The sequence below is a fragment of the Gracilinanus agilis genome, chromosome 5, assembly GCF_016433145.1.
Source record: "Gracilinanus agilis isolate LMUSP501 chromosome 5, AgileGrace, whole genome shotgun sequence".
Lineage (NCBI taxonomy): Eukaryota > Metazoa > Chordata > Mammalia > Didelphimorphia > Didelphidae > Gracilinanus > Gracilinanus agilis.
The window spans coordinates 208,567,481-208,711,659 of record NC_058134.1 but is presented as its reverse complement, the minus strand read 5'-3'; the positions used below and the strand labels follow the sequence as shown (position 1 = coordinate 208,711,659).

The window sequence follows — 144,179 nt, the reverse complement described above, 5'->3', positions numbered from 1 at the left end:
GGAAGTGTCGGAGGCCGGATTTGAACCTAGGACCTCCCGTCTCTAGGCCTGGCTCTCAATCCACTGAGCCACCCAGCTGCCCTGTATATTATCTTTTGTACCAGAATCAATACAAAGTATTAGTTCCAAGGCAGAGGAGCAGTAAGGGATAGGCAATTGGGGTTATGTGACTTGCCCAGGGTCTGGATCACATAGCTAGTAAGGGTCTGAGGTCAAATTTGAACCCAGGACCTCATCTCCAGGCCCGGCATTCTTTCTACTGAGCCACCTAGCTACTACCTCTAAAAATATATTAATGTGCCTATTTTATTTCAGCCCTTCCAAGAGCTGTTATTTTCCACTTTTTTCTTTGTCATTTTTGCCAATTTGATGGGTGCAAGAAGTAACTTCAGGGTTGCTTTAATTCATATATCTCTAATTTTTATTGATTTGGGCATTTTAAAAATGTGATGGTTGTTAATAGATTGAATTTTTCCTTTGAAAATTACCTATTCATATATTTTGGCCACTTATCTATTATCTTTTCCACAGCTATGGAAGAAGTTTCATAACTTGTCCTAACATTGATCTGAACACTGAAAACTAGGTATTGGGCATTTCAAATGGGAGAACTGAGACCTTCTTTGGAAAGGGAGATGGGTTCATAACAGGCATAAGGAGCCACAGAGAAAGAATTTGCTCCATTCTGCTCCTGTTCCTTTCCCAGAAGGTTTGGTTGGGATAATCTTTTGTTGCAACCAAGGTTATTTCCTTCGCTGAGATCCATTTGGGATCATGCTTTCCTCTTTTCTCCGTACTACTCTGAGGTCTATGAACTGAATGGGCAAACACATGACAAAGAGTGGTCATTGAAGACTTATCAAGAAGTAGCCCAGAAGTTTGCCAAAGACCATCCTGACTTCGCTGGAGCCAGAATCATTTATAGCTATCACAGGTAAGGGAAGATTGGTTTCTGGGCTTCGATGTGGGTGGGGAGTCAAGTAAGAAAGAAGAATAAGGTCAGAAAATGAATGGGCACAAGATAGTAATGTGGTTTGTAAAGGTGACTATGTGTGCAAGAATGTGTGGATAAGTGACTTCTGGCTGAACATTTTGTTCCAGGTTTTATCATCAAAGTGAAATTAATTGAGGCATTTTCCTGGATAATTTTGGGCACAATTCTACTTCTGCTTGCATAACTCAGATCACAAGAAAGCTGTTTTTAACCTTATCTGGAAAATCTGCTTCATTTTTCATATTGTATTATTATATTGTAATATTGTAAATATATTACTGACACTTTGTATGTGTGACTATGGAATTGAGTCCTGAACAAAGCTCTTAACGCCATGTGTGTGGTAGGGATGGTGTGCCCCATGGGCATAATTTTTTGCGAAGAAGACAGACTTTGTCTATACCTCCTTCAAGAAAACATAGAAAGCGTGTTTTCTTTTTTCCATCCTATCTTCTCCAATTGTTGGTTTCTCTCTTTTGTGTGACCCCAAGATACTCCTTTCCTGCCCTCCACCCCTAGCCATAATAGAGAGGAACCTATATATCAATGAAAATCAAGTTATTGTTATTTATTGTTGTTGCTAGCAATGGTGGTGGTGTTACTAAAGTAATAATATCACCATTTAATTGGGCTTTTAGGAATAACTGGTATTCTCTGTAGCCCTCTTAATCTCTCATCTTGTCACAAACGTACTGATACCTGGAAAGCCAGCCTGTGAATGAGCCCAGAATGGTGATTTTCTGGTGGAACTTTTCTGACTTTTTTACCAGATGGATGCTTCCTCTCAGAAGTCCAGTCTCAGCAACATCTGGAGATTGTGCTAGGCAACATTCACAGACAATCCTTTAGGGTTCTGGCAGGCAAGATTAAGGGTAGGAGACAGGTAGAAAGAGGAGACTTAATCTGGTAAACTGTGAAAGAAGGTGCTTCTTGGGGAGCCAGTAGTCTGAACTAAGACCCACACACCCACCAGAAAGACCTGTTCTCATCTTGGTGCCTTAAGTATGTCCTACTGACCATAGTTTGGGCTGCCTATCCCGTTTTTTTTTTTCTGGTGAGCACAGCATGGAATAGAACTTTTAGAATTTTCTACCTTGTACATAGTAGCTACTTTCTGAATGACTGAGTCAGAGCTTTAGACTCTTAGTTGATTGTAAGTATAGTCTGAGTGTTTTGTGGAATTCTCCTTTTGCCCTGTGAATAGTTAGCTGCCCTTGGAGACTTGGAACCCCTACCCCTGGGAGCCAGAATCTACAAGCTGTCCACAAATAGTCTCTTTCATATCCTGGTTCTCTTCCCATGATTTCTGCCCTCCTGCCATTTTGTAGAATTGGAAAAGTGTTGGAAGAGGACAATCCATTCCATCCAAACAATTGGATGGAACTGTTGTCTGAACAAATTTGAATGTGGTCAGTTCAAATTCAATGCCTTCTCTAGACAATGTACTCTCCTGGATACTAGGGCTACAGAACACATTAACAAAGGAAAATCAGAGTCTCTACCCTCAAGGAACTTACAGTCAAATAGGGCAATGCCATGTACAAAAATAAGTATGGTACAGGTAAGCAAAGGAGAGATTCAGACAAAAATTCAGGAAAATGTGAGAATACTTTCAGCTGGAAATATCAGAGAAGACTTTGTGAGAATACTTTCAGCTGGGAATATCAGAGAAGACTTCCTGGAGGAGATAGCATCTGAACTGAGCATTTAAGGAAGACAATTTCAACCAGTAGAGGTGAGAAAGGAAAAAAATTCAGGTGTGGGAAATAGTCTGAGTGAATCAAAGATATAAGAGAGATCAAGACAAGATTAGAGAACAGCTAATAGTCCGTTTGATTGGAACAGAATGTGTATGAATGAGAATATTGTGAAATAAGGTTGAAATCATATCTCAGTTGTTTCAGTCCCATCTGACTCTTCATGACTCCATTAGGGGGACTTTAAATGCCAAAGTCTGTAAGAAATTTCCCACAGATACAGAGCCTAAAGACATGTGAAGGAAGTTTCCCTCACCGTAGTTCCAAAGATGGTGGATCTCTTTGGAACCAATTGGTGATGAATTTTGAAGAAACCATTCTGTTACTTATGGATTGGAAAAATAGTAGAGCTTCTGGGCATGGGAGACAGGGAGTGATAGGAATATGTTGGAAGTAGGAGGCCAGCTCCAGAAACAAGAGGTAATCACTTAGAGAAATACTCAACCCATTAACCCAATAACTAGTGTTTTTCCCTTTTTTTCCTAAGGAAGAAAAATGTGACTCACATTGCTGAATCAGTACAGGCTGCTATGAAGCTCAAAATCAAGTTCCCAGAGACCATGGCAGGATTTGATCTGGTAGCCTTTGTCCTTTTACTACCTACAACATATGGGGTGGCAATCTGGGGGCTGGAGCAGGTGCTAACATAGGAATAAAATGTAGACTGAGTAATCTAATGAAGGGAATATCTTGGAGATGGTGAAAAATCATTTGAGAAAATAGGATAGAAAGGGGCTGGAGGGGCACAGAGGAAGCTTAAAAAGAAAGTTCCCAGAATAGGGAGGAATAGGATGGTTTGGCCATATCTTCCTTTATTTCTCTTTTCCCTTCACCTTCCCCCTGGAAAGGGTCTTCATGTTCTCTGACACCTAAGATAATCATTAACCCTATAGAGAAAGAGAACAGGAATTATTCTAAAAAAATTGTGAAATGGATGAATTTTTTCCTTCAGTGCCTAGTTTCCACTCCTAACTCCCATTCTCTAGGAGTTTGCCTCATCCAACTTATTATTCTCTTCTTCCTATGCCCTCCCCCACCATCTTTCTGAGATCTCAGTGCCAGAATTTCAGTGTAAAAGCTAGGCAATCTGACAAAAGATTCTAAGCTGCAAATCTGCCGAAGAGAGATGTGATTTCCTCCTTGATAAGAAATACATTTTAGCTGTAAGATGACTGGGAAGTCAGAAAGATCTAGTTTCACATCTCATCTCTGACAAATATTCCGTGAGACCCTGGGCAATTGAATATTCTAGGCAACTTTCTAAGATTATAAATTACAGAGAAAGAAGGTGCCAAGTGGCATTGGTAAAAAGGTGTTCCCTAGGAAATAAGTATTTCCTTACGCTAGTGAAATCACCAGTACAGTCTTTAGCCCTCTGTTTTCTGGTAATAAGGCTCCATTCAGCCTTTGTCACCTAGACTAGGTAGAATGGGAGTACAGGGGAACTATTTTTATTCTGGTTTTGGTCCAGACCTTTAGGATTTCACTCAAATCACATCTCTCAGCCCTTTATCCATTGAACTAGCCCTGGGGAGAGGAATGGATAGAAAAGAATAAGCCTTGAATATTTTTTGGGGGGGGATTGTTAAAAAGTTTTGGGATGGCATTGGGATGGTATCTTAGCATGGCATAAAGAGTGTTAGAAGTCACAAGACTTGAGTTCAAGTCCCAGTTTTGACATTTACTAGTTGTGTTACCAAAGGCCTCAAAACAATTGTTTCTTCTATAAAAAAGGAATAATGATACTTATAAACATTTTGCTTCTGTATGCATTTGAGCTGCTATTATTTTCCTCTTCACACCTCATACCCTGGATGAGTCATATAGATCCATCCAATGTCAGAAATGGAAAAGACTTGGTTTATCTAGTTTAATTCCTTCATTTTGTCACTGAGGGATATGAATCCCAGGGAGATGATGTTGCCCTCATACCCAAGATTTACACAGCTGGTAACTGGCAGAGCTGAGATTAGAATTAGGTCTCCTGACTCACAGCCTAGTGCTCTCTTCCTAGGCCTAGGGTCACTCTCTCCAGGTCCTAACAGCAGTGGTGGCTGAATATATGGAAGAGTGGTAATGAAAAGGCGTAGGACTCCTCAGCGAAATTAAGATGTATGGGAGGCAAATGCCTTAGTGTCGCTTCTTTTCTCTGCCATAGGTGGGTCAAGAGGACAAGGGGTATTCTCTGTGGGAGCTGAAGGAGGCCTTGATCCTCCCGACCACTCAAGGTTTTGACTTGCCTTACTTCTTCCATGCTGGGGAGACAGGTGAGCTGCAGTATCCTTGGGAGCCATATGACACATGACTCAGTGTCAACTTTATGGAATATAAGGGAATGTGAATTAATTCACTTCATCATCACTATCCCAAAACACTGTTTTTGGGAGGCAATCCCATGAGTATATTAAGCCAGTGATGAAGACAATAGCTTCTTACCACAAGATGCCCCCTTCTCTCTCTCTCTCTCTCTCTCTCTCTCTCTCTCTCTCTCTCTCTCTCTCTCTCTCATTCCCACCTCTCTCCTCTCACCTTTCCTTTCCCTTCCTTTCCCTTCCTTTCCCTTCCCCTACCTTCATCTTAGAATCAATATTGTATATTGGTTCCAAGGCATTGGTTCTGAAGAGCAGTAAGGGCTAGGTAATGGGGGTTAAGTGACTTGCCCAGGGTCACACAGCTAGTGACTAAGGCCAGATTTGAACCCTAGACCTTCCTATCTCCAGGCCTCATTCTCAATCCACTGAGTTACTTAACTGCCTCTCTTGAGATGCTGATAATCCACTTTTTTCCTCTGCTTCTACATGACCATTCCATGAGCTCCGTTAATCTTTATTATATTTCCTACTAGCCTCAGTTCATGAAACATAGCCATTTGCCTGGGCTATTTGAGTCTAGGGAAAGATGACCAGATGGAAGTCCAATACAATGGACAGGCAATTTGCTCTGTCTTTAGATGGTATATCAGCCATAGGACCTTCAGAAGGTCTCCTTAGGATGAGCACAACAATAGGCTGTAGTGCTGGTACTATATAATCTGGTTTGAATTTGTGTTTACTGTTACTATCCTGGAATCATAGACTTAGAGTGAAAAGGGATCATGAAGGTTATTGAGTCACAAATCAGGAAACTGAGGCCCAGAGGCATAAAGTGATTTGCCTAAAGTCAGTAATAGTCACATTTGGGCAGTAAATGACAGAGTTGGAAGTCAAATTCAGTTTCTCTTACCTCAAATCAAATATTCTTTTTTTAAAAAATCCTTACCTTTTGTTTTAGAATCAATAAGGCAGAAGAGTGGTAAGGGCTAGGCAATGATGGCTAATGACACACACAGCTAAGAAATGTCTGAGGCCAGATTTGAACCCAATTCCTCCTGACTCCTAGCTTTCTACCTACTGAGCCACTTAGTTGCCTCTGAATTTAATGCTTTTTTTTCAACAAGCCATACATTTCCTAAGCTTTATTGTATATTCACTGAAATTACCTCCACCTCTACTGTCACATGGCTTTCAACAGCCTCCATGTAGTCAGTCTGATTAGATTCAATTGAATTCAGTTCACATGCATTGAGCTCTTCTTTTTAGGGAGATTCAGAACAAATTGATCATAGTCTTTTTGTTCTCCAGGAACTTACAGTATAGCTAGGTAAAGATGATTTAAATATATGAAACAAAGAATAATGCAAAATGTTACTAAATAAGTAATCAAATTCTGTAGTGGCAGAGTGATATAGAATGTGTGGGAGGATATTCCTGAGTATGTTACCCTTCTGGGTATGATGCTTTTTTTTTTTTAATACTAATAATAACAAAAGACCATGTGGTGTGGTGGACAGAGGATTAGTTTTGCAGTCAGAAAGATCTGGGTTCAGATCTTGAAATCAACCCATATTATGTAAGCATGTGCAGTTCATTAAGCTCTCAGAGCCCCCAAATAATTCTGTAAGACTGTACATTATAGATTAAGTTGCTGATCTAGACTGGTTCCCACTCACAGAATTCCCTAGAGCAAGGAAAGCATAGGTCCAGAGCAATAATAATAATATCACCATCTTATATTTACATAACACTATCGTGCTTTCTTCATCACAACCTGTTGAGTAAGTTGTGTTCCATGAAATTGATCCCATCTACTTGTTAAAATCTTTATTCTTAATTTCCAGATTGGCAGGGCACTTCCATAGATGAAAACGTTTTGGATGCTCTAATACTGAATACCACCAGGATTGGCCATGGATTTGCTCTGGGCAGACACCCGATGGCCAGAAATATCTCTTTGAATAGGGACATCCCTATAGAAGTGTGTCCCATCTCTAACCAGGTATGATTCCCAGGGTCTGTATATGGGTTTAACCTTAGGCTAGATTTCATTAGGAAATTCATGTAAGGTTCCTTCTAGTCTTGTATGAGTGAGAGCTCTATTTATTACCAGGACCCCTGTTTCTGCTCTGACTTACTTATAATGCCCATTTCTACCTATCCTGTCTTGTCAGCAGAGATGTGTAGGAATTATCTGGGCTTATACCATGAAGCATGGTGACTCTGGTGGTGAAGACTGACCTCTGAACCATCATCAGCAACTGTGAGGCTGAATAAAAGGACAGAGGTGTTAGGGCTCAAACAGTGGGAGACCCAGAATTAAGAAAGTCAGCTGGAAAAACTAAAACATAATAATATAATCAAATGTTGGATAGACTCAAAAGGGATTCATCTATCATCTTTCCATTTTACATGGGAGGACATGGAAATCTAGAAAGATTAAACTCATGGTGAAATAGCTAGTAAGTTAGTTAGAGAGCCAGGTCTCAAATTCAGGACTCTTGTCCAGTGCTCTTTTTACTATGTAACATTCAATTTATTAAAGAAATTTTAAAATTCAGAACCTAACAAGCAGCAAATAAAGGGAGTATTTCCATATACTATAGAACAGAAGGGGATTATAAATGTAGCAAGGAACTTCTGGACAAGATGGAGAACAGCTTGAGTGACAGGATTGTTGGTTACAGAATTTGGAATTCACCCAGGGTGGCATGAGCCAAGGGCAAAAGACAGTTGGACCACCTCTATAAAAGCTCATGGACTGAGCAACCCAGGACCTCTGTTTTGAGGAAGGGGACCTTGGGAGAGGGTGGCAGAAGGGTGGGTAGACCATTAGACCTGCTAATCCAGCATCCATATCTCAATATCACAAGAAGCTTCATTCACCTTGCTGAGAGATAAGAACTGCACAGTTGCTAAGAAGAACATCACTATTCCTCCCTTTCTTTGGTTCAGGCCATGGCTGGGCCGGACCAGGGACAGTGAGAGGGGAAGAGTCTCCAGCCAGTATCAACCTGCTGCTCTTAGATACAAACTACCTTAGTTCATAGACTTAGTATAGCATTTCCCAACACCTCTTTCCTTGTCTGGTTTTACCCTTTTGAGTTAAGCAATAAACCCCGTTACATCTTAATCCAAGTGAAGATTGGCATTCCTTCCCAGGCTAGTAAACATCCACAGCTTTAGGGAAAGGGATTTATCAAATCACAGCCAGAAAATTAGAGTTATTCATTTAGCACAACAATAACCAACCCATAACCAACCTTATCATCAAATCCAACCCCAAGCCATGGAGCTAGAGGAGCTGTGGAACATACATTCAGCCCCTCACCGTCTACTTGGCTTGGGCACTGTTAAGAGACAAGGGCTTGACTAAGCTGAATACCCATAAGACCTGGTGGTTACCGGCACATCTTGGTGATCACTCAGGCAATCCTATCCATCACTCAGCCTTAGATTCTCCTACTACCTGAGGATCTAGGGGCCAGTTAGTCAGGCCCAGCTCACTGAGCTAGTAGGCCCAGCATAGTGCCTTTAACATAAATTAAATTGTGAATCTCTAATATGTAAAGCTCATTTTTCTCTTAAAGCATATAATAAATTCATAATCTAACTTTAAAAGTTGCCTTGCTTATCTGAGATTCTTTCTGTCCTTCCATTCTCTTCTAAAATTTCCATTTATTTATTTAGACTCTTTTTTCTCCCCACCTTTCTGTAACCTCATTATCTCTTGTGGGTTTAATTACCATCTCATGCAGATTATTTCTCTGCATGTGTTTATACATATGCATACACACATCCATACTTATGTACAAGCATACATGTATATGTACAGTTGTATGTACTATGTAGGTATATACACTGAACAGAATATCCAATATAGGTGTGTATATATCTATATCTAGGCTTAGTCTCTCCCAAGTGTCTATCCTGCATCACCAACTGCCTATTAGACATTTCCAAATGGAAATCCCAGTGATATCTAAATCTGAAACCTTTCCCTCTATAAAATTGGAATTTGGGAGATGCCATTTAAAAGTATATATATATTTTCTATGGACACGTGGGAACTATCAAACTACATTTCCCGTGGTCCAACGGGTTTCCGGTTCTGGTTCTTTGGGGGTGGGGATGCCTGCGTTACCATACATAGGACAGTTTAAATGGGAGGAGAATCTGAAAGGAAGCTCTCTCTTAGCTAGTGCAATACGAAAGGTAAAGATGGCTGAGGCGGCAGTTTGAATACTTACAGGCGCGGTCTTATATATATTTTACCAGCATGGCCATGGCTTTAATTAAAATACTAATTTATATTATTATATCAGTCTTTATCATTTTTAATCATAATACCTCCAAGTGTTCCCAGATTTGCATCTTTAGCTTCTCATACTCCCACACCCCACATATCCAATCAGTTTTCAAATCTCGCCATTTTGACCTCCACTACATTTCTTGAATGGGACATCTTCAACTGTCATTGCCGCAGTGTTAGCCCAGAGTGATAGCCCTCATGCCCTCTCACTGTAAAAGGCAATTCTTGGTTCTCTTTGAGTTCATGTTTTTGAAAAGGGAATCTTTTGTTCTCTTTGCTTAGTTAACACTTTGGTTGGCAGTCTTGAACTAGGTGGAGGAGCTCACAAACCACTTAGTGAGTTCACACCTTACTTGATGCTAGGTGAGAACAAGCCAGAAACTTAAGAGTTCACACACTCAGAAAGGTGTGGTTCCAAAGGTGAGAACTCAGACAATTTGGAAACTGTGATTGGCCATCATAAAAAGGGTCAGGGACAGAAAACCACCATAAAAGCCATGAAAATCCCTGAGCAGAGTAGTCATCTGGTGGAGGGGTCTGGTGAAGGAGGCTAGTAGAGTGAACTCCAAGAAGAAGAGAGTGAACTCCAAGAAGAGAGTCACTCCAAGGAGAGAGTGAACTCCAAGAAGAGAGTCACTCTAAGAAGGAAGTGGCTTCAAGAAGAAGGTCAGCTCAAAGAGTAAAGTTGGCCTAAGGAGTCACCTTTAGCTCCAGTCATTGTCTTGGCTGAGTGGATAGCTGGTTTTCCCTTCCTGTCTTCTGGAGATAGTATAATTCTGACTGAAGGTTAACAAGTCCTGGCTAAGCCAAGCATTGGAACAATATTTAGTTAAATAGGTTAATGTCTTTTTCTTTTCTTTTCTTTTTAGAAAAATTTTCCATGGTTACATGATTCATGTTTTAATTTTCCCCTTCACCCTCTCAAACTTCCCCCCACCATAGCCAATGCGCATTTCCACTGGTTTTAACATAAATAAATAGTAGTTCATATTTTATTCAAATGATACTAGGAAGTCATTGGAGGTGACTTATTTACAATTTATTGTAAATAATTACAAATAATTAATAATTAAATTAAAATCAAGACTTATTTACATATTATTGATAGTTGCATTGGTGTGGTCCTTTCAGGCCTACATCCCCAATCATGTCTGCATCAACGCAAGTGTTCAAGCAGTTGTTTTTCTTCTGTGTTTCCTCTCCTGTAGTTCTTCCTCTGAATGTGGGTAGCATTCTTTCCCTTAAATCCCTCAGAATTGGTCTTTTTCTATCCTTTTGTATTTCTCTACTTTCACCTCTTTTATAAATAAAAGATTTATAATTTTCATATATGTAGCCAAAAAATTTTAACACTTACATCACCTAGGTTATTACAGCAGCCTCAAGTTTGATCTCTCTGCCTTTTTTCTCATTATTTTAGCCCATCCTCTTCACTGATCCCAAAATAATTTTCCTTAGACTTAGATTTGACTGTTTGACTCAGTCACCTCCAATGGCTTCCTAGTATCATTAGAATAAAATATCAACTACTATGTTTAGCTATTAAAGCTGTTCCCATTCTGTCTCCAACTCATTTTTATAGCCTCATTGGACATTATTCCTCCTCCCATGCTCCATGATTTAGCTAAACTGGCCTTTCCCTGCTCCTTACACATGCCAACTGTGTCTACCATTTCTTTGCCTTTGTGACTCCATTGGCTTCCTATTACTTCCAGGAGTAAATATAAAATTATTTGTTTGAAATTTAAAGCCTTTCTTTCAAGTTGGACTTTTCTAGTCTTAGTCTCTTTTCCAATATCCTGTGATCTAGTGACACTGACTATGTATTCTTCAGACAATACAGTCCATCCTTCATCTCCCCATGCCTTTAAAAATTTTTTATTTGTTTGCTACATTGAAATACACAGTTAACTTTCTTCTTTCTCTTCTCCTCCACTAGAAAAGGCGTCATTTGACAAAAAGATCTATGTATATATTATACATATTTAAAACTATGTCTTACTTATTTCAGTTTATCAGATCTTTCTCTGGAGGTGGTCATACACAAATCATTCTTCAAACAGTATTTCTGTTGTGATATATAATGTTCTTTTGGTTCTGCTCATTTTGCTCTTCATAATTTCATGGAGGGCTTTCCATATTTTTCCAAAATTAACTTGCTTGTCATTTCTTATGGCATAGTAGTATTCCATCCTAAATCATATGCCATAACTTGTTTAGCCATTTCCTCAGTTTCTGGTTCTTTGCCACCACAAAGAGAGTTGCTGTAAATATTTTAGAACATATAGGTTCTTTTTCTTTTTCCCTGATCACCTTAAGAAATAAGTCTAATAGTAGTATTGTTGGGTCAAAAGGCATATACAGACTTTTCATGGACTACCTTCTGGACTTGGGATTCCTTCTCTCTTAACCTCTACTGCCTGGCTTTGGTTGCTTCTTTTAAGACTTAATTTAAATCCCACCTTCCACAGAAAGTCTTTCTTCCTTTCCTTTCCACTGCTAGTGCCTTCCCTCTGAGATTACCTTCCACTTGCACTCTTGTATTACCGATATTTGCATGTTATTTTCTATATTAAAAGGTGCTATCCCTGAAACAGGGGTAGTGTTTTTTACTATTCCCATGGCTTAGCACAATTCTGGTACACAGTAAACAATTAATGCTTGTTGGATGACTGGCTTGACGAGCCTTTAATGAACTAGTGCCTTACATCTTGCCTTGTAGAGTACCTTTCTTTTTTTAAGATGCAATTTAAGTACCATTTTCCCCATTACTCTTTCTTGTTTCCTTCAATGGTTAGTGTTTTCCCTCCCAAACCACCTTTTATTTAACTTCTTTCTATTTGTTTATATTACACACACACACACACACACACATACACACACACACACACACACACGTGTTGTTTCCTCTATTAGAATGAAAGCTCTTATGAAAATTGTTTACCTCTTTGTACTTAGATCTCTAGGGCCTAGTACAGTTATTGTTTATAAATACTTATTGGTTTTCTTATTCCTCAGTCAAATCTGTCCTTAAATACTAGCCTGGCATCCAGAATAATGATAGAAGTTGGAAAGGAATTGTGTATGATATCCAGGGTCTTATCTCCCTTATACTTCTTTTTTTGTGGATTGTAGTATACTTTTTTTGCCTTCCTCTTTTTACCTGGCAGGTCCTGCAGTTGGTGTCTGACCTAAGGAACCACCCGGCAGCTTCTCTAATGTCCAGTGGGCACCCCATGGTGGTTAGTTCTGATGACCCATCCATCTTTGGAGCCAAGGGCTTATCTTATGATTTTTATGAAGTTTTCATGGGCATAGGAGGGATGAAGGCTGACCTGAGGACCCTCAAACAGCTGACATTGAATTCAATCAAGTGAGTGATCCTGGCTCACATGCTTTCTCTTCCTCTCTGAAAAGTTCCATTTAGCACAGTCCTGGGACTTAATCTAAGAACATTCTTTCTTCTTTTCCCTCTTTTGAACTGAACACAGCCCACCTCCAGCTTTCATCGCTACAGCACAGTAGAGCCCCTTCTCAAGGCTAATACAGTCTCTATTCCTGCAGGTACAGCTCTCTGTCAGAGGACAAGAAGGAAACCATTAAGGAAGTCTGGCAGAAGAAATGGGATAAGTTTGTGCATGATCTGGCCGAGGGGAAGAGGCTATGAAGTCATTTATATCTATCGAAAATTTTCCTGAGGCCAAAGCTGCTGGAACTGAGCCTTCTTGGACAAATACCTCACATAGCTATATCCTGCCTCATGTCCTGATCTTTGGGAGAGAAAAGCAATAAGCTGGCTCTGGTACCTCTCTGCAAATCAATAAATCTGTGCAATTCTTCAGAGCCATGGGACATATGGCTCATCTAGTCAAATAGTGACAAATTCCTTAGAACTCCCAGGCAAACTTTTGTTCTCCTGTCTGCCCATTATCTTGAATCCTGGCTGGCAGTCAGCCTTTTCTCCTTTCATTAATGCCCATTTGGTGGGTTTTGCCAGATTATCATCCAAACTACTAGAAGCAACAGATAGTGTAGTAAAACTGGCATTGGACTGGAAGGTAGGAAACTTGCATTTGAATCTTGCTCCTGACAGTTGGTTGGGCAGCCATGAAAAATTCACTTAACCTTGCTTAATGCTTTTTTTTTTTCAGATATAAGATAGAATTTAAACTACCTACCTCACAGGGCTATGTAAATGGGAGCTATTATTATACTTAGTAGAAGTGTTCAAGCAGAGCCTGGGCATCATCAGGTATCAGGGAAGTTATTCCTGCTCTGAGTGGAAGGTTTGATTAGATGATGTAGCTTCAGTTCAGGGAGCTGATCACTCTTTGATTGATAACCCCCACCAATGTCAAAGACAGTATCTTTTGTCCCAAATTAATTAATAATAATTCTAGGGGCAGCTAGATGGCTCAGTGGATTGACAGCCAGGCCTACAGACAAGAAGTCCTGGGCTCAAATCTGGACTAGCTGTGTGACCTTGGGCAAGCCGCTTAACCCCCAGTGCCTTGCTCTTACCACTTTTCTGCCTTGAAACTAAAACATAGTGTATTGATTCTAAGACAGAAGGCAAGGGTTTTGAAAAATGGTGAAAAATGGTGAAAAGTGGGATTTTAGTGGGACATGGAGTATTGTCAATAGCAGGTTGCCATGGCAGTAAATGGGGACCAGCAGTATAGCCTGGACCTAAGTAGGGTTGCTAATCTGGTAAAATGAGATACCCGATGTTGGTGGAGTTGTAAACTAGGCCAACAATTCTGGGAAATGATTTGGAACTATGCCCAAAAGTCTTACATAAATGCCAAGTATACTCTTTTTTTTTTTTAAATTTTTTTAAACCCTTAACTTCTGTGTATTGACTTATAGGTGGAAGAGTGGTAAGGGTAGGCAATGGGGGTCAAGTGACTTGCCCAGGGCCACACAGCTGGGAAGTGTCTGAGGCCGGATTTGAACCTAGGACCTCCCGTCTCTAGGCCTGGCTCTCAATCCACTGAGCTACCCAGCTGCCCCCCAAGTATACTCTTTAACTTGGCAATACTACTAGATTTATACCCTGAAGAGGTCAAAGAAAAAGGACCTATATATATATATAAATATTGCAGCTCTTTCTGTGGTGGCACTGAATAGGAAATTGAGGGACTACTCATCAATTAGAGAATGGCTAAACAAGTTGTGCCATATGATTGTGATGGACTACTATTTTGATGAAGAGGGTAGTTTCAGAAAAAAACCATGGCAAGACCTATACTAATTGATGCAAAGTGAAGTGAGAGGAATGGGGAGATCACTGCATTCAGTAACAACATTGTAATGATGATCAACTATGAAAGCACTTGGCTACTTTGATCAATGATGATGGCAATTCCAAACATCATCAATACTCTGATCCAAGACAATTCCAAAGGACTCATGATGAAAAAATGCCATCTACTACCACAAAGAGAGAACTTGGAGTGCAGATTGAAGTATAATTTTCTTGCTTTCTTTATTATTTCTATTTCTTGTGATATGGCTAATATGGAAATATATTTTGCATGAAAAAAAAAGAAGACAGTTTCCTTGACTCACAGGCTACTACTGCCTGGTTCTCAGCCACATAATTGGTTTAAGTAGCAAAATTCTAGGCATAAAGGTGGAAACAGTCAGTGCCATAAAAGGAAACCTTCTGAGGTTTCCTTCATGTGGTAATGAGCCAGAGAGGAACAAAAAGAGCACTATTCATAGCCATTTGTTCTTTCACCTCTGACTAATAATTTTTGCTAGCGTTACAGTAGATAATACTAATTTCATTTGTTTTACTCATAGTCAATAAAATATTTATCAAGTGCCTTCTATGTGCTAGGCACTGTGCTAAGTTCTAGGAAGATAACGAAAGGCAAGAGACAGATCTCCAGGAGCTTTTAAATGGAGGAATGGTGGTTCTGTCATTTCAGTCATGTCTGACTCTTTGTAACCCCGTCAGGAGTTTTCTTGGTAGAGATCCTGGAGTGGTTTGTCATTTCCTTCTCCAGCTCATTTTACAGAAGAGGAAACTGAAGCAAACAGGGTTAAGTGACTTGCCCAGGGTCATGTAGCTAGTAAGTGTTCGAGTCCAGATCTGAACTCAGGAAGATGAGTCTTTCTGACTCCAGGTCTGGTACTCTATCCAGTCATTGCTGATGACAGAATAGAATGGATGGAGGAAAGTTGAAAAGAGAGGAAAGGCCATAGGGATGGGGAAGGTATGATGAAGTTCAGATGAGGGCAACCAAGGAGGAAATGATGAGATGGCTGCCCTGGGTACCTTCTCTAAATAAAGGCTTTTCTCCAAGGGCACAGGAGTCTCCAGGAAGCACTCCCTCTATACCTTCTGGGAAGCAGGTTAACAGATGTATTAATTAAAAAAAGTATTTTAATCCAATCTATAAAGAAATACTTTATTATGGGAATAAGGTGAATATTTTCTAAATATTTTCTTGAATTGACATTCACTCATATTTACCTAGTCAGAGGGTGGGAGACAATTGGAATCCATTGTAATGAACCTATGACACAGTTCTTGGCATATAGTAAGTGCTTGATAATTTTTTTCGTATTCACATTATCTTCATATTGCACATATATATGTAGGCTGGCACCACCTCTTTCTAAGAGTGAGTCCCTGAAGACAATTACCCAAATTCAAGACACTATCTGGGTCAGCATGGATTCAAATCCATAGCATATGAATTTCTACTGAGTTTTTATTGGACTAAATCAGATTACATATTAACATGTTAAATGCAAAAGACAATAATTAAAGCAGACTAGAAATACTCAAATCGATCTATGATCTCATCAACTTGACAGTTCCTTCCAGAGTCAGAATTAAAAATCCAGACCCATGTGTAATATTATAGTGAAACAGGCTTATCTGTAGGAATTCCTAATTTACAGACCTTTGGCTTCCAGACCCCCCCCCTCCTTATCTAAAGGGACCACCTACCTCCCAGACCTCTCCCCTGATGGACTGCCTACCTTGGAGACATCCCCCTGTCCCTCCCCCTGCTGCCTACCACTCTATAAATACCCAGCTCAGGCACACCTCGAGGTCACACATCAGACTTACAATGTCAGACCCTTGGTTTAAACTAAGACAATAAAGTCCCTTTGCATCTTGCAATGGTGGTTCAGACTCAATTACTGGGATAATTCTCCAGGTACTTCACAGTGAAATCCATCCATGCCAGCCCATCCTATACATCTCTCACACATATCATCCTGTAAGTTCATCATATGGCTCCACCTAATCCTTGATTTCTCCTGACATCTGGAGGGTACTAGTGGCAAACTCTGGACCATCCACCTGTCATTTTCCTTCTCATCACACACAACCAATCCATCATCACTCAATGTTGTACAATTTTGATGACATCCTTTAATAATAATAATTGCTACTACCACACCAATGCAACTAACAACAATTTGGAAATAGACCCTGAACAAGGACACAAGTTACAACCAGTGGAAATGTGCATTGGCCATGGGTGGGGGAGAGGGGGGGGGTGAAGGAGAAAGTAGGGGCATAAAGTATGTAAACAGGTTAAAATGAATATTAATAAATGTTTAATAATTTGAAAAAATAATAATTGCTAGCACTTGTATACAGAGCTTTAATGTTTATAAAGAAGTTTACAAATATTATTTCAGTTTATTCTCATGACAACCCTGGGAGGTAGGTGCTATTATCATCCCCTTTTTACAGAGGAGGAAACTGAGGCAGGAAAAAGTCAAGTGACTTGTCCAGGGGCACACAGCTAGTAAGTGTCTGAGATGGGATTTGAACCCACCCAGCATCCTGTCTACTAGACCACTTTTACACCTGCTCTTCAGAGTACACTTATTTAGTTGTATGCTTGGTTAGACGTTGCAACCTGCTCACACCTGCCAGGCACCTTTCCAGTGGCCATCAAGACATTCATCTTGTTATCCAAAATGCAGTGGTGTTCCAAATCTTGATGCCATTTAGCAACCTCAACAAAATATTTGCATTGAAAAGATGGGCTTTCGCTGCTTTGCTTGAGGCATTAGAAGCGCTCGGTAATTTCCCCAAAGCCATCTAGCCCACTTTTGTCCTCCTTTTCACTTCCTTTGTCCATCTATATCATCTGTCCCAGATCCACAAACTGTTGGCCAAGCTCTCAACCGGCTCTATTCAGATGCAGGTTGAAATCTGGGCAATCGAAATGGTAAATGAGGAGGCAGATCCTCTGGGCATCCATCACAGAGAATGCCCCAGGACATACATCACAATTGGGGAGGGAACACCGAGTTGGGACCTCTCCCACTCTCCATGAAATACTTCTCTGTCTCTAAAAGCAGCTGCTCCACTGCCTCCTCCGACAGGGCTGAAGTGATCTGCCGGGCTTCTCCCTCCGCTACACTGCCACCTGCCGTTACACTGGTGAACTGCTGCTCCCATCAGTCCTTCAATTCTTCCCGATTTCTCTTCCCCAGTTGGGCAAAAGTCCCAACTTGTCTGTGAGATCATCCACAGCCCCACGGATACCTCGGCTGTTTGCTGAGCCTGACCACAACCAGCAAAGCCAGACTGGCTAGATCTGTGGTTCTGCCGTGTTTGCTTTGACCTCACTCGCTATATATTGGTTGAGTAGGTTGAGAATGGGGAAACAAAGACAGTTGATTGGGGTAAATAAATATTTTCTGACTTCCACGTCTAACTCAGCCTTCTATCTACACAGCAAGGATATCTTGGTATCAGACCCACCCGGATAGAGTGAAATGAGAAGAACTAGGGGAACAATTCATGCAATAAGAACATTATAATCTTATGTGGAAAAACAAAGGAGTTAACTTAAATATTACATGTGAGTTCAGAAGGGTGAGTAGGAGACAGGAATGAACAATAAAGAATAATTTTGGAGGTAACAAGGTGGATTGAGAGCCAGGTTTAGAGATTGGGAGGTCATGAGTTCAAATCTGGCTTCAAACACTTTCTACCTGTATGACCCTGGGCAAGTCACTTAACCTCCATTGCCTAGCCCTTACCACTCTTCTGCCTTGGAATCAATCCACAGCATTTATTCTAAAACAGAAGGAAAGGGTTTTTCTTTTTTAAATTACTTTGAAAGATTTTAAGGACCCTGATCAATGCAATATTATGATAAACCACCAGTCCAAAGAATTGATGATGAAACATGTTGTCTGCTTCCTGATATTGAGGAAATACCCTAAAAATGCAAAATGAAATCTAAGTTTTTGGTATATATCTCCTTAAAAGACTTTATTTTTTTTATTCCTCGAGGTAGGCCATTCTTTCTGAATAAGTTTTCTTTTCCTTCCTTTCATATGATTGCCTAGGTCAGTGATGGGCAACCTTTTGAGCTTGGTGTGTCAAAATTTGCCAAAAAACTGAGCATGCCTTGGGTGGTGTGTCTCTTCAAGAAAAAACACACCATAATTTCATGATATTTATAGTTTAAATAACAAAAATGTATAACTGTAATATATAAATGTATTTAATAAACTAAAATAGGTAAATTAATACAGGTAGAATTGTCATCTATAGTGCACAGAGTGTCTACACTACAGCAAATGTTTCATCCTTGGCATGTGGCCGCATATCATCGAAAATGGCTATGTGTGTCAGTGCTGACACACATGTCATAGGTTTGCCATTACCAGCCTAGGTCAAAGCTTCTTTTCTTGGCTGCTTCTACATAGTAGGTGTTAAATCTCCCAAGTACACTGGAAACTCCTTAAGGACAGGGACTGACTTGGTTAGCATATACCAGGCAGAAATTAGGTATTTACTAAAAGTAGATTGACTAGAGATGTGCAGATTATCTTGGAACTTCACTTAATAAAATAGGAGGGGACAGGGTGAGGCTATGGCCTTTGCCTTGTATTCATTCCTACCATTATTCCCAAATAATCATTATTTCTACATATATTTATTTTAATGATGGGTATCTCCATAATAACATACCTCTCCCATGTGTCCTCTTCTCACAGGTAGCAAGTATTAGAAGCAGGACTAGAATCTAGCTGTTCCTTATTTTGAGTCTAATACCCTTAGAGAAATGCTTGATGGATGGGGATAAACAGGTGAAAAATGATGTGAGCAGATTATTCTAGTAACAGTAGAATGGAAATCTGCCAGACAAGTAGGTGGTCAGTACGGATTCTTGGAGTTTGAATTCTACCAATTAAAAGACCAACAAAATTTGCAAGATGCTAAGTAAAAACATCTTTCTGGCATGGTGGTAAGGATATCATAGTTTGGCCATCATAGATAAATATTTTTAGATTTAAAAGTTCCTTTAGATTATTAACTTTTAGATGAAAACTTTTAGATCAAAAGGTTCCTCTGAGGTCTTCTAATCCAATTTCTCCATTTTACAAATGAAGAAACTGAGCAATAGAGTGATTTAAGAGTTTTGGCCACATTCACATAGGTAGGAAGAAGCACAGCTATCATGAACATTTCCACCTTGAAAACAAGACAAGGAGAAATATCAGTGACTATCATTACTCTCCCTTTGGAAAAGTATAGACAATCTGGACAATATCCACTTCTACTACCACCATATAGATGGTCTTAGGATGGGATACAGCCCCCTAGAGGACCTTTGCAGAACAAATCTCTAAAGATCAGTCTAGACCAGACTCTGACTCACTTCAGACCTGCCCCCCAAAGACTTCTCTCATTCTGAATATCAGGAGACTGGATCCAAGAGAGGTTGCAACTTGCCCAACACAGTGGCAGAGAGAGTCAAGATAGTACCTTTTGGTTTAGTGAACTCTACATTACAGATGTGTGTGTGTGTGTGTGTTCCTATGTATCTAAAGCAAAATTTGTAGGTGGCTGCATAGCAGGGTCGTGTGGGCAGGGTTATTCCATTTCTTGGCTATAGAATTCAGCTCAGGACACCCAGAAGGTGTCTCTCAGAGGGCTCTCTTGCACATCCTTGACTGGAAACCCCTGATTCTTCTGGGAACAACAGTTTTCCTCCAGTTCCAGTATTTCTGGCTCAGGCTGATCCTTGGGCTTTCTTTCATGACCCATATTTATTTAAAATTGACCTCATCCTTGGAAACAGCATCAACTTTCCACCTTCATCAAAGTTAGATTGATCAGTAGGACTCGAACACAGAACTCCTGCTGAACTTCGAGTGGTTATGGGTATGCCCACAGATTTTACTATGGCCAGGCAAAGCCATTCAGATAGACAGACCTCTTCCTTCTCTCTTACCTTCCTCCCCTCTATACCCTTAATTCTAGCCTTCAGAATTTTGCTAGAGGGCTTAAGAATCTTGTTCTAATGGAGACCCGCTCCTGCTCTTCTCTCCCTCCTCATTCGCCATGCTCTCCGGTTAGAATAAAAGAAAGAAAAGAAGAATATGGAAAGGAAATGGTGATTAGTGAGACAGAGGGGGACAGTGGATAAAGCCATAAGCCTGAGCTTGTCCCTAATGTACTGGTAGGTGGTTGTATGGGATGTGCTGCTGCCACCTGGTGCTACAAAGGGGATGCAAACCTTCGGGTCCCACAAGGTAAAAGAAAGTTGACTTTTTAGTCAATTCCTTGATCCTAAGGCTTGTAGAAGCTGAGGCTTCTCTCTCATGTTCAGGGATGTGAAGAAATATGGGGAATGGAAAGAATGATTTAAACTATATCACAGGGAAAAAATAAAACCTTGCTAGTTGATAAGAGAAGGTCTATGAAAGTCTTGTCTTCCCCTCAGGTTCAGAGGAGGCCTGGACAATGAGACACTGATAGCATGAAACCATGGAAAGGGACTGAGAGGGAGTCAGAAAACCTTGGCTCTTAAGCTCTTAAAGTCTCTTTGGCTTGGATGTGGAATGAGACCCAACAGGTACAGTGATTTCAAAGATCAACATAAGGAATAAAAGTTCTAACTATTATAGTTGTCTAAAAATGGTCTGGCTACTTTGAGAGCTGATAATCAACTTATTTGTACATGGTGCTTTGTAGTTTATGAGATGTTTTCCTCACAGTACTATGGGACAGGTAATGCAGGTATTACTTCCTCATTTTGCAGACAAGGAAACTGAGGTCTAGAAAACTAAACAAGGTCATATGTTTAGTAATTTGTAGAACAAAGACTAAAACCTTAGTCTTCTAACTCAGTCTATTACATTTTTCACCAGGTAATCATTGCAGGTCTTTGATTAAAGGTTTGGTAATCAATCAATCAACCCAAAAGAAAAGCTTTTTTTTTAAATTAAAAATTTTTAAATTAAATTTCTATCCTTCCCAGAGCATTTCTTGAGCACTTAACTACATACCAAGCATTGTGCTAAGTATTAAACATACCAAGACAAAAATGCATTAGTCTCTGCCCTTGAGAACCTTCTCGTCTAATGGAGGAGGTGGTATGTATATACAGAACATATATAACATGAAGACAAAATAGTTTTGGAAAAGGAGATACTGGCGCCTAATAGAGGGAATCAGAAAAAGTATAATCACCTCCCATGGATTTATAAGAGAGAATTCCTACTTTGGTGGGAGCTAGACTAAGTAACCTTTGACTCCTTTCCAATTTGTATGGTAGAAAAAATAACAGAGAGAAGTATTTGGAAGACCTGGCTCTGCTATTTGCTCTCTGCATGACATGGGATAAGTCATTTGGCTACTCTGGACCCTAGCTCCTCATGTATTAAAAAAAAAGGGGGGGGGGTTGGCCAAATTATCTTCTGAGATCTATTCTATCTCTAAATCTATGATTCTGTGAACTCTAAAATTCTACTTCTATACAACAAAGGAGATGGTTGTCTATCTCATTCATTAAGAGCTTCAAGAATAGATCTGTTTCTGATAGGCTATTCTGGTGTTTTCTCGTCCTGTGCACACTTACCCAAAAGACAATTTTCCTGAGAACTTGCATGAGATCAGTATTTACATGGAGGTCAGAAGAAGCCATAGAAGGACACTTTCAAGGTATGTCTGAAGAATTTTAGTATTGATTGTGAGCCATGGGAAATGCTTGCCCAGGACTGCCCAGCATGGCATGCCTGAATCAAAGAAGGTGGTGTACTCCATGAGGAAAACAGAATTGTAGAAGCACAGAGGAAGTTGCCCAAGTCCAGAACCACATCTGCTCTAAATATTCTAACAGACCATTTTGTCCAACCTCTGTAGTGCTTCCAAACTTGGATTGGACTGATCACTGTACTCTGACCTCGACATTGTGATGTCACAGGTCTTCTTTGACAATGAAGGATGAACAACAATCCATTCTGTTGACAGAATAGTCCTTCCTTAAGATTAACTTCAGTTTCTCTTGCTGCAACTTAATATTACTTTATCTAGTTCTATAATCTGTATAGGGAGTTACTTTGTGTCTTTTTTGTACTTAAAACTATCACCTTGTCAGAAAAAAAAACCAAATGATTTATCACTTATATATATAGGTATATAACTTGGGGTTTAGGTTTTAAAAGATTACTCTTTGCAAAAATGAATAACGTGTGAAGGAAATTTACCCTCCCTCCTTTCTGGGGTCACGCAGGTGACGCCATCTCCTGTTGACTACCTGTATACCTGGCGTCTACCTGTATATCTGGTGTCTACCTGCATACCTGTCAACTACCTGCATACCTGGCATCTACCTGCATACCTGTTGACTACCTTGACCAGAAGGTGAGGATTGTGTGAAGGAAATCATTGAGTGGATTGGGTCACAAGGATAGAAGGAAGCCAAAAAAAGGCAGCAATAGAGTCAAGAGATCACGAGATCCGGGAAGGGCGGATGTTCCCTGAACTGCCCCCTGGACTGCCCTCCTGGGCGACCCAGGCAAAATAGAAAGCCGCAGTTGGCTCCTGAGACATGATATGTGAGAGTTAGTGGGTGGAGAAAAAGTTTGATAAACTGAGGCAAGAGCAGGCTCTCTTCTCTTTCATGTTTGTGGTTGGCTGGACTTCCTTGTGAGTGTGGCTAGGGGACCCTAATGGTGGCCACACAATAGCAAGCTAAATGGAGCAGCAAGGAAAGTAGCCAATATATCTCTCACCTATTTTTCCATCTTTTCCCCTATTGCTTTTGATTTAATAAAATGATTAATTTATAGCCAGTTTCATAATTTTCCCTCTTACAATAATATGGAAATAGGTTGTGAGTGATAATACATGTATAACCCAGTGGAATTGCTTGTCCACTCCAGGAGGGGGAAGAAGGGAGGGAGAGAACACGAATCATGGAACCTTGGAAAAATATTTTTAAAATAAAGAAAGAAAAAATATCACCTTGTAACACTGAGGCCATTACAGTAGCCTTAGAGAAGCATAGGATTCTAGAGCTGGCAGGAGGCTCAGAAATCATCTAATCCAACCTGTTAATTTTATAAATGAGAAACCTGAAACACAGAGACATGAAATGCACTGGGTCCTACTGATAGCAATATCAAAACTGATCTGAGACCCATGTCTCTTGATTCCTAGTCCAGGGCTCTTTTCATGATACCAAATCAATTCTTAACTAATCATTCTGCCTCCAGTTTCTCCTCTTTCCCAACATCTTGTGCTTATCATCAGATTAAAACAATTCCACTAAAGTCTGTCCCTTCTTCTAAAGAGTCAGTAAGAGAGGCGATATTGTATAATGGCTAGCATAACACCCAGACCCAGGAAAAGCTAGGTTCAAATTCTGCCTCTGATACTTTCTAGTTGTGTCACTCAGTTATTTAATTTCTCTGAGACTTTTTTCTCATATGGACAATGAGGACAATAACACCTATAAATAGATTCCCCCATGCTATTGTTGGGAGGTTCAAATGGAATAATGTACATAAAGTGCTTTGTGATCTTTAACGTGCTATAATAATGTCAATGATGATTATTTTAGCATTCTTCTATGACATTATAACCATAGATTTGTAGGTCTAGAATTGGGAGAGACTTTAGTGGGGTCACATCTAATCCCTTCATTTTATACATGAGGAAAATGAAGCTTGGAGAAATTAAATAATTTGCCCACAATTCTAAAGATGGTGGCTTTATTTAGCCAAGGTGGCTGAAAAGAGGAAGCTTTATAGCCATGTTCTCCCCAAACTCCCCTCCAAATAACTTTAAAATAAGGCCTGAGGGGCAGCTGGGTAGCTCAGTGGATTGAGAGTCAGGCCTAGAGACGGGAGGTCCTAGGTTCAAATCTGGCCTCAGACACTTCCCAGCTGTGTGACCCTGGGCAAGTCACTTGACCCCCATTGCCTACCCTTACCACTCTTCTGCCTTGGAGCCAATACACAGTATTGACTCCAAGACGGAAGGTAAGGGTTTAAAAAAAAAAAAAAAAAAAAAAAAAAAATAAGGCCTGAATTCTAGAGCTGCCTGGCCAAAAAAAAGTTGAGGCACGACATTTTTACTGCCTCAGACAATTTTTTCTTTAAACCCTTACCTTCCGTCTTGGAGTCATACTGTGTCTTGGTTCTAAGGCAGAAGAGTGATAAGGGCTAGGCAATGAGGGTTAAGTGATTTGCCCAGAGTCACACAGCTAGAAAGTAACTGAGGCCAGATTTAAACCTAGGACCTCCCATCTCTAAGCCTGGCTCTCCATCCACTGAGCTACCCAGCTGTCCTGCCTCAGACAATTTAAGAGGTTGGAAGGTAAGGTCTATGAGAATGGGATGGGGGCTGGCCTAGAGCACATATTGCCCAACACTAGCTTTGGGCCTTGAAAGTAGCTATGACAGCACCTGCAGCTTCAGAAACTCTGTACAGAGACTGTAAGGGAATTGGACAACTGGTCAGAGAGAGTTAGAGGGGGTCACGTATTAGCCCTGTGCTAGCAACATTCTGGGCATTGTTTGGTGGCTCCATTGCCCATTATCTAGTTTCAGGCATATTTGGGGCAGAGAGCAGTGTTAGTTTTTGTAGCTATAAGGGAGCAGGAGCCCTTCTTCGGCAAGGACCAAAGCTCACACTAGGAGAGCAGTGTAGAAAATTAATATTAATCCTTACCCCTTTTTGGCACCTCAGAACAACCTTTTTGATGTTAAAGGATAAGAACAAGTTTGATTTTAAGACCAAAGCTACAAACTTGCTTCTTCCTCCTTTTCTGAAGGAGGGTATAGATAAGTTCTTTATTTATAAATTATTATTGTATACAGATAATATATTAATATATTATCAATATACAATAATTAATATAATAAAATAATTAACATAACATCATCATGTAAATACTTATACACAGTATTGATATTTATAAATTAATATTTATAAATTTGGGGGGGGCAGTGAAGCAACTAAATAAGATAAACAGAATGAGGGAGAGAGAATTGGACAGCCACTACTGGCATCCAGAAGACTCACTTCTTGCTGGACTGAGGTTGGAGTACTCCAAACAAAGAGGTTTGGGAAAGGAATGTTGAAAAGAAGCTAACTTGGAGTAGGGGAAGGAAGTGGATCTTGTTATATTTAAAAATAATAAAGGCTGGTATTCAGAGGAAAAGTAATATTTTAATTAAGGCCATGTTAGTAGAATAAAATCGACTACGTGCCTGGCTAAGATCCATTCAAACTGCCCACCAATCTGTACCTTCTCCCATCTTTACTATGTAGCCAAAGAGAGAGTCTTCTTAAGCCCAGCCTCCGAATTTAAGCTGTGCTTTATGTTGGAGACATCACCACATCCCAAACTGGAAACCCGTTGACTCATGGAAAATGTAGTTTCAAAGTCCTCCCAAAATGTCCACAGGAAGTTTGTCATTTAAAAGCTCAAATGAACCCCAAATACCTCTAAATGGAACCCCCAAATTCCAAATAACACAATCTCTTTCCTTGGAATCTCAGACTGAGGTGGTAGGTGGGCTGGTTCATGATGGGGAAGCAACTAAGAGAAAGGCCAGCCAATATTTTTTTCTCTGGCCAACTTTTTAATTATTTAATAAATATAAATTAAGGTATGTTCTCCAGAGAATTTTCATCCTAACACCAGTGACTGCACCTTTCCCATTACCTTGGAAGCACCAAAGACTTACTAACTCCTAGAACTAGCTGTGAAAATAGCAGTGCAAAAAGCCTGGAACTTAGAACAGTATGCCAACCTCTAACCTCCAGGTAAAATCTGGAAAAATGAGTCAACAACAAAAACATCAAAATGAAAATAGCTATAAGGAAAGTCTCAAAGAAAAGTGTAGATTGGATATAAGCCTGAAAAGAAGTCCTAGAAAAGCCAAAGAAAGAATCCCCAAATATTTTAAAACTCAAATAAGAGTGGTAGAAGAAAAACCGGAGAAAGAAATGAGAGTAATATAAGAAATTTATGAAATCATAAAAATTATGAATTAACATCTTAATAAAAAATGCAAAATATCACTTCAATTTCATTGATAGCATTGGTTGAGATGACTTCTAATTTTTTTTTCTTCATCTCCAGATCTGTGATCTTATGTACTGCACATCAGTGAAAGTTAGGTGATCATTTGTCAAGGCATTGTTGGGTTTTCAAAGTCACTTTAAATGTAGAGATTCTGAGAGGAGACTATTAGATAAAAGGCACAGTGGATAGACTGCTAGGCTGAGTAAGAAGACCTGAGCTCAAATTCAGCCTCAGAGAAATTACTATGTGACCATGGGTAAGTCACTTTAACTTATGTCTGCATCAGTTTCCTCCTCTGTAAAATGGATCAAGTAAGGCAATATTTTCAAAGCACTTAACACAGCATCTGGCATATAGTATATGCTTAATAAATGCTTATTCCCTTCCATCTCTCCTACAAAAAAAAGAAACTTTAAGCTTCACGTACTCATTCTCTCTTTAACTAGGGTTAGTTCTAGTAGGGAGAGAGCCTGATATAGGAGATAGAGGACCCAACTAGTTGAATCACTTGATGGATTTACTTAACTTCTCAGTACCCTCAGGTCACACTGAAGGTCTAGAAGTTATAAATGAGTTGCAATCTATATTTATCAATTTACTAAAGGGCTTATTAATAAAGGTATTTTCCCCTTTACCAAATAGCCAAACTAATTTGGTATTAATTTACCAAAAGGTTTAATAAAGATGTACTAGGGTAGCTACTATGTAGTTTTAAGAAAAGTTCTCCATAATGATGAAATCACTGGACTCGATAAAATAAACCTCCATAGGATTCCCCTCCCTACTCCTCACAAACGATGTGATCTGTGACATTAAGGCATTTTCATTGGTTCTCTTCCAAGCCTGGAATGTTCTTTCTCCTCATTTTATCCTCTACATTAAGTCTTTCTCTATTTCCCCTTACTTTGACTGTCTTCCAGTTTGTTGATTATTTCCAATTTTTCTTGTATACATAGCTTGTCCATACAAACTGTTTGTATGTTGTCTCCCCATTAGGATGAGAACCTCAAGAGAACAGAAACTCTTGACTTTGTCTTTGCACAAAGCTTGGCACATAGTAGACACTTAATAATTAAGTTTATGTTTTCATTGTATATTTTTCAACAGAGAGGACAAAACTTTGAAAAGATTAACAAGTAGTAGCGAGGAGACAGGGAAAGAACTCTTTATTGGGGGGGGGGGACCAAAACAAGAAAAACCTGGGTTCAAATCCCATCATTGCCATTTACTAGGTATGTGATTTTTTGGGGGGGCAAGACAGCTAAGTGGAACTGGATTTGGAGTTAGGAAGGCTTGAGAAATTTATTGTTGGTGTGACCTAACCTGACATATATCCTAGAATAGCAATGATAAACGTGTATTGATAGGACAATAGTATTTAGCTTCCAGAGTCGTTATGTGAATCAAATAAAATAGCTTACAGAAAGCATTGTGCAAACCATAAGCTGCTCTATAAATACTACTAGCTATTTATTGCCCCTTTGAACTCGTTTTCTCGTCACCAAAATTAGGGGATTAGGAGGTGTACTTGACTCCTAAAATCTCTTCCAGCTTTAAGGGGAATGCAGTCCTGCAAGCCGGGTCATTGAATTTCCTTTCATTCATTGGTGAGCTCAAGTAGGGACCACGTGCTTACGTGGTCCAATCGGGCCCACAATTAAGCCTCATCCGGTAAATGACCTCTGTGTCTTTCCAGCTTTGCCAGGAAGACAGAGGACAAAAAGAAATGGGCTAGATGAAAGAACTACTACTCCCGGGAAGCTTTGCTGCACTTACTCCGCCCCGAGTGGAGAGAACGTGCCCCTGATTGGCTGAGAGGAGGGACCGAGAAGGGCCCGGCAGGGCGAGCGCGGGCCTGTTGGCTGCACGTGCTGGCAGCGGCAGGATCGGATGGGTTTGCACAACTGTTTCACGGCGGTCCGAGCCGCTCCGGGTCGCTGGCTTCGGCAGCGTACCCTCTGCAGGGGATGGGAGCTTCAGGGCAGCCCCGGAAGGAGCTACACAGCCGGCCTCACGCAGGTGAGAGCACGCAGGGATACGGAGGGCCAGGATGGGGAGGAAGCCGCGGAGGTCGAGGGGGTGGGGAGGGAGGAGCTGATCTCGGCCCGGACCCCACGCGTGGGGAGGCCTGCCTTAACTGCAGTTCCCGTGGCCTTAGTTCTGGCCCCCAAGCATGTAAGCCGTGATTGGCTCCTCCTCCGGTCCCGGCCACTGCCACGCCTTCCTTCGTTCTTCCCGCCCCCTGGCAAAACATATGAAGCTCTCTGTAAGATCCTCACTTTCCCTGCGGGGTTTATAGACCCCCTCCCTTACCTTCTTCCTCGCCTCCCCAGAGTTCCTGATGCATTTCAGATGGTTTCCTTTTCCTTCCACCTACTTTTCCTCACAGTTTGCACTTTTTGCTTCGATTTTTGACATTATTTTGAACCTCAAGTGATTTAGGAAATGAGCTTCAAGTGATTGACTCTTGAGGAAAAATTCTCCTTCCCTTTACCACCCCCAAACCCCCGAAAAAAAAAAAAAGGTGCCAAGGAAGTATCCCGCTGCCTAGTTTAGAGATTCAGCAGCAGCAGCAGCGGCAGGAAAGGATGGGAAGGTGGGTTGGCATGAGAGATTGGAGATATAGAAGCCAGGGTCAAAGGAGGTAAGTTGGAGGTAGAAAAGGTAAGGCTTGGAATTCATACTCGCTTATGTCTAAACATTGTATACCTTATGTGTTTCTGGCCGTCTCAAACTTTGAGCCCCAATGTGTGAAGCAAAGACCCCAAGAATGGCAGCTGGAAAGTCCAGCTGTTTCATTTAACAGGAAACCGAGCTCCATCGAGGCTGGATTGACTGAAGATCAGATGGGGGGGGGGGGGAGGGCAGAGTTTCGCATTTGACATCAGGTCTTCTTAACTCTATTGCCTTAAAAATAAACAAATAAAAAAATCCAACTTGATACATTTTGTTTTGACTCCACTTTACCGAGTGCTTAATCCAAAATAATCTATTCGTAGTCAGAAGGAGGCTCACTTTGATTGCGTGCTGCTAGCATTGCCTGCTGTGTTTGGTTTGTGTTGCTTCTCAATGTTGACTTTATTTATACTGTTGTAATTCATATGTAGAATGCTTTTATTTTTCGTTGTGCTTTCTTCACAGTTCATTTCATACAAGTCTTATGATTCCCTGAATTATTAATATTTGTCACTTCTTACAGCAAAGTAATTGTTTATGTAAATATGCCACAGTATATTTAGCTTTTTTCTGATTGACAGGACATATAATATTTTGGATATTTGTATACATGAGAATTTTCTTGTCTGTAATCTTTTCAGGCAAAAATCCCAGGTAGTAGAAAATCCCTGAATCAGAGTGTTTTAATTTAGTGTTTAAATTTAGAGGAGCATCTAGGTAGCACAGTTAGTGCCAGACCTGGAGGACCTTGGCTCAAATGTGGCCTCAGATACTTCCTAGCTGTGTGACCCTGGGCAAGTCACTTAACCCCAATTACCTTTTGATATACTTAGTACCGAGTTTAAGACAGAAGTAAGAGTTTAAAAAAATGAGTAACTTTCCCCCACAATTTCCAAATATTTTCTAAATTAGTTGAATCACCACCAGTTATCAGTACATCTTTTTCACAGCTCCTCCAGCAGTGACTTTTCCTGCCCTTCATTATTTTTGCTAACTTGATAGGTGTGAGGAGACAACTCAAGGTTGTTTCAATTTGTATTTCTCATCATTAGTGACCTTGAACTTTTTAATGTGGTTATTTATAGTTAAATATTGATAGTTAAGTAGTTCTGTTAAGTTAACTATTCATATAGCTTGACTATCTTTTGAGAAATGACTTCCACACTATGTATTAGTTCCAAGGCAGAAGAATGGTAAGGACTAGGCAATGGGAGTTAAATAAATCTTTATATGGACCTCTGCTCTCTGGGCCTGGTCTCCTCCCCTGCATGGTACTTTTATAATTATTTCAGTTTTCTATAGGTTTTGGATTATCAAATATTTATGGGATGCTTAATGCAAAGATTTTCCTTTGAAAAGATTTTCTTCCCAATGTTTTTTCCTATGATTCTACACTTATTTATGCAAAAGCTTTTAGATTGTTAAATTTTCTCTCCTAAATTCACTTTATTCTTATTTTTGTATATGTGTTCTACGTTCTTTATGGTTTTTTATCTGGCCCCAAATGCTCATTACCTCCTTGTTGCATACAATACATACTTTTTCTCTTTTCTGAAGGAAAAAAACCCCCACAATTCTATCAGTTATTGTGTTATCTCACTCCTCCCATTCTTAGTCTATCTCTTTCAAAACAAATCTCTATATATTGCTTTCGTTTTCTCTCTTTTCTGACTTCCTAATCCTTTGCATTGTGGCTTCAGCCCTCATTTCTCAAATGAAACTATTCTTTTTCAGTGTTAACAGCAATCTTTTAAGGGCCCAGCTGGTGGCCTTGCTCAATTCTCATTCTTGTTGACTTTGCTGTAACAACTTTTAACCATCCTATTTTTCTGGTACTCTTCCTTCTCTGTTTTTTTGTGTGTGTGTGTGTGTGACATTGTTCTTTATTTTTCTACTTTTCTGGCCTTTTCAGCCTCCTCTTTTATTATTATAAATATTTTTTTTTATCAATTACATGCTTGCCACTCTCCTTTGCTTTTTCTTTATTCATCTCACACTCTGTAACTGTGGATGTCTCTGTTTCTGAACCTTTTATTCTCTTTATGAGATTTTATTAGCTCCTGTAGGTTTAATTGTCATCTGTTTGCAAATTACTCTTAACTATACATAACTAGCCCTAGTCTTTCTCCAGTTACCTGCTGGATAGTTCAGACTACATGTCCTGAGGGCATACCAACTTTAGCTTGTCCAAAACTGAACTATTTCCCCCCTAAAACCTACTTTCTTCCAAACTTTCTTATTTTACGGAACATACTGCCATCTGGTCACCTGGGCTCTCCACCTCACCTTTATCCTTGAATCCTTACTTTCACTTACCCAACATATATAATCAGTTGCCATGTTTTCTTTCTACCTTCACAGTATCTCTCACACCTTTTTCCTTATCTCTGTTCACATGATCATTACCCTAGAGTGGACCCTGATCCCATCTTGCCTGGACTAACAACCTTGTGATTAGTCTTTGTCTCAAGTTGGTCTTCTTTCCATTTCACCAGAAGATGGTGTTCTTAGAAAACTCTAGAGAAAATTGTTTGAAATAACTATTAATTTCAGTGAATTTGTAGAATATTAGATATGTCCATATAAATTACCAGTATTTGTACATGTGACCAACAAAGTCCATCATGAATAGTTAGAAAGAGAAATTCCATTCAAAATAACTACAGAAGCTTAAAAATATTTGGAAGTGTATTTACCAAGAATCACCCAGGTAGGAATCTAACTATAAAATATTCTTTGCAGAGATAGAAATAAACCTAAATAATTATAGAAACATTAATTGCACATGGATAGATTAAACCATTATGATAAACCTAAATTATTTTACTTGGTGCTGTACCAAATCCCAAAAGAATATTTGTACCATATCAAACCAAAAAGAATATTTTATAGACCTAGAAAAAATAGCAATTCATATTGAGAAACAAAGGTCAAGAATCTCAAGGGTAATTATGAAAAAAGTGCCAGACCTCAAACTGTTCTACAAAGCAGTAGTGATCGAAATAATTTAGTATTGGTTTATAAAAAAGAAAAAAAAAACATAATTAATGGAACAGTCTGCATGCACAACATAAAACACATTAACATAGTATTTGATAAACCCAAAGACCCCAGTTACTAAGGAAAAGATTAATTTTTGGGGAAAAAAATGTGATGGGAAAACTGGACTGTGGTCTGGCAGAATTAAGTTTAGACCAATATCTCATACCAGACATACTCCAAACATAAATGGCAGATATAAAGATCATATTATAAACAAATTAGAGGAACAAGGAAGGAATTACCTTTCACATCTATGGATATGGCAAAGGTCAGTGACTAAATAAGTGATAGGAAAAATACATAGCAAAAAATGGATAATTTTGATTATGTAAAATTAAAATTTTTTTGTCAAACAAATCTAAGAGTAAAAATGAGAAGGGAAACAACTGGGGGGGGGAAAGACTTTGCAAGAAGTTTCTCTGATTTATATCTGATAATATTTATTATTGAGAATATAATATGATCAGTAATAAAACATCAGAGATATACTGTTAATCCTCATCATTTGTGGGGGCAACATTCCTAGAAATGGCATGAAAATAAAAATAGGGGTTTAAGTTTTTCCTGTGACCATCAAAAACTAATCTTTCCCTAGTAATTGCTAAAAGTATACTTTTCTGTATACAACAATAACGTTAATTGTGATACTATGCATTTTTCTTACAAAGTAACCATGAAATAACTCATAACTTATAATACACAAAATAAAATTGGTTACATTTAAAATATTTTTTTCTTGATAGCAATTTACCAGAATTCTGTGACCTTTTGTGTTAGCATCTCAGTAAAAAAGAATTGGTTTCAAACAATATTTACTTTTTATGAGACATGAAATCTACCTTATCATAAATACTGTACAACAAATACAAATTTAAAAACTAAAATCTTTTTAAGTGGAATCTTACCTTTCACTGTGTTATAAGGTGAAGTGAGGGCATTGTACTGTATATTCTACCAATGAAAGCCTCTCTACTTTGGCTACCCTCTGAAAACCAAGGGAGAGATTGCTGAGACTAGTTGCTTCTCTCAGAAAATATCACCTTAGAGCCTAAAGTACTTGCACAGTGCTTTTGTGGGGCATGATTGCAACATAATACTTGAGTTTTAAAGGCAAACAAGGAAAATTGCAATGAATTCACAAAGAACTCTTTGCAATGATAGGGTGAACCAGACCAGTAAAGCACCTAGTAGGATACCAGTTGCTCCACACACTTACTTGCATTGTGCCTCAATTTTTCTCAACTGCACATAGCTTCAAATGTGGGTGGTTCCAATGTGAAAGTGAATATAAAATTACTAATAAAATCATGTCAGTGCTTGATGTTATAAAGTTAAATGTCCGCTGTTGAGGTTTGACTGCATATGTGAAGAACTGATAGAAACTTATAAAACTTAGGAGCAATTGCTCAAACTGCATATTTTTTGAGCAACATATACCACTATTAGATCTATGTCCAAAACAAATTAAGGAAAAAGGGTCTCTAGATCTTTTATTTTATATAAATATCAATGAAGTTAGAAGAATATTGAGGATAGATTGATTTTAAAATTGTTTAATAGTTGAAAAAATAAAAGAAAATTAAAAAAAGAAGACAGGCAAGAAAAGCTTCTGAAGATGAAGTATTTCTTTTCCTCCAAAAAATGACAATATGAATTCATAAGTACTATAAGTCTTCAATATTCTGGTGGTAGGAGTCATTGACTGCTGAGTGGTATTGAGGCAGTCATTGTTTGACGTGACATTAAATATAGAGGAATCTGCCATCTTCTGGAGAATTTCTTAAGACTTTGACAAATTTGATAACTACAACTCCCTCTTGATGGAGTCAACTTACAGTGCCAGAAACAATTATGATAGTCTTTATAAGAATTATGAAGTCTTGGGCAACAAACTGAAGACTTTAGGGCCATAGGTGGTGTGTTTAGTGTTATCACCAATTGAAGGCAAGCATTTCAGAAGGAAAAGGAGGATTTAAAAGGTGAAAAGCAAAGGTAGTATCTGAAAGTAAGGATTTCTGGACCATGGCTTAGAACAGTGGTGTCACACTCATATAAATGGATCCCTGTGTGGTGTAGGGTTTAAAATTTATGGTTGGACTAAATATAAGAGAATGTGGTTGCCGAAATTATAACTCAAGTCAAAAATGACTTTTCAGCAGCTTTATTTACAAAATAGAGAGAAAGAGTAAAGTAGAGAAATGTGAAAGAGGGTAGAGTAAGCACCCTACCTACTCACCCTAAATATTTGCTCTAACTCAGCTCAAACCAGGCAGGGCTCGTTAACCCTCCACCAGAGGACCCTTAGCTGAAGGGCTGTTTAGCTGGAGAACTTGGCGGTGAATAACTATGTGGCCTTCTCCAGAAACTAATCTCTCCAGAAGCCAGGAAAGGAGTCACCTTTTCACTCACCCATGTTGTAGTCCAAAGGAGGAGATCCAAGAGCAGTCTCAACAATGCTAGAGTCCACCCTGAAGAAGGTCCTCCACCAGCCTTCAAAGCCTCCAAAGAGCTCAAAAGATTTCACTCACAGGAAGTTGCACCCTTCTTTTCATTACTCCCTGTGTCTTCCTCCACTTTACAGGGACCAATTGTAGTTTATAACTTTGCTTAGGACTGCCCAAGGGGCAGTCAGTCGGTTTCTGAGTTGTCATCCACTTTAGCATGTGGGTTGCGGAGCTCCCCCTCTTATGTGTTAAGTAGGGTATATATGCTTCTGGTGATTAAATTTAAAAGTAGGTGAGGGAAGAGTTAATTCCCATCTTCACAGTGGTATATTGATTTAGAAAACTGCAAATTAACATTATCTTTGTTGTGTTGTGTTTTTATTTCCCAATTACATTTTGATCTCTTTTCAGGCTGTAGCCCATGTGAGTTTGACACCCACACCCCTGGCTTACAATACAGGAAGAATCAGTTCTTGTAAAAGGGTAGAATGCAAATGAAAAAAAGCAATTAACTGTCTTGGGAGTGTTCAAGTAACCTGGTCCAGATGAACTACATCCTAGAGCAGTGATTCCCAAAGTGGGCTCCACCGCCCCCTGGTGGGTGCTGCAGCGATCCAGGGGGCGGTGATGGCTACAGGTGCATTTATCTTTCCTATTAATTGCTATTAAATTTTTTTTTTAAATTAATTTCCAGGGGGCTAAGTAATATTTTTTTTGGAAAGGGGGCGGTAGGCCAAAAGTTTGGGAACCACTTCCTAGAGTATTGTATAATTAGAATTTTGTACCCTTGAACTACATTTTCCAGCATTCCTCTTTCTTTTCCATGTTAAGTTCTTATGTTTTATAGATAAAGGTTTCTGTAACTCTTCCCTCTTGCTCCTCTTCCACTTTCGTAGTCTAGGAAATTGCTCTTTACTCAGGCTATTACTTTCCTCTACTTCAAGTGATTATTAATAAATATTATAAAATATAATACTTGGAGTTAGTATACATTAACTTTAATCTTACAATTGAAAGAATTGGTAGATATAATTTATTAGCTACTGTTAATGATTTTTTAAAGATAGAGGCTGAGCGATGTGGCATAGGATTGGAGGACAGATGTTGTATTGATTTTGAAAAAGAAAAGAGAATATAGTATGTGTAGATCAGTAAGCTTGCCTTTGATTTTTGGCAAAATTTTAGAATGTTAACAAAGGAATGGTTAGTGAATTTACAGAAGAGGAAGTGATTATAACATAGAATAAGCATTGGCTTAAGTCATAACCAAGAACAGATCACAGTGGATTCACCTAATATCTTTTTTCTTTTTTTTTTTTTTAAACAGGATTCCGTATGTAATTTTCCCAACATTTTAGCAAAGCATTTGATTCACATAGTGCATAAGATGGAAAGATGTGGACTGAAGCACAATTTGGATTTGAAACTTGATGTATAATGAGATGCCAAAAAGTTATTTAAAGATTCAAAGTCATTTTGGAAGGAGATTTCTAGTAGAATGTTTTAGGAGTTGGCTCTTGGCCCTGTGCTGAAATTTTTATCAATGACCTGGTTTATAAAGGAAGAGATGAGATGCCATGCTCAAAATTTGAAGAGAACTAAGAATAGGTAACATATGGGAGAAAAAAAAGTCAGGATCTCTACAAAATCCAACAATAAAGAACTTTGGCTGGAATCTAAGAAGATGAAATTTATTAGAGAAAAGTGTATTAAGTTTCACTTTGTAAGTATTAGTTCCTGCCTGAAATGTGAGTCAGTTGATGATCAAATACCCTAGTTTAGAAATAGTGGTCCTAGCGTAAAGAGAGGGACAATGAGATAACCTAGTACCCTTCCTTTCTTATTCCTTATACTTTTGTTATTTGTTGGGTATCTACAGGTAAGCCTTTCCTTTTAAGCCTTACATTTAATAAGCTAAACATAAGGATTTATTGCTTTCAACACTAACATTGACTGGATCATTTCTTTTTTCCTTCAGAGCCTTAAAAATGGACTCTGACACTCCCCAGAATTATATATCCATTCTTTTTCCTGAACTCCAGTCCCGCATTGCCAACTATGTGCTTCATAAACTTGGCCTAGATTTCCTATCAGTGTTGTATTTCAAACAGGATATGTGCAAAATGGAACTCATCATCTTATTCTAACTTAGTAACAATATGACAAGTTACTTCATCTTCCTAAAAGAGAGCGTTATATTTCTTAAGCTTCTGAAATTGCTTTTGGCTCTAATTCTAAATCCTGTGAAACTTAGAAGAAAAAAAAAACCATTTCAAATATATTATTGCCACAAATTCAAACTTCAGTCAGAAAGACAAACTAGAGCAATGGATCTATTCAAAATGAAAATATGTCCTAGGAGCTGGTGAAGACATAGTACCACAAAGAACAATAAATAGGTATTTTTTTAATAATACAAATGAATATTGCTAGAATCTGTTTTGTTAACTGCAAAAATCTCTTGCCTTAAGGTTGCAAATTGTAGTTTTTAGCCCTCACTAGTTCAAGACTACTTCATTATACAGTAGGATGCCCATCACTAAAAATTAAGCAGAGGTAAAAAGCAGAATTTTCTTTTCACATGGGAGAGTAGAGAGAGTGAGTAGACTTAGGAGAAGGAATTTGAAATTGAGACAGGGTAGAAAATAAGTAAATTATATGAAGCAACAGCATGTAGTGAAAAGAGCTTTGGACTGGGAGTCAGGAGACCTGGTTCCAGTTGTCCTTCGGCCAATAATTTGCTGTATGGCCTTAGGTGCCCTTATCACACAACAGCTCTGTAAGATAAGCACTCCAAGTAAGATTGTTATACTTTTACAGGAGTAGAAACTAAGACCAAGAGAGGTTAAGTGACTTTATTGTAACCACACAGATGTGTTGAAGGTGAGATTCAAAGTCAAGCTTCTTGACTCACAATTTGAGAATCGAGAGGACCAGTGGCCATTTAGTCTAGCCTATACCTGAAAGGAATCCCCAGTCTATCATATCTCACAAGTGGCCATCCACATGGCCCAATTTTATCTGCTGGAAGATTTCCAAGGACAGGGAACCATCACTTCTCTTGGTAGCCTGTTCTGCTTCTGGACTGCTTTAATCATTAGAAAGTCTTCCCTGATATGGAGCTTTAATTTGTTTCTTTGAGATGTCCACCCTTTGCACCTGGTTCTGTCCTTTGAGGCCAAAGAGAACGTCTTATTCCTTTTCCATTCAGAAAGACAAACTAGAAATTGTGACAGTCCTTCAAATATCTGTAACAATATATCACCTCTCCACACCCTACCCCTCGAATCTTTATTCTAAGCTAAATGTTCCCAGTACTTTCAACCATTCATATTCTGTGGACTCAAGGCTCTTTAGCATCTTGTTTGCCCTCTGTATGGAGTCTGATGAGGGCATGGATTACCTCCTTATTCTTGGAAGCCATGCTTTTCTCTTGCAACCTAAGGTCACATTACCTTTTTTAACTGCTATATTACACTGCTAATTTCTGTTGGCATATAGCCCACTGGCCTTCCTACCTCTCATCTCTTTCAGACATACTGTTGAATAACCATGGCTCCTCCATCTTGTGCTGGTGAAATTAATTTTTTTGTACTTAAGTGTAAGACTTTCTATTTATTTCAATTGAATTTCAGCTTATTACAATACTCTACACTGTTGAGATATTTTGGATTCTTACTGTTAACCAGGGTGTTAATTGCTTAGTGTCATCTGTATATTTTTGATGAGCTTATTGAGCAAGTCTTCGATGGAAATTCGAAGTAGCATTGGATAAAATGCTTCAAGTAGCATTGGATAAAACATACAACTTGGGATACTCCACTTTGAAGATCCCTTGCCATGTTGACATTGAACCATTAACTACTATTCTGTGAATCTGGCTGGTCCAACTCTGAATCCATCCAGGTTTTTATTATCTAATCTGCATTTCTCCACAAGAACAGTATTAGATACCGTTTCAGAATCTTTGCTGATATCTAGGTAAACTTTATCCCCAGCATTCCCTTCATCTACTAGTTTAGTAATAACTCTGTAAAAAAAATTAAATATCCAACATTAAGAATTGCTGCTGTTACCCCCAAGGGGGCAGGGACACTTGCACACAAATGCCTTTATAGGACACTCTTCTGCTTTTGACTTGTACATGACCTGGACTGACTGAGTTCAGACCTGAGGGAGCTTCAGACAGTTTTTTTCCCTTTAATCTTTTTTTGTTATAGATTTCTTTGGAAATTGGGTAAAAATCTATAGGCCCCTTCTTAGGATAAAAAAAAAATACATAAAACTACAAAGGAAACCATTTATAGTGACATACAGTTATTAAAATGTTTAAAAACAAGTTCATGGACTTCAAGTTAAGTTACCTAGAAGGCAGGTTATACTCCTTTTGTCATACTGTTCAACTTGCTATGTTTCCTACCATGGTGCCCCAGGGATAATTGACATTTAAATTGTTGGGACATGGGTCTTCCTGTGGGGTAGGGAGAGAGGAAGTAAAAAGGCAAGCAGTGTACATGTAAATTAGATAAGGGATAGATATTTATTTTCTAGACACAGAAGAAATACTAAAAAGTACATAATATTCCTGACTTTCATTGACAAACAGACTTGAACCAAGTAGTACTGTTATTCTTTGCCAGAAGTTTGACACTTAGAACCATCTAAATGTATATAAAAATGTTAGACTGATTAGGCATTTTACATTTTATCTTAGCTCTTCATTTGTCTCCCTTAAAGTCTGTTTTTTGACAAACCAGGCCAGTAGCAGAGCTTCCCCTCTTAGTAGAATCCTTTCTAGGGCTCCCTCAAGTCTGAACCCAATCAGTCCAGGTCACATGTACAAGTCAAAAGTAGAGAAGTCTCTTGCTACCAATAGCAATGCAATGATCTAGGACAATTCTGAGGGATTTAGGAGAAAGAAGGCTGTCCACATCTAGAGGAAGAACTGTGGGAGTAGAAACAAAGAAGAAAATATGTGATTTGTTACTTGTTTATATGGGTCTGTGACTTAGGGTTTTGGTTTTAAAAGATTATTACAAAAATGAAGAATATGAAAATAGAGTGTGAGTGATCATACATGTATAACCCAGTGGGAGAGGGAAGGGAAGAAGGGAAGGAGAGAACATGAATCATTAAAAAAATTATATTTAAAAAAAGTAGAGAAGTCTCCTCATGAAAAGACATTTGTATGCAGTGCCCCAGTCCCCTTGGGCATAGCAGCATTTCTTAATGTTGGATATTTAATTTTTTTGCAGGATTACTAAACTAGTAGATGAGGGGAATGATGAGGATACAGTCTACCTAGACATTGAACTCATAAAGTAACCTCAAAGCCTAGACACATCCATCTTCAGAATGATGTTAGATCATTTGCTTGGGGAGGGAAATACAAAGTGAAAAGGTAGTCAGAGACCCATGAACAAACTTGTTTAGTGAAAACCCCTTACCCTAGCTGCCATGCAAGAGCATCCAACTTCCTGTCCTGCATTCTTGAAGAGAAAATGACATCAGTATGTTGAAGTCAATATACTATGTGCCCAACTGTGACTGATCAGACCAGTATGAACTTAGAAGGCTCTATCAGAGATTAGGCACAAATAGCCAGTGTGAACATTTGGGATGGAGATGTCTCTAAGTTTGCTCATCTCATGTTTCTTTTGAACTATTGCAATTCTGCTTTGTACCTTTGATGAGGGCGTGCCATGCAGGACAGTTCTGTGCCCATGTCTCCCAAAGGATGCCAGAGTTCTTCCGAGAGACCTTGAGTGTCCTTTTATCACTTCTGACCTTCGCGTGAGTCCTTGCTTTGTGGGAGTTCATAAAATAGTCTTTTAGGCACATGTACATTTGGCATTTGAACAATGTGACCAGCCCATCAGAGTTGCACAGTTTATCTTGAGAAAGGACCTCAATGTCCTTTACCTTACCTTGCCAGGGGATCTTCAGAATTTTCCCAAGACAATTTAAATGGAAATGATTCATTTCCTGTTATGGCACTGATGTCACAGGCATATATCAGTGAGGCCAGCACAATGGTTCTGGACCTATGGCTTGGCAGGCAGCCCAATACCTCTTCTCTCACACTTTCCTTTGGAACCTCTCAAACCTTGACTATCTATGGCAATACATGCATCAGCCTTGGCATCTATGGGGACATTACTGGAAAGTATACCTTGGGTCAGAGAAAAGAGCATCACTCATCATCCTCCCTCTTTGTGGAAAGTATAGTATAAGAAAGAGCTAGTATAAGTTAGTTTTCATGGGAGAGTCAAAAGAAGAATTAACTTGAAGTTGTCTCTTTTTAATTGATGCATCATCCCACTCTTCTGCCACTTTCATAGGACAGAGATGGAAGCAAGGTGTTAGAAATAAGTACAGAAATAAATGAGAAAGCTAGGATGGGAAAGTGGAATGAGATCATTAAAGGCTTTGAACACTAAGCAAAGATTGTTGAGTGAGCTGACCATATCTGTGTATAATGATTAATTTGGGAGTAGTATACAGGAAGGAATGAGCATACCATCTTTTAGCCGTTTCCCACCAGAGCCCCAGAAAGAAGGATTAAGGAGCCACCATTCAAAGACTGTACTTACTTAACAGTCTGGCACACAAGATGGAAAATCTTCTGACTTCTTTTTCCTATCATTCTCAAGCCAAGGCTCACAAAAGACATCACCAAATTGGGAAAGAATCTATTTGGCCATTTTTGGAGTTTGATGTCTCTTTGCCAGTGTTCTCCAGGCAAAAGGATTTCTAAGAGACAAAGGCACTTAGGCATTTAGGTTTCTAAGAGACAAAGGCAGGGAGGGAGAGAATTCCAGATAGGAGGGACAAATTGTGAAAAAACATGTAGAAAAGAAATAGAATCCTGCTTTCAGAGACTCCTTAGTAAGACAGTTTGGTTTGAACACATGAAGGAGTTAAATGAAATGTAGCTGGAAAGGTGGAAATTAAGTTGTACAGGGCTTTAAAAAAAAGGAGGTTAAAGAGTTTTAACCTTTCATTTTGAAATTTTATTTATTTTAAAGTTTTTTTTTCTCATGGTTACATGATTCATGCTCTTCCCCTCCCCCTTTCCCTTCTCTATTCTGGAGCCAGCCGTTCTACTGGGTTGTACTGTAAGAGGGAAATTAGGGTATTTTATAGACATATATTTAAAACGTGGCCGCCAGGAATCAACAGTTCAGATTGATTCCGTAATTAAATCAGATCCAAGTCAGCAAGTTTATTTACAACTAGGAAGGTAAAAGTATAGAAATAAAGAGGAAGGGAGAGGCTAGTCCAGTCAGGCCTGGATGAGAGAGAAAGTTAAAAGGCTAAATAAATGAAGCTACAAGCCACAAGGCCCAGCAACCCTGCTTAAGGCAGAGTTTGGAAGCAGCCTAGGTAGGCCAAGGAAGCCAGCCTAACTTACCCACGTGACAATACAGAGTGGAAGCTGTCTGAGGTCTCAGGAGCTCCTTCAGCACCAAGTTCAAGGCGGGAACTGCCTCCACAGGAAGTAACCAACTTACTTAAAGAGAAAGTGTCTTTCGTCACTTCCTGGGGGTCCACCTCTAATTCAAGTGGACAAATGGCAGTCTCTACATTGATTTGGACTGCCCAAAGGGCAGTCCCTTGTTCTTGATTTGTCACTTATTGTCATGTGTGGGTAGCTCGTCTCCCCTCCCCACTAAGGAAGGTGAGGGTGTCATTTCTATGCCTAGGATGAGTAGATTTTTGACTATGAATGGGCTAGAGTTAATTCTATTTACACAGTACATATATTATCACTCAGTACCTATTTAAATACCATTTTTGTTATCTTTTAAAAACCAAAACCCCAAATCTTATATTCATATAAACAAGTAAATCATGTTTTCCTTCTGTGTTTCTACTCTCACAGTTGTTTCTCTGGATGTGGATATTTCTCATAAGTCCCTCAGAGAAGTCCATTACATTCGATTGTGCCACAGTGTATCCGTCTCTGTGTATAAGGTTCTCCTGGTTCTGCTCATTTTGCTCCACACTAGTTCATGGAGGTCTTTCCAGTTCGTATAGAAATCAAGCAGTTTATCATTCCTTACAACACAGCAGTATTCCATCACCATCATATACCACGCTTTTGTTCAGCCATTCCCTAGTTGAGGGAAATCCCCTCATTTTCCAATTTTTTGCCAACATAAAGCACAGCTATGAATATTTTTGTACAAACATTTTTCCTTATTATCTCTTTGGGGTACAAACCCAGCAGTGGTATAACTGGATCAAAGGGTAAGCATTCTTTTAAAGCCCTTTGGGTATAGTTCCAAATTGCCTTCCTGAATGGTTGGATTAGTTTCACAACTCTACCAGCAATGCATTAGCGTCCTCCCAATTTTGCCACATCCTCTCCAACATTTATTATTTTCCTTTACTGTCATATTGGCCAATCTGTTAAGTATGAGGTAGTACCTCAGAGTTATTTTGATTTGCATTTCTCTAATCAAGAGGGATTTAGAACACTTTTTAATGTGATTATTGATAGTTTTGATTTTTTCATCTGAAAACTGCTTATTCATATCCCTTGACTACTTGTCAATTAAGAGAATGGCTTGATTTCTTATAAATATGACTTAGTTCCTTACAAATTTGAGAAATTGGACCTTTGTCAGATTTTTGTTCTAAATTTTTTTTCCCGGTTTGTTGCTTCCCTTCTAATTTTGGTTGCATTGGTTTTGTTTGTACAAAAACTCTTTAATATAATCAAAATTATTCATTTTTACATATTGTAATGTTCATTATCTCTTGCTTGGCCTTAAATTCTTTTCTTACCCATAGATCTGACAGATATACTATTCTATGTTCAAGAAGTTTTAATCTTTTAGGTAATAGTCAATGAAGGCTTTAGAACAGGAGAATGACAAGATCAGACCTAAACATTAGGAGGATTATTTTGACAACTTTGTGGAGATTGGATTGGAGCTAGGAGGGACTAGAAGCAGGAAGACCAATAAAGAAACTGTTATAACTGTCTAACCAAGAAGTGAGAGCCTGAATTAGAATTTTGGCAGTGTGAGTGGTGAGGAGGAAATGAATATTGGACTTTACAGAACTTAGCATCTAATTGTATTTGGGGTTGGTGAGTGAGGGAAAAGGAAGGATTTAGATTGACTGAAGAATTTATAAACCAGTGACTTGGAAGATGGTGATATTCTTAAAAGAATAGGAAAGTTTGGGCAGCTGGGTAGCTCAGTGGAGTGAGAGTCAGGCCTAGAGACAGGAGGTCCTAGGTTCAAACCCAGCTTCAGCCACTTCCCAACTGTGTGACCCTGGGCAAGTCACTTGACCCCCATTGCCCACCCTTACCACTCTTCCACCTATGAGACAATACACTGAAGTACAAGGGTTAAAAAAAAAAAAAGAATAGGAAAGTTTGAAGAAGTAGGTTTAGAGAGGAAGATAAGGAATTATCATCTGAAGTGTTGAATTTGCTTCTGGTTCATCCAAACAGAGATGTTTTGCCTTGTATCCCCATGTATTTTTAAAGCATTATTCTGATAAGGGCTTTGTGAGACTGCCAAAGAGATCCATGATGGAGAAAAGATTTAAGAACTGCTCTAAGAGGTAGCTTGGTGGCTTAATGGATAGAGAGCCAGGAGGTCCTGGGTTCAAATGTGGCCTCAGAAACCACCTAGCTGTTACCCTGTACACGTCCCTTAACCCTAATTGCTCAGCTGTTCTGCCTTAGAATTGATACTTAGTGTAAAGGTTTTAAAAAAAAGTTGTTCTAAAGAGAGTTGTTCTAGAGATATTCACATCTTGGAGTTTGTTAAATGAGCCTTTTATATGATTAGATCTGTGATCAAGGTGAATCCTTTGGCAGATGTATGGAGGATGAGTTGGAGGAGATGTAGTAGTAGATATAGTACTTGAAACAGGCAGATCATTTAGGTTGTTGCAGTAGTCCAGTATTTATTATGCAATATTAATATCTACACACATACCTATATATGTTAATTTCGTATATAATTATGTACTTCTTATTCCTTTGGTAGACTAAACTCTTTGAAAATGGAGATTGTTTACTTTTTTATCCTTATATCTCCGTCACCCAGCACATGGGCAGGCATTTTAATAAATACTTATTGATTGACTGCAAGGGGAGGGAAGTGAGAAGAGGTTATCAGACATAGCTTTTTGATAAAAAATCATACACAGGTAAAAAGTTTACTGCACAGTGGTGAAGGTCTGATTGTGGCTAGGCAAGGTGAATTTATAATAGAATGATTTGGTGAGTTTGTATGATTTTTGTATTCAGTTGGTTTGGAGTGGGGGCAGAAAAAACTGAGGGGGAGGGCTTGATCCAGGGCTGTAAATTGGTAAGGTAAGAATAGCAGTAGAACAAGGGGCAGAGCATTCATGGGTGGAGAACAGTTGAAGTGAATTTCTGGCAGGGGTCGGCAACTATGAGAGCCATAAATGCCACATTTTTTAAAATGTAATTTCATGAGAGCCATACAGTGCTCACAGTGCCGCTCCTGTAACAGCGCCTGAAAAAAAATGGACTTTATGGCTCCTGCAGAAAGCCATTTGTTGCCGACCCCTGTTCTGTGGGAAGGAATAAGGGCCAGCTCAAAGAAGGGTTTGGGGCAGGAATGTGCTACAACCTGCTCAGACACCTCAGAGCCAGTTGTTAAATTTTCAGCATGAGTACTTCCACCTCAAAAATAAACAAATGCTACAAGTCAAAGCTTGATTATAATTTTGTTGATTGTCTAGACTTAAAGTAATAGAGAAAATTTTAATAATACAGATTAAAGTTACATACTTTCTTTTTCTAACCTTTACCAGCACATAACTTGAATGGAGTTCATGGTGAGGTTGTAATGGTGAGAATGATTTTTAGGAGAGAGGGAAGGGGAGAGGTCGAAGGATAAGAGCTATGATCAGACTAGGGAATTTCATAGTTCAGGGTCTTGGAGGTGGAATAGTTTCAGGTGATAGTGAGGTTTCAGGTGTAACTTTTCTTCTGAGTACTTGAGATAAATAAGAGATGACAGTTATAAGGAGATTGTGGAGTTGAACTGGGAGATCAGAATATTTGAGGGCATAGACATGTATACTGAAATCTCCAAATATGAGAGCAGGAGCAAGGGATAAGACCAGAAAAGGAAGGTGTTTCCTACAATTGTTTCGGGGCTTTGGACTGGGTGATATAGATGAAATTCAGAAAAGGAGATGTTGCTAGAAGAAAGTTAGATAAATTGCAATTTGTGTTTCAGATATTTATGATCTAGTAGAGTAGAACCATGTTATTATGCCTTCATTGTCATGAACTCTTTAAAGATCTGCCCTGTAAACTGGGAATTGGTGAGAATGATGTAAGCAGATAGAATACTAGGCTTTAGAACACCTGTCCCCTGACTCTGCCCTCCCTCCCCTCCTTTTCTTTAATATAAGCTTTGTGACCATAAATAAATCACTAAAAGTTTTGGTGCCTCAGTTTCCTTATTTGTCAAATGAGATTAATAATACTTATATACCTTATAAGTTTGTTGTGAGGAAAGTACTTTATACCACATAAAGCAGTGTAGAAATGTCAGCTGTTATTAGTCTGTTGAACCTTTTTCTCTTATAACTTGAATTTCCTTTTCCTTTCTCCCTTCATCCCCTTGATGCAGTGGTAATTCCCCTCTCCTGCCCTCTCTGTGCAGACCTCTCCAACATTTGGGTTCCTCTTTGACATTGATGGTGTGTTTATCCGTGGCCACAAAGTGATCCCTGCTGCTTTGGAAGCTGCCCGAAAGCTGGTTGACTCACATGGGCATTTCCGAATGCCAGTTGTCTTTGTCACTAATGCTGGAAATTGTACACCACATGTGAAAGCTCAGGAATTGTCGGACCTCCTGGGTCTGCAGGTAAGGATGAGAATTGTGGAAGGATGCAGCCCTCAAGATCTAGTCTTCTGGCCTTTTCAAAGGCATTACCCACAATTTGATCATTTAACCATTCTCTATTGTATGACATCCTTTTAATATGGGATTTTCCAAGATTTTTAACCTTTATATTAAGCTTCTTTTCAGGGCATCCCAGAGTGCCTCACTTTCTTTATGTTCCTTATACTCCCCAGATCATTCAGCAAGTCTTTTAAAGGCAGACTGTTCAAATTTCTAATACAAATTATGAAATGACTAGTTTGTTGAAAATATGCCAGAATTCCTAACTTTTTTGAATATTTCTTTAGTCTCCTTGGAAAGATTTATACTTATTCTAATATAAATGTCCTGTTTAGAACATTTGTGGAATACTCTTGTGTTGCCTTTAGAATGGATATCACTTTTTTCAGAATATCCTCAATAGTGACAAATCATTTGAAGGTGAAATTGATTTTTTGAAATAGCTAAAAGTCATTAGGAATCAGTTCTCATGAATAAACTGGGTAAAGTTAATAGGATCATAGGATTGAGATTTGAAAAGGACCTTAGAGGCTTTCTAGTTTGGTTCCCTCATTTTGTAGATGAAGAAATTCAATCTCAGAGAATTTAAGTGACTTGCTGAGCATCAGAGTGGATGTAATGAACTGATCAGGCATTCATACCCAGGGCTTGACCCCAAGTTCAGTTTTATATCCATTATGATCTTTTTCTTTTTGTTTTCAAAAAGACTCTTCTTTGTATACCTTGGAAAACTGATTCTAAATGACATTCCAAAAAAGGATTATAGATCCATTGTGAATGCTTTGAACAATAACACTGACCTAGTTGCAAAGCAATATGATGGTTGAATTTGAAGTAAGAGGACCTGGTTCAAGTCCCATCTCTAACAATTATGTGTGTCTCTGTGTCTCCTTGGACCAAGTCACTTAATTTCTCTGAGTTTCTGTTTCCTCATTTGTAAAAGGAATGGGTTGGACTAGATGATCTCTAAGATATCTCTCCCAACTCAATATATGATTCTTAAGATTTTTTTCTGGTTTTCTATATATGATCCTTCTTTATGTCACTATAAAATCCAGACTTATTACTTTATAATTATACCATGTAAGTTTTTAAGAACTCTCTTGAAAATGATGTTTCTTATGAATCTAAGGGTTAAAAAACTAATTTCCTTTTTGAAAAAAGGTGATTTTCCATAAAAAGGAAGTGCACATATACAACTGATTTCGAAATAGGGTTTTTAAGAAATCCCTGGGTCTCTCAATCAGAAGGACGATTCGGAAGATGGCTTCCTGTTTCTTTTGCTTTGTGCAAGAAATAAATTGAAAAGCTTCCTGCCTACCCCTGCAAAATGGCCTCAGGAGGGTGTCCGGTACCTAGTTGAGTTTTTGCTGAGCTATTTTAATAAATTTTTTTAATGTATCAGAGAAGATAAAGTTTAAAGGACTATACCTACCCCCCTGCTTCCATTCCTACTTATTTTCTTTTTATTCTTACCCTTTTCCCCCAATCCTCATCTCTTTGCAGGTTGATCCAGAACAAGTAATACTTTCCAGCAGTCCCTTGAAGTTCTTCTCAAAGTTCCATAATAAGCGAATGCTGCTATCAGGGCAGGGGCCTATGGTGGACAATGCCCGGAAGTATCCTTCTGGTATTCTTCAAGGTTGGAAGTAATATTAGAACCTCTGAATAAAAGTCAAATATGGAGATTGGAAAGATGCCAAAGTATCAAGTGGAATCAGTAAATCAATGAAATGTTATCAGCCATGAAAGAGTGTCAGAGAAGATTGGAAAGCTGACCTCAGTGTGGGAGGGCTTACCCTGCCTCGGTGTTTTTCTAGCTTTCTTTCATGAACTGTCTCGGCCTCAGGTAGTCACTTGGTTCTGTGGAAGAGCACACATGAAATGTTGTTCTTAAAAAATTCTAGGCAACCAAGTCTTAAAGCCACACTTTTCCTTTATTTCCTCATTGATGTGTCAGAATTTACAAGCCTGAAGGTGGAGCCCTAAAGTGATGCTTTCCTTTTACTTTACCTATTTAGTTTCACTTGGGCTTTACTCTGTTTTTGAGGTTGGGCTAGGGAAAGAGAATGAATTGCTAATGGGGACCAGTGCATAAGGGGACCTGATAAGTCTTGGGCTATGGGCTATGGATGAAGGTGGAACAAGAGAGGCAAAGAGGAGAGTGAATTGTTACTGATAGCAAACAGAATAGAGTTTGGATGAAATTAAATTCACCTCTAGTCTCTTATGAACTCCATTAGGATTTTGTTTCTAAAGCTGATGACTATGCTGCTTTCATTTCTTGTGTAGCAGCATAAATCTCTGAAATATAAATGATTTCACAGCACCAGGGCTACATAAGGCTCTGGTAGGCACAATTTCTTAAGCCCTTAACCTCCTATGAAGCTTACATAAGGACTGAGATGGGAAATAGCTGGTAGGACCCATTGACCCAAATCTTACTTGTAAGTTCCTGCTTTTTGAAGTTGTTAGTTATTGATTAAATGTAGGGGGTGATCTGTGGATTCTTTCTATTTCCACTTTCCCTCCTTGTTCGAGAATGTCAGGACAGTTCTCTTGTATAATTTCCTGTAGGATGATGTCCAAACTTTTCCTTTTGTCGTGATGTTCTGGCAGTCCAATAATCCTTAAGTTGTCTCTTCGAGATGTTTTCTAGATCTGTGGTTGTGTCAATGAGGTGTTTTCCTCAAATTTTTCATTTTAAAAATTTTGTTTTATATATTCTTGCTGCCTTGTGAACTCATTTGCTTCTAGTTGTTGAATTCTAATTTTTAAAGACTGAATTTCATCCCTGGATTTTTGCTCATCCTTCTCCTTCTGGTCTGCTTTTCTTTGTAGATCATCTTTCACCACCTTTGCTTCATTTTTCAGCTGGCCAATTTGGGCTTTTAAGATATCATTTTCTTGTTTTAGAACATGTATTTCCTTTTTCCAATTGCCTTCAGCCTCTGTTGATTGTTTTCTGAGTTCTTGAGTTATTTGGATTTTGAGTTCTTGAGTTAATTGAATTTTAAGTTCTTCCAAAGCCTGTGTCCATTTCACTGAATTTTCTTTGTTTTTGCTTGGTGTTCCTTTATCTTCTTTTGGTCCATATGCTTTTTGTTCAATTTCTGGATAAAAGCTGTCAATTTTGGTTTTCTTTTTTTCTTTTTCTGTTGTTTACTCATGTTTTTTCCTTCTTTCTCCCTTGTAATTGGCTGTAATCTTGATCCTCTGATCATATTTTTGAGTTTCGGCTATTCTTCTTCTCTGTTTTGTTGATTGTTAGTGGGGCCTGAGGCCAGATTTTCCCCAGCAGTTGGTGAAAGCTAAAGAAGTGAGTTACTTTCCTTGTAGTCTGTGGCAGAGGGTCGTTGAAGCTTCCCTGCCCTCTGAAGACTACTTGTCTTGTTGTACTGATAGGATTAAGACTGGTGGGATTAATCTGCTCTGCTCCAGGTGCCCTGAGGTCAGATTTTCCCCAATTGGTGGTAAAAGCTAGAGAGGTGAGTTCCGCTTCATTCATTCATTCACTCTAATCTGTGGGGGAGGAGTGTTGGAGCTTCCCTACCCTCAGAAGACTTCTTGTCTATTGTATTGATAGGATTTAGCCTCCGTGTGGTTGATCTACAGTGCTACAGTACCCAGAAGTCAAAGCTTCAAGAGAAGTAGGGGGTGGGGGTAGGTAGCACAAGATGGAGAGTATGTTAATCCTCTCTGGGTTTCCCCTCCAGCAGCTTCCCTGCTGTCTGTGATCAAAGCCTTGAGTTTGGCATAGCTGTGCGGGTGAGGCACTCCCTTGGACTAGCAGCCCAGCCCACCCAGGGATTCCAGAATCCAGTGGAGACTCTGCACATTAGGTGGAGGAGGGGAGCTGGGATCTTCCTCCTTTCTTTCCCCTCCCACCTGAGAGTTCTAAGAATTCAGGCTTTTTTTCCCCCCCTCTTTTTCACATACCTTTTTAGTTGGGTTCAGCTGGAGGATCCCCCAGCTCTGTTGTGTTGTCAGATTTGGTTTTCTGTTCCCTCCAGCCTTTTGTCCTTAATTGGTGGTGAAGGGCTTTACAGCTGTAAGGTTTGGAGCCTTGCTGATTCTATGCTGCCATCTTCCCAGAATTCCCAAAAGAATCACCTGCTTTTTGACCTTCATACACCCAGTCCTGCTGGAATATAACTTCATTTTCATTTCTCTCACTTAGTGTTTTCTATCTAGCTGGCTGCTACCCATCCATCAAAACTTAGCCCATCCTCATTGTAAAGCCTTCTCTGGCTCCCTGCATCCAGAATATTCTTTCTCCTCTAAGTTTCTATAATATTAGTGGCTTTTTCACTCATTTGGCACATACAGAGTCATTGTATTTAGAGTGGTAAGAGACTTTAGAGAAAGTACGGTCCAACGCCCCTATTTTGCAGATAAACTAAAGCCCATAAAGGAGAGAGATACCCCCAAAGAAAGTCACAGAGACAGGAGTTGAACCCATGCCCTCTGACATGGGTTTTGTTGGAGCTTCTGTGCTCCCTTTACATTTTAGTTCTTCAACTAGATTATACTGCCTCCCCCTAGTATTAAGCACAGTGCTTCATATAGAGTTGATGCTCAAAAAAATTTATTAATTTGGCTTTTTTAATTCAACCTTTTTAATAACAGTGATAAGCTAACATTAACAAAATGCCTTGCTGTTTATACAGCTCTTCACTACAACCTTGTAGATCATCAAATTATGGATTTAGAGCTAAAAAAGACTATATCTACCCACTGCTTCCAGATCTTCCTCATTTACTCTCTCTTTTATTTTGCTTACTTTTCCTCATCTCTTACTTTATTCTCATCTCTGCGTATTGAACCATACCAAGTAATGCTTCCTAAAAGCCCCTTTCTGAGAACTAGAGAGGTCAGTGACTTCTCCAAGGTCACAGGTAATAATTGGCAAAGCTGGGATTTGAACCAAGATCCTTTGGCTCCAGATTCAGTACTCTCTCCCCTGTACCATAGTGAGAGAGATAGTTCAAGTGTTATTCTTAGTTTATAGATGAGGAAACAGAGACTTAATGTTTTCAGCTACTTTGAAATGAATTTCAGAGTTTTCAGCCTGCATTGAGAGAGTTCTCTATCCCCATGGTTTCTATAATATGGTAATGAATACAGGATTGGGCTTAAAGTCTGTCATTCTCTAGAACCCAATATCCCAATGTTCTCTCTTTTCTTCCAACAGTCTTCTATCCATTGGTTTGCCTTACAGCCTTTCCCACTAGGAGGGTATAGTTCTTTATACCCATGAAATCATGAGTCCAGGACCTATTCCTTTTTCTCTGTTTTATATTAATTTACTTTGTTTCTCCCAGTAGGATGCAAATTCATGAGGGCAGGGAGTTAAATTTTTTTTGTATAATACTTGGCATACATTAGGCATTTAATAAACAAACATTTGTTGAATTGAATTGAAGCACCAGACCTACTCTTGTTTCTGATGCCTTTCCCAGTGTTCTTTCCATCATGCTTCACAGCCTTTTTAGGCAGACAGCATAGCAGCACAACCTCCAAAGTCCTGTTCACTAGTCCCTACCACAGGTGCCTGTGTGTGAAGAGACTCCTTCCTCCTGCCAGTCTTAGTGTTCTGGGGGGGGGGAGGCGGGGGGGAGTGGTGTGTGTGTGGGGGTGTGTGGGGTATGAGCCTCACTGACATATATTCTGTGAGCAGTTTCTTTGGTTCATTTTTTTGGAGTCAGATTTTTTGCTTTTGGGGCTATTGTGGTAGGAAGGGATCCTTACCACTGCTGTGTTAAATACTATTCACTGATAAACAGTGTTTCCTTTGGTAGCACAATCAGCTCGTAATTATAAACATTGTGACTTTTCTGTATCTTAAGGCTTTCTTCTATTGCCACCCAGCTTCTTAGTTGGAACTATGGCCTTGGTGTTATAAAGACATTCCAAAGACAAGCCCAAATTAAAAAAGAAATCTATATATCTATTGTTTTAAGAGAGACAGCATGGATATAGGGCTAGACTTGGTATAAGGGAGATGTAGGTTCAAGTTATTTTTCTGGCATATACTAGTTGTTTGATCATGAGTAAGTCCCTTAATCTCTTGGTGCCCCAGTCACCTTTCTTAAGATCTTAAGTTACTGGAATTGGTGATGGGATGGAAGAATTTTTCTGCACACAGACTTCTCTATACTAATGAAATCTTAGGTGGAATTCCTTCCTTCTCCCCTCAAAAATCTTATTCCAGACTATTTACACTCTTTTCCCCTGGTGATATAAATAATAGAACCTGATGTAGTGTCATGGCCAAAGATTTTTGCTCAAACAGCTTGCTTAGTATGGCACTTTTTGTAATTTGATGAGGAGAAGCAACGGGTAAAGTCTTTGCTCCTCTTGTTCTGAATACTGACCTTCTGACTTAAACGTGGCCTTCCTGATGAGGTGGCAGCAAAATCTGTGTGGCTTATTTTACTTCCTTAATTTCGTGGTCCAGCTTGGGCTTCCAGAATGTGGTTACTATTGATGAGTTGAGAACGGCATTTCCTGTACTTGACATGGTTGATCTTGAACGACGGCCAAAGACTATGGTAATAATGTATTGGAGTCTGGAGTCTGTCATCCTCTAGAACCCAGTATTCCAGTATTCTCTCCCTTCCCCTTCCTTCTAACAGTATCTTCCATTCATCATTTTTAACCTTATAGCCCTACCCCGTAGGATTTTTGATAGTCATTCTTGGTCTGTGTGGCAGTGCTATGTGACTCCTGATGTTCCTAGGAACTCTACTAATGGTTTTATGTTTTATTATGTCCAACATTGGCTCAGTTGCTCCATTGCATGTGCCAGTGCTACCGTCTTCTTCCGTCCCTTCCAGAAACTAACATTCTTATGACTTCATCCAGCCAGCTTTTTAGGCCACTAAAGTAGTAAGGTATCCCTGAATATCTTTAATGAATAGCTTCTGCCTGCCAAACTCAAAACAAATGATGGCCTATTCGTAAAGTACCAGTGTATCCTCAGTGGTTCCTTGCTGGGCTTTTCTAGTATTGACTAATCCACACCTTCAGCTGCCTTCCCAAGTATCTTGCTCCAAGATAAACCCATTTCCTATAATTCTTTATTCATTATAGGAAAGTTACTTCATGTACGGTAAGGTGCCCTTCAGCCTTTGATTTTAAAAACCAGATAACCCTGATTCTCATTTCTCCTATTTATTAAGCCTTTCTAATCCTTTGTATTTTCTTTTGTTGTTTCTGTTTTTGGTTGGGCTGAGTTTTCCCTCCTCAAACCTACAGTTTGGTGTGAGGTTTCAGTAAGCAGCAGAATATGATTCAGTCACACTGACAGCTTCTGTTATTTCTCTCCTGACAGCCTCCCTTGACATCTGACTTCCCCCCCATAGAAGGTGAGTGAAGTTTTTTCTGAATTGATGGGATGTCTGTGCTTTACTCTTTCAACTTTGTAAAACAGCTTAAGGGAGTTAAAAATATCTTCCCTTACTCCATTGAAGAACTTAACTTTTCCAAAATAATTATATCTGAGCTGAGAGATGATACAATCTCAGCCCTTCATTTTCCAAAAGAAGAACTAGGCCTAGAGCAGTTTCAGCAGTGTGCTGATTTTTCTGTTAGTTGATGGCAAAGCCAAGTACAGAATCTAGGTTTCCTTATTCCTAGCCAAATATTTTTTTTTAAAACCCTTACCTTCCATCTTAGAGTCAATACTGTGTATAGGTTCCAAGCAGATCAGTAAGGGCTAAGCAGTGAAGGTTAAGTGACTTGCCCAGGGTCACACAGCTAGAAAGGGTCTGGGACCACATTTGAACCCAGGATCTCCCATCTTTGGGCCTGGCTCTCAATCCTTTGAGCCTCCTAGCTGCCCCTGCAAATATTCTTTTAATGACTCCATGCTGTAACATGAGGAAGGAAAGCTGTGGCAGAGAGGAACAAAACTGAAGCTTCCTTGTGCCACAGTGGCACAAGTGAAAATAAGAACCCTAGACAAGCTCTCCCTTTGGCTCTAAGGTTTAATTCAGCTTGAGTAAATGACTAAATGGCTTTCTGCAAGGTAGGTTGTGGTTGCGGTGCCAATGGCATAATAATTTAACCGGAGCTGAGGAATTCTCATTTGAGTGTCACTGACTTAGCCTCATTGCAGCCTGCCGAAGAGAGGAAATGGTAAGTGTCTTGCCAATCCCTCACCTTTATGTGTGTTTTAATTGTTTAAAGGGGTACTTCTCTTCGGAGAGCCAGTCCGCTGGGAGACAAATCTCCAGCTCATCATGGACGTCCTTCTCAGCAATGGGAGCCCTGGTACAGGGGTGGCAGTAGCCCCCTATCCCCATCTCCCTGTCCTCGCCAGCAACATGGATCTCCTTTGGATGGCTGAAGCCAAGATGCCCAGGTGAAGAAGCCCTGACCTTAGCCTTTGGCTGGGTCCTGATCCCCTTCAGCCACTGTCTTTTATATGTTATTCAGTTACTATTTTCACAATCTGAGATCCTAGGAGAAGCTTTCACACATCCCTTTGCATAAGTCAGTCAATTAACAAATATTTATTGAGTGCCTACTCAATAAATGGGCAAGACATTGTGTGTTAGATGCCAAAGAAGATACAAAAACATAGCACCATCTTTGCTTAATTTATTTTTAAATTTTAATTAATTAATTTATATATTCACAGACCTTGCTTTAAAGGAATGTATAGAGTAGACTGATCCCATAGAAACACATCTCTAAATATACACACACAGCTCATCTATATCTAGAGGAGGTGCAAGAATCTAAAGAGTAAAAACATCAATAATTCAGAAACTTCCCTTCCTCTATCTTTCCCCAAATGTGATGCATAATTACATTTGGGGGGGGGGGTGCAGGTCACATAGTGATGACAGCAGGGATAGGGATTGTGTGTCTTTATTGGTATTGGGAATTACTGGGCTAGGAAATGTCTTCCCGCATTGCAGTTTGTGACCTCTTCTGTGACTTGTTTTAAAGAGTTGACTGGAGTATAGAAGAATTAAGTGACTTATTCAGTTATATAGCAAGTGTAATAATGTCATAAGCAGGATTTGAACTCAAGTTTCTTGGCGCTGAAGCTCACTCTCTATCTGTTATACTAGTTGAGTTTCCATAGTACAGATACTTTTTTTTCATTTTAGTCTTGTTTTATTCTAAGAGATCAGGCTGGAAAGAATCAGAATTATTCTGCTGACTCTTAAAATGATAGGAATGAAGCCAAGAGGCATCAAGTAATTCTTCCAGTGTCATAGTAAATTGTAAGCTCAGGTCAGAACCTTGTCCTCCAAACTCTTAGGTCAGTATTCTTTTTTTGTCAGATAATGGTACATCTTCCAGTGTTTTATAGACATCATCAGATTATCTTCTCAAATAAAACATGTTTGTCTCAGCAGCAGACACTGTGATCCTTGTCTGAATTTCTACCACTCTTTGTCCCTTACTCTGGAATTGATAGTAGGGAGTTTGTGGTTCTTGTATTCTTCTGCTCCTGACACCAATTTCCAGTAAGCTTCTCAACTCTTATATACTTTATCTCCTGTCAGCCAAATATCCCCTGTAAGCAGGACCAGTGCTCTGATATTTTTGGTTTAATGAATATGAGTCAGATGTTTTCTGAATGCCAAAGAATTTAGCATTCAAGAGGCTGGTTTTTTTCTTTTAGGTACTTTGACTACAATTAGGATAAGGTATCACTGGTTATGTGGGTTGTGAGTCACAGCAAGGTTTGACTTTATTCTGAAATTCTATGATCTATAATATCAGCCTTGAGAATTTTCTATACCTTTTAACAAAATGAAGAACGTGTCTCTTTTCATATAGCTTTATACCAGAACAAAAGGTTTATTTAAAAAATTTTTTATATCACTCTTAATTTCTAATATATCCTTCCTATATCTCCTCCATGGAAGGGCATCCCATGTAACAGAGAATTTTTTTAAAGAGCAAAATAAAAAGCATTTCTGTAAAACTAACCCAACCTATCAGTTGAATCTGACAGTAATTCCCAATCGTCCTTGTGAAAGGAGGGTACCATACTTAGATGTTAAAGTTATTTAAATGGATTCATGACAAGGATCTTTAAATGACAGTTTAGAAAGGACCATTGTTGCTTAACCTCAGCTGGTGAAGGAAGTTCTGGTGGGGTTGAAGTGAGAATTTCATCAAGAGGAAGGAACTGGTCGAAGGTGAGCTGATGGATTATCTTCTTGGCTAGGTTTGGCCACGGCACCTTTCTTCTCTGCCTGGAGAACATCTACCGAAAAGTGACAGGCAAGGAATTGAAATATGCAGGCCTGATGGGGAAGCCCACCATCACTACCTACCAGTATGCAGAAGTTCTGATCAGGAAGCAGGCAGAGAGACGGGCCTGGGCCCCCATCCGCAGACTCTACGCTATTGGGTAATGCCTCATATCTTCTCCTCTAAGCTTCTGACCTTCTGGACCCTTTCTTGTCTCTTCCCCCTGCTTGCCTTCCCATCTTCCCCCGTACACACTCAGAGCCTCCCCACTCTCCCTCTCTGCTCCTTCCAACTTTCCACCTTTTGGCTATTCCATTTCCATTGATTTGCTCTTTTTCTCTTCTGGCTGCTTTTGACCAGTGATAATCCCGTGAGTGATATCTATGGTGCCAACCTGTATAACCGTTACCTGCAGAAGCATGGGAAGGGTCAAGTACAGGAATCTTATGAAATCATCGAGGAAAAGCAAGGACCACCGGCTGCAGAGAGATGCGTGTCCATCCTAGTACGTAGTGGGGTATACAGTCCCTCTCGGGGACAGACAGACACTCCATTCCATGGACACAGAGACTTTGTCTTTGATCCCAGCCTGTTAGAAGCCTCCCATGTGGTGGACGACATAGATAAGGCACTACAACTGGTTTTCTGTGAGGAGGGCTGGGACCGAGTCTAGGAGCTGTGGAAGCTGAGAAAGGATAAGAGAGGGGTGGCTAAGGGGAGGTAGAAAATAGGTCCAGAGATTGGTGATTGTAGATGGCTGGGGAGCCTGTGCAGGATAACCAGGATGTCACAGATCATTCTCAGGGCCCAGTTACCCAACAACCACTCCTCCCCCATTTTGGACCACACGGAAATAATGATGAGATTGACTGCAAGGAAGAGACTTGACTTTTAGTCTTCTCAGGTGCAGGCCATAGGAAAATAGGTTAGGCAGCATCCTTGGTGGGAAAGTCAGTATTTCTAGCTCTGGTACTAAGTGACTATATGTTATCATGACTGATCCCTTCACCTCTGTGCCTCATTTTCATCACAAATTAAGTGAGACTAGATGTCTCTACAAAAGAAGGAAGTGAAGAGAAAAGTGATGGTTTGTAAAAGGACTTTTGCCTTCATCAAAGGATGCTGTTGCATGTGTCTAAAGCAGAACTAACATTCAGAGAATGCTTTTTAGTATATTTTGAATGGTGTCTAGGGGTCCTTGCACTGATTTTTAAAAATTGAAAATACTGAAATGAAAATAAATCTCCATTATACTATCTAGTAAGAGATTCTCTTTCTGGATGATGTAGCAAAAACTTATTTGGGAGGAAGTTGTTAGGGAACTCAGGGGAAAGACTTTTGTGATATTTCCTCTCCAGATAATACTGTGACAATTTTCCAAAGAAGAATGTGTGTTTGTGTGTGCAAGCACTTGGGTGCATATGAACCTTTATATGACTTCTTTGCTCTCTTGCAATGATTATTATGTGTGATTAAACCTGTCTGTGTTTTAATGAATTATCAACATTACTTTATTTAGTGCCTATTTGGATCATTTATGCACTCCAGACAAGGGGCATTTTCAGTTCATTCCTTTCTAGTTATCCTAAAATAAAGACCCCTACCTGTAATAGCTGTAGGCATAAAATATAGATATTTTCCTTTTAGTATTACCCTCCACAAAGGTATAATTTCTAATTCGACTGGCTCAGAGGCTCATAAAATACAATTTTCCCCTTATTACTAGTCTTCCCTACAAAGGTATAAGCCTTAATTCTCTTTGATGCAGAAAGTCTGATCTCTCTATTTACGATTCATCTTTAGGGCCCCAAAGTCCTTCCTTAAATTGTTCCTTTAGACCTCACATATTTTCTTTTTCTTTTTTTTTAAATTTAACTTTATTTATTTGTTGGTTGGTTACATTAAAATGCCTAATTAACTTCCTCTTGTCCTTTCCCTCATCAGAGAAGGCATCATTTGACAAAAAGATATATGTGTGTGTATATATATTTTTTTTTGGGGGGGTATATAAAATGATTTCTGGCTTATTTCTTTTCATCAGTTCTTTCTCTGGAGGTGGACATACACATGTCATTGAGGAATTATGCCTAAAGAGTTATAGGACCTTGCATATTTTCTTGGAGAGGGCCTGGCCTTGTATAATTCATCAACTAGAATTTCATGATCAGGTTATAATAATAATAAATAATAATAATGATAGTAATAATAATATTTGTGTGGTGCTTTGTACTTTCCAAAGGATATTCATATACAATATCTTGTTGGAATTTCACAACAGTTTTACCGAGTAATAACTGGTAATGTTAACTTCATTTTTATAGATAAAGAAAGCCATGGTACAGGTAAGTGACTTGCTCAAGATCCTACTGTGGTAGAATTGGAATTAGACTCTGAGTTCTCTTTCCTCTCTCTGTGGACAGCTTTCTGTTCTAGAGTAAAAGCTTCCAGCTTTACTCCTTGCCCATATTCCTTTGTGTTCTTAGTGTCAGTAAGGAGGATCCTAAGGGATGCCATAATACTGGCCCAAGTGTGTAAAGATGATCAATATTTCGATCATCCATTCAATAAATCTGTTTTGACTACCTCTTATGTATAATGCCTTGTATTACCCAACCCTGGCCCTTATGAAGCTTACAGTCTAGTAAGGGAAATTCTACGTATTCAGCTATATAATATATGTTCTAATACATGGCACAATGGATAGAAGGTAAGCCTTTGGAGCCAGGAAAACAGGCTCAAGTCTCATCTCGGACACCTGCTGGCTGTGTTTGACCCTGAGCAACTCATTTAAACTCTTAAGACTAATTCAAAGAGAAGGTGCTAAGCTACATTGGTAGAGGAATTTTTTTTCAAAAATGAGTTGCTTGTACCATTGAAATCACCTGTCCAGTTCCTATCCTATGGAGAATAGTAAGAGAGGTATAAAGTACTGTGCTCAGAAGAAGGAAAGGCTATGATTGGAAAGAATAGTGAAGTATTCTTGGAAGAGATAGAAATTGATGTCAGCTAGCTATGTGACCTAATGGAGTCACTTAACCGTGATTGCCTAGCCCCTTGTCACTCTGTTTTAGAATTGATACCAAGACAGACAGTAAGGATTTAAAAAAAAAAAAAAGAAAAGAAATTAATGTAAGCCTTGAAGGGTGGTTAATAATTGAACAGATAGAGAGTTTTGGGATATTATAAAACCAATCCTGAGAATAAAACCATAGGGATTAGGAATATAGTCATATCTTGAATGCCTAATATCAGGAGATTTAAGTTTAGAATTTTTCAAGGTTTATGATACACTTTCCTCTCATCAAACTTTTGTGCTCCATCTAGGCATAGTCCTGACTTGTCTTCCACCTCCAGATGAAATTTTCCTTTTCAGTGACAAAAGGGGAGGATCTTTGTGTGTCTCTTATCTCCCACTTGCTTTTTTTGTTGAAATGGGAAGCAAAAATCACAATGAACTGGATTCATTTGCAGAACCCTGAAATTAAATATTCATATTTCTTCCTGAGCCAAACTAACATTATTTAAACCAATCTGAGCCAAAATATATAGAATTTGATCTGCATATTTTCTAAAATTATTGAACTGGAACATCTATTTTCCTCGATATACTAATATTTTGTTTGGACCAGGTGTTTTTTAAAAAATCATTTCCTGGTGATCAGAATAGCCAGATTTGGCTTCGGGAGGGAACCATTACTGTCCTAGAATAACCTTTGTTAGTAGAAGCATCTGGTGGCATTCATGGCTGCCTTCTGGTGTATATGCAGCCAACATGAAGGGGGGAACAACCACATTGGTTATTGGGTTTCCTTGGAGAGCTGGTGTTGTCATAGCAACTAGATAACTGCCTTGGGACTAAAATTTTAAAATAGCTGTAATTGTTTTTTAAAAGCCTGCTCTATCACTCCCCCAGTGCCATGTGACTGCTGTTGTCACAGGGACTAGAGTAGGCATCAGTTCCCCCCTCACCTAGAGATCCAGGTAACTACTTCTCCGTGGAGGGGTGTTAACTCGTGATGTAAGCTGCCAGGGAACTGGAAGAGCTCCAGCTTAGTTTCTCTGGTTCTTTGGCTCAAAGGTTTAAAAGCCTTTTCTCTTCCTCTTGGAGGGCTGTATAAGACAACTTTATTTCGAGGCTTTTCCTCTCACTGCCTATAACTTTTTCATTTTAGACTTGCTCAGAGGGGCCGTAAGAGTCTATCCTGGTCTCTTTTCCTCTTTGTTACCCAAGCCCTTCCTCCTTATCTAAAATTTCCAAATAGCCTTCTGGTTTTCAGCCGCCATTGCTACTAACTTGGTTCAGCTTCTAGTAACTAGGAGCACCAGTGGGAGGGCTCTGGGACTAATCTTAAATTGGGATGGATCTTTATGTAGGCAGATTGGTGTGATTTGATGTACTTGGCTCAAACTGTTCTGTCCCTAGTCATGATTTCTAACATTCTTAGCATCATTCTCACTCCTTAAAAGCTTTCTTAGAGAGCATAATTAGATGAAAGCAAAATGTTGGCTGAGCAAGGATTGGCCTGGGTGATCGGTGTCAAATTAAGACTTTAGCAGATTTATTTATAGGTTTAATCCATGGCTTTCATTGCCATATGCCTGAAATCAGTCCTTTGAGGGACTGGGACACAGGATGTCAAATTTTGATGGAGGAAGCAAGAAAGAAATAGATCTCTGTTTACCTGATAGGGGGAACCCTAGATGTTCAAGGGAGAATTATAAGTATGTGGGGAAAGGGAAGAGGACAGAGGATATGTAGGTAAGTAGGAGATTAAAAGAGGATCAGGAAAACAATGAAGACAACCTTGTATTGTGAAGAAGAGCCCTTGGGAGGATGGGAACAACTATTGCCAAATAGCAACTTTTCTCCAGAGCCTTCTTTTCCTTTTGCTCTCCCACCAACAGCAGTTAATCCTAATACCTGAGGATAAACTAAGAAAATTTGATCCTCATTCCCCGCCTTTCTCATTGGGGAATGTCTTGAGGAGGACAGCCAGATTGGTGAAGGGCTCCAAGAGCATGGCACAAGGATTGGCTGAGGAGCTTGGAGAAGAGAATATTTAGGGAGGGGACAACATGAAGACTCTTGAGTTATTTAAAGGGTTATCTTGAGGAGGGATTATACTTGTTCTGCTTGTCCCCAGAGGGAAGATCTAAAAGTGATGAGTTTTAAGTTGAGGCAAATTTTAGGCTTGATGTCAAGAAAACCTTCCTAATAATCAGAGCATGTTGTGTGTGTCTGTATATGTGCACACGTGCCTCCTTATTTAAGATCCTTGAGCAGAAGCTGCTTGACTCCTTTTGGATTACTTCTGGGAGAGTCTTTAAGCTCCTGTAAAGCCCTTGACCATTAGAACTATGTTTTATCTATCACCTCCTTTAACTGGATTTTTTACTCCTGACATAATCTAGAGTATAATTTTTGTTATTGTTGGTGGTGATGGGATGGTGGTGACAAGTTTCATAAATCTCTAGGTTCCCACCTAAGAAAACCTGGTAATGTCCATTTATGATTTTCTTCTCACAACAATAACAATACCAAAAAACACCTGCCTCACCTACCTGCATGGGGAAATACAAATGGAAAACCATTTGTACTCATTTCTTTTTATTTCCCAGAAAGGACCTTGAACAGGTGCTTGGGCTAATAAGAATATAGGTCATGTTTTTACTTAATCTAACAAAATGGCCTTGCTTCTGAGCCCATAGAGAATCTAGACAGCTCTCCAACCCTTCCCACAGGGAGCCATCCATTCCTTTGTAGCTCATGGTTGCCAGTAAGTTCATCAGGCCTTCCTGTGGGCCCCATCTGATCTAAGGAGAAAGAATCCTACCTCTAGAGGTTTGACCGAGGCTTCCATTTCCCTTTACCCCATATGACTTGAAAAGGGTAAAATCTGGGCTTTCATCCCCCACATTGGCTCAGCACTCCTCAGTGCCTCAGGGAATATGATTCCTAGTCCAGCAATCTCTTTCCATACCGGTTTCCTTGTTTCTCTTTGAGATTTTTGTCTCCTTTGTTTCTTTTTCTTGTTGAAGCTGTCTCTTTTGCCTGTTTTATGCATCGAGGCTTTGAGTGCACAGGGGGTGGCAGCCAGAATGCCTGTCACTGACACCACCCTTGGGCTCACAGGTGCTTTGTGAAGGTCTGTCTGATTTGTTCTGTCTCCTGGGTTTCTATTGCCATTAAAAAAAAAAGAAATTTTACTTTTCCAATTATATGTAATAACAATTTTTAGCATATATTTTCTGAAATTATAAGATCCAAATTGTCTTCTTCCCTTCTCCCCAAGAGAGTAAGCAATTTGATTTGGGTTTTACATGTGTTGTCATGCAGAACATACTTCCATATTGGTCATTGTAAGAGGATACTCAGATAAAATTAAAACCCCTAAATAAAAACATAAATAAACTAATATGAAAAATCATATTCTTTGATCTCCGTTCTGTCTCCAACAGTTCTTTCTCTGGTAGTGGATAGCATTCTTTGTTGTAAGTCCTTCAGAATTGCTCTGGGTCATTGCATTGCCAAGAGCAGCTAAGACTCACAGTTCATCAGTGCACAATATTGCTGTTACTCTGTATACTGTTCTCCTGGTTCTGCTTATTTCACTGCATCAATTCATGTAGATCTTTACAGTTTTTTCTGAAATCATTGTTTATTATTCCTTACAGCACAATAGCTTTCCATCACCATTATACACCACAATTTGTTCAGCCATTTCCCAATTGATAAACATTCCCTCAATTTTTAGTTCTTTGCTATCACAGAAAGAGCTGCTATATTTTTGTACTAATAGGCCCTTCACCCCTTTTTATGATCTCTGGGATACAGACCTAGTGGTGGTATTAAGAATCAAAGTGGGGCAACTGGGTAGCTCAGTGGATTGAGAGTCAGGCCTAGAGATGGGAGGTCCTAGGTTCAAATCTGGCCTCAGACACTTCCCAGCTGTGTGATCCTGGGCAAGTCACTTGACCCCCATTGCCCACCTTTATCACTCTTCCACCTAGGACCCAATAAAAAAAAAGAAATCAAAGGATATGCAGAGTTTTATAGTCCTTTGGGGCATAGTTCTAAATTGCCTTCCAAATCGGTTAGATCAGTTCACAACTCCATCAACAGTGCATTAAGATTCCAATTTTGCCACCACCCCTCCAGCATTTATCACTTTACTGTAATATTGGTCAGTTTTATAGATGTGAGTTCTGCCATGTTAGCATCTTTGGGGATTGCTGCTTGGTGCATGTGGTTCCCTCTAGGGACTGTGTGAATGCACAGGTCTCTCTCCAGGTTCTAGTGCAGTTTCTTTCTTCTTCCTAGAGACCATATGTTCCTTCCTAGTCATGAGCACATCCCTTTTTACCTGTCAGGGCTCCTAGGTGACCCTGCCACCAAGGAGGAGAAGCTTTCCTGTATGTCCTTTACATGTGCAAACTTTCCATCATTCCCTAGACCAGCAGACCCAGAATGCACTTGGTAGATATATTGAGTTGAAAAGATGCATTGAGCAGATTGACTTATGAATTAAGGAAAGAAGCACATTGAAGAGGATAGAACTTGGAGTCACAGGACCTGAATTTGAATCCTGACTGGTAATGAAAACCTTTGTAATTTTGGTCAAACTCTCAAGGCTTCAGCATGTTCATCTGTAAAGTGTATGTGGTCTTCGTGTGGACTCTTACTAGTGGTGTCAAACTCAAATAGAAACAGACCCCATTGGGCCACACATTGACTTAGAAAACCACAAATGACATTATAGCTCTTATATATTTATTTTGTTGAATATTTCCCAGTTACATTTTAATTTGGTTTGGGTGGCACTGGGTAGTCTTGCTGCCTGCATGCCTGAGTTTGACACTTCTGGCCTAGATATTCTTTGAACTTCCTCTTAGCTTGATGATTCTGGATCCCCATATACTGGGTTTGATTCTTGGGATCTGACCTTATAGGGTCAAATTGCTCATGCCCTGATCTAGATTTTTTTCAGGAAAATCTCAAAGTTTTGATATGGCTTGTGTCTAGGGTTTAGCCTTTGTTTGTAGGAAGATGTCTTCCATCAAAGATACTCAGTGTACAATATAGGTTTGGAATATAGAACAACCTTTTATTTTGTTCACCACAGAAAATGCATAAAATGCAAAGTATTCTTAGATATTTGTGAACAAATACAGGATACAAAGCACTCGAAAATAGCCCATTACACTCATTATACTTCCTTGCACAGTAGAGACTTTTATGTAACTGAATAGATATTTCCCATTCACTTGGGGCCACAAAGGAGCACTGACAAACTATCCTCTCCCCTCCAAGGTTCTAATCCTTCAGCTCTAGTGCCAGCCATCCTGTAACCAGAAGTAGAAGACAAGAGTTTCTCTGCCTACATGTTTCTTAGGTCATCTTCAACCTGCTTTTCAGGGGCAGCTGGGTAGCTCAGTGGATTGAGAGCCAGGCCTAGAGACAGGAGGTACTAGGTTCAAATCCAGCCTCAGACACTTCCCAGCTGTGTGACCCTGGGCAAGTCACTTAACCCCTACTGCCTAGCCCTTACTACTCTTCTGCCTTGAAGCCAATACACAGGATTGACTCCAAGATGAAGGTAAGGGTTTTAAAAAAAAAAAATGCTTTTCGCTAAGCCTAGTGGGGCTTCTAGGACCATCTCCAGCTCAGGGCTGCCCTCTGGCCAAAATCTCTTCCACTTCCTGCCCGCTAGGTCTTTTTCCAAGATAAGGCACCCCTGTCTCTTGACTAGACTTACTCCCACCTGCTTCTCTTGCCTTCTGAGATGTCACCCCTTTAGGTCTCACAGGTCACACAATCACCATTTTTCCAAGAGGTTGAACCTTAAGAGAAGACCTTGAACATCAACATAATCTTATGTCTCCCTTAGTGAATTTCTCCCCAACTCCTGATGTTCTCTAGACTTAATGCTAAGTGTTTTCCATCTGCCAATATACAAACTGTTTCCTGTCCTCTCCATTCCATTCTCTCAAGCCCGTCTATCTCAAACCCTCCCCACTCATCCTCAGTATGTCCCAGTTCATAGCTGATTGCTTTTCCATTGTGCCCTCTGCAATGTTTGCTCCATAAATATGGTTCCTTTCAACTTAAACTGTTTTCCCATTTAACCCCTTCCATCTTCTAGGTCTCAATAAGACATGACTCCCAACCAAAGCATCTTCCATTCCTATCTATCTTCCTGACTCTCCTCACAGTGGGAGAATCCGAATCCTCTTTGCACAAATCTTGAATAGAGATCTCATCTCTCAAATATATTGAGAACTTTGTCAAATTTATAAGACTATAAGCCATTCTCCAATTGGTAATTGACCAAAAGATATGAAGTTTTTGGATGAAGAAATCAAAGCTATATGTAAGTATATGAAAAAGTGCTCTAAACCATTATTTGAGAAATGTATATCAAAACAACTCATATCTCACACCTATCAAATTGGCTAAAATGATAAAAAGGGCAAATATATTGGAATGGATATGGAAAATAGGGAAACTAATACATTGTTGATGTAACTGAACAGATCCATCATTTTGGGGAACAATCTGGGAATTATGCCCAAAGAGTTAAAAAAGAACTATACCTTTTGACCCAGCAATACCACTATTAGGTTTATTTCCTAAGGAGATCAGGGAAAAGGTAAAGAATCTGTGTTCTAAAATATAGCAGCTCTCTTTATGATGGCAAATAAATGGAAATTGAAGGTATTCCTGTCTATTGGGGAATGGCTAAAGAAGTTGAGGCCTATGGTTGTGATGGAAGACTACTGTTCAATAAGAAATGAGCAGGTTAATTTTGAAAAAAGCAAACAAACATGGAAAACCCTATGTGAAATTGTGAAGAGGGAAAAGAGCAGAACCCAAGGAATATTATATATAGCAAAAGAAATATTATTTGGAGAATGACTTGTGTGTGTCCATCTCCAGAGAAAGAACAGATAAATAGAATTATTATACATATATCTTTTTGTTAGATGTTGCCCTCTCTAATTAGGGAGGGGAGGGAAGGAGAGAATTACCTGGGTATTTTAATGTAACAAAAAATTAAAAAAAAGAAGAAATGGGAATGAATACTTAGAAAAGAGGGAGGGAATTACCTGAGTATTTTAATGTAACAAACACAAATTTAAATAAATTAAAAAAAAAAAAAAGAAATGCTAAACCCCTTGCCCAGAAAGAAAAAAAAAATTTTAAATCCAACTAAACACGAAAAATCCTTCTGAAACTCAAGGAAGACAACAAAGTTGAAGGCAAAACAACAACCTTGATTTAATAAATATGAGAGCTGGATTTAAAATTGGTAAGCCATTGGCTAATTTGATTTAAAAAAAAAAGAAAATTAACATCAAAAATGAAAAAAAATCACAACAAATGAAAAATAATGGAAAACATTATTTTTACCAAATTATATACCAATAAAAATATACAACCTAAATTAAATAGATGCAACAGTAATTCCTGTGAAAAACATACATTAATAAAAGTAGTATTTAAAATCAAGAACCAGAACTAAATATAATGGGAATAAACTAGGGACCTGTTCAGTATGATTGAGGTAGAACAAGGATGTCTATTATTTCCACTTTTTTCTGATATAATTTTACAAATGCTACCTATAATAATGACAAGAAAAGAAATTTAGGGAGGAAGCATAAGAATGAAGGTAACAAAATGGTTTGCTCTTTGCAGATGACTTGATATTTTATTTAGATAACCCTAGAGTCAACTAAAAATTAAATGAAGTAATAACTTCAGCAAAGTTTCAGGACATAAAATAAATCCACACAAAACACTAGCATTTGTGTATATATATTAAATACAAAACTTAGCCAAAAAGAGATCGAGAAATTCCATTTAACAAGTCATGAAGCATGCATTAAATATTTACACTATGTTAATTGCCGGAGGTACAAAGGCAAAAACAATTGCTTCCCTCAAGGAGTTCATATTCTAATGGGGGTAGGCAACATACAAGCAACTATGTCCAAGCATGATCTAGACACTTTTAATGGGTGGTGATTTAAAAGGAAGACATTAGCATACAGGAGAATTGGATTATAGAAGTTTAGCTGAGACTTGAAGACCAGAAAGTTGGGAAGAAGAGGTGAGAAAGGGCATCCCAGACATGGGGGAACAGTCAGTAAAAAGATATGGAATTTGGAAATTGAGTGTAAAGGTCAGCAAGTGACGAGAAGGCTATTGCATAGCCTTCTGGTCACTTGGATGATAGAATACATTATGAAGGGTAACATAAGAAGTTTGGATATATAAGAAAGGGCCAGGTTATAAAGGACTTTAAAAGCCAGAGTATTATATATTTCATCCTGGAGAAAATGGAATTCAGTTTATTGAACTGGGAGGGGAGGAGGAGAATAACATAAAACTAAGCTTTAAGATTTCTTAGTAGCCAAGTGGAGAATAGATTGGAGTGGGAAGAGATTTAAAAAACAAAACAAAACAAAACTTATTCATTGCTAAGCCAGTAAGTTTGCCAAGGGATTATTTTGCAGATCCAAAAAACAAAAACAAAAAACCCAACTAAATCCATCTACAGAAACAAAAGGTCAAGAATCTCAAGGAAAATAATGGGTATAGAGTGGTTAGGGGAGAAAAGAACAGCATAGCAATACCTTATCTCAAAGACTAAAAAAAAAGTCAGTGGATCTAATCAATGGAACAGATTAAGTGTATAACTAGAAATAAATAGTAGCTAAATGTTCATTTATGTTAAAAAAAAAAACCAAAAAAACCAAAAACTTTGGTTACTTGGGGAGAACTCATTATTCAGCAAAAACCACTTGGAAAACCAGAAAGGAGTTTGGAAGATTTTGCAGAAACAAAGTATAGACCTACATCTCACACCGTGTAGCAAGATAAGTTCCAAATGGGCATGTGGATAAATGATGAAATAATAAACAAATTAGAGGAGCAAGGAACAAATTACCTTTCAGATCTTTGGACAGAGGAGCAGTTTATAGTGAAACGAATAGAGGAAATCAAAGAAGATAAAATAAACATTTTTGATTACATAAAGTTAAAAGTTTTCACACAAAATATAGCTAAAATTAAAAGGGGAAGTGGGTAACTGGGAAAAATATAGCAAGTTTCCTTGACAAAGTTCTCATTTCCAGATTAAGAAACAGATTTTAATATATATACACATACATATGCATAATATATATACATCTGTATGTGTAATATACACACAAATATATATATATATAAAATATATATTATTAACACACATATATAAAATAACAATGAACCTTTCCTCAATTGATAGTCAATGGATACAAGCAGACATTTTTCTAGGGAAGAAATCTAGGCTATCAATAGCCATATGAAAAAGGTCCCCCAAATCACTAATAATCAGAGAAATCTAAATGAAAATAACTCAGAAGTCACACCTCACATCCATCAGATTGGGAAATTGACAAAAATAGAAAATGACAGATGTTGGAGAGGCTGCAGGAAAACAGGCACATTAATACACTGTTGATGGAGCTGTGAATTTGTCCAATCATTCTGGAAAGCAATTTGGAACTATGCCCAAAAAGTTATTAAACTGTGCATACCCAACAATCTCAGTATTAGGCTTATATTCCCAAGGAGATTNTATATATACATCTGTATGTGTAATATACACACAAATATATATATATAAAATATATATTATTAACACACATATATAAAATAACAATGAACCTTTCCTCAATTGATAGTCAATGGATACAAGCAGACATTTTTCTAGGGAAGAAATCTAGGCTATCAATAGCCATATGAAAAAGGTCCCCCAAATCACTAATAATCAGAGAAATCTAAATGAAAATAACTCAGAAGTCACACCTCACATCCATCAGATTGGGAAATTGACAAAAATAGAAAATGACAGATGTTGGAGAGGCTGCAGGAAAACAGGCACATTAATACACTGTTGATGGAGCTGTGAATTTGTCCAATCATTCTGGAAAGCAATTTGGAACTATGCCCAAAAAGTTATTAAACTGTGCATACCCAACAATCTCAGTATTAGGCTTATATTCCCAAGGAGATTATAGAGGAAAAGGACCCATATGTGCAAAAAGTATTTATAGAAGTTCTTTTTGTGGTGGCAAAGAACTAGAAACTCAAACTACTTTTTATGTAGCTGAATAAATTATGCCATATCAATGAAATAGGGGAGCTAGGTTAATTAGCTTTGTAGTTAAAGCATGAGGCCTGGAGTGAGGAAGACCTGAATTCAAATGTGACTTTAGATACTCACCATATGACCCTGATCAAAGCAGTTGGCCCCGTTTTCCTCAGTTTCTTCATTTGTAAAAGGAGTTGGAGAAGGAAATGACAAACCACTCCAGTATCTTTGCCAAGAGAAACCCTAACAGGGGGCACAAAGAGTAGAATGCTGGAAAAATCTGAACAATAATGAATATTATAGACTACTATTTTGTTGTAATAAATTATGAAAGGGGCAGTTTCAGAGAAACTTGGGAAGATTTATATGAACTGATACAGACTGAAATAAACAGAACGAAGAGAACAATGTATACAGTAACAATAATATTGTAAAAACAAAAACATTTAAAAGCTCTAATTAATGCAGACAACCCTGAGATAGAGTCCAGAGTGATGATTGACCCAGGGTGAAAAATGAGGCTTTTTTTTTTTAACATAACAAATATGGAAATCTGTTTTGCTTCTCTGCACATAAGTCATAAAGGTTTTGTTTTTACAGGTCTTTTCACTGGGGGAGAGTAGAAGGGGAAGAAAGGGTTCAGTGAAAGATATTTTTTCATTGAAAAAATTTAATAAAAAAATCACAAACCAATTTCCTCTGAATTTATTAAACTGCTTACTATGCTTAAACACACACACACACACACACACACACACACACAAAATTCTGCCATCTCTACTAGCTATCATCCTATAATCTCTCCTTCATGGCTGAATTCCTTTAGAAATCCATCTACAATTGATGCCTCTTGTCTCTTCTAAACCCTCTGCAATCTGGCCTCTGATGGTTAGGATGAAATAATAGAACTAGTCTTATAGATGAGTTAAAAAAATTCAGCTACTCAAATAATGATAAAGAATCATGGCTAGACAATCTTACTTGTGAAAAATATCTGATAGGGCAGCCACAATAGTTAATATCAGGTAGCATTAATAGAAATAGTGTCCCCAATGAAGAACAGGGTAGTCCTGTATTCTGTCTAGCTTGGTCAGACATCTAAAGTATATGTTTAATTTTGGAAAACATTTTATTTTATTTTTTTAATTGTTATTTATTTTTAATTTCTTTTAAAATTTGAATTCCAGATTCTCTCCCTTCCTCTGCCTCTCTCCCTTACCCAATGAGAAGGCAAATAATATGATATTAATCATACATGTGAAATCATGCAAAATGTAGTCCCATATAATATAGTCATAAAAAGCAAGAAAATTATACTTTAATTTGCACTCAGAGTTCATCAGTTCTCTTTTTGGAGATGGATAGCATTCATCATGAGTCCTTTGGAATTTTCTTGGATCATTGTATCGATCCTACTAGCTAAGCCTTTTCATGGTTAAACATCATTACGACATTGTTGTTACGATGAATTGTGATCTGATTTATCTCACTTGATTTTTTTCTGAAACTATCCCCCCTTGTCATTTTTTTAAACCTTTAGATGACACCTTTATTGTATATGTTAATAATAGAATGTTATAAAAGGGATAATTTTGCCATATATGTTACATGGAAATTTAACAATGGAATAGTATCTGAACATGCATGAGATAAATAGTGCAAATGTGAACAAACATTATCAGTGGATTTAATATCTAATATAGATATATATATGTACATTTCCTAGGTATCTCACCCCCTCCTTCCCCTCCTTTCAACACAAGAGATGCTATTTGACAAAAGACATATTTGTATAAATTACAACTTTTGTGTTTATATTTAGCAATTATTTCTCTGGAGGTGGACATTCACAAGTTATTCTTCAAATATTAATTCTGTAGCTATATATAATGTTCTCTTGGCTCTACTCATTTCATTCTTCATTATTTCATGTAAATCTTTCCAAGTTAAAAAAAATTAACTTACTTGGGGCAGTTAGGTGGCTAGTGTAAAACCTTTCCATATAAGTCATTTTGTGAAAGAGAACTTCAACAAACCAAAGAAAAGTGAAGAAACAATGTGAAATGCAGTGTCTTGGTCTGCAGTCAAACTTTATCAATTCTTTCTCTGGAAGTGGATGGCATTTTTCATCATGAGTCCTTGAGGATTTTTTGGGGTCACTGTATTGCTATAGAATAGCTAAATCATTCATAAATGTTCATCATAAATTGCTGTTATTTTACACTGTTCTCCTGGTTTTGCTCACTCTACTTTGTATCAGTTCATGTAGGTCTTTCTAGGTTTTTATTAAATCATCCTTATCATTTCTTATAGCACAGTAGTATTCCATTACAATCATATACCACAACCTGTTCAGCCATTCCCCAATTGATGTCATGTCACACTTTTGTATTCATCCTGATGCCTGCTCTTTGTTGCAAATAAAGTTCCAAGAGACAAAGTTCCATGTATAAAAAAAATCAACTTATTAATTAGGACAGCAATAATCAATAAATTGATGGTCAGTGATCTTTTTCAGTGACCAAAGGCACTAAGGAGCCATCACAAGCTAGTACATATCTAGGTTTTTCTCCCCTGGGAACTCCCCTCACAAGACGAAAGCAACTCTAATTGGTGAATGGTAAATAAGGAGGTGGGCTGAGAGCTCTCAACCCCTCTGATCATTCCATTGATTGGGGGTGGGGAGTCATCTGAAGAATGAGGCTCATGTCATGAGATTCATCCACCTCTAGCAAGGAAAACTACTTCTCTCAAGATCAACTTTGTTAAATCTCTCCTTCATGAGCCAAGTTGCCTCAAACCATAATGAGAGAAGCACTCCTGGTGGTGACCCTAAACTGCAGTTCCTTTCTTGATCAAAGACCCTTGTTACTTTGGTAGGCCTCTTTATTTCAGGTTGACATTTCAGGTGTCAGTGAGTAGGATTTGAAGGTCCCTGCCTGGTTTGCCACTTTTCTACCTTGAGCATCTAGTACCAGCACAGGACCCCTTTGTGTCCAGTCCAGATTTGACCCAGTGGCTTGACCTGGTTCCCTTACATCTTCACTTCTCATACCAACTATATGTCAACTTACCTGATGAAGGATTTCACCGAAGTGAGAATATTTACAGAAAAATGTATAGTAAATTGTATTTCCATCTGAACTATTCTTCCTTTTGTCTATTTTGTTAAAAACTTTAAAAAAAATCGACACACTTATTAGTAATAACAATATCTGCCAGTCTTTTAGTTGTAGTAGTCACCTTTTGTGGCCTGACTGTACAAGTGGTCTCATTCTTTGTTTTCTGGTACCTTTGTTGGCTATTTTGGAGAAACAAATTTCTTACTTCCAGTATCAATACCTTGCCACAGAGCATCTCAGGTGTTCCAGTCTTTTGAGGAAAAAGGAAGAGAAAAAAGAAAATAAGAAGCCATCTTCCAAAATTGAGTCTGCAATGAAAATTAACCACACTTCCCCAGTTATACCCACCAAGAACGTTTTGAAAGAATATTTCATTAAACATGAACATGTCCAAAGAAACAACTAAGCCCACATCTTCATCCCAGAAAGCATAGATTTGGATGAAATCATGTTTTCCCTTTGTTATTTACCCTTAGCTGGGTATATGATATTAAGAGCCATCAAGTGCAGAAATCCCAAGGGAGTGGTTAACACAGGTTTATCAGATCCATATGTAAAAGTGTCATTAATGTGTGAGATTAACATATTAATAACAAAGATTCAAAACAAAACAAAACAAAACAAAACAGAAGATGATCACTGAGAAAGATCATTGAACAGAAGAATAGAAGCACTGAAAGCTCAAACTGCTCTGAGAATCCTCCCAACCAACCTTAATATAATGCTTCAAAACAAATACTTGAGTGACAGAACCAACAAGGGGAAGGAGTAAAGCAACTTTCCTGCAGAAAACGGCTTGTAAGGTCAGCAGAGAAGGCCTTCACTGGAGTTAGACAGGAGCACAGCAGGCAGCAAACCACACCAAGGAGTACTGGCATGCAAGCCAACAACAAGGTTCCCCAAACCCCCATCTACTGCTCCAGGCAAGCCAACTTTGAGAATGAGATCTGGCCTAAGCCAAAGGCTGAACACCCTATGAATAATACTTGAAGTTCTAAGCCCTAGCACAAACCTACAGTGAAGCCTCAAGCCCTAGCTCAAGGCAGTCCAGAGTGAGACTCCAAGCTCTTGCCTAAGCCTACAATGAAGTCCCAAGCCCCAGTGCAAGGCAGTCTGCAGTGTACCTGGCCTGTGTAAAACCAAAGTTAGGCCTCGAGTCCCAGTACAAGGTTGCTCACAGTGCTCTGAGCTATGCATGCCATCAGCAGTCCCTGGAAGAGACTGAATTAGCAATGGGAGGTGGCTTTCAAAGCTCCCAGCACACAGCTGAGGGTAGCAGCAAGGAAAAGTTGAAGTTTAATATAGTGCTCCCATCTACCCTTAGAAAGAGCCCACCTTTAGGATAAAATTAAAAGTAAAAAAAAAAAAAAAAAAAAAAAAGCTTGGGAAAAATGAGCAAACAAACAAACCAAAAAACCACCTAACTATAGAAAATTATCATGAAGACAAAGAAGAGCAAGGCACAGACTCAGAAAGGGATAATGAAATGAAAGCAGCTCTATGCAAAACTTTAAAGAAAAATGAGAATTAGTCTAAGGCTGGAAGAGGTCAAAAAGGAATTCAAAAATCAAATAAGAGGCAGAAGAAAAAGGGAAAGAGAAATGAAACCAATGTAAGAAGAAAATAAGCTTGAAAAGCGGTACTGGCCAAATATGGGAAAAAGCACAAAAATCGAATAAAGAAAAGGGTTTCTTAAAAAGTATTTGCCAAATGGAAAAGGAGGTTCAAAAGCTCAAGGAAAAATATAAATTTTTTTGGGTGGTGGTGGTGGAATGCTATTTATTTTAATTAAAAAATATTTTCCCATGTTTACATATTTCATTTTCTTTTTCTCCTTTCTCCTTTTCCTCCTCCTGTATTCAAAAAGCACTTCTACTGGGTTATACAAATGTTATCACTTACACCTGTTTCCATATTATTCATTTTTGCAATAGAGCAATCTTTTAAAACCAAAACCCTAAATCATATATCCATATAAACAGACGATGAGTCTTGTGGGAAGCCAATAAGAGAATAGATAAAAATCTGAGACTCCTCTTTTGACCCCTTTTGTGATCCTTGTGATTTCTTGTTGAAAAGTATTGTGGCCTTATTGAAAAGCTTTAACTTCCTAGAAAACCTGAATTTAAAGGGTTAACACTGTTCCCCTTTGACCAGGAATGCTGCTGTCTGATATAGCCAAGGCCAAAATCTTAGCGGGGGCAATTCGACCCTGAGAGGGATACTCCCCAACTTGGCTTCCTGATAAGAAGCCAGTCAAAATTCAGCCTTGGCCTTGGTCTATTCTGAAGCCAATGTTTTGTGTTTTGAAGTGACCTAATTTGTAACTTCTGCGCATCTTCAAATTTTCAGGGGTGTTCTTTTGTGTGAAATGAGTCTTGAAATATATATATAATGAACTCCATGCTCCTGGAGCCAGAGCTGGAAGCATGAGTTAAAAGACAACTCCCTTGTCCCATCCTTATTTCCTTATCAACTATACTGTCCTTATCAGATTATCAGAGATGATAAAGAGATCACAACAGAGTCATTTGTTTTTCTTCTATGTTTCTACTCCCACAGTTCTTTCTCTTAATGTGGATAGCTTTCTTTCTCATAAGTCTCTTAGGATTGTCTTGTATTAGCAAAGTTCATTACATTATATTGTTCCACAATGGTTTACTTTCTGTGTATAATGTTCTCTTGGTTCTGCTCGTCTCACTCTGCATCAATTCCTGAAAGTTCTTCCAGTTCATATAGAAATCCTCCAATTCATCATTCCTTGCAGCACAATAGTATTCCATCACCATCATATACCACAATTTGTTCAGCTATTCCCCAATCAAGAAACCCTCATTTTCCAATTTTTTGTTACCACAAAGAGCACGGCAATGAATATTTTTGTACAAACATTTTTCATTATTATCTCTTTAGGGTACAAATCTAGTAGTAGTATTGTTGGAGCAAAGGATATGCATTCTTTTAAAGCTCTTTAGGTATAGTTCCAAATTGCCTTCCAGAATGGTTGGATCAGCTCACAATTCCACCAACAAGGCGTTAGCATCCCAATTTTGCCACAAGCCCCTCCAACATTTATTATTTTCCTTAATGTCATATTAATCAATTGGAAACTAAATAATCTAATTCTAAAAAGTGGCGCATCAAAGAATAAGTTATAGAAAAATAATTTCATTAAAGAGAATGACAATGAGGAGACAAAATAACAAAATTTATGGGATGCAGCTAAAGTAGTACTTAGGGGAAAATTTGTTGGAACACTTACATCAATAAAATAGAGAAAAAACAGATCAATGAACTGAGCATGCAACTAAAAAAACCTAGAAAAAGAATAAGTTAAAAATCCCCAATTAAAGACTAAATTATAAATCCTAAAAATCAAAAGAGAAATGAATAAAATTGAAACTAAGTGAATTATTGGACCAACCAATAATAGTAGGAATTGGTTTTATTAAAAAAATAAGATAGAGCATTGGTTAATTTGATTAAAAAAGGGAAGAAAAAGAATTAAATGACTGGCATAAAAAATGAAAAGGGAGAATTCACCTTGAATGAAGAAATTAAAGCAATCATTAAGAATTATTTTGCCCAATTATATGATAATAAATTTGACAATTTGGGTGAAATTGATGAATATTTACAAAAAATAATTTACTCAGATTAATGAAAGAGGAAATAGAATGCTTAAATAATCCCATCTCAGAAAAAAAGTTGAACAAGCCATCAAAGAACTCCCCAGGGCCAACTGGATTCACAAGTTAATTCTATCAAATAAAGAACAATTAATCCCAAAGTATATAAATTATCTGGGAAAATAGGCAAAGAGTGAGTCCTACCAAATTACTCTTATGACACAAACATGGAGCTCATACTTAATAAGCTAAGAAGAACAAAAACAGAGAAAGTTAATTTCCTCAATGAATATTGATACAAAAATTTTAAACAAAATTCTAGCAAAAGAAACTACAGCAATATATCACAACAATCATTTACTATGACTAGGCGGGATTTATAGCAGGAATGCAAGGTTGGTTTAATATTAGGCAAACTATCAGCATAACTGACCATATCAATAATCAGACTAACAGAAATCACATGATTATCTCAACAGATGCAGAAAAAGCCTTTGACAAAATTCAACACTCATTCCTTTTGAAAGCATAGTTGTAAATGGACCTTTCCTCAAAATGATAAGTAGTAGTTAAGACCATTAGCAAACATCTGCAATGGGGAAAAGTTAGAAGCTTTCCCAATAAGATCGGAAGCAAGGATGCTCATTGTCTCCACTATTATTTAATATTGTATAGACATACTAGCTTTAACAGTAACAGAAGAAAAAGAAATTGAAGGAATTAAGGTAGGCAATGAGGAAACTAAACTATCACTCTTTGCAGTTGATATGATGGTATACTTAGAGAATTCTAGAGAATCAACTGAAAAACCAGTTGAAATAATAACTTTAGCAAAGTTGCAGGATACAAAATAAGCCTACACAAATCATCAGCATTTATACATATTGCCAACAAAGTTCAGTAGCACGAGATAGGAAGAGAAATTCCATTTAAAATAACTCTCAACAATATAAAATACCTGGGAATCTAGTTGCCGACAAGCACAGGAATTATGTGAACACAATTACAAAACACTTTCCACACAAAGTCAAATCTAAGCAATTGGGAAAATTAATTGCTCATGAGTAGGCTGAGCTAATATAATAAAAATGAAATTCTACCTAAATTTATTTATTCAGTGCCATATCAAACTACCAAAAATTATTTTATAGAACTAGAAAAATAAAATTCATATGGAAGAATAAAAGATCTAGACTATTAAGAGAATTAATGAAAAAAAAAAACATGTGAAGGAAGGTGGTCTAGAAATACCAGATCCCAAACTGTAATATAAATCAGTAATTATCAAAACAATCAGGTACTAGCCTAAGAAATAGAATGATGTATCAATAGAACAGATTAGATACACAATATACATGGGTAAATTACCTTAGCAATATAGTGTTTGATAAATCCAAAGATTCCAGCTTTTGGGATAAGAACTCACTACTTGACAAAAATTGCTGGGAAAACTAGAAAACAGTATGTCACAAACTAGGTATAGACCAATATTTCATACCCTATACTGTTGTGAAGGTTTATTTAGCAATTAATTAAGTATTAGTGTTGGACCTAGCAGGAAGGGCTGGAGGATTCCAAGATGGAATGAAGGAGCAGGAAATGGGCTTGTGCTCCATTAGTGGTTGGACATAACTGTTGCTAACCCTGGGAGATCTCAGAATTAGGGAAAAACTATATCCAGATTCCCTGGGATCCAGAGAGGTGAAGGCTTTCAGCAAGTGAACAAGACCTGCAGAGCTGCACCAAGTGGGGAAATGGTTTGGGATCTGGTGGACAGCATTGCAGACTCACTCTCCCTACCAGGGTACCTTGGATCACCTGGCAGAGTTGGCTCTTGGCATCTTGTGTCCATCCTTGGATTACCGTGAGACCCCAAAGCCACCCTCAGGCCCTTTAGCTGAGCTGATCAAACCTGGCTGGAACCCAGCTGCCCCTAGTCATGTACTCTTTATCTAATTTCAGAGCATTATGAACTAACAAGCCGTGCTTCCAATCTGTTTCATTCTTTACATCTGACGACCACCCTAGGCCACTCAGATAAGTCTCTGGTTATAGAGCAGGATCTCTATAGGTCTATATCCCAAAGATATTAAAAAACAAGGGAGAAAGGACCTACTTATACACAAATATTTATAGCAACCCTTTTTGTGGTGGCAAAGATTTGGAGACTGAGGGGACATCTATCAATTGGAGAATGGCTGAACAAATTGTGGTACATGTTGGTGATGGAATACTATTGTGCTATAAGAAATGAAAGCAAGTTGATTTCAGAAAAAAAAAAACCCAAACAAACCCAGAAAGATTTACATGAACTGATGTAGAGTGAAATAAGCAGAACCAATAGAACATTGTACACAGTAACAGCAATATTGTGGAATTATCAACTGGGAAAGCGCTATTTTCAGCAATACAATGGTTTGGGACAATTCTGAAGGACTTATGGCAAAGAATGCTATCCACCTCCAGAGAAAGAATTGTTGGAGGTGGAATGCAGATCAAAGCATACTATTTTCACTTTAGTTTATTTAGATTTTTATTCTGGGATTTTGGTTTTATATGAGTATTCCCTTATAACAATGGGGTAATAGGAGTATGTAGGAGAGGACTGGATGTTGAAAGTCTTGGACTTGATCATTGAAATAAAATGCCAGTCTCACAGAAAACAAATGACTTCATCGGCATCCATTGCTAGAACTGGAGGGGTCACTGGTTTTGATATTAAAGGATCCTGTTTTATCTTAAAAAAAAAAAACAAAAAACCAAAAAAAAACCCACCTTCCACACTTCAGGATATCTGAAGTATCTTCAGGATAAAGTTAACGTTGTCAGCACCCAGGAGCATATCTTCATAAAATCCACAAAAAACATGATTTGGCTTTCTCATCTGAATTATAAACACAGTTCTGTATTAATGTTTCTATTTTGTCTTTTTTTTTTTTGTCAGAACAAAAATTGTCACAATGCTATCTGTACCCTTTTATTTCCTACGAGTGTGTAAACGATGGTGACTTTTAATCAGGTAATAATCTCTGGAATTATGTAAAAAAAAACTTTAATGAGGGAGACAAGGACACCTGAGTCACTTTCAGCAGCTGGGACTAGCCCCAGCTACTTTTTGATTAACAGAAAAGGCCCATGCTTTACAATGTGATGACATTCCTGGCTAAATAGGAAAGGCTTCTTTTGATCTAAGTTAAGTGGCAGGAGGGAGTATTTAAATAGAAAGGGAATATCATAGATCAATATTAAGAATCAAATGATATAGCATTAAAATTAATTTTTCTCACTTCATTTACATGTTCTGTAATCTTTTAAGAGTCTAAGTTACTTGGTGAAATATCCTGTGCCTCCATATCAATTTTGCAGGGGTCAGCAACCTATGGCTCTCCAGCCATATCTGGCTCCACCTCCCGACCAGCCAGTCCAGGCAGAGCCCCAGGATGTGCCCCAGGGGGCCCTTCGGCCCCCGCCCCATATTCTAGCGCCTTCCACCTCCAACCTACTCCTTCTGCAGGCGTTTATGGCTCTCACGGCCAAATTGGTGGCCAACCGTTGCTCTAGAGAATTCTCATTTCCCACCTAATTTGTGTCTTTAAGATTTCATTCTTCAGCATTTCCCATCCTCTTAGGGCTAACTACACCCAATAGTATAGTCCATGTGCTCTGATCTATTCTTTGTACTCTGAACTCTTTGAAATTCACTTTCCCCAAATCCAGAAAGTTTATCAGATTATGCCCAACTTTCTTTTCCTTTCTCATAAAAAATTCTAGGAGAGAATGCTCATTTTCCATTAAGGAAAGTCATTTTCACCTTAAGGCTAAATCAACATTTATTAAGTGCCTACTGTACTTGTCATTGTCCTAAACTAATAGTGAGAATCCTATCTAGAAGAGTTTCTTCTTTTTGATTCCTCATACTTTTGGAGGATGATATTATCATTAAGTTAGTACTTTTGCTTTTGACTGAAAGAAGGAAAATTCCAAGGATATCTGGAGAATTGAAGTTTACAATCACTGTTATATTATGTCCCTTTGCTAGTATTTTTATATTTCTAGAAGTTCTTAACGATTTCCCACATGGCTTGTAGTAAAATCCAATGATAAAATTGTTCTTTGTTCTCTCTCCATTGATCTTCACCCATTTCCACAATACCTCTACTATCTGCATCCTTTATTTCTTCAAATGAGTTTACTTTCTTAATAAGCAATGTCTCCCTCCTTCACCTACCCATCTTTTTTTAAAATGCAGTATATCCATCCCCAGCCATATTTCTATTATGTGTTTCCTCCCTGAGCTTAACATCCAATTTTCTTTCCTTGTATTAGGACCTTTACTACCTCTTGCTTGTTTTCTGTGCTTTGTACATTTGTTTATAGCTACAGGTCTTATGTGGTTCCTTTCTTGAATTTTATCTCTTATAGACTTCTGAGCCTCTCAATTGCTATTCTTCATTTATTATTATTACTGCCTGTGGTATCTAGCTTGGAGGCTTTTCCTCTCCCCCATTTTTTAAAGTTCTTTTGACTAGATTTGCCTAATTCCAGGAAAACACTCACTCTATCCCTAGTCAAAAGTATTTCCATCTTTTAAGTCGTGGTCCAGAAATCCAAATGTCATTCTCAGACATAGTCTTCTAGTCTTCTTAGCTATTCCTTCCCAAATCAATTTTCTTTCCCCTGTTGCTATTGACTTTAATAGACAGCAGTGAAGAAAACAAAACCTATATCCCTGTGGTCTTCAGTTTCTTTCCCAACATTTCATAATCTTTAGCAATTGTTTCTAGTTCCTTTTGGTGGTATAGTTTCCTTCCATGTAAATCATGAAAATATTTATTTTTTAAGACTGGAAAGATTCTTGGCTATTCCTTGAATAAATGCTCTGTGAAGACAATAGTTATTTGTTATCAATGCACTGCATAGGAACTTACCAACCTTCACTTCTCTTTTTCCTGAGTCCTATTAGAAGCCAGATGGCTCAACTCTACCATTTAATTTTTTAACTTTAATTTTTTACCATTAACATGTAATCACAAATTTCCATACAAGTTTTCCCAAGTTATCTGATTGAACTTATCTCCGTTCTTCCCTTCCCTTCCCTTCTCCCTCCTGCCTAACATTTTTGGGAGGATAACAACAGGTGCTTTCTCAAAGCATTAAATTCCCTTCTTTTCTGGAAGAGCTTCACATTTATTTTTTAGTTTCTAGTGTAGTCTTATCTTTTCTCTTCCCTCCTTTCTTCAGTGATATCCTTTTATTCTCCAACTTTTGTGATATGGGTCGTTTTCCTTCCATCACTTTAGATTCCCCCCCCCCCCCATATTGAAAACCTGCTTCTTTTTTTAAAAAAGGAATATTTCATTGTCCTTGATTATCTGGAAATGTGTTGCACATGTCTCTTCACCTTTTTTTTTTTTTTTTTTTTAAAGCCCTTGCCTTTTATTTTAGAACCAGCACTGGTTCTAAGGCATAAGAGCAGTATGGGCTAGGCAATAGGGCTTAAGTGACTTGCTCAGGGAAGTGTCTGAGGCCAGATTTTAACTTAGGACCTCCCATCTCTAGGCCTGGCTCTCAATCCACTGAGCACCCAGCTGCCCCTCTCTTCACCTCTTTTAAGAAGGAGACCAGCCTACTCTTACACTGTAGATAAAAGTCTTTTGGCTCAGGCCACTTATACATATCATACATAATGTAAGATAATGCAAAAATTTCTGCTTTCCAAACTGAGATTTTAAAAGGATTTTTACTTATTCCTTACCTCCCGGATCACCATCATTCCCCCTCAGTTCCCACTGGGGACCCCAGAGGCTATAATTCAATTCTAGCCCCTAAACACTTTTGTTAATACCTTTATAAGCTTTAATCATAATTACTTGGCCACACCCAACTTCCTTTCCTTTGCCCTAATCATAAACTACAGCTACATATCTCTCCCCTTCCCTGTGCCCAATAATCTCTTGTTTCATCAATTTGTTTTACTCATCAATTATTTGTTTTTGCCAATTTCCTTTAATTGCCTTACTTAGTTGGCCAACTACCTACTCCTTTTCCTTGATGCCTTCTCCTCAGGTAATTTCTCCTTACTTTTGTTCCTTCTCCTGTCATCTTCTCTCACAAAAGCCAGAAGTAGAATCAGGACCTAGAGGTTTCTATCATTCAAAATTTCCTCAGTTTATTCCAAATTTCTCAAAAATTTTCTTTTCTAAGCTTCATATCTTGCCTTTACAAGTCTAAGTCCTTCCAAGTGTTCTTCATACTTTCTTATTCTGTTCAGGTCTTTCTTTCTTCTCTGAGTCTTTCTTTCTTCTCTGGTTCCTTCTACAACGTTCTCTCACAGAAGCTTAGAAGCAGAAAGATCTAGTGGCTAATATTCTTTTTTTTTTTTTCTTTTAATCCTGGGACCCCATTCTAGGAGCATAGGGCCACAACCAGTAGGCAATGGGACACACAGTCGCTCAGGGTCACCCAGCTGGGAAGTGTCTGAGCCCGGACTTGAACCTAGGACCTTTCGTCTCTAGGCCTGGCTCTCAATCCACTGAGCTAGCCCAGCTGCCCCTACTTTAGGTTGCAGTTTCTTTAGCAGATGTAGTTTTTACAGGGTGGGGTTGCTAGCCCCACGCCCAACCCTCCTCCTTTTTCATCCAGGCTAGGGACCGTCCTTGGCCCAGGAGTGGTAAGGCTAATATTCTTACTCTTTTCAAATTATTGCATCCACCATTCAGTGTGAGCTCCTTTCAGGATGGGGACTCCTTCATATTTGTGTATTTCCACAGCTTGGCATAGCACCTTGAAAGAATTTGCTCTCTTGAACTGAATTCTTTCCTCTTCTTTCTCTATAGCCATGTTCTTTCTACACATCCAAAGGCCAAATGTGAGTCGGGGTAGATATTGAGGACTATAGAGGCTATAATTCACTCATAGCCTCTCAAACCTCCTGCTGGGGAGCCAAAAAGAGCCACCTTTCTGGCTTACTTTCTCTCAGAGGCAGCTAGATTCTGCAGCAGATGAGTGCTATCTGGGAGTCAGGAATATTCGAGTTCAAGCCTCAGCCACTCACAACAATATGGCCCTGGATGTCACTTAACTTTTGTCTCAGTTTCCTCAATTGTAAAGGGACCATAGCATCTACTTCACAATAAAAGAAAGGACGAGATAGTATTTGTCAAATACTTAGCACATAGTAGGTACTTAAATCCCTTCCCATCCTCCTTTCCAACAGTGGGATTCAGCAGATTTGCTGAGGACCTTGAGTCCAGTTCCTGTTGTACAGGACTCCACTGTTGTATTTCATTCTTTTTCTTCCCCAAGACAAATCCAGTAAACCAGGTTTATGATCCTCTTCCTTCCCGATGTTCTTTTCCTTCCTCACTGAATCCAGTCCTGGTTTCCTTGCCGCCTGTCATCTTTCTTCTTCTCTTCCTCCTCTTCTCCCTCCCTTCCTGGGCTCTCTCTTTGCTAAACCCCCTCCACCGTCACCCCCGCCCATCACCGTCTGTCTCCTCAGTTCCCACTCTCTCCCACTCTCTGCTCAGCTTGCCAGTCCAGCAGCTCTACTTTCGCTCTCTTAGCCACCTGGTCCAGTAGCAAGACCTAGCAGCTGAGGAGGAGGAAGCAGAAGCAATTGCCAGGAATTCCCACACCGCCTCGCCGCCCCCGGGGGTTGGCGGGGAAGGAGCAGCTGGGGAGCCCCCCAGAAGCACTTCTGAAGACAATGCACTCAGCGCTCTGCAACCACAGTCCAGCCTCCTCTTCCTCCGGCTCCTTTCCGCCGCCCCCCTCTGCCTCTCAGCTGCAGCCGTTCTTTCTCCGGGGGGGCTCCTACCGCAGCTGCCGGAGGGGCTCAAAGGATAGCAGCACCAGCACCAGCACCAGCACCAGCAGGGGAGGAGGAAGGAGCCGAGGCCGGGGAGGCGGCGGCTTCCGCGGCTCCCCGAGCAGCAGCACCGGAGCGGAGCGGGAAGACGAAGACGAAGAGAGCATCAGTATTAGCAAGCCCCTGGTGCCCGCCTCTGCTTCGGGCCCCCTGGAGCCCCCTTCTCAGGCCGGCGCTCAGCTGATCGGTCACGCCGCCTTTTCCACCTTCTCTTCCTCAAAGTCCACCTCCAGCTCCTCTTGTAGTATGACCGCAGTGGATTTTGCTGGTGGGGGTGGAGCGGGACCTATTGGAGGGCCGGGGGGCCGTTCATCCGGGGGCCCCAGTGGGCCCAGTGGTGGCAGCGGCTCCTCTTGCTGCTCCTGCTGCTGCTGTTGCTGTGGCCACTCCTCCAGGCCCCCTCACCGCGGTCGGCGAGGCTGCTGTGCCCCAACTTCTGAGTGCAAATGGGGATACCAGGCGCTGTCCGTGGTGCTGCTGCTGGCTCAAGGTGGGCTACTAGACTTGTATCTCATCACAGTCACCGATCTGTACTGGTGCTCCTGGATCGCCACCGATCTGGTGGTCGTGGTTGGCTGGGCCATTTTTTTCGCGAAGAACAGCCGGGGCCGTAGAGGAGCAAGTGCCGGCAGCTCGCACAACCACTACCAGCACCACCACCACTCGGCACCCCCACCTCTCCACCTGCCCGCTTCCTCGGGCGCAGCGGTGGGAGCCGGGGCTGGAGGCAAAGTCCGGGGCCGCGGTGGTGGGGCCGGCCTGGGAGATGGTTTGGACTCGGTGGGCTCCGGGGGAGAATTCGCTTTTGCCTATTTGGCCTGGCTGATCTACTCCATTGCCTTCACGCCCAAGGTGATTCTGATACTTGGCACGTCCATCCTGGACCTCATCGAACTACGAGCGCCTTTCGGTACCACGGGCTTTCGTCTCACCATGGCGCTGTCTGCGCCCCTGCTCTACGGTTTGGTACGGGCCATTAGCGAGGCTGGCGCCCCTTTCGGATCTGCTGGACCCCTGCTCTTGCAGCCTCAGCAGCACCGTGCCGCTGGCTGTTTCCTGGGCACATGCCTAGACTTACTGGACAGCTTCACCCTGGTGGAGCTGATGCTAGAGGGCCGGGTGCCTCTGCCTTCCCACCTGCGCTACCTGCTTATCTCTGTCTACTTCCTGACCCTCACTTCTCCAGTGCTCTGGCTCTATGAACTCAATACCGCCGTCCCAACGGGTGCCCCTTCCTGGGGGTCGGGGGCTGGCGGATGTAGCAGGCTCTTGCGACTGTTGGCTGGCTGCTTGGTGGACGTGCCCTTGTTGGCCCTGCGCTGCCTTCTGGTGGTGAGCTACCAGCAACCACTCTCTGTCTTCATGCTCAAGAACCTCTTTTTCCTTGGTTGCCGGGGATTGGAGGCCCTAGAGGGCTGTTGGAGCCAAGGGAGTCTGGGTTCCCCGAACAGGATCCGGGGAGGTTACGGAGTCCCTCCCCCAGCTCCGCCCCCATCGCCACCACCCCCCACCCCTCAGGGAGGTACTCAGTTGGGTCACTGCATCCCAGAGAATGACACGGGACCCCATGGCTACGTCAATACCCTGGTTGTCTCCTCCCAGAATTAAGGAAGGAGAAGAATGTTCTCTTCTATTTCCCTCATACCTTGACTTGTACTTCCTACTTCCCACCCATGTCCCCACTTGTCCTTTCTGTTTCCTTTTAGATCTGGATCAAGTTATTCGTTAGGAAGGGGCAAGCACTGTACAAGGAGGAGTTTGACCTTCCCACCACCATTTTATTGTTCTCCTGTAACAGTTGTTTTCTGGGGTGAAGAGCAGTAGATGGTGAGGAAATCGGGTCTTTTTTAATAGATTGCAAATTCATCTTTTCTTTTCCAGAATCAAGCCTCCCAAGGAACAGCAAACAAGCTGAAGATCTGCTTCCCATTCTTGCTCCTCATCTTCCCTATTCCCACCAATAGACCTGATTTCCCACACAAACCATGTACATGTACAGTCGTTGTAGGAGAAGACATAGGAAGGGGGGGGATAGTGGAGGAAACTGAGTCTTGGCCAATTCAATCCCTGGTCTTGGTCTCAGAAATATCATTCCTCCTTGTATAAGACCCTACATACTGTGGTTGGCGATAACCCATGCCCAAGCTGTGATATTGGATCCAACCACATTGCTCTCTTGTCTTTGATGAACTTTTTGCAACTAGAGACAAACTTTTTGCAAATAGAAACTTGTATAGGACAAAGAGCGATGGCCTTGGAGTCAGATAGCCTGAATTGGAATTCTGGCTCTGCCATATTCTCTCTGTAATAATTGGGCAAGTTACTTAACCTTTCAGGCCCATTTTCTCACCTGTAAAATGAAAGGTTGGGCCAGGTGATCTCAAAGGTTCCTTCCAGCTCTTGATTTTTGCCGGTGATGGCTGTAGTATGTGATAGTGAGTGAATGTGAGTATGTGTGTATGTGTGTGTGCTATTTGTCACTTACCAGGTGACCCTTTCCAGTTGGTAAGAGACTTAAAAAGAAATGAGCTTTGAACACTCCCCCTCCCCAACTGCCCAGCTTTCCACTCTTACTTGAACATGATATCTTAGAGAATACTGGATCGGGAGTCAAATGTACTGGGTTAATATCCTGGTTTTTCTAATAACTACCTTTGTGACCTTAGGCAAATCATTTTGCCTCTCCAGGCCTCAGTTTCCTAATCTATAAATGAAGGGACTGGAATAGAGTGGAAAGAATGTTGGCTTTGGAGGCAAAAGATCTGGGCTCAGCTCCCAGCTCTACTACTTACTACCTGAGTGATCTTGGGCAAGTCACTTAAAACTCTCTGAGCCTCAGTTTCCTCATCTGTAAAATGAGGGGGTTGGATTAGATAGCCTCTAAGGTACCTTCTAGCTCTAAACTTATAATTCTATGATCCCTAAGTTCCCTCCCAATTTCAAATCCTATGATTCTATGAACTCATGGCTATGCATCCCTGAGTGAGTTGAGCCCCTGGGAACTATCCAAATGTTTTCAGGCAGGGTAAATGTTTGCTCCTATCCCTTCCCAGTCCTGCTCTCCTCTAAAGCTCTGGGTGTGGTTTTTTAATATTTCAAGGACCAAACCACCCTTTCTTGGGTGAGTAAGAATTACTACCTCTGTGTTTTGAACCTTTGTTATATTGTGCACTGATGTGGTTTACAAACACACATAAAAAGGAGAAAGTTGAATTTAATTTTGTCTCTAGATCCTGTTGATTTGGTGCCAGTAATAACAGGATCCATGGAGGATTAGCTGCCAGTCCTACTATACCTCTCTTTGACACCAGAACTCATCAATGATTTTATGCCAGATTGTCTTGGCTTCTTGGGTTAGATATTTGAGGTAGAATTGGTTTTCCTAAGGAGAGGAGAGGGGGAGACTGCTCTCTTGTCAATACCCCTTCCAGGAATGTTTAGTGGATCAGAAAGGGTTATGTTGCTTCAGTCAAGAATAGAATGAATTCAAGAGAAAAGGGTTGGGGGAATGAGAGGTTGGGCCAAGGGAGGCTACCAATACTGTCAATATTTCTCTGGGCCACTTTTTCTTGGTTTTCTACCTGTGGGGATTGATGAAAGAAGGGACTTATTATAACTAGGGCTTGCCTTGATGGGTGAGTTTTATGGGCTTGTCACATTTGATATTTTGAAGGTTGGGTTTTTTTGTTCTGTCTTTGGTGGGTGGAGGTTGGAGATTATAGGGAGCAACACTAAGGAAAGACTCCCTGTTTTCCAACCACTAGATGTCAATGAAATGGGATAGAAAAGAAAAGTGAAACCCTTCCCCTTTTTGGCTTATAATGGAGAGACTCAGTAAAGCCCTGGTCCAGTCTCTGGAAAGGTGCCCTGGTATAAGAAAGTTCCTAGGATGGGTGGCCATGGGTACAAACATAGAACACCCAATACACATTCACAACAAGTACTTCTGAGGGTGGAGTAGGTAGGAGCTAAGTGTAGGAGCACAAGGTATATTGCCATAAGAGGCTTATAATGACTACTGCCTATCAGGCTTTTCTTAAACACTTCCTTTCTACCCCCTCTCTCGTTCATAAGGAGAGGAAAACAGGAGCTAAGTATCACTAGCTCAAAGAAATGGTGCCAATGGGCCTGGTTTTGCAGGAATCCTCCACTAAAATATTCCTAGAACAAAGAGTTTCTAAGCCCACTGAAATTAGATAAAGAGTACATGACTAGGGGCAGCTGGGTAGCTCAGTGGATTGAGAGTCAGGCCTAGAGACGGGAGGTCCTAGGTTCAAATCTGGCCTCAGATACTTCCCAGCTGTGTGACCCTGGGCAAGTCACTTGACCCCCATTGCCCACCCTTATCACTCTTCCACCAAGGAGCCAATACACAGAAGTTAAGGGTTAAAAAAAAAAAAAAGAGTACATGACTAGGATATGACAGAGGGAGTTTGAAAGAGCGAGAGTTCTGCCATTCTCTTCCTACTTGATCACCTTACATTTCCTGTCACCGACTCTAATATAAGGTATTGAATTTAGGAATCACATGCTATTTTCTTCTTTTGCATTTCTAACTCCTCCTAAGGGCTGGGGGCTTTGGTCCCAGAGTTACGACTGAAAGCACAAAATGTACCTCCCAATTCTCCTTTATCTCTTCACACCTTTCTCCCTTCTACTTTGTTTTCTGATCCATAAAGTCATTGTGAAAGGATAATTGAGTTGGAGCCATGATCAGCTTCTGAATTGATTTCTATTCCCATCTCTTTTCTATCATTTGGACAATCTTGGTGCTGTGAGTGATTGTGACTATAAAACTTTGGAATACTATTGACTTCTCTGATGTGATGTTAGAATGGATGTGAAGGAACTGCCACCTCTCTGGGTACATGTCCTGGTTACTGGAATCCTTTCTCCCGTTTGTGGGATGCTCAAGAAGTTCCCTTTAAGTATGATGAATCTGAGCTTATATGAATCCTTGGCTTCTAAATACAATAGTGTTAACAGCTGATTCAGGGATGCCACTAGGATACCAGAGGGAAGTTGGGAAATCCAAAATCTTCCAGATCCTTTGAAACTTAGTGAGTCCTCCTTCAGCTAAAAGGGATCCTATTGCTGGAAGGAGACCAAGGCATCTCCTTCGCCCCACCCACCTCCAACCAAGCTAATTTCTCCTCAGTGACATCCTGGAAAGCCATACTTGCTCCAATTTCTGGAAAACCTTTCATTCCAGAAAATTTGAGACTTCTAAGATGTAGGGAGCGTAATAGAAGGCTAGAGTAGCTAATTGGAACAGACTTCTTGTCTAGCACCATATTCATTTCAAGGCTTTTCCCCCACTTAATTCAATAATCATGAGTTGATCTTTAATACCTCTATCTAGTGGGAGTGGGAATGAGTAAATCAGTCTCTCCACCCTTACACAGTAAAGACTTTCCTTCACCTTCCTCCTTCCAGATAAACAGACCTGGGCATTTTGTGCAAGCAAATCATTTAGCCAAGCTTGCCAGATGGGCTGGTCATAAACATTTGATTATTAGACTTATGTGTTCAAGTTTTTTTACACACTAGAGCCACTCATGTCAAGAGTGATTCCTATGACAGATGTTAATAGGGGATAATAAATTGATACAGCTACATCCTAGAAGTATTCGTATTTCCGCAAAGAGACAACATCAGAGATGTATCTCTTGTATTTCCGGTGAGATTACTGGGATTTTTCACCAGGGTACTTGACAACACTTTCGACTACTGAGCCTCACATCTAGTTAGCAAGAAAAAATACATTAAAATAAGAAACTACCAGATAGAGGGCTTGTTCCCATAACTTTGTTCTAGAGACTCTCCTCCCAGGTGTGAAGTTCCTGCATCTTTAGGGCATAGCCTATTGCTTGACCCTGAATATAATTTTGTATTGCTCCAGGTTTTTGAAAAAATGACTGGCTTTTTCCAATAGGGTCACAGAGATATTTCCTTTCATTCTTCTGATTAAATTTTAGCTGACACCTTATTCCACCCCCAGGCAAGGCTGGTCCGGGCCTGAATGATCAATCAATCAATAAACATTTACTAAGTGTGTATTATGTGCCAGTTCACATGGATAGTGAAGTAAAAAAGTAACTCAAAGGGAGAGAATAAAGAAAGGATTATGAGATGTAAGGGGGATCTTCAGCCCTGAGGGCTTCCCAAAACAAGATAGATAGATATAGACATGGATTATGGAAATGGAATAGTAAAGGCAGGATGATTGGGAAGGTGGTACCATCACTGATTGAACTGGAAAGTCAGAAGATGCAGCAGCAAGTTTTCAGTTTGGGATGGTAAGTTTAGTTTTGGACATGTTGAATTTGAGATGCCAAATGGAAATGCCAAGGAGACAGTTGGAAATAAGTTTCTGACATTCAGGACAGAGATTGGAATCATAATAGCTAATATTAATTAATAGCACTTACCTCCCAGCATTGTTGATAATAAAATGAATGTTTGTAAAGCACTTTGCAAATCTTAAAGCACTATACAAATGCTAGCAATTATTATTCCAAGTAATATGTGTGATAGAGCTTTGGACAGGGAAACAAGAAGACCTATGCTCAAATCCAGCTGCAGACACCAGTGCTGGTTGTATAACCCTGGGTAATTCATTTAATCCCAAAGCATTTTCCTCAACTTCCAAATGAGAAGAATAATAGCACCTACTTCCCAGCGATGTTGTGAGGATCAAATGAAATTATATTTGTAAAATGTTTTGTAAAAGTTAACATAGCATAGAAATGCCAGCCATTAATTATTAACATTGTTATGACACTTTAAAGTTTGCCAAGCACTTCATATATAAGATGTCATTTGACCATTGATCAAGAAGTAGGCAGCATCTTCATGGAGATGTGAGAGAAGAGTAGTAGTAAGAGAGAAAGACAAAGAACTGGGAGAGTAAAGTGTTATGAAAAACCTTTCAAAATTCTCTTTAGAATTTTCATAAAACATTATCAGCTCTTAAGTGTCTCCTTTTCCATCCTTGACATTCAAAATATTTCTTCTCTAAATTCAAGTCTTTGGGGCATCTGGATAGCACAGTGGATAGAGCACCAAGCCTGGAGTCAGAAGGAGATGGATTTAAATCTGACCTCAGACACTTCCCAACTGTGTGACCCTGGGCAAGTCACTTAACCACTATTGATTAGCTCTTGCTGCTCTTCTGTCTTAGAATTGATATTGACAGAAGATAAGGCTTAAAAAAAAAAGTTCAAGCCTTGCCTTTTGTTTCTTCCCTACTAAATTCCCTACAAAGCCAATCATGGTGGGGGGAAAAGGCTGAAGAATTAAAGAACCCACAACATTTGTTAAATAAATAAACTATGCAATGCCCTGTGCTATCTTGAAAACTGTGGGATGGGGGGTGGGGCAGGAACAATGATACAAAAATGAATAAGAGACAGTCCTTGCCACCTTGGAGCTTATAGCTTAGTAAATAAACATCTAATAAAGTTATGAAAGTACAGGAGAAGAGATAGAAAACATTATGGGAGTCTCTACAAGAGATTCCTTCTGGCTATAAGGATCAGGGAGTTCTTTAGGGGAGAGAAAGTGGCATTTGAAAGCTGAGCCTTGAAAAAAATTGGACTGATAATCTCTGTGTATAGATGAGGTATGAAGTCAAGTTTGGTTTAAGGAATAGATTGCCTTGCTTCTTTCATTGCTGTCTAAGGATGGAGAAGGATAGAGGCGGAGGGCAGAACAACCAGAAATGAATGAGACAAAAGCCATCCACTATGAGGCTTAATTTAAAAGGTCAAAATTTTGATAAAAATTTCTAAATCACTTTTACTCGAAAACACCTAAGTTGTAAATTCTTGCTATAAAGAATGATCATTTGAACATGGATATAGGCATAAATTATGGACAAAAACAAACCAGTAATGAAGGCTTTCAAGTTCTAGTCTTGGTCTGCTGAAATCCATAGAGAGAAAGGATCAGAATTATTCACTTAATCAGCAAGGGTATATTACCAGACACTGTACTGGTTATTGAGGAAACAGATACAAAAATGAGACTTTCTGTGCCTAAGGAGTTTATATTCTAACTAGAGGTAAAACAACAAGATATCTGCAAAATAGAATGATTAGGAAAGGGACACTAACAACTGGAGGAATTAGGGAATGCCTCTCTAAGAATATAGCACTTAAGGGTGAAGAAAGAATTTCTAGAAAAAAGCAAGCAAGGTGAACATGCAGAAAAGCAAAGAGGGAAGCTTTAGAGCAGGGGTCGGCAACGTATGGCTCTCGAGCCATATCTGGCTCTTTTGAGGGCCAGATATGGCTCTTTCTGCAGGAGCCATAAAGTCAATTTTTTTCAGGCGTTGTTACAGGAGCCGCACTGTGAGCACTGTACGGCTCTCACGAAATGACATTTTAAAAAAATGTGGTGTTTATGGCTCTCACGGCCAAAAAGGTTGACGACCCCTGCTTTAGAGTGTTGGTGGGAGAGAATTCTGAGAGGAATGGAACCTGAAGGTGACTGTTGGAAACCTTCAGGGTCTTTTGAGTTTGAATTCTGGTGGGAGACAGCTTTGGACAATCTCTCCTGATCTAGCCAGAATTTCCCATATAAAAGTGATTCCCAACTTATTCAAAGAATATTATCTACCCTGAAGACATCTTGCTGTATTGAACTGAGGAGATATCCGTGTGATCTTGATCAGCTGCCAGTTACTTCAAAGGGGTTTCTCTGAGGGGGACTGGGCCAAGCCTGAAGACCAATCTCTCTTGTACCAGCTAATCCTAGAGACTATACTTTATTCATATTTATTCTAGGGTAGCCAGTATAGAAATACCAGCAGACAGAGAGGGTTCAGGTCATCCTCGGCTTTAGCTGAGAACTGAGTGACATCGACTCCAGATCAAGACCTTTAGATACCCTCTTTCCCAAACCTTGACCCTTGTTACCCTGTTAATAAACTTCAACAAAACATATAGGAAAGCAGTCAGATTGATTATCAGAAGAAGATTAAAGGGAGATTGGTGGGTGGAGGATTTTTCCCCTGAGGGGAGAGCTTTCACTGACTCAGGTTGTCAAACTCCTGAGTCTCCTGATAGTGTTCTCTCTCTGGCAGATCTTTTCAGAGGAGTACACCATAAGGGGGGTTAGGTCAAAGCAAAATTTCCTAGCCAACTGTTTATTCTTTTCTCCTGAGGTGTTCTCTATCCTGATGCAGACTGCTGCATCATCTTGCCCACCATTCTACTCTGAAAGGGGGGAATGCCCTGACAGGTCAAGTTACCCAAACCACCTGACCAGTCATTTATAACAACAAATAAGAGTTTTCCCTACCTTTTTACAAGGGGCAGCTGGATGACAAAGTGGATAGAAAGGTAAGCCTAGAGATGGGAGATTCTGGGTTCAAATGTGACCTCAGCCACTTCCTAGTTGTAAACTCTTATTGCTCTTCTTCCTTGGAACAAAAGGTAAGGGTTATAAAAAAAAAAGGACACAGTGTTTGAGTTGAGTCTTTATCTTTTTTAAACCTTTACTTCGGTTTTGGAATCAACACTGTGTATTGGTTCCAAAGCAGAAGAATGATAAGAGTTAGCAATGAGGGTTCAGTGACTTGCCCAGGGTCATACAATTAGTATCTGAGGCCAGATTTGGAACCTAGGACCTCCCATCTCTAGGGCTGGCCTCAATCCACTGAGCACCTCGCTGCCTCTTGAGTTGAGTCTTGAAAGGAGTTCTGAGAACTGGAAATAAGGAAGGACAGCCTACCTAAAGGCACAGAAATGGAAAATGAAATCTTGTATACAGGGATCTCCCAAGTTTGGCTCAAATATGGAGTATATGAGGGGGAATAATGTGGTTGAAAAGGTAAGCTGAAGTCAGGTTGTGAGGGACTTTATATACCAAATAGAGGAGTTTGTTTTTCATACTAAGGGCAATGTGGAGGTAAAGAAGGTTTTTGAGCAAGAGAGTACTATGGTCATATCTATGCTTTAGGAACATCAATTTAGCAGTTGTATTGAAGATAGATTGGAGAGGAGAAACTGTATGCATGGATACCAGTTAGGAAACTATCGTCATAGTCTAAGCAGAGCTAATGAGGTCTTGGACTAGAGTGGATTAGAGAGAAGAGTGTAGATGCAAGACAGTTGAGGACGTGGAATTGAAAAAACTTGGCAACTGATTGGATGTAAAAATCTTTGTAAAAGAGATTTAAGATTTTAGGAGGATGCCTGGGTTTTAGCTTGAGTGAGGAAGGAGAGAGTCAGCTTAGGGCAGAAGACAATGAGTTCTAGTTTGGACACTTTGAGTTTGAGATACCTTATGGGACATACAGGTGGCCATGTCCAGCAGGCAGTTGGAAATGTGGGACAGAAGCTAAGGAAAGAGATGAAGCCTGGATAGCGGTAGTAGTTGTTGTCTTTCATATTCGAAGAGGACCAAAATGACAACACTACGTCAGGATCAATGTATAACGTGTCTTTCTGTTGTTGGTCAGACCAACAGGATCCTGGAAGGTCATGAAGAAATAGCAGTATGGACATTTGGCTAGAGATGTCTTGAAATTTGCACACTTACATTTCAACAAAAACCAAATTCCAATTCTGCTTTGCTCATAGAGCACAGCACCTTCTTTGATGTGGAAATGCCATGCTGGACGGTCCTATACCAGAGTCTCCCATTTCCTCAGAAAGATCTTGAGAGTGTCCTTGTATCTATCGCTTCTTCTGACCTCCATGTGAGTTGGATTTATAGGCTTGGGAATCTGCTTTATAGTTAAATCCCTGGGAGCTGATGGGAATTTGAAGAGAGAGAAGGTAGGGAGAAGAGAGAGTTCATAATAAAGCCCTGGGACTATGCCTAGGGAGAGGGGGTTGTACGTGGAGGACGAGCCTCTAAAGGATTCAAAGAAGGAACAGATAGGTTAGAGAACCAGGACAGAGCACTGACTCAAAAATCCAGGGAGAAGAAAGCATAATGAAGAAGATTTTCAACAGTGTCAAATGCTACAGAAAACTTTGGAAATTTGAAGACTAAGAAAAAGATGACTAGATTTAAATCATCGGTGGCCCATGAAAGAGCAGTTTCATTTGACTAGTGGGAAGATGGAAACCAGATTGCAAGGGGATGAGATGTGAGTGGGAGGTGAGAAAGTATGGGCAACAAGGGAAGGCAGTCTTTTTAGGCATCTTGCTGTGAAAAGGTTATAGGATAACTTTAAGAGAAAGATCAAAGTGCATTTAAAGGCTCTTAGGAGAACAGATCAGAGTCCTGAAAGCTCCCAGGGAATCTTTATTGAGTTCTAACCTTTACTCCCTCCTACCCCTTTCTCTTTCCCTCTTGTTACCTCTAACCGCGTGGCATGATAGAGTGGGAAAATCCCAGGAGTCATGAGTTCCAGTACCAGTTCCATCACCTGGCTAGCAGAGTGACTTTGGTAAAAGTCACTTCATCTTTGGGCTTCCTTTTCTTCATTTGCAAAATGAGGGGGTTAGATGATGACAAGAACTCTAAGCTCCTTCCCAGCTCTCATCTTCCTCTGATACCAAGTGTGATCATGAAAAAGAGATGGCAGCTGGAGCCTGGGAGAAAGAAGGAAGTTACAATCTCACTAGCCTTCATCACAAAAGTTCTTTTAAAAATAAAACTAGATTCTGTTCTGAAAATAAAAAATTGAGACTTGTGACATGCTTGCAGTGTGGCTTGTTTTTTAAGATTTTTCTTCTTCTCGTTTTCATGTGAAATTCTTAAATGTCACTGTGATAGCTATCATTGCTTTATGCTTTTGAATTTTCAAGGCTAGCCCTTATATACTAAACAAATTTGAGGTATTTTGCCTGCAATTAGAATGATCTGTCTAAAAGTAAGCAGTGGTTTTGGCCTTGTGATCTGAACAGAGTTCTGATTATACTGAATAACTGAGAGACAAACACAAAAGATATTTCTCCATCATCGTAATAGGCTTTATTTTTATTCATTTTGAACCTTTGCCTTCTGTCTTTAGAATTTATACTAAGTATTAGTTTCAAGGCAGAAGAGCAGTAAGGGCTAGGCAACTGAGGCTAAGTGACTTGTCACCAGGAAGTGTCTAGGGCCACATTTGAACCCAAGACCTCCTGTCTCCAGGCCTGGTTCTCAATCCACTGAACTACCTAAATGCCCCATTAATAGGCTTTAAATTCCTTTCTTTCTATCTTTGGCTAACAAGAGAGATTGAGACTCTTGAGGAATGATTTTCTGTGAATTCTGCCCTTCTCTCTAGGCTGCCCTCTCTAGGCTGCAATTTTCATTGTGGTGGAAAGTGTGAAGCCTCCTTAAGTTATCTTGGAATAAAAGGGTACATGACAAGCAGGCAGTATTTATAGGCTTTCAACAAATCCAAATTCTAGCACTTTTAGAGTGGAGCCACCCACACCACTTCAAACATTACTCTTTTATATTATGAGGTGGCCATGAACTAGTATTAGCTGGTAAAGACCAGAGAAAGAAAGCTACAATTAGTTTGATAAACTGTTGATTTTAATGTTTTCTTCTCTTCAGCCCATAGGGTAATTGCTGAAAAACACGGATTGATTTAATAAAAAAACCTTTCTCTTCCATCTTAGAATCAATACTGTGTAGTGATTCCAAGGCAGAAAAGCCCTAAGGGCTAGGCAATGGGAGTTAAGTGACTTGCTCAGGGTCATATTAGCTAGGAAGTATCTGAAGTCAAATCGGAACCCAGGACCTTCCATTTCTCAATCCATTGAGCCACTTAGCTGCACTTGACAGGGACCGATTTTTAATATTTTTTCCCTTCTAGGCCAGTCCTTTGAAGGAAGGTTCTAATGAGGAAAAATACGGAGACCCAGGATAGAATAGATCAGAACCGTGCCATGGTGCGATTGTGAGTTGTGTAGTTTACCTCCTCCCTGTTGGGCATTAATTTCCAATATTCACCTTACCCCTTTTACCTTTATCCGTAGGCATCCTCTCCCCTCATTTGTCTTAGCCCTTCTAGCCAGAGGAGAATCTGAAAAATGAATTTACCCTTAGACCTTATTGATGAATAATGCTTTAACTCAATAGCTTACCTCTTCACTCAAAAGTATTTGAAATTCATAATGGAATGCCTGTGGAGAGCACTGCTGGAACCAAAGGAATGGCCCTGCGATGATGGAATTGCACAGGAGGAAGCACCAAGGATTATGGTGAGCTCAGTAAAATGTAAGAAGGTGCTTGACCACACTTGAACGTGCTGAACTTTGTACATAGCTAATAAGAAAAAATGTTAAAATAGGAAGCTTTGCAGGATATTAGGGTTCTTCCTTCCACCCCACCTTAGCCATGGCAGGAGAGATCTACCAGCACTCTGGACCATGTGGACTGAAGTAGTTCTTTTCCTTAAAATATATTGAAATTGCCCTGGAGATGGACTCAGAAGACATTGAGATGACTTTCTGGTTGCCCAAATACCACAAGGATCTGAGAACCTACAGCTGAGGTTTGAATAGCACAGAAAGAATTTGCCATAGTTTCTCATTGGATTTCTTGCCTGTTATTTGATCTGGAGCAAATTTAGCTTTCCTCCCCCTTTTCTGGAGTGATTGTGAGTAGAGCCATCTGCTTCTATTCAGGCAGGTTGGAAGTTTATTTTTTTTACTTACATTTTTTAAACTTAATCATCCTCCTTTAACAAAGAGCTCAAAACATATTTGGTTTGTAGCCTAAATAGAGCTGAAACATTTGGGTTTGGGAACAAACTTGTCACCTGTACTTCATCATATGATTCAAACAGCCTAATCTCATTTGATTTAAAAGGGGAAGAATGGCCCAAAAAGTCTTGTGACCACGACAAGAAATGGAACCAGGAGAGTTTGCTTCCTTCTTTATTCCCTGAACGCATTGACACATAATGAATGCTCTTTGATGATGAATTGATGTTTTAAGAAATATTCTTGTCAAGACCTAGACCCAACGCCTCCTGCCAAGAGGAGTTAACTGGAAAAATGAAATTCAATGACTGGGAAGTGAAATAGGTAACTGCCTTCACGGTATAACACCAGGGTAACACACACAACCAGGACACACTCCAATTCTTTTATAACAGAAAGAATGTGTGCTGGGAGAAGCAGACATTCTGGGGTAAATCACAGAGTCAGTTTGAGTTTTATTTGTACTTTATAAATGTATATTTATTTTCTATCAAGGTGTTTATTTGCTATCATTCGAAATAATACACAAGTAAATGTACAAGTATACAAAAAGACTCATAAAATATTTGTGATTTGACCAAAGGTAGAGGCTATGGGATGTCTTGGGTCAAAGAACTCCAAGGAAAAACATCAGTAGCACCCTTCACTCTTAGCTAGAGCTGTGGATTGAGGAAATAGTCTATGTCTGCAAGAATTTTCAGGACTGCTTGACATTTAGATGGAAAGCTGTGTGGGTGGTGGAGGTGGTGATAAATAAAGAGGTGGCCTAAAATAAGGGAGAATAAGAAATAAACAGGACACAATTATGCTTCCAGCCCAAAAAGTACATCAGCATTATGACTCTGGCAGTGGAGAAGTCTGCTGAATTGCATCAATATAGAAACATATATCAATATCTGCTCCTTGAGAAGACTAGGGAAATTTGCATGGACATTTTGTCAGGCTGAGATTTTGGCAAGAAGCCAATTCCAAAAAACTCCCCCAAACCCAGAAGCCAATGTCTCTAAGCCCATGTGAAGAGTGATATGGCCAAAGTGAGGCCATTGGACTTAGGGGCACTGCATTTGGACTTTACCTTGCTCTTCGTGTTGCCACATAATTGAGGAGAACGAAACTGAGATGAGGGAGGGGCGGCACACCAGGAAATCTGTTTTCATAAGTAACTTTGCTTTGAATGGCCCAAATGGCTATACTGCCACAGAAATTCAACCAGGAGTCCATACGTGATCTGGCATCATTTTCCTAAGTATGCATGTAAGAGAGCAAAGATATGGTTCTCTCCTGATTCAGTTGAGGTTTAAATCAAAGGGTTTAATCAGATTATGAAGTTTTAATGTGGTAACAAAAGGTGTCAAACTTATTGCAAAATGGCAGCCATAGCTGGTGTTCCTCTGGAGAGGAAGAACTGACTCTGAGAAGAAAATGCTCTTGAGGAAGGGGGACGAAAGAGGGGAAAGGGAAAAAGGAGGGAAAAATCCACCCAGCACAGATTCTACACCAAGTGGAGCAGCAAGAAGACCCTATGAACAGAGCCAGGCTCTGTCATACCAGGAGGTATGGTTTGCCTTTGCTACATGCATATCTTGCTCATATGTTTTACTACCATTGTGCTCTTGAGATTGAGCCCACTCTTCCTGTGTACTGTGGAAGAATACACCTTAGGTTTATGGGTGAAATGTTTGTATCTACAATTTTACTATGTCTCATTGTTGCAAAGAGCTATTTAATTAGGTCTCCTGGATGACTATTAATGGGAGGCACATTGGTGGAGGCTCTTGAGCTATAATAGTACTAGGAATGCAGATTCTATAATCAAAGGTAAGAACCAACCTCTGGTGACCTGACTCTTATGGGGGACTGAAAATGGGCAGCAGTAGTGGTGGTTCAGCAGTCTAAGTCTTGATTTCCTAACTCCAAAAAAATGAAGGTTCAAATAGATTATCTAATGTTCTCTGAATTTAAGAACCTAGTCCATTCCAAGAGGTCAGTGCAAGAATGGAGCCTCTAAGTGCCATTCTGGTTTGAAAGGAAAGTAATATCAAATAGGTAGGGTAGTGGTTAGAGTGTGGGGCCTGTAGATAGGAAGAATCATTTACCTGAATTCAAATCTGACCTCGGACACTTACTACATCACCCTGGGCAAGTCACTTAACTGCCTTAGTTACTCATTTGCAAATTGAGCCGGAGAAGAAAATGTCGTATCACTCCAGTGTCTTTGCCAAGAAAACCTCAAGATGAGGTCATAAAGAGTTGGACATGACTTAAGAGACCGAACAACAATAAAATATCAAATACAATTTGAACATTAGTCTGTATGATGACTTTTCTCCAGAAAGTTCTCCTTGTTAAGTTAACACGTCTGTCTGGTTTTATATTGTCAAACTCTCCTTAGCCATTCTCCTGCCTATGGTTTTTAGGTTGAGATTTTAAGTCTTTAAATGGGACGCTATGAGAGTCCAGATCTCATTTTATCTCAGGGAGCTGCAACTTAAGGGTCCTTTCTTACTGCAACTCAGAAAAGCAAGGAACCCTCTTCCATCACCTGATTGTTTTGTATTTACATTCATGCCAGAGATAGAGCTGAAGGTTTCCTGCTCACCCCCACTCTGCTAATATGAGCAGGCAATAGTGCATCACTGAGAATTAATTGATACCTCAGTTGACAAGGGAGTAGTTTTAGGAGGGACATGCTTACATTTAGAAAAGAGGAAAAGTTGATTCCTGAGATTCTTGTCTTTAGAATCAAGATAGTTGAATTATAGATATGCATTCTCTTTTCTTTCTCTTTTTGATGACTCAAACCCATAACCCCCTTAATAGGATGCCTATAATTCTGCAGATAAACTCCTTTCATCTAGGCAGTCCCAGTTAGAGTTCTGTTGTATCTCCTGGAATAACAGTCGCTGCTGAAGGCTCTTCAGATTCTCCAAAACATCGGGAGAAAGAAACTCTGTCGATTTTTCTCCATCCTGCTCTTCTTTCTCTTCATCCTCTTCCTCTCCTTCCTTTTCTACAAACCCATCAGGAGGCTGTGGGGAGCTCCTGGAGATGTAACCTTGATCAGACTCCACTGACTGCCTCTGTTCTTCCTCATAGGGAGTATAAGGGTTATTGGAGACCAGCTGCTGTCTTTCCCATTCTTCCTCACTCGAAACACCAAGACTCTGCTGAAAGAGGGAGTACATTAAGCCCTCTAGCTGATCTCTTACTGGAGCTGGGAGATAGTTAGATGATGGCACTGGAGTGCTGGAGAGAGGGGAAGCTTCAGAGTCTACAGGGAGGAAAAATACATTGTTCCTATGGGGAACATTGGCTTCCAACAGTGGGACACATTCCATGTCCTCTTCACCTACCACTGCCTGCTGACTGGTTTTACCATCACCATTCTCACATGAGACAGGCTCTACCACAGAAGTCAGTAGGGCATTTTCTATGGGGACTACTGTTTGGTGGGTGAGAGAAGACCCTTGGGACAGAAACTGAGCATCCAGCCTGGAGACCCCTTCTTCTTCCTCACTGATGAGGAGATCCACCACCATATGGTCCCCAGTAGAAGGCTCCTGTATCAGGGGCGTTTGTTTCATTATTCCCCCTCCTGGTGGTAACGATGACTCTTCAAACATCTCCCCGCTCAACGATGATAAGTCATCTTCATCTTCCAAACAGCGATTCTCCTGTTCGAACCAGTTGGGGCACTTGACCTGCCATTCCCGGAATCTCTGTACTGCTTCTTTGAGCTGCCAGCCACTGGGACTCTGGAGGTAGTTTTCAGCAGTGACCTCCCTGACCCTGTGCACTCGACCTGGCTCAAACATCTCCAGTTCCTGGATCCGGAAATAAACCTCCTCAAACTTCTCCATCAATGGATATTTAGAGGTGATGTTGAATAGGTCAGGGATATCAGCCTCATCACTGATGCCATCGAAGTAGCAGACAACGTACATCCCAAAGCAGGCTGGTTTCTTGAAGTCTGGAAGGATCACATTCATGGCAGCTGTGAATAGGTCCCCAGCAGGTTTCCACCTGTCATACCGGAGCTGAACGGCAGGCTCTTCCCAGCCAAGGATTGCCTGCCACTTGGCTCGGGTGCCTCGGGAACACAGGATGAGGATTTTCGAATTGCTCTCCTCCATTTCCTGCTTCTGTCGACTCACCCAAGCCATGACTCCCACCTCTGAGATCAGTTTCTCCTCTAGCAGGTCCAGGGCCACTTCAGTGCCACACACAGTGATGAGGAACTGGGCAAACTTGACAACTATATCCACATAGAGGGGGTGATCAGCTGAGTAAATGATCCAGACTTTCCGGGGCTTCAAGTGTGGAAGAGTCTGAGTGTCCAGGGGGGCAATATCTGAAAGAGACAAGAAAATCCCAGCCCCCACCAAAAGTTTAAATTGACATCCTTTCTATGCTGGTACCACTGGCTGAAACATGGAGTCCAAACTCATGAGCCAGTTTGTCTACCAAGATTATCAAACACTTATTAAGGCTTTGTACTATGCTGCACCAAGGGAGCTCGTTTACCCTGAAGGAATCCTTAGCCTGAGCACGGGGGTCCTTGACTTATATTGGGAGTCAGAATAATTGAAGTTAATGAAAAACAAATGCACCAAAGAAAGCGCTAAGGCAGAAGCCTGGCCAGAGTCACTCCTTTACTCAAAATCCTTTGGTGGGTCTAGAGTATAATTTGGAATCTTAAAAAAAGTTCCTCAATGTGGCAACTCAAGCTCTCTACAATCTAGCTCCAACTTTCCTTTTAAGTCTTAATTCACATTATTCCCCTTTACACACTCCAAGCTGTAGCCAAATAAGACCAACAGTTGTTTTCCAAACCAAATGTTGCATCTCTCGCCTCTCGGGATTCCTACAAGTGAGTTTGCATGCTTTCATTACACGCCACTTCCAAGAATTCTTACCTTGGTTCAAGGCTCAGCTTAGGAACCATTTCCTTCCCCAAGCCTTCTTTTATTACTATTATTATGGCTGCTCTTTCTTTCCTCAAATTATTATGTTTATTTGTCTACACATTCTATCCTCTCAGTGAAATAGCTCCTAAAAGGGCAGGTTTTGTTTGTCTTCCTATCTTCGGTGCACAGCACGTTGTCTCCTCCCGTAATAAGTATCTGGTAAATGTTGATTTGAATTGAATTGAATTCTACCAACTCAGATTCTGTGAAAACAGAATCTTTTCCCCTTGCTTTTTCTCTCTTCCTCTACCTGGGTGTCGGAGGCTTCTCTGCCTAGGATAGCCACTTTTCCTGAAAGCCCATTGTGGATTCAAGGAAGTACCTTGAGGGTTTTTATGAGGAATGTGTTCTTTTGTCCATGGGACCTTGGAGTGGTCTATGATAGAGGATCAGCTAATATACCCTAAGTGTAACCAAAACTAGCCTCAATATTGCTCTTAAAAAAATCCCCCTCTTCCCCACCAAACCCCCCAAACCCAAAGCAAAGACCAAAAGCCAATCAAATAAACAACAAAAAGGAGGTACTTGCCAGGGTTTCTGGTGTCATTTTCAGAAGGAAACGCTAAAAAAGAAATAATAAATCAGTGTAACAAAATACGGTTGTCTTAGGCTAGAACTGCTCTCTTAGGAGGGAAGTGGGGACCCAGTAGGGCAAAAATGGGGATGGGAGAACTGCAGTACTCAGTCCTTTACCTCCCTCTCCACAGTCCCAAAATGGTATGAAAACTGAGAGAGGAAAAGAATCACTGGTTACTAAAGGGAAGCCTGGCACAATTTCTCTCCCAGTGGGGAAGAGGTGGGGCAGGGGGCTACCTCAAAGTCAGACTTTGCCTGAGGACAATGAGATAAATGAATGTTGAGTCCTAATCTGGGACCAGCTTCAGATTCAGCCAAATTCCCTTACTGACACACTTTTCCCATTCCACCCGTGATTAGATTGAGCACTTCAGGGAATGTTATCTTCCCCATAAGCATCAGTGTGAAAAGCTTAAGTCTTGCACAGATAAGTGTTTGCAAGCAAGCCTTGTTGAGTCCTTTCTTGATATTTCCTTCTTATGTATATATATATATTTTAAACCTTTAACTTCTGTGTATTGGTTCTAGGTGGAAGAGTGGTAATGGGGGTCAAGTGACTTGCCCAGGGTCACACAGCTGGGAAGTGTCTGAGGCTGAATTTGAACCTAGGACCTCCTGTCTCTAGGCCTGACTCTTAATCCACTGAGTTACCCAGCTGCCCCCTCCTTCTTATATTTTTTAAGAAGAGGGAGGGAAAGAGTTTTATTTAAGCCATCTGAACCCACAGTGATGCAATTTGCTTTAACAACAACAACAAAAAGTCACTCCTTCTCCACCCATGTGTCCCAGGAAAGGACATCAAATCCACAAAAAAATCAAAGCAAATATTGAAGACATCCATTTCAATCTCCACCTTTTTAGCTTGTCTTTCCTCAGAGCTGTCAACAGTGGGGGAAAGAGACAGACTAGTGTTCTCACACTTGAGGAAATGGCCAAAAATCTTGTAAGAAAGGTAAATAGAGAACTAAAGGATTTGGTTAACATACAAACTAGACAATCAAGACTTAACTCTATTATCAATAATCCCTCTAATAATTTCCTTCCTTTTTTTTTTCTTTTTGTAAGGGAAATTATGGCCTGCAAAAGGAAAATGATGTAAAAAAAATGATGTTTTCACGGGGGCTGGGCAGGGAACTTGGAATCAAATCCTCCTGAATCTCAGGCCCAGTATGTAATTTGTTTAGAGTTATGTGTAATTCTAACCAAGGAACACGGACATTCGTCCTCAGCTTTAATGACAGTGATTACAATCTCTAGCATTTCATTTGTGGCTAACTGACAGGAACTCCATCTCAGTAGAGACTTGGGGGGGATTCATTTGTGGTCAGTGCCCATGGGGAGGAGACCGAGAGGGAGGGGGGGTCTCCATCTGTTTGAGAATTCAGGGCTTTGGGTGAAGGGTGACCTGAACTTAGCTTCCTAAAGGGGGCTTGGCCCTGGGGCATCAGAAAGAAGGAAAAGGGGAAAAACAATAGATGAAAGCCAGATGAAAGGAGACCCAAAGCAGGGACTTTTCAGTGCTTCAGCCACTCTTACCAGACTTTCTCTGAGTCATGCAAATGGTCAGGAATATGACAGAGCCTACCAGCAGGATACAGATGCCAGTGATAAACCAATAAACCCACAGCGGCACACCATCTACGGCAAAAGGAAACCAATGAGAGAAGAAGGAAGGACTTTATCTAACAGCCCTGGTGGCCCAGCTTCCTGGTCCTTTAGAGTCTCTCCTCCCTGAATCAATCAATCAATCACTGTGGATGATTCACGCTGCTGTGTGCTAATAACTCCCCATTCCAATAATTTCCTAGCATTTTCCACTAGTAAGTTTGGTATAGTAGAAAGAGCACTGAACTTGGAAGTCAGGAGATCTGGTTCTTCTAATATTTACTCTCTCTGGGACCATGTCACCTCTCACAGTCTCAGTTTCCTTGTCTCTAAAACAGAAATGATAATAACTGTAATCATTTCAGAGGTGTGATGAAAGTGCTTGGTAAAACCTTAAAATGTTACCCACCAAAGTGGGCTTTTATTACATTAGATTTACATGCTCTATAAAGGCAGGGAGCAACGTGTAATAGCTAAGATTTTAGGTCACACCTAAACAATAAATATTGATCACATTGAGTTTTGTGAGTGAGAAAGCTGACTTAGAAAGGGAAATGGATAACCAAGGGGGCCACACAGCAGGCAAGCTGGCAGAATTTTTCAAATCATTTTTAGGGACCTCCTATAATCCAGAGCCATTTTTCTTACCCTGGTTCGTGAACCCACAAGTACTGGGTAAAGCCTGAGCTTTACACTCTTCTGCTGTCTTGGACCCAAAAGATGTCTACTTACACGGCCCATTCGTGTCCCGGTGCAGAACACTAGGATAAGGCTTGGGCTTGCTTACCTGGAGGGCAGACTGCAAAGTGAATAAAGGACAAAAGGAAAAAGAAAGTTAGATGCTGTCCAGGGCAAAGACTGTGCATTTGCCCAAGCTCTTCGCCCCTTTCCAGCCCGGCCCCCCAGCAATGGCTTAGGGAGGAAGGGACCGGTCTTACTTGGAGTCAGGGATGGGAGCACTGGGCAAGGGATGGACAGGGTGTGTCTAAGGCAGTCATTCTGACAGCTCTGGAAGAATGGCTGGATCTAGGGGTACAGAGAAGCAAGGGAGAAGGAAGTTAGTCTGGGGTGCCCGGGGCATGCTAACCTACTGTCTGCTGTTGGCCCTGCTGAAATAAGAGACTATTTAAGGAACGTCTAAAGAGGGTGTTGGCGGCTAGAGAGTTTCTTTTAGTTTGGGAAAAACAGTACATATGCAATACATTTTACTATCTAATCCATACAAGTATTCAAACATATGGACAAGGCCACGACAAAGACAGTAGGAGCAACCTCCCTGCAAAAATAATAGAAAGTTCCAAAATGATTAAGCAAAAAGAACACAAAAAAAGGAGGTGACCCCACATGACCGTCACGTTTGCCTCAAACAAATGGAACCAGTATTGTCTGTTGATTTAGCACAGAGAGTTTTGTTATTATCATTAATAATATGCATAGAATTAATTATTAATTAAAATGTTAATTATATTGTTATATTTATTTGCAATGTATCATTAATTATATTAATTATAACACTACATTCCTATGTTAAATGTACTATAGAATTTCCAAGTAACTCATAGGAAGATCTCCCAGCAAACAGAAGAGGGTCAAAGACCCCTCTTCTCAAGCCAAGAGGATTGCTCTGCCAGATTTTCTACCTCAAAACAACTGAAGCCCAAGGCAGGGCAACTTTGGGGCGGAAGCAAAGAAGGAGCACTGAAAAAATTGTAGAGTGTCACTTGATTGCAAAGAAACTATCTTCTCTACTTGGGGAGAGAATAATCCCACATTTTCAGAGTTCCTTTTGCCTGGTGTATCTCTCTTGCCTGACCCCCACAACAGAAGGGGTTCAAAGACACCCACTGCTGTCTCTGATAGAGTCATTCCCTGGACTCTGGGTCTTACCTGCACACTGTACTGGCAGCAGGCGTTCACATTTTGCAGGGGGAATGTGACATTTGTTCGATGGTGGACTTCTTCTTGGGTGGACTAGGAAGCGAAGGGAAGTAGAGAAGACAATGGAGAGAAAAGGTAGTGTAGGGTAGGGAAGGATGTGGGGAAAAAAAGGAAAAGACAGTCATCAGTGGGAAATTTAGGGGCTGGGAATGAGATGTCAGGTAGGTAGAACCAGAATTATTTACTTTAGAGATTAAGGAAACTCAGCCTCAGTGGGATGGAGTCATTTTCTCCAAAGTCATAGAAAGGTAGTGAAATGACCACTGGACTTGGAAGTCAGGAAAACAGAGTTCAAATCCTACCTTGGGTATTTATTAGCTGTTTGACCCTAGCTGAGTGCAGCTAGGTGGAGCACTGAATAGAGTTTCAGGTCTGGAGTGAGGAAGACTCATCTTAAGTTCAAATCTAGCCTCAGAAAGTTACTAGCTGTCTGACCCTGAGCAAGTTACCTAACCCTGTTTGCCTCAGTTATGATGGAGAAGGAAATGGCCAAGCCCTTCAGTATCCTTGCCAAGAAAACCCCAAATGGGGTCACAAGGAGTTGGATATGACTGAAGTGCCTGAATAACAACAAAATATGGTTGTTTGTTTCCTTATCTGTAAAGTGGGGAAAATAATATTAGCCTTGGAGGGTTGTCATGAAGACCAAATGGAATAATGCGTTCATTCATTTTATAACCTTAAAGTGGTATTTAAATATCTCCTCACTCCTATTCCAGCATGCTGTGCTCCAAGGTTGCCCAAGGGAGATATCAGGGTGTAGTTTGTGTGGGGCTGGTTTCAAAGGAGAAGTTGGAACAGGTAGGTAGCATGGTGGATCGTGGAGTCAGGAGGATCTGGGATCCAACTGACACTTTTTAGCTTCGTGGCCCTGAGCAAGTCTCTTAACCCCAATTGTCTTTCCCTTGTTACTCTTCTGTCTTAGAATTGATACTAAGATGGAATGGAAGGGTTTAAAATAAAAAGAAGTGGGGGAAGTTACCTGGTTAATGAACCGAAGGCCTTCATAACAGCTGTTGGTCTCTGCGTTTGGAAAACCATTCACGAGGATCTTATAAGAGATTGATTCATTCCACAGATTAAAGCTCACCACCAGGGAGTTGTTCTGGAGTCTTTCTCCAGTGATGTCAGGCTCCCACAAGCTTCCTGGAGGAAGTGTAGAAAGACAGGTAATTGCTGCTTTTGTAGATTGGGTTTAACTGTTTCCCTTTGTTACAAGGGAAGGTTTTACAAGGGGTGGTGGGCTGCTTTCGGAAATGACTTGTGTTAAAAACGAAAGAAGCCAATAAAACTTAGAAGAATTAAACAGATCAGGGAGGAGGCAGAGGGGGAAGATCATTAGGAACCTTTTCAGGAGCTGGACACTTAACCTCCTCCATTCCTTACCCCAACCCCAAACTTAAACCTCAACAACCCTGGAAAGGGAAGACGGCAGCAATTACCTGAGTGCACACAGGGGTTAGTCACTCTCATTCTGGGGTCCCTGCAGTCTGCAGGGGAAGAAGAAAAGAAAATCAATTCAGTGTCCGGCTGAATGTAGACTCTTTCAGGTTCCAAACCTTGGGAGCAGCAATCTATTTCTTTCCAGGAAAAACTGCTTGGGAATTCCAAGGTAATAGGTATCTATTTAGTGAGGAATCCCTCAAAATCCTTTGGGATTAAAAAGTCCCAGTTGTGTCCTCAGTTTTAGCCGGCGGGTAAGCCCCAGGTAAGGGTACCCTTTACAGGGTAAGTCCAGAGGGTCTTGGACTAACCTAGTCTATTCTATTCATTAGACTCTTTTGATTCAAGGTCATTTTTCCAGAGGTCATTTCAGGCCTGACCCTTTTCAGGCCACCCCTAGAGCTTCTTGCCTTCTAGATTGCCTTTGCTTACTATTAGTAAAACAGGAAAGCCTTTGGTTCCTTGGTAGAAATCTTCTTACTTCTCTATTCTTTATTTCTTTCTCTACCTCACCCTCCACATCATCTTGAAGTTTTCTCTTTGGCTTGGGAAATGTTACATCAGTACCCTTCCTCGTACCAGGGATGGGGTTGGGAATAAGAAGAACTCCAGAAAAGAGAGGGATCAACACTTCGGTAACCTTTTATGTGCCAGTCCACAGGAATATGGATAAGCATAAGACACGGTCCCTGAGCCCTCAAGGAGCTAAAAAACCTAGCTGAAGAAGTAAGTTAAGTTGTGTATCGAAAACAGGGAGATTACAATAACTGGCATACACTAAGTAGAAACCAATGGTACCAACAATAAATGGCATAAGGAATAAAGAATCTAGAAGGAGAGCACACCAAAGACTGAGGTAACCAAGGAAGGCTTCACATAGGAGGTAGAAGATGAATTAATTCTTAAAGAGAGGACTTTAGTACATGAACAGCAGGAATTCCATACAGGGGGCACAGTAGAAGCAAAAAGCAGTGAGGCAAGAAATTAATTTAGAGATGGCTGGGACAAAATTGTGTACGTATGAGAGAGAGAACAGGGTGGGGGGAGACAGGGAGAGAGAGGGAGAGAGAGATGGATGGAGGGAGAGGGACAGAGAGAGAAAGAGGAGAGGGAGATAGAGAGAGGTGGAGAGGAGAGGGAGATGGAGATGGAGAGGGAGAGGGAGAAGGAAAGGGGGGAAAGAGAGAGAGAGACAGTAGACAGGTGGGGGAGAGAGAGAGACAGAGAGAGAGAGAGAGAGAGAGAGAGAGAGAGAGAGAGAGAGAGAGAGAGAGAGAGAGAGAGAGAGAGAGATTTAAGGTACCTGGCTAATTTGGACCTTTAACCAATTATACAAACTAGATTAATCAATTCCCTTCTCTTGATCCATGTTTCCTCCCTCTGTGACATGAAGCTGATGAACTAGATAGATGCTCTCTTAGGTTTTTCTATAATTCTAGAAGATATTGGTTTAGGATGGATTAGGAGGTGGGAGAAATGATTTGCCAGGAGTAAGTACTCAATAAATATGTGTTGGTTAGAGAACAGTTATGAAGCTATTGAATTTGTCCAGACATAAAAGATTACTGAAGTCAGAGGATGTAAGTTTGAAATTTGTCCTCAATTATTTATTAACTCGTGATTCTATGGTCTTATGGTACGGATGGACACAGGTAGAAGGTAGCAGGGCTTAGGGGAAAGAATGATGGAATTGGGAGAGACATGGGTTCAAATCCTGCCTCTGACACTTACAACCTGTATGATGACCTTTTACCTCTCTGAACCTCAGTTTCCTCATCTGAAAAGTGGTAATAATAATACCTGTAGAACCTACCTCACAGAAGAATCAAGAGAACATTGTACACAGTAACAGCAATATTGTAATGATGATCAGTTGTGAAAGACATAGCTCCCCTAACCAAGACAATGATCCAAGAAAATTCCAAAGGACCCACAATGAACCATGCTATCCATTTACAGAGGGAGAACTGAGGAGCTCTGAGAGTAGACAGAAGCCTACTTGTGTGTTTTCTTTTGCAATGTGGCCAACATGGAAATATCCATAACTTTATATGTGTATATTTGTTTGTTTTAAATTCAGGGAAGTGTCTAGCAGACTCCCTATGGATACGTGGGGACTTTGAGACTACATTTCCCATGATCCCTATGGGTTTCTGGTTTCCGGTTTAAGGCATGGGGACGTCCAGCATCCCCACGTATGGGGCAATTTAAATTCAGAGGAGGGCCTAGAGAAAGCCTCTTTCTGGGTTTTGAAGAGTGGCTGGCTGGCGTACCAGAGGGACAGGATGGGCTCCGGCGGTAAATTTAAAAGATAATCACGGTCATATATATATATTTTACCAACATGGCCATAGCTTTAATTAAAATACTAATTTCTCTTATTATATCAGTCTTTATCATTTTTAATCTGAACATATTTGATATCATATTGCTTGCTTTCTCAAGGAATAAGGGAGGGGTGGGAGAGAGGTCAGACTTTAGAACTCGAAATTCTAAAAAGTGAGTGTTAAAATTTTTTTTTACATGTAACTGGGAAATATTTAACAAAACAAAAAAATATTAAGGGGAAAAAAAAGAACCTACCTCACAGCTGTGATTATGGATAGGATTTGGAACTGGAAGGTGACCTTAGAGGTCATCTAATTTGATCCTTTCTGCAAACCTTAAAGTGCTTTGATCCACATCTGCCATTATTATGATTAAGGAAAGGCAGTTTATTCAAGACATGCTGATACTGGGTGATTTTTGTGATGTCTTCCCTGGGTCAGCTTTGTCTCCTAAAAGGAAAGAGGGATTTCTGCATCTGCCCAACTCTCCTGGAAGCTCTCCTGCCCAATGCTGGTTTCTCAACAAGTAAGAAAGGGGTTCGGCTTACCCTGACAGGGATGTAGCTTCCTGTCTGCAAGCAATCCAACCTCTTTGACATTTGTTTCCTTCTCTGGGGAGATGGAGCTTGATAATCAATAGTAGTTGCTGTTTGGGTCTTCCTGAGTAGAGGAGCTAAAGTCTGAACAACTTGCAAATTCTTCTCAAGAGCCCAAAAGTGGAGTGAGGAAAGGTGTATTGGAACAGGAGGATCTCTTACCAGGTACCCGGAAAGGCACGGACTGATGGTTTGGGTCTCTATTGGGTTCTGGCTTGGGCAGGTGTTGTACTGTTATCTCATATTCTTGGCCAGGCTCCACCACAAAGTTATTGAAGGCGAAATGCCACTGAAAAAGAGAGTAAAGAAAAAAGACGTGTGGACGCTGTGGCCAAATTCTCTTTTCCATCCATGAAAAAACACGCATTGCCCCCCTCCGTGTGATCTCCCCCTCCAAGTCCTAGCAAGACACTAATCTATTTTTTCTTTGCTTCAGTCTTGCACTCTCAGCAGAGGTTGTTTATGGGAAAGGAATTCCAAGAGCCATAAGGTAAAGAAGAATTTGAGGCAAGAGATGAAACATCACCTCTAACTCCAAAACAATTATGCAATTATTGCAATGGAAAGCCTCATGGAAATAACAAATGGGGAGATGCTAGGGCTCTAAGTAAGATACCTCTGGCCTCTTAGAGAGGGGGCCAGGCCTGGGAATTTTTTGAGAGTTTAGTAGGGTTGGAAATACAGGACGTTATACACAAAGTCCTCTTGGGGACCAGGAATCTTTAGGGTTTAGATGAGAAAGTTTTTTCCTAACTATTCTTGCAGGTTATAGGAGGTGACTTTACTATCAATCCTAGGACCTTGGGGGTCACTGCTATTTATCTTTTATTTTTAAAACCCTTACCTTCTCTCTTAGAATCAGTACTGTATATTGGTTCCAAGGCAGAAGAGTGGTAAGGGCTAGGCAATGGGGGTGAAGTGACTTGCCCAGGGTCACACAGTTAGGAATTTGAACCCAGGACCTCTTTTTGGTCCTGACATGGGCATTAGAAAAGTCTTTTAACCCCCTCCAAAAGGAAAGTGGGAAGCTATCCTGCCTTAGTCCCCTGGAATCATAGGAAGATTCACTCATTAAGGACTACATAGTTTTATAATTAGTTGCTTGCTTCAAGATAACCAAATTACAGTTATAGTCCAGTGATGAAGTTTTGGGCAGCCAACTCAATGGTGCCATGTTCTTCATTGTTAGCCAAGGACTGCTGGAACTCTGAGTCCCCAGTTTAATCAGAAATGAGAATAAGAATGGGAGGAGATTGAGCAGATTCTCCTAATCTGGTATCCTCTCAGTATGGCTAGAGTAGAGAGTAGCATGAGAAGCACACAGTGTCACCAGATGAGGGACACTCTAGAATTTCGAATTCTCTAGAATCCTAGAAGAGCTTTTAGGACCTTTGCTTTGGAAGTGTAGAAAGATGGGAGAAGGAATCCATATTGATGTCCACTTTCTGTATTTTCCTAAATTTTGTCCTATCTTTATCTGGTAGCATTGGTCCAGTGATAGGGCTTACTTTTTCAGTTGCATGTGAAGGTCTCAGCCCAGGTCTTGCTGACCGGCTTCCTGGACCACCAGTTCCTTTTGGAACCAATTCAGGAGACTCAACTCCAGGGTTTTCACACTTTGTTACCATCTAAATATTCACTGATCACCGAACTCCAAAGAAACTAGAACGACTCCTTTATCTATGGCATCATGAGCCTAGAGGCATCCAGGAGGCACAATGGATAAAGTATTGGTCCTGGAATTAGTTCAAATCCTTCCTCAAACACTTACTAATTGTGCAACTCTGGGCAGGTCATTTAACTCCTGTCTGCTTCGGTTTCCTCAACTGTAAAATAGGAAAATAACAGCATTTCCTTCTGCATGAGGGAAATAGGTTTTAAAAGCAGATTTGGAAGTTTACACATTTAGTGATATTAGCACCCAGGATGCCAGGCTCTCTTTAAAGACCTGAGAGTTCCAACCATGGAATGAAGAGAAGGGAACTGGTTTTCCTTGAGGGACTCTGGTGAAGGTTGAGACAGGGAGAGTGTGTGGCTGCTTTTACCTGTCCCAGTGGAGAGCCCAAGGAGTGTGGATTTAACACAGAGAAGGAAGACCTGCCAGTGAAAGATCAAGTGAGCAAGCAGATCTAACTGAGGGGGTGGACATCTCAGTCTGAGACAAGCTCCTTGATTTTACTTTCCTGGATTTATTTTCCTGTGAACCTGTTTTCTTGTAATCATCAAGATGAGCAGAAGTGGACAAAATATGTGAGAGATCCAATTCCCTTCCAGCCTGTGTTAGAGTCTAGTCTTTGACCCACCTCTCAGCCCTTGTGTTTGTCTTTCAGTGTCCTAGGTTTAGTGTGTCCTTTTCCCATTATTCCTAACCCCTACAGTCTTTATTAAACCTGTCTTTATAAATCTTTTGTCCCAGTATCACTCGCTGTTATTTGAAGGTTTCATAGACTCCCAGGTGAGGTGGATCTGTAGTGGCAGTTGGGCATCAACTGCCATTCCAAGATTTCCCATACCTTGTATTTTGATGTGGTTTGTGTTTCCTCAACTTGCTAGGTTTCAGTCTGATATTCCCCGTCCAATCAGTCCTCCTTCTCCCCTTTCTCTAAACCCAGTAATATTAGAGTTACCCATAAGACTTCCCAGGGATGTCATGAAGATCAAATGAGATATTTCTTTAAAAGTGCTCGGCATAGTACTTGGTAGATGAGATATTTAATTATACCTTTTTTTTTCCTTTCTTCTAAGTCCTTGATCCTGCTTGTCTCCCCATGTTGAGTGTCTGCCATTTCTGATTCCTGATTATCTTCCCCTCTTCTGTTACTGCTTCTGTAACTAAATACTTAATGCCAGTATCCTTCTCTTTCTCTTTCTCTTTTCCTTCTAATCCACTTGCCACATAGTTCAAGCCACAAAAGTGAGTTTTACAGAGTTTATTTACAAGGGAAAAGAAAACAGGCAAATTCAAGGTAATTTTACACATGTGATTAAGTACATCCCCAGACTGGGATGTACTTAAACTTTCTAAGCTACTCAGTTTAACTGTAGTTTCTCAGTTCTAGCTTGAATTATCATCTTCTGTAGGCCACAAGTGTTAGCTCCCTTGTGCTCCATCCCCACATAATAATAATAGCTAATACATGGAGGCAAGAGATGGAATTCTTGGGGTGGGGCATGGAATCTTGGAGGAGGAGCAGGAAACCAAATGACAGTTGGAAGAGCAAAGAGACTTCTGGGAAGGATTTGCCTGAGGGGGGGTCTTTGGGGGAAAAGCTCAGAGGGGGGAGACAGAGAAACGAGCATCCTGAAGGCTATTCTTGAGAGATTCCTGACCTGACTGAGAAGATCTGCTACCTTTGTTCACTGTCATCTTGATATCTCCACAGTCCAAGACTGTGCCTACCAAGTTTTGGGGATTTCTGGACTTCATTTGAGGAGCAGATCCATGAACTCCCACTTTCCTTGAGTCTTGCCTTACAGAGACCCTTATCAAATATAGACAAACTGATTAGTGATATAGGTTTAGGTTTAGCGGGAAGGGCAGGTGAAGCTTTGAGTTGAGACAGACTTGTCTCCTCAAGGTGAAGGACCTGAGAAGGAGTTAAGCTTTAGGGTTTCCTGCACCCACTGACAATCACCAATTTCCTCCACTCTTATCCTTTACCGTTATCTTGAATAAACACTAGAAAAGTCAGATCGAGTTTAGGATTTCTTGAGAGACAGTTAAGGGAAGGAGTGCTGCAGCGAAATCAGGCAGAGATCCATCTTTAAGCCTACCATCTGTGGTACAGAGGGAAGGCTTATGTGAGCCCCAGGGTCATTGTATAGTGCTTTGGTATTTGCAAAATACCTAATATTTGCAACCCTGACTTCAAACCTGGAACATTTGCATAATATTCTCCTCAGGGGTGGAAAGAACATTTACATATTTTCTCATTTGATACTCACAAAGATCCTGTGAGGTAGTTCCCATTATTTTCATTTATAGATGAGGAAACTGAGGTTAAGAGACGTTAAGTCATTTGGCAGGATTAGACCGTAGTTCTTCCTGTTTATAAGACCCATACTCTGCCCACTTTGCTATGATGCCTTTCAAAGAGGATCACATTTTCCCTCTCCCACACAGATAGATTTGGGTTTGGGTGTTCTGATCCAAGGTCATACATCCAATTTATAATCTGGCTCACTCTTAGTCAATCAAGAAACAGCCTTTGGGTGTCCCACCCACATTCCGACATAAATTATTTTGGTAGTCCTCTTACCTGCATCTAATATGTCTTGGGGGATGAAAGAATAATCCCCTCAAATTGGTTTTCCCCATTGCCTCAAAAAGAAGTATGAACCCCACTCTGAAAATACACAGAGACAAATCTTTCGGTCACAAGATACACAAGGAAAATGCAATCCTAAATTCTTACCCTACTCAAATCTGGGCGCAGTTGATGTTGAAGTTGGTTTAGAAATTTAAATTCAACGCACAGTTGTTCATTGGTGCTCATCTGTAGCACCGACAGCTCAGCACCCTTGAGAAACAGGATGCTGCCTGCCAAAGAAAAGGAGAAAGATTGATTTCGACAAACCAGCCATTTTTCTGCTGTCTCACTGCACCTCCCCCAGGCCTCCCCTTCCTTCCCGATGTCTGCTCAATGTAATGAGAATCCTGCCTGTCTTACTTAACTTTGAATTTCTGGCTTAAGTAACATTTTAGCTCACACACTTCTATTCCTCCTGCCTTCTAAATCCTCATTCCCTGGAGAGCAAAAAAAGAAGCAAACCATCATTAACTGAAGCTCTCTGGACCTCCCAGGGCAGGGGTATGAGCAACTAAGTCTAGGCTTTCCTTGGCAGGAAGTGGATGCTTTTATTTCTAAGCCAGTGGCTAGTGGGAGATACCAAGCTCTAGCTTTCCTTAAATTGGGAGACAGACCATGATGCGAGTCTTTATACCCTAATCCTCTGGTAGGGGAAAGAGCAGGCTTCTCACCACCATCCTTGCCAAATAAAATAAAATAAAAATGAGGGCTTGGTAGTTGGTAAACATTTGGAACTTTTCCAGGAACTTCTTGGGAAATCATACTTGCCCATTTGCCAAGCTTGAACAAGATTTCATGCTGGCTCAATAGAGAAGTATCAACGTGGTAGTGTCACTGGCACAGAAAACTCTCACTGAGAAAACTTCTATCAATGATTTTGGAGAGTTGTTTGGGGGCACTGAATGATTATGTATCAAGATGAGTTTATAACCCAACCCTTCCTGTGTCGGAGGAGATGAGTTTAGAACCCAACCCTTCCTGTGTCTGAGGACAATTTTGAATCTGCTTAGTGACAATGCCTCTCATATAGTAGTGCTTCGAAGATCTTACATATAAATCAGTGTTACTAATGAAAAAAGATGTAGACAGATGAGTAGTCCATTCAGGAAATTGCTAGACGATAATGAAAATAATGTTGAACTGAGAATCGGAGGATCTGGGTTTCACTCCTAGCTTGGCAGCTAATGAGCTGCATGACCTTGGACAGGTCACTCAATGCTCCCGGACTTCAGTTCTTCATTTATAAAAACAGGGGGGGTCAGACCAGATGACCTTTTGGCTCTAATTCTAAGATCTTATGTCCCAGTTGTCAGAATGCAGAAAACAGAAGCCAGACTTTTCAGTAATTTAGTAATTCAGTAATTAATTTCAGTAATGAAAATGTTTGGCTTTGGAATATTTCTAACCATCACCTCATCACTTACCATCTGTCCTTACTTTCCATTCAATGTGCACCACAGGAAACAGGTCTCCATTTCTGTTGTGTTCAAAGCCCAGCCTGATGATGACATCTTTAGGGAAAGATGGTGTCATATTGGGAGGGCGGAACCAACTGTCATCCAGGCAGGTACCTACAATGAGAGAATACCTTCTTTTCTTTGTTTCCTGGAAAGAAGTCAAGGACAGCAAAATTGCCTGAAACACAGAAGTTTGTGGCAGGGGAAGCTAAAATAGGTAGCATAGGCTAATGAGGGCCAGAGTATCCAAGGTCCAAATCCTGGCTCTGTGACCTTAACCTCTCTGAAGTCCCCTAAGCCCACTAAACCGTTAGCCATTATCACTCTTCTGCCTTGGTACTAATACTTAGTATTGATTTTAAGACAGAAGTTAAGGTAGGTCCTTCCTTCCTTCCTTCCTTCCTTCCTTCCTTCCTTCCTTCCTTCCTTCTTTCCTTCTTTCTTTCTTTCCTTCCACTGGTTCTAAGGCAGAAGAGTGGTAAGGGTTTGGCAAAAGGGGTTAAGTGACTTGCCCAGGGTCACACAGCTGGGAAGTGTGAGACCAGATTTGAACCTAAGACATCCAGTCTCTAGGCCTGGCTCTCAATCCACTGAGCCACCCAGCTGCCTCCTGGTGTCATTATGAAATTCAAATGAAATAATATATATAAAGTGCTTTGTAAATTTTAAGTGCTATTACATCATTATGATATGATGATGATGAAGAAGCAACAGCATATTGGAAATACCTTCTACTACATGTCCTCTCTCTCTGATTGGTTGGTTCCTCCCAAAACTCCATTTAGGGAAAATGCCCAGGCCAGACACATTTTCTTCCTTCCTCTCCAGGCTACATTCCTGACTCTCTACCATCCTAGCCATACCCCATCCATAGATCATCATATCTACTCCCAATTGGCTTCCCTGCCTCAGGTTTTCACTGTCTATTCACAGACAATTAGCTGTCTATTCACATTAGAAAGTATGTGCCTTGAGGGGCAGCTGGGTGGCCCAGTGGATAGAGAGCCAATCCTAAAGACTGGATAGGTCCTGGGTTCAAAACTGCCCTCAGATACTTCCTAGCTGTGTGACTCTGGGCAAATCATTTAATGCCAGTTTCTTACTTATTGTTCTTCTGCCTTGGAAAGGACTCAGTACTGATTCTAAGAAAGAATATAAGGGTTTAAAAAAAATAAGTCTGCACCTTGAGGGCAGAGTGTTTCTTTCTGCTTTTGTTCGTATGCTCAGCACTTAGCACAGTATCTGGCACAGGGTAAGAGCATAATAAATGTTTGTTTTTGACTTATTCTATTTGTCTCTAGAGAAGCAATTAAGAACTTGGGTGGTATTCTGGGGGAACAAAAATGACTTAATATGAAGTGGAATAGCTAAATAATCAGAACTATCCAAAGGGAAATGGACATGTATGTGAAGTCACTAAAAACAAAAATGAAATAGTCCCTGGTGTCTCTATTGGGAGGAAACAATACATATAAGTATATTCAAAAGATTCAAAGAAATTTCAGAGGGGGAACATGAACACTTGAGGGGATCAGGAAATACCTGTGTAAGAGAAGGTAGTTAAAGATTCTAATAACAGGCAAGCTGTCTCATCTGATTTCCACAATAACTTGTGAAGCAGGATAATAATTTATCCCCATTTTATTTTATTTTATTTTACTTTATTTTTAAACCTTTACCTTCCATCTTGGAATCAATGCTGTGTATTGGTTCTAAGGCAGAAGAGTGGTAAGGGCTAGGCAATGGGGGGGGGGTCAAGTGACTTGCCCAGGGTCACACAGCTAGGAAGTGTCTGAGGCCAGATTTGAACCCAGGACCTCCTATCTCTGGGCCTGGCTCTCAATCCACTGAGCCACCTAGCTGCCTCCCCCTCCCCATTTTACAGATGAGGAACCCAAAAGCTGAGAAGGATTAAGGGACTTGCCCAGGGTTGTGAACTAGTAAATGTCTGAGACAGAATTCAAACTCAGGTCTTCTTCATCCTAAATTTACCACATCCTAAGAGTCTAAAATTGAGACAGTGCATTCTAGGCATGATGAATGGAGAAGTGGGGGTCATTTATACAAAAGCATGGAGGTGGAGAAAGATAGTAGATGGAATGCTGTATGGGAAGAACAGTGAGAAGACCAGTTTGTCCTGATCAGAGCATCCATGGAGCGTGAGAACTAACATGTAATATGTAATAAAACTGGAAAGGTAGATTGGAGTCAGGTTGGGAGTGCCAGACAGAGAAAATTTTTATTTGATCCTAGAACTATGAGAGCTTTGTTAGCAGGGGGTGACAGAAGTGAGGACTGTGCTTTGGGGACATCTATTGGGAAGTTGTGGATGGGCTTAGAGCAGGGAAAGGCAAAGGTCCTTTAAGAGCTCTGATGGTGTGAAATCTCTGAACTCTTCCCAGAAAAGTGCAGTTTCTAGCTCCTTCTCCTTAGCTGCAAACAAGAAAATCTATAGTTATACCTTGCTTTACACAATAATTGAATTCAATAAAGTAATTTTTATTTATTTTTACATTTTAAAAAATAAATGAGTTTAAGTGGAATCTTTTAAAATTCACTTGGGCAGTGGCTCCTCAAAGTAGATTCCTGATGAATTGTTTTTAAAGCTAATAATAATTGTAATCTCTTTTTGAAGTTCATAATGGCATATCCTTAAAGTAAAGTATACCTGTACCAGCTCTGAGAATATTCTCTACCATTAATTGTAATCCATTATGTAAGTCTAAGTGTTGGTAACTGGGGTAATGGGCTGCTGCAAGAACTCAGCAAATGACTATCATTTTATTAATAGATCAAAAGAGAATAAAAAGAAAAGAATGACTTACTATTCTTGACAGTACAGTTTAGCCCCTGTAGGAGAAACAAGAAGTTAATTACAGATTACAAATTGTAATGCTTTGGTGATTTTCCCCTTCCTTGACTCCATGAATGAAATTCCTCTTACGTCTAGCTTTTTTGGGGGGTTTCCATTATCCAACAACCCTCTTTCTATATTGTCCAAGACACTGAGGAGGACAGATATGGCAACTGAAGCAAGATAAATGGCCAGAGAGAACTCCCTATTTTAGGGCATTGTGGTTACCAATTAATAAATATTTTATTAAAGCACTTTGCTAAGTGCTACAAAGAAAATTGGAAAACAGTCCTCACTTATGGGACCCCAGGAACTAATGAGGAAGATACATATATACATATGGTGTATATGTGTATTATTATTATATTGTATATAATATTACACATATTATATACAAAAGGGATACTAGATGATTATGGGACATAGGGGACAAGAATCTGGGAGAATCAAATTACATTAAAAAAAACCCTCAAACAGAAATTGTTACTTTAGATATATCTTGAAGGAAACCAAGTGAAAAGATAATATATTCCAGGCATGGGAGAAAGCAAATTTAAAGACATAGAAATGGGAGATAGTTAGCTGGAGCCAGCTCTACATATAAACTGTTAGATTTTTTTTGTGTAAAGCACTAGGTCTGTATGCCAAAGAGATTGAAGAGAAGCAGAAAGGACCTACTCCTACAAAAATATTTACAGCTGCTCTTTTTGTGATGACAAAGAATTGGAAACTGAAGGGATGTCTGTTAATTGGGGAATAGCTGAACAAATTGTGGTATATGGTGGTGATGGAATACTATTATACTGTAAGAAATGATGAACAGGATGATTTCAGAATGAGTTGGAAAGATCTACATGAACTGATGCAGAGTGAAATAAGCAGAACCAGGAGAACATTGTACATAGCAACAGTAATATGGTGGAATGATCAATTATGATAGACTTAGTTACTCTCATCAGTACAATGATCCAGGACTATTCTGAGGGACAAAGAATGTTATCTACCTCCAGAGAAAGAACTGTTGGAGTCAGAAAGCAGATCAAAGCATACGATTTTTCACTTTATTTTACTTCAGTTTTTGTTTTGGGATTTTGGTTTTACATGATAATTCTCTTACAAAAATGATCAACATGGAAATATGGTTTACATGATAATATATGTATAACCAAGATCAAATTGTTTACCTGCTCTAGGAGGGAGGAGGGTAGGGTAAGGAGACAATTTGGATCATATAACTTCAGAAAACTTATGTGGAAAATTGTTACTACATGTAAGTGGTAAAATATCTTTATAATAAAAAACTGTGTGAACATTTACATCTCAGAAATCAATACTTGCTACAAATTAGGTCTTAATTTTTGTTTCACTGATTGCCTAGACTTAAGAAAGTGTTAATAATACAGATTAAATTTACAAGTGTATGTGCAACAGATTTTTTTTTTTCCGCTAGAGAGTTAGCTGTTAAACATTTACCACCATATCTCTGCTCTAAAAACGCTGCAGGAGCACAGTAGAAGGCTTAAGGAATGGTCATGACGAGACTGGAGACCTGGTGAGAAGAAGCTAATAATAATAATAATAATAATAATAATAATAATAACTATGTCTCTCTTTAAGACTTACAAAGAGCTTTATATCTAATTATCTCATTTAAGCTTTACAACACCTTCTGGAGATGGAATGTACTGCATGTGGAACAGTGAGTAGGCCAGTATATATGTAGATTGTGGAGTTTAAGGACTGAAAAGGGAGGAAGCAATCAAGTTCTGAGAAGCTTTAAATGCCAGACAAAGGAGGTTATATTTGAACCTACTGGCATTAGGGAGCCACTGGAATTTATTGAGTAGTGTGTGACACGATCAGACCTGCACTTTAGGGAAATTCTTTTGGTCACTGTATGGAAGATGGTCTGAAGAGGGGAAGAGACTTGATGCAGGGAAACCAGTTAGGAGGCTATCACAAGTCTGGCCAGGAGGGTTAGAACTGAAGTGGTAAAGCCCTGGAGAGGAAGGGAAGTATTTGAGAGATGTTGTAGAGACAGAAGCAACCAGATTTGGCAACTGATCTGGAAAGAGAGTGAAGAGCTGAGGCTGACACCAAGGTTGAGAACGGGGTGGGTGATCAGATGGATAGCAGTGTTTTTTTTTTTTTTTTTTTAAGGTAAGAAAACCATTTATCTTGTAGACTCTAGTTGCAAAAATATATGTCAAAATATTTCACACCAGGATAGCAATGTCACCATTGTCTTCTTCCTCCTCCTTTCTCCATCTCCCCCTCCTGTTTCCTTCATTCCTTCCTTCCTTCCTTCCTTCCTCCCTTCCTTCCTTTCTCCTTCCCTCCCTCCCTNCCTCCCTCCTTCCTTTTCTTCCATTTCTTCCCTTTCTTTCTTCCCTCACTCCCCTCCCTTCTTCCTTCCCTTCCCCTCTCTCCTACCTTTCTTTCTTCCTTTCCTTCCTTCTTTCCCTTCCTACCTGCCATTCATCTTTCTTTCCTGCCTCCCATCCTTCTTCTTTCCCTTCTCCATTTATTAAGTGTTGAAATATGCAGCCCTAGGCTAAGGGAGATACAGATATTAATGAGAAGGTCTCTGTTCTCTGGAAGATTACAGAATGAAAGCAGAGCCATACACAATTTTTCTACTTAGTTCCTTAACCAACAGATCCAAAGGACTCAATGGAACATGCTCTCCACTTCTAATAGAGAAGTGATGATACTACAAATTGGAGATCCATCCTTCCTTCCTTCCTTCCTTCCTTCCTTCCTTCCTTCCTTCCTTCCTTCCTTCCTTCTTCCCTCCCTCCCTCCCTTCCTTCTTTCCTTCCTTCCTTCCTTTCCCTTACCTTCTGTCTTAGAATTGAGATTACATATAGGTTCTAAGGCAGAATAATGGTAAGAGCTAGCTAGGTAGTTGGGATTATGTGATTTGGCCAGGGTCGAACAGCTAGGAAGTAGCTGAAGTCACATTTGAACCTGTATCATCTCAACTCTAGACCTGACACTTTGAGTTGCTTAACTGCTGTACTTTCCCCCCATTTTTCTTTTTGAGAGTAGCATTCTTAACAGAAATAGAGAAATTCGGAAGATGAGTGAATTTTGGGGAAATGATATCAAATTTTGTTTTGGACCTATTGAGTTTGAGATGCCTATAGGACATCCAGATGGAAATACCTAATAGACACTTAGTGATGGGGAACTGGAGCTTAGGAAAGAGATTTAGATATAGAGACCCAGATATTCTGATTTCATATATACTATATGCATACAGATGGTGCAGCTGGGCTAGAGCCAGGCCTAGAGACGAAAGGTCCTAGGTTCAAATCCGGGCTCAGACAATTCCCAGCTGGGTGACCCTGAGCGACCCATTGCCTACTGGTTGTGGCCCTATGCTCCTAGAATGGAGTCCCAGGATAAAAAAAAAATATGCATACAGATAGTAACTGCACACAAGGAAGTCAAAGAAGTCACTGAGTGAGAGCATAGGAGAGAAAAGAAGGGGACACAGGATGGAGCTTTGAGAGTCATTCACAATTAGTGACTGTGCCCAAGATCAGTAAACCAGAGAGCCAAGAGATATCAATACATAGAAAACCCAGAGTAACCAGGAGAGTGGTCAACAGTGTCAGCTGCTTCAGAGGTCCAAGAAGATGAGTCTCTCAGACCAGGAATAAATACCAAACTCCTTAGTCTGCTATTCTAGGCCTTTCACAATCTGGTCTATACTTTCTTTCTTTCTTTCTTTTTCTCCTCAAATTTTGTAAATTCATTTTGCATTTGTACTACAGTCATTTCCCAATTTATCTCCTCCCCACACTAATCCCATCCTTAGAACAAAGAAGACCACCTGAACAAAATCAGTGGACATAACAGTTTGACAGTGCAGGCAATAATCTACACCTGTATTCTCTCACTTCCCCATAGGTGTGTTTTATCACCCGTTCTCTGAATCAAGGTAGTTTACCTATTTTCTAGCCTAATCTCTCTCTAGCCTCATACACATTCTCCCCTCTAATCAAACCGGCTCTCTATAATCTGCCTCCAATATGCCTTTCCTGTTCTTGTCCTACACAGCTCCTACAAAACAGAACTCCTTGTTATCCCTTGATTCAACCCTTGTTTTCCCATCTCCACGCTTAATAAATACTGCATGAGAGTGATGGTATGACTGTTAATCTTCCTCAGCATCTGATACACAGAATACATAGTACATAGTAGAAACTGAAATATTCACTGAATAAGTGAGTGAATAGTGATAAAAGCTTGGGTCTCTTGCCTCTGAGTAGCAGCATTGAAACATTACTTACATTGAAATGAGAAACAACCACATTAACCTACCTCAGAGAACATCGACATGGAAAGAAATCATATCAATCACTAGCAATAAAACTTGTGGTGGAGGGGATTCAAATTAGAAAAAAAATATTTTATTTGTCTTATTTTTGGCTATTATTCTATATTGCACAGCTTACATTAATGAATGGTTAATGGTTAGCTTAGTCAGAACATGGTATTCTTGAGGCCATGTGGATGTGGGTTTGGTCACCAGATGATATTTATCTATAACAGAGAGAGAATACCCCTTCCGAGGCTACAAACTGCTTTGCTTTGGACACAGTGATCTGCAAATGGGACTGGGGTTCAGAATGTGGATGGTTTCATGCAAAACCATCACCATTACTAGAAAACTTCTTCAAGGCAGATAATGTAAACTTTGGGAGCACTGGATCTGGAACTGTATCCTGACCCTAGCACTTAATAGTTGTGTGACTTTGGGCACAGTTGAGTCTACCTGTTGACCTGAAAAGGAAGATAAATAATTACAAAGGGTTGTGGGAAAGGTGATAGACTTCACCCTTCTCTTTCCCCTGACAAATATACCAGGGAAATGGGTCTAGGAAAGCTCAACAGTTTGATTAATGAGTACTTCTTTCCAGTCTATTCCCATCATTGAACAACTCCCTTGTTCAAAGTTTTTTTTATGGTTTCCCTTTGCCTGCTCAATAAAGCCCAGATACCTTTGTCTATCATTTAAGGTTCTTTGTGAACTGATCCTTTCCCACTTTTCTTTCACTGTTCCTCTATTCATCATCTATGTATGTATTTGTTGAATGAATGTTGAGCCTGTAGGTTTCTTAGAGAAACCTTTGGGATTAGAAAATGTTTCCTTGCCTCTGCTAATCACAGAGGGTCCCATAAAAGTATCTTTTCAAACTTGTCACATTTTTATTTCTAAACAACAAAATTTTTCCTAACTAACCAATCCCTTTTTGCTTCTCATCTGGCAGATCATCCACAAACTCAAATACCAGAATTCCAGGTATTCTAATTCATATCTTCTGATTCTGACACTAAGCAGAATAGTGAAAAGTTTTGGATCAGCTCCATCTCTGGGTGCCAGTTTATTTATTTATCAAACAATGGGATTGGGCTAAATTATATCTAAAGACCCTTCCACTCTAATATTTTGTGAAATATCCCTCCTTAGGTATGTGTGCAAGAGAAGGGAGCAATGTTATTTTTTAAAAAGGTGGCTCCACAAAGAATAGACCACTAACTGATATCTAGGTGTGTCATACTTCCTGCAGGCTCAGTACAGTAGATTATCAACAAACGCCCCACATAATCTGGCAGGGTTGGGGCCAGGGGCAATAAGAGAACCTACTTATGATCTGGAGATATCCAGTGGCTAGGAGAGCTCTCAAAAACGGTTTTTAAAACCTCTATTGGGCCATCACTTCTTAGCCATACCTCAGTGGGCCCAAAGTGTCTCAGTAATATTTGAGCTGATGCTGGCCCTCAGCAATATCTGTTTCTTCCCCTTTTTCCCTTAAAGACCCAAGGTCACAAGGTGCCAATCACAGCCTAGAGAATGGCTATTCACTTCTGGGTTTGATATGCAAGGAATCAGAATTCTACCTTCCACGTGGATCTGGAAGACTCTGGAATTTAAGAAAGATTTGCCTACCCAGTTATGCAAACTCTTGGTCAGTTCACAAAACCTCTGCTTTTTGCATCTATTTTGCCACTTGAATCTATGGTCCCCTGTAATCCCTTGTCCCCCAAAGTACCTAGCACATAGTAGGAGATTAATAAATGTGGGCTGAATTAATGAGCTCCATTTATCCACCATACTGTGATTGAATATTAGCCACTTTTTGGTGCATTCAATTATTTTAGCAACTAGATTAAATATTTCTAAGGCAGACAAGAGAATTCCCCCCCCCCCCCCCTTAGTTTTTCATCTGTAAAATCAGAGGGTTGGGAATTTTTGACCTTTTTTTGTATCAGATCCACCCCTTTGGAAGTCTGGTGAGCCTCTGAAAAAGATTGTGAGTTTGATCACCAAATGAGATTTATCTACAAAGGGAGATGTACCTCTTCTATGGTTACTCTGCCCCGACACAGTAATCTGGATTTCAGAATGTAGAAAGTTTCTTACAAAACCATCATCACTACTAGAAAACTCCAAGCCAAACCAGTGAAAATGTGCGTTGGCCATGGAGGGGGGGGAGGGGAGAGCGGGGGGGGGGTGGTGGTGGTGGGGCTGAAGGGGAAAGTAGGAGCATAAAGTATGTAAACAGGTTAAAAACGAATATTGATAAATGTCTAATAATAAAAAAAAAAAAGAAAACTCCAAGCCAGATAATGTGAACTTCAGAAGCATTGGATCTTAATAATAATAATATTATTTGTATAGTACTTTAAGGACTTTAAGATTTGAAATGTTTATCTCCTTTGCTTCTCAAGATGAGAAGGTTGATGAGGTAGGTGCTATTATTATACCCACTTTACAGATGTGGAAACTGAGTCTGAGAGAGATTAAGCGGGCCATCCAGGGTTACACAACTTGTTAGGACAGAATTCAGGACCCACTCAGAAAAACCACTGTTAGAAAACATTTCCTTGCACTCTGGTCTTCCAGACTCCAAGTCCAGCTCCTCTTACCCACTGAGCTCTCTAGTTGCCTCTCTCAACAGAATGTTTTTAAATGTGTACAATAAAATGCATAGGCTTCAAAGGAAACCACTCATATTTAAATAAAGATGTACAGTTTTCCCATCCAAATTCAGGACCAAGATCTACCCTCGGACCCTTGGAAGAGGCGGACCCCGGGCTAGGAACCCTTGGATTTCAAGGCTCGTCTCTAAAGCTTCTTTCAGTTCTAAATCCTAGGATTATGCAATCTCCGGACGGCTCATTTGCCGTTCTCCTTCTTCTTTGGGCCAACTGACTCGCTAGGAGTTTTCTTCCTCTTCGTACTTCTGCCTCCCTCCGCCCCCAAACTCTGCCCCTAAACCCTCCTCTCCCGGGACCCCGGGTGCCACTTCTCTCTCCCCGGGCAGTCCCTGACTCTGTTCCTCGGCTGCCCCAGCCCACGCTCTCCATCCTTGGCCTCCAGCCTCGCCGTCTGCGCAAGGGCCACGGACTCACCGGCTGGGAGCAGACCGGCTCCGGGGTGTCGAGGAGCCACAGGGCCAAGCCGGTTCGGGGCAGCGCAACCAGGAGCGGCAGCACGAGCCAAAGCGGTCCCGGGAGTAGAGTCCCCATAGTCCCGGGGGTGCTGGGGGCGCGGAGGACTAGGACCCAGGGGGAAGGGAGGTGGGGGTGTGGGGAGGATCCTTCCCCGCAATGATGACAGCAGGACTCCACTCCAAGGCACCCCGCTTCCTGCTTTCGGTTGGGGCCAGCAGGGCGGAGTTTGCTGCTCCCTCACTTTCTTCCCGCCCCTTACCTGCCACACCTCCTCTAGTACTCTGGTCTGGGAGTTACTTTTATGGAAGAGCCCGGCCCTCGTGCATAAACCTACGTAGGATTGAACTGCCTATCGACAAGTGGATCCCCCCCACCCCCACCCCCCAGCACCAGTCTGTCATCTGTCCACCCAGACAATCCAGTTGGCGCGGGACCCTGGGTTTCCCTTTGGAAAGGGAACTCCAAACTCCACAAGAGGAAAATTCCTTTCTTTCCTTGCATTCCTGTAATGCTGAGGAAAAGGGGATGCTGGACTTCAGATACCCCCCTGAGAAGAATCTGCTTGGATTCTCCCGTAGATTTTGAGATGGATACACCTTCTGGCTATGCTTTGATACCATAGGATCCTATCTACTCGCTCCCTAAACTATGCCTGTCACCTCTTGTGTCTTTGGGGCACAATCCCTCCCTCCCCCCCTCCCCCCCCAATAACAAATATCTCTCACTCCTGCCTAAGCTCATTCCATTCCCTCATCTCTGGTCACAGAGCCCACGTTGTCTAAAAGATCTAAAAGACCCCGGACCGGCTCCTGGAGGAAGCAGCACCCTACCTCCCAGCCCTCCCAGCCACTTCAACATGAATTCCAAATGAATAAATTTCTCTTTTTTATTTCTACGCTAAATGAAGGAGTCTTTGTATTACTGCAAAGGGTACCTGTCCCTGCCACAGGGGTTCACCTCAAGCGCCCCACAACAGTGTCACGACTGCTATGATCATCATAGAAACGTGTTCATGTCTCCCCTATTCTGAAAAACCCAAACCAAACCTCCTCTCATTTGATCCTGTCACCCCTGCTAATTCTCATCCAATGTCTCTTCTGCCCTTTTGTAATTTGTAATTAAACTTGAAAAGGTGGTCTACCTCCACTTTCTCTCCACTCTTCTTAGCCCCTTACAGTCTGGTTTCTGACCATATCATTGCACCCACATTGCTCTCTGAAAAGTTACTAATAATCGCTTGCTTGCCAAATCCAATGGCCTTTTCTCAGGTCTCATTCTCTTTGACCTCTTTGCAGCCATTGATTCTATCAATGACCCTCTTTTCTTTGATACTCTCTTCTCTCTAAGCTTCAGGAACACCTTTTTCCTTCTGGTTCTCTTCCTACCTGTGCGGAGTAAAAAATTAGGAGTGTATTATTCACAATTATGGCTAGCAAACAGCAGAGACATCTTCTCCCTCAAGCGAATAGATCCTTCCCCCATCCAAGCCCCTTCTGATTATTAGTACTTCTTTAAAAGTGGCCAAAGGGGCAGCTGGGTAGCTCAGTGGATTGAGAATCAGGCCTAGAGACGGGAGGTCCTAGGTTCAAATCCAGCCTTAGATACTTCCCAGCTGAGTGACCCTGGGCAAGTCACTTGACCTCCATTGCCCACCCTTACCACTCTTCCATCTAGAAGCCAAATATACAGAAGTTAAGGGTTTAAAAACAAAACAAAATAAAATAAAAGTGGCCAAACACCTTTCCTTTTCTTTGTTATTGATTCTCAATTGTCTTGCAATCAGCATTTCAAGGGTTAAGAGAATGAAGTTCCATGGAAAATTACTGCCAATGAGGAGGCCATGGAGTCTAGAAGATACAAGAAGAGAATCTCTCATGGGAATAAAACTCCTTCCTAGAAAATTGTTGCAAAGACTGTGGCTCTGACCTTACACATTCCTGAATTATGACTAAAACAGAGAAAGCATTAGTTTGAGAAATACTGTCATGATTCAAAGAGATCTGGGAAGCAGAAAGGGGGCAAAGAATATGTCAGATGAGAAACCAATGACTCAAACACAGCTGGTAGTGAACTCGAGGAACCATTGTACAGATTTCCTATAAATAGGATTCTCCTTGTAAGCCAGTGGACATGGCCGAGGTAAAAGGCCGCTTCCTGTCACCATCTTATCAGTCACCTGTCTGCTCATTAGAGTGATTTCTGGAGGTGCTACCCTCCCCACCCCCAAAGCCACTCCACACATACTCATCTGGCCATTCTTCCTCAGTCTACCTTGCTGGATCCACATCCAGGTCACTCCTATAACTCTGGATGTCCCACAGGGCTCTGTCCTGGGCTCGCTTCTCTTTTCCCTCTATACTACTTTGCGCAGTGATTTTTTCAGCTATTACCATCTCTATGCTGGTAAAGTTCAAATTTACCCTAACTTCTCTGATGACCTCCAAAATCTCCAATTGCCTTTCAGACATCTCAAACTAGACGTTCAATGGACACCTTAGACTAACTATGTCCAAAATCGACCACGTTGTCTTCTCTCCTAAACCTTTCCCTTCTACGCCCCTACCTTCCTTATTATGGTTGAGGACAGTAACACCCTCCTAAGTTCCTCAGGCTTTCGACACAGGAGACATCTTGAACTCACTATCTCACCCTGTCTGCTCTCCAGCCAGTCTGTTGACAAGATCTGCCCATTTTACTTTCCTAGAATCTTTTGAATAGGGCCCCTTTTCTCTTCTGACTTTGACATAACTGTGGCGCAAGCCCTCATCACCTCCCTTCTGAACCATTGCAGCAATCTGCTGGTGGGTCTGCCCTCTTCAAGTCCCTTCTCACTGCAATCCATCCTCTATTCAGCCTTCAAAGTGATTTTCCTTAGGCCAGGTCTATCATCTCCCTACTTAGTAAATTCTAGTGGTTCCCTATATCCTCTAGGACTAAATATAAAACTCTCTCGAACATTCAAAGCACTTCAGGACTTAAGTCCCTCCTGCCTTTCCAATCCTCTTATACCTCACACCCAGATACATGCTACTCTTTGATCCAGTGACACCAGTTTCGTTGCTCTTCCAAAAACAAGACCCTCCATTTCTCAGTTATTTTCTCTGACTGTCCCCCATGGTTGGAAGGCTTTTTTTCTTCCATTCTAGCTACTGGACCTGTTCAAAAACTTATATTTAATAGCTACTACCAGTCTTCTGTGTGGTTTTCAAAACCTTATGTGATCTGACTCTACCTTGCTCATCTCGCTGAATTTGTCATTTCTGGTCAACTTGTACTTTCTTGCCCAGTATGGTCTTGTTGTCCAGTCTACTTTCTATACTCTTTCCCACTTCTATATCTCAGCTCATTCTTTTCCTTTGCACAAATATCTTTAATCCAAATTGTACCCATCCTTTAAAGTCCTACTTTATCCAAATTGTACCCATCTTTTTTTTTTGTTTGTTTTGTTTTTAAACCCTTAACTTCTGTGTATTGGCTCCTTGGTGGAAGAGTGGTAAGGGTGGGCAATGGGGGTCAAGTGACTTGCCCAGGGTCACCCAGCTGGGAAGTGTCTGAGGCTTCCTTTGACTATTCTGTCTCACGTTTACCTCTCCTTTCTCTAAACTTTGAGAGAATTGATTACCCAACAATTCTGCCTCTAGCTTCTGAGGAGAGAAAAGGTTGCGAGAAGAGCAAGAAAGGAAAGACTCAAGTTGAATGAGACAGAGAATAAAATTATGTAAGTGACTGGAAGGGGTTTGGACTAGAGAAGTAAAATCTGAGATTGAATTTGGGGAGGAGAAATTTGGGAGAAATTGAAGAAAATTTGAAGAACTTTTTCTGGGCACAGATACTGGTTTATATTCTACTCAAAAGAGAGGTTGAAAATGAGCATACTTAAGAATGATTAAGGAGAAAGTTGAAATAGTGAGGTAGTATGATGGATAGAGTACCTCGCCTGGAATTTGGAGGATGTGGTTCAAATTTGGCCTCAGGTATTTCCTAGCTATGTGATCCTGGCCAAGTCACTTAATCCCAATTGTCTAGCTCTTGCCACTCTTCTGCCTTAGATCTGATAATAAGGAGGAGGTAAGTGTGTTTTTTTTTTTTTTTAAAAGGAGAAAGCAAAAGCATTTAAAAATAGCTAGTAAATAGGCAATGGAGATGAAGAGGTTGACTATTTCAGATATGGGAGATAGCCAGAAAAAATTTACAGAGACATAAATATAATGCCTTGTTGGAGGAAAAGTAAAGAAGGCAGTGGCACTAGATTGAAGAATTTTTTTGGGAGGAGGGAGCCTAAGGTTGTCATCTTCTGGATTCCCTATTATCCTTCAAATCCTAGCTAAAATCCTGCTTTTATGGGAAACATTTCCTAATCTCTCTTAATTCTAATGAATTCCTTGTGGGTTATTTCCCATTTATCTTGTATATAACTTGTTTATATACAGTTATTTGCATGTTGTCTCACCCATTAAAGGCTTCTAGGTGGCACAATGGATAGAATGCCAGACCTGGAGGCAGAAAGACCTGAGTTTAAATTCAGTTTTGGACACTTATTAGTTGGATGACCCTGACAATACTTCTTTGATTTCTTCTGGCAGGGTCATTTGTGTCCACAAGAATCACCTAAAGGCAGTAACTGTCATCCATTCTCATAAATCACGGGAGGTTCTCTTTTAGGTCTTGGATACTTGCTACAGAAAGACAAAATACCTTTCTGATTGCTGTGACTTGGAACTGACTGTGACTCAGATTATGAACTTCTTACTGCAAAATTCAAACATAAATTGAAGAAATAAGGAAAACCATTAGACTGTATAGATATGACCTAAATAACATTCCTTATGAATATGGAGTAGAAGTAATATATAGATTTAAATGATTAGATCTGGTAGTTAGTATGCCTGAAGAACCACGGGTAGAGGTTTGCAATATTGTTTAGTAGGCAGCAACAAAAGATATCCCAAAGAAAGAAGAGCAAGAATGAAAAATGGCTTTCTGATGAAACTTTACAAATAGCTGAGGAAAGAAGGAAAGGGAAAGATAAAGGAGAAAGGGAAAGATATACCTAACTGAATGCAGAATTCCAGAGAATAGCAAGGAGAGATAAGATTTTTTTTAAAATGAGGGATGGAAAAAAAATAGAAGAAAACAATAGAATGGGAAAGACATGAGGTCTCTTCAAGAAACTTAGAGACATCAAGGGAATAGTTCATGTTAAAAAGGGCATGATAAAAAGCAGAAATGGTAGAGATTTGACAGAAGTAGAAAAGATTAAGATGAAGTGGGAAGAAAACACAGAATATAGAAGAAAAATCTTAATATCACTGATAATCATGATGATGTGATTACTGATCTAGTCAGATAATCTAGAGAATGAAGTCAAGTGGATCTTAGAAAATATTGCTAACAATAAGGCTAGTGAAGGTGATAAAATTCCAGCTGTGTATTTAAAACGCTAAAAGATGATGCCATTAAAATGCTTTGCTTCATATGCCAGCAAATTTGGAAAACTCAACAGTGGCCACTGGATTGTAAAAAATCAGTTTATGTACCAATCCTAAAGAATATTCAAATTACCAAACGATTGTGCTCTTTTCACATACCAGCAAGGTTATGTTTAAGATTCTGCAAGCTAGGTTTCAACAACATGTGAACTGAGAAGGCTGGTTTTCAAAGAGGCAGAAGAATTAGAGACCAAATTGTCAACATTTGCTGGATTATGAAGAAAGCAAGGTAGTTCCAGAAAAGCATTTACTTCAGCTTCATTGACTACACTAAAACCTTTGACTATGTGGATCTCAACAAAATGTGGCAAGTTCTCAAAGAGATTCTTGTCTCCTGAAGAACATGTATGCAGATCAAAAAGCAATAGTTAGAATCAAACAAAGGACAAATAATTGGTTTAAGAATGGGAAAGGGATATGACAAGCTAACTATTGTAACCTTATTTATTTAGATTATATGCAGAATATAGCATGTGGAATGCTAGATTGGATAAAATAAAAGTTGGAATTTAGGTTTCTGGGAGAAATATCGATAATCTCAGATAATACAGATGATACCACTCTCATGGCAGAAAGTGAAGAAGAATTAAGAAGCCTTTTAGTGAGGGTGAAAAAGGAGAGTATAAAATATGGCTTGAAACTTAAGATAAAAAAAAAATCTTGTAACTGGTCTTATCACTTCCTGGCAAAAAAGAGGGAGAAGAAATTGAAGCAGTGTCAAATTTTATATTTTTGGACTTAAAAGTCACTGCAGAAGTCAACTGTAAGCCATGAAATTAAAATTCACTTGTACCTTGGAAAGGAAAGCTAGGGCATATCAGACAGCATACTAAAAAGTAGAGACATCATCTTGCTGACAAAGGTTCATAAAGTCAAAGCGATCATTTTTTTCAGTAGTAATGTATGGTTGTGAGAACTGGATTATAAGGAAAGCTGAGCACTGCAGAATGAAGAATGAATGCTTTCAAATTTCAGTGTTAGAGAAGATTTTTGGGAGATCTTTGGACAGCAAGGAGATCAAATCCATCAGTACCTAAATATTTCTGCCTCTAAGTCCAAACTTCTACCCACTACCTCACTTATTTGTGAAATATCAGAGATGAGATTTGAATTCAGGCCTTGTGACTCATGGGTCAATGCTGAAAAGCTCCCTACATGATTCTGCCTCCCTTTTGGAGGCTCAATGGAGTGACTGTGGCTAGTAGAAAGAATCTGGAATTGGGAGAGACCTAGGTTTGCATTCTGGCTCTTAAATTTTCTAGTTCTATGACCATTGGCATGAGGCTGTTTCTTAAATGCAGTGAGTAATAATAATACTTGTACTACCCAACAGAGGCACTATGTGGGAAAATTGTTCTACAAATGAGAGCTTCTTCTCCATAGCTCGTCTTCTCCTCCAGGTGAAAACAATCTATCCTTCTTTAATTATCTTCTAGCACTTCTCCCTGGTACTTGCCATATTCTGTTTCAGTATTCATCTCCTCTAGTCATCTTTGAAGACAGGATCTATATCTTATTGCATCTCTATACCCTTAGTGCCCAGTACAATGCCTTATACATGGGTGATATAACAGGGCACTGAATAGTGTTCATTAGCATCTGTGGATTCATTGATTGAGGAAGAAATGGATGCTGCATTAAACAATAAATAAAAAAATTCAGCAAATGTTTATCAAATTCTCTCTATGTGGGAGGCACTGGGCTAAGTGCTAGGGATAAGAAGACAAAAATAAAACTACTCTCTGTCCTCAAGGAACATACATATTCCTGGAAGGATGAAACATATACATAGATAAATAAATATAAAAATATGTAAGACCATTATATGTAATTTTAAGAAGGAGAAAGTAATAAATAGCTCAGTAGGTTGAGGGGATAATGAATGAATGAATGGTGTCATATAAGAGGGAGTACCTGAGTCTTGGTTTGAAGGAACTTAGGAATTCTGTGAAGAGGAGAAGAGGAAAAATATATTCTATACCTTGAGAACCACTTATATGCACAAGGGAATGGTGTGGGAGATATAAATTGTCTGACAAGCCAGTTTGACTCGAATGAAGAGTATGTGAAGAGAGTAATATGAAATAATTGAATGGGAGTCTTATTCCAAAGGGCTTAAATGCTAGGCTGAAGAGTTTATATTTTATTTCAGAGGCAGTTTTCAAAGATAATTATTTAATTTTGGGGTATAGAAGGTCAGTGTTTAGGAATATGCAGATGACACTTGTATGAAGAATGGATTGGAGAAGAAAGAGGCTAGAAGACTCATTTATAAGACATTCCAATGTACTTATGAGTGATGATGAGAACCTGGACGAGGCTCTGTTAAGTAGAGATAAGGGGATAGACATGAGAGATGTTTTGGAGATGAAACTGACAAAATTTGGCAATTGATTATATGGGGTGTGTGTGTGTGTGTGTGTGAATGGGCAGAGTGAAGGTTGATTCTAAGATGGCACAACTGGGGGATTGGAAGGATGAAGTACCTTCAGTAGACATGGGGAAATTTGGAGAATAGAGAGTTTTGGTGGGAAATAAAGGCCCCATTAAAATTTTTGTATTGATGCCCTTTGCTTTTATATCTTATATGTATTTTTCTGAATGTACACCTTCCTTAGCTAGCTGGTCTTTCCTTGTAAGAGAGAAATAAGAAAAAGTTCAACAAAATAAACTGGCCCAACAATCACATCTGAGAGTACCTGTGACATTCTACTGATCTATAATCCTTTACTTTACAAAAGGAGGGATGTGTGTTATCTTGTAGGTTCTTCCCATAGCCAAACTTGTTCACTGAAATTACATAGCCTACTAAGTGGCTCAGTGGATAGAGGGTGATACCTGGAGACAGGAGGACCTGGGTTCAAACCTGAGCTTAGACATGTCCTAGCTGTGTGACCCAGGGCAAGTCACTTAACTTCTATTGCCTATCCCTTACTGCTCCTCAGCCTTGGAACCAATATTTAGCTTTGATTCTAAGATGGAAGGTAAGGAAGAAGAAGAAGAAGAAGAAGAAGAAGAAGAAGAAGAAGAAGAAGAAGAAGAAGAAGAAGAGGAAGAGGAAGAGGAAGAGGAAGAGGAAGAGGAAGAGGAAGAGGAAGAGGAAGAGGAAGAAGAAGAAGAAGAAGAAGAAGCAGGAGGAGCAGCCAGATTGCAATGAAGGGAGGTGGGCTCAAAAGAAAGAAGGGGCAACAGGGGAGAATGAGACAATAGCTTGAGGGAATGACAAGATCAAGGGAAGAATCATCTGGTTTTAAATTAAGAACAGAGGAGACCTGGGCACATTTGTAGGTGGCTGGGAAGGAACCAGCAAATAAGGAGTGCATGATAGTATAATACCAAGAGGCTGAGTCAGAAGGGAAGCTGTGAACAAGTTGGGGACTAGGTAGAAAAAATGCCACCAGGAAGTTAGTAGGGGCAGAATGGAGAGATAAAGATCTGTTCTTTGATTGGTCAGCTTGTCTATCTAATTACTGGAGCAGAGGCAGAGCCTGGTAGTGCCAAAGTGATGAGTTAATTTCTTCAGGACAGACAGACAGAGATCAAGAGATCAGAGAGCTGTAATTCTTTCATTTGAGACTGTTGGACTGATCACTTTGGTTTCAAAAAATCTTTAACTTGCAAGCACACATAAATCAGCTAGGTCTTTTGCATAAATCTTTTATGCCCTGCTGCCTCTGGATTTTCCTGCTTCTTGGAACCGATATTCAGCTGAAGAACATTGGCTGCACTCTGAATATAGGTGTGTTCCTGGTAAGGCAGAATGTGTGGAAACTCTTGTCAAGAGAGTAGTCATCGGGAAATCAGCTACAGAGGCCCAGTCACTTCTCTCTTTTTCTCTTTTTTAAACCCTTACCTGCCATCTTAGAATCAGTTCTGTGGTTTGGCTCCAAGGCAGAAAAACAATAAGAGCTAGGCAATGGGCCCAGGGTCACACAGTTAGGAAATATCTGAGGCTAGATTTGAACCTAGGACCTTCCATCTCCAGGTCTGGCTTACTGTCCACTGAGTCACTTAGCTACCTCCCAGGTTACTTCTTCTTCTTCTTCTTTTTAAAATAAACCCTTACCTTCCATCTTGGAGTCAATACTGTGTATTGGTTCCAAGGCAGAAGAGTGATAAGGGCTAGGCAACGTGGATTAAATGTCCAGGGTCACACAGCTAGGAAATGTCCAAGGCCAGATTTGAACCTAGGACCTCCCATCTCTAGGTCTGGCTCTCAATTCACTGAGCCACCCAGCTGCCCCGCCCCCCTTCGGGGTCACTTCTTAAAGAAACAACCTCCATCTTCTTACTGCCCTTCCCCTAATCCCTGCCATAAAAAAGAACTGCTAGGCTATGAAAGGTCTTGGGCATCTGGTACAAGGTAGGAGTTATGGTAGCTGTTATGAGCTGGTTGGGTCATCATCATTATCAAGCCTCTTTTGAACATATGGTTTGTTTATTGGATGAGGACCCCAGGAGACCAGATTGTAATACTCCTTTACAGCAGGGATTATGTCTAATCAAAATCTTATAACCTGTCAACACACCTAATATGATGATGGGACATGATGTGAACACTAAGTAAATATTAGGTTATGATATGGAGGCGGAAAAGGTCCCTCTGGAACAAAGAACACACTGTAGCTGTGATTCCTCACTTCCTTGCTCACTGATGCTTGCCTTAAATGCCTTGCAATTTAAAAAGTAAATTAAAATTAGTTTAGTCTTCAACTTAATATTTCTTTTCCTTCAAGATCCAAATCAGTTGCCGCCAAGTAAATGAAGTTTTCTTTGACCTACCCCAGCCAAAAGTGATCTGTCTATTAAGAGGTTGAATGTGGGACTTGGAGTCAGAAATCTTGGATTTGAATCTTATTTCTTAAAATTACTACTACTCACCATAGCCCTCTTTGTGAGTTCCAATGTTTGGGGCAAAGGCTTCTCAAGTGAATGATTATTTTCTAATTCAGAGTCCAGAAAAGGAAAGGGAAAAAGTGAGAAACCCAAGAACAAGACTTCTCTGTCAAAAAAAGCTGGAGATGGGAGTGGGATACAGTAATTCTATAAATTTATTTCCATATTAGAGAGAGGGGGCAGCTAGGTGGCACGGTGGATAAAATGTTGAGCCTAAAATCAAGAAGATTCCCCTTCTTGAGTTCAAGTCTGGCCTCAGACACTTACAAGCTATGTGACCCTGGGCAAGTCACTTAAGCCTCTTTGCCTCAGTTTCCTCATCTGCAAAATGAGCTAGAGAAGGAAATGCAAAACACTGTAGTAGCTTTGCCAAGAAACCCCCAAATAGGGCCACAAAGAGTCAGATATGACTGAAAAAAGAACTCAAGGAAAACAAATTAGGGAGATGGTTTTCTTAGTTTTTTCTTTTAGTTTGCAGAAAAAAAATCTCCTTCCTGCTATATGCTAGAGATACTCTCTCCATTTGGGGGGATTCCATGAGGGAGACTGATGGGGAGGAAAGTATTATCTTTTATCTCTACTTTAAGATCTATGTTTTAGAATCTTTGATGCGAATATGGGATTGATATATTTTCCAATTTACTAAAAGGTTAGCTAAAAATAGCTTTTTATTTCTATCTCTATGTAGTCTCTTACATGGCCTCTCCTCTGATTCAGAACTATATTACCTCTTGCCTGGACTATTGCAAAAGGCTCCCAATAGGTTTGTTTGCCTCTAATTCTTTCAATCCAGTCCAGAAGAGTCTGTCCGCTTTCTAATCCATCCTTCACATAGATGTCAAAGTTGGCCTGATCGCAAATTCCAAGGGCTCCTATTTGTCTCTAGGATAAAATATAAGTGCTTCAATTTGGCTGTTAAAGCCCTTCATGACTTGTTCCCAAGCTACCATTTGAATCTTATTTGATGCTATTTCCTTTCCTATCCTCTGCAATCCAACCAAACTATCTTTTTCTTTCTAATTCCCACATAGCATTCCTGATTTTGTGGTTTTTACCTATGCCTGCAATGCTCTCCCTTTTCACTTCCTCCTCTTGGGATCTCCTATTTCTTTGAAAACTCTACTCAAGTACTTTCCCATGAAGTCTTTCTTTATTCCCCAGTGGCTGGTTAATTACACCCTCTCACACTCAAGTAATGACCTTTTATTTCTTTTTCGGATATTTGTTCATGCACGTGTTGTTTCCTCCAATGGAATGTAAAGCCCTCTCTGGCAGCAGCTGCTTACTTTTTGTCTCGGTATCCCCTACTGTCTAGCACCATGCCTAGCACACATGCTTAATGACTGTTTGTTAGCAACACAGGTGTAGATGGTCTTAGCTGGGATCCCAAGGAGTCCCATCTCCCCCTTTTAATTTTGGTCAAGACAGAATGAATTGTACAGGATGAATAGGCATGGATGGATTGCAATATGCATTCCAGATCGAATTGCATTATCTATCTCCAAAAACTTTCCTTCTTCCATACTTCCCTATTTCTGCTGAGGTTACCATCTTTCTTCCAGTCACTCAGGCTTTGACTACTCAATCTTCCTCCCTTTGGGTAACCAGTAGTCTGCCAAATCTTATCATTTCGGCTTCCACAACATCTCTTACATATGTCCCATTCACTTACTAATCCTACTTTGGGCCCTTCTCACTTCTTGCCTGGGCTACTCTGACAGCCAACTGGTCTTCCTGCTTCAAGCTTCTCCCTGCACCATTTTATCCTCTTCAGTGATTCCCAAAGTGGGCGCCACTGCCCCCTGGTGGGTGCTGTAGCAATCCAGGAGGGACAGTGATGGCCACAGGTGCATTTTGGGGTGGTGATAGTATGTGACAGGGGGCGCTAAATAATATTTTTTCTGGAAAGGAGGTGGTAGGCCAAAAAAGTTTGGTAACCACTGCTCTATATAGTTGCCAAAATTTTTTCCCTAAGGCACAGATCTGACCATGTCATTCCCCTACTCAATAAACTTGGTTGCTCCTTATTGACTAAAGGATCAAATATTATTTCATCTTTCTCACATCCTCTTTTAATTTCTGTTTTCCTTTTAAGTTTTGTAATATATAGAAATTTTAATATAGTAGCCTAAATACATAATTTATAAGTAACTAAAATATACATTTTAGGGAGTACATACTTAACATTTTTTTACTCATGAATTGAACAATTAAAAAGATTTAGAGACCCTTGGCCTCCTCAAGCTTGCCATTTGAGTCAACACATCTGATCAGACCCAAAGGGGAGTTCATTTGAATCAATGCTATATTTTTGCTGACTATCCTTCCCAAGTGAATATTAAGAAAACTTTCTTTTATAAGATATTTATTATGTGGTCTGTGCATTTCTCATTTTGATCTGATCCTGAGCCAAAACCACCCAACTGGCCTGGATGGTGTTGGACTAGCCTAAATAGATTTCAGTTATCATTACCTTGGCAGATTAAGCATTTATTAAGCACTAATGATGTGGCAGACACTAAGGATACAAATACAAGCTAGCAGATAGTTGTTGTCCTTAAGGAGCTAACATAGATAACATACATCAAGAAGAGAACATATAATGAGCAGCCAGGCAGGCTACTGTGACGTCAAGGAAGTGGCATGGGAACTCGATTCTGGATAAGACGAGACCAATGCTATAATCTGAAACAAACTTCCCAAGGACAGAGTCTAAAGTTCTAAAGTCAGTCTTTTATCCATCATGTCACCTCACATCTCTTACTTACCAAGGTTGTATCTTAATTTATATGAATATTTCCAGAGAAGCCTTTCAAATAACCACAAGATATCCAGATGCCAAAAGCACCTTTTATATCTAGGCACTGATTGAGGTGCTGGGGGTACAGGTATCAAAAATGAAACAATTTCTATTCACAAGCAACTTTCAATATAATGGGAGAGACAAGTACACATATAAATGTGTACGGTGTAAATAGGATATGAATACAAATACTGACAAAATAGTTAAATACATGGCAGCGTAAGAGGGAGGTTACTAGCAGTTGTAATAATACATTTCAAAACCAAATGATCTCTAATGATCGTTAGTATTTAGTAAGTTCAATAAATCCATTCCCTGTGCTGGGAATATTATTTTTGTCTTTTATTAAAAATCCTCCCTTATTTAAATATTTTTCATTTCTGGTCTACGGGTTCTAAGTGTGGTGATACGATGATTACTTGTCATATCTAAATGGAGACTATATTAAAATGATTGTATCCATACTACTCTCAATTCACAATCTAGAAGAGCAGCCCAAGAGGGCAGCTATATCAAATCCAATTCCTTGGTGTCACTTTTGTTTCCATGAAGGACTGATAAAAGGATGTAGGAAGTTCCCAACTGCCAGATGCTCCTGTCTACAGCTCTCCCATTAGTGTGACATGTATACTTTTTGGGGGATTTTTTATTGATATATTTTGTTTTTGAATTATTAACATTTCCTGATTTAGCTCTTCTCCTTCCCTACCCAAATGGCTGTCCCTCATAACAAAGAATAAAAAAGAAAAAGTGGTTCAGACAAACAAACCAACATATCAGTGATGTCATAGAATGACTACAGCAGTTGAGAGACTGGTGTAGAAGTTTTGTGAGGATTGTGAGAGCTATGAATTATTTTACATTTCACCTCCACCGAATGCAGCATGATCAATTCCAACAAAAGTCTTCCAGGAGATTTTTCTCTTTGTAGATAACTGTTGGCTGGTCTACCCTTGCCTTTGTTGCCTCTGCAAGTGCTCTGGCAGGTGATACTCAGCTATTTGGGTAGCCAGAAAAGGAGGAAGATGCCAGGTTCCTTTCACGATCTTATGAGACCCTGTTCTAACAAAGAGAAGACACAAACAAGAGGGGGATCCATCCCAGACACAGGCTTGCCTAGAAGGTCATGAGCTTGTAGCTCAATAGCAGGGGAATGGCATCCCTCCACAGAGCTCAGAGAATCATCCTTAAACCCCAAGGTTGGCAGGAAAAAGACTGAAGGACAGGAAGTGTCCCTTTAATTTGTTCAGGCTCTCTGAATCTCAGAGTTCTCAGAGAGATTCTTCCTTTTATACATATTCCTTGAGTATGTTGACCCAGTCTCTCACACATTTGCTTTTGAATGATTGAGGAGGTATACAGATCTGGCAAAGTTCTGTTGTGGTTGAGGTGGTTTTGTCTCCACTCTTACTCCCCCCCCCCCCAATTTTAATATTTGTTGATCTTAGTAAATCTCCTGGAGTTTGTTTGGTAAAGTTCATATCCTGGATAGCTCTTTAGTGTCCTGAATTATCTGACTCAAAGAAAAGTCACAGAAGGCACAGTTTGTGTTGAGTGGGAAGGGGAGCTTCCAACCTTCCAATGGGCCTTTTCTTTTCTTGAGCTGGAAAGAAACCCCATTCTTAGGGGCTTCAGGGACCTAACCTTCCCTTTCAAGGCAGCCAGTCCAAAACCTGACAGAATGACTATTATCGTCATGGTAGGAGATACAAAATAGTCACATGAATTTTCCAGCAACAAATTAAGCAAAGTATCAAAATATACAGCATATATATATATGATGCTGATTCAAAACGAATGTACAAGAGGGAAAAATATCAAACCTGGAACATTTAGCAATGAATGTGTGTTATCAGTCAATAAATAGAACTTCATGTCAGCTACACATTGCCTGGGTTAGCATTGGCGCTATTGTCTGACTACATGTCTAACTACCTCTCTAGTTTCACCTGGGACATCATAAATTAATCTGGTCACCCTTTTTCTTTGGACCTTCTTACTGACCTTTCTGCCCTGACCCTAGTGCTAGTTGAGGGCACACACTGATCCTATGTCTCATCAGAACTTAAGTCCTACTTCCCTAAAGTCCCAAGTTAATAGAAGGCTCAGGCCATGCAGGACTATTATTATTTCATGAGATAGAGTTGACAATATCATCTTCATTTGAAATGTCTCTTTCTGAGCCGATACCTAGGTCAGTCCGACTTTGTAATTCGTCATTGGTCTCAACTTGCTCACTGGGGAATTCAACTCACCTGTTTCCAAAATGGGGTGGATAGTCCTTGCAATGGCTTGTGCCAACTAGCCTCTGGGATTATTTAGTGAATAAGAATAACGTCTAGTCCCTTGACTAAGCGTGGAATGGATTTCCATCCATATACTAAATTGTACATTTCATGAACACCAAGACTTCTCAGCCATACTTATCATCTTGTTGAAAGTCTTGATAACAAACTTGTGTATCATATTTGAAAATTTTCTTTTAGTGCCATTATTTGCTGAATGATCCTTAGATGATAAGCTTCTTTTAGCTTCTTTCTCATCTGAGGGTTGTACTGGTGGGTGAATTTGTATAGTCTCTCCATTTTCAGGGACTCCAAAGCATATGTCAATAGATAGGCATGGCTCATACCCAAACCATACTTTGGGCACCCAGGACCAATGCCACGAATAATGAGTAAACACATTTAAGTAACAGTAGAGAGAAGTTGGGAAAGTTTTTCATGTTAGAATAGACCCAAAGAATACATAACAGTAAATGGACTCTTTGGCTGGGAATGAGTTAATATCCCAGTTAAAACCAGAACAGGTAATAATCTCATTAAAGGGAAGTCTGCTCTAAGCAGTCTTTAGAGTTGTGGGCCCTGGAAGTCCAGGGAGATAAGGGGTGGTAAGGGGCAATTTCTCCTGTTTCTCTAGGGGCAGCTAGGTGGCATAGTGGATTGAGTGTGAGGCCTAAAGTCAGTTAGAGTCATTTCCTGAGTTCAAATCCAGCCTCAGACACTCACTATGTGA

At 40.0% G+C, this 144,179-nt stretch overlaps 4 protein-coding genes across 4 annotated transcripts in view; 3 read left to right on the top strand and 1 right to left on the bottom strand.

Annotated features, from left to right (window-relative positions):
* ADA2 (adenosine deaminase 2) overlaps window positions 1–13,218 on the top strand; it is a 94,077-nt gene extending 80,859 nt beyond the window's left edge. Inside the window, exons 5-10 of the mRNA XM_044677709.1 lie at window positions 807–934; window positions 3,239–3,329; window positions 4,910–5,018; window positions 6,908–7,065; window positions 12,546–12,748; window positions 12,940–13,218. Coding sequence (XP_044533644.1) covers window positions 807–934; window positions 3,239–3,329; window positions 4,910–5,018; window positions 6,908–7,065; window positions 12,546–12,748; window positions 12,940–13,042 — 792 coding nt within the window. The 3' untranslated portion in view covers window positions 13,043–13,218. The remainder of the gene's footprint in view (window positions 1–806; window positions 935–3,238; window positions 3,330–4,909; window positions 5,019–6,907; window positions 7,066–12,545; window positions 12,749–12,939) is intronic.
* Window positions 13,219–28,592: 15,374 nt separating this feature from the next.
* On the top strand, window positions 28,593–59,024 carry HDHD5 (haloacid dehalogenase like hydrolase domain containing 5). The gene is made up of 8 exons (XM_044677260.1): window positions 28,593–28,721; window positions 46,540–46,743; window positions 48,289–48,401; window positions 53,243–53,336; window positions 54,119–54,152; window positions 54,976–55,150; window positions 56,981–57,166; window positions 57,367–59,024. Exons 1-8 carry the CDS (start codon window positions 28,593–28,595, stop codon window positions 57,677–57,679), a joined length of 1,248 nt encoding a protein of 415 aa, XP_044533195.1. The 3' UTR covers window positions 57,680–59,024.
* Window positions 59,025–84,607: 25,583 nt separating this feature from the next.
* On the top strand, window positions 84,608–86,377 carry TMEM121B (transmembrane protein 121B). The gene has a single exon (XM_044677765.1). It carries the CDS (start codon window positions 84,608–84,610, stop codon window positions 86,375–86,377), a length of 1,770 nt encoding a protein of 589 aa, XP_044533700.1.
* A 14,906-nt stretch (window positions 86,378–101,283) lies between these two features.
* Window positions 101,284–128,051, bottom strand: IL17RA (interleukin 17 receptor A). The gene is given in 14 exon segments (XM_044677642.1): window positions 101,284–101,303; window positions 101,306–102,784; window positions 103,930–103,962; window positions 105,513–105,614; window positions 106,369–106,380; window positions 106,520–106,607; window positions 107,469–107,552; window positions 108,502–108,665; window positions 108,962–109,009; window positions 112,048–112,174; window positions 116,301–116,425; window positions 117,620–117,766; window positions 120,478–120,502; window positions 127,935–128,051. Coding segments are annotated over 14 exon segments (2,571 nt in total).
* Between the last annotated feature and the right edge of the window lie 16,128 nt (window positions 128,052–144,179).

Excerpts from the sequence above, each read along its gene's own strand:
- HDHD5 (XM_044677260.1), top strand. The coding sequence starts at position 28,593 with ATGGGTTTGCACAACTGTTTCACGGCGGTCCGAGCCGCTCCGGGTCGC. Across the intron at positions 28,722-46,539 it reads ACACAGCCGGCCTCACGCAG|ACCTCTCCAACATTTGGGTT; the intron begins GTGAGAGCACGC and ends CTCTCTGTGCAG. Across the intron at positions 53,337-54,118 it reads AACGACGGCCAAAGACTATG|CCTCCCTTGACATCTGACTT; the intron begins GTAATAATGTAT and ends CTCTCCTGACAG.
- TMEM121B (XM_044677765.1), top strand. The coding sequence starts at position 84,608 with ATGCACTCAGCGCTCTGCAACCACAGTCCAGCCTCCTCTTCCTCCGGC.